We start from the raw sequence: 129,310 nt of genomic DNA, 5'->3' as shown, positions 1-129,310 counted from the left end.
CTGGTCTGCACAATTAAGGGCCGCCATGTTTTGGTTTTCTAAAGGGATGCTCAGCCCTGGTTATAAATTGAATTGTTGTCTTCAAAGGGTTTGACGCTGGATAGTTTTTTATACTCTGCTCCCCTTAACAAACTAAGAAAAAACACAGATAATCCCTTTGTGAAAAACACCATTACTGTCGGGCATGAAGTACATAAATATCTTGGAGATCTCCCAGTGTTGTCCTGTTTCTCACCTATCTGGGGCAATGAACACTTTAGCCCGGCTAAGAATGACATGGGGTTGCATGTGATGGATGGTCCTGCAAGGACACTAGGAAAAGAGGAGTTGGTTAAATAATCAGAGACTTTGATAGGAGTGCATCTAGACAGAATAATGGTCAAAAAAATAATCAAGGAGATCACGAGTAGCCCCAATGGTGTATTAAGTACTTGAAAGCCATACTTGAGTAAAAGTACAGATATCTTACCTGAAAGTGACTTCGGTAAAAGTAAAAGTCAGCCGTCAGAAAATGACCTGAGTAAAAGTCTTAAAGGAGACATATTATGCCCATTTTACCACAAGTTGATATGGTTCCTTGGGGTCTTAATGAAATGTCTGTAACATATTTTGGTCAAAATACCACAAGGATCATTTAAAACAGCATCCTTTTTACCCTGTCTAAAACAGACCTCCTCAGATTGACCTGTTTTGAGTGCCCACCCCTCCTCCCTCCTCCACGAGATAGGAGCCCCCAGATTTTTGGCTGTCCATTACCTCTGTAGAAATTTGACTACTGGAGATGAAGATACAATCTTGCAACCATATCGTTTTGAACCAGAGTCAGGCGGGCCAAAGCCTGCCTGCGACAGCCCCAGCGCAGCCCCGCAGTGGGAGCTGGAGCTGGCGCAGCATCCTCCCACACTGTTAAGTCAACGTTAAGAGGTGTACCGGGGTCATAGGTGGAGTAAACCAAATTTCTGTGATCATAGATAACATCCCCATTTTAGATGTGTGATCTTTACCGTGAGCTTACTTAGCATGATGAGGGAAGAGATGTTTTGGCAAACAGTGTTTGTTGTCAGGACCATACCACATACCAGTTCGGAACATAGCACTCGAGGTCTTCCATAGGAAGATCTCAGGAGGAGTGACAGTGGGATGTATTGCAGAGAGAGAGTAGGACATATTAAGAGTCCTCCTCTCTCTCATGTCAGATGTGCGTACAGCAGTTTGTGTGTGTGAAAGAGGAAGTGGTAAGCGAGCGGCAACTTTAGCATTTGTATCCGGTTTGGGTTCTCCCGAGACACCGCATCCGTAGCACGTGTATGTGCAGTACATTTGCAAACAGCAACAGTTTTTGGGAGCAAAATGGCAGACAAAAGATCTGTGATGAGCTATCTTTTTACCTAAAGATGTGAGGAAGTTTCTGTGTTGGCAAAGGGCGTCAAAATCATGAGTTGCACTGAATGAATATCTGGAGTCAGTGTAGCTGTGAGGGTTTCACCAGTAGCCAATTGCATGCTTCCGGAGGTTCAATAAGCTATGATGCCTGTGCTGAGAGGTGATGAGGATAAGAACTCGAAAGGAGAACGTTGTTATCTGAACAAACTGAAAAACCAACACAATTAGTACCAGAGACAGGGTCACGTGAGGCGGACCCATCTACATACAGAATCAATCAGAGTTAGAAAGAGGTTTGTCAGAGAGGTCAGGTCGTGGAGAACACTGGACTTGAAATTCAGCAACACAGTTGTGTTCTTCCCCATTGTCCAGAAGTGGAAGAAGTGTGGCCTGGTTCAAATTTGAACAGCATTTCACTGTGATGTTGGGCGTGTCAAGAAGACCAGTGTGATAACGCAAACCTGCGAGCAGCAGAGAGATGTGAGGTCTTCTGTTCTGTAAGAATGAGAGACACAGCATGAGGAATACTGAGTGTCAAGTCAGAGTAGCCTACTATGTCTCGTGAGGCAAGGACTGCGTTTTCACAGGCGAGCACTGCTCACCAGCAACTTGGAAGGCGACAGGATGATATTTGTCACCATGAGACTGAAAGAGGACGGAAGTCATGCAGCGGCCTCTTTCAACCACAGCCTGAACAAACGGTTTTTTCAGGGTTATGGAGAGCAAGAGCAGGAGATTGCTGCAATCAATCAATTAAATTGTATTTGTATAGCCCATATTCACAAAACACAATTTGTCTCATAGGGCTTTAACATGGTGTGACATCCTCTGTCCTTTAACCCCAACAAGAGTATGGAAAAACTACAAAAAAAAATTTAAACAGGGTAAAAAGAACGTAGAAACCTCAGAGACAGCCACATGTGAGGGATCCCTCTCCCAGGACGGACAGAAGTGCAAAAGATGTCAAGTGTAGAGGAGAACATCATCAGGATAAAGGTTTTAAGCAGCATTGATGGGGGTAAACATTTTGAAGGATAACTGAAGGTCAATGAATTGATGGATTATTGTCAGTAATGGTCAAGTATCTGAGGAGAAATACTATATATCAAGCAGTCCTGCTGCAATCATATTCTATGGTCGGCAGCAAGCAAAATCATGATCCACCATCAAGATCGGATGCCACTATAGTCCACAGTCATTGTCCACCGCCGCCAATTAGGATCCATCATCAGCCGCCACCTCGGTCGTGGTCCACCACCATTATCAGATGCCAACACGATAAAGGATCTGCCATTATTATTACGATAAGCCAGCGCGTCTTATTCAGGGTGACAATCGCTCGTCTGCCTCTGGAGTCCAAATGACACGTTTTTGAGGAGCCAGTGATTTGCCAGGGTACACCTTAAGGGGCTTAAAAAAGAGCAAATTCTGGAATGAACGCTCTACAGAAAGAGCATGTGCCGATGAATGACATGATTTGTTTCTTCGTCAAGGGTTTGGGTACATTAACAATAGCTTCTACTATCTTTTTAGACAATGATTCGCCGTCTTTCGTGACGACATGACCCAGAAACGTAACAGTTTGTTGAACAAACTGCAGTTTGCTGAGGCGGACTTTATGGCCATCACGAACGGTTTCCCTCAGCAGATCATTGAAATACTGCAAGAAAACGGAACCCAGAGTGAGGATGAGGGGTTCAAGGCTGTTCCTGAGCGCCTGATTGTATAATGAGGGAGACTCACAGTAGCCTTGACATAGGTGCCCGAACGTATAGGCCTTGTTTTAAGTTAAAAGAGAACCAGTATTGGCTGTCCTTGTTTTAATAGCAGAATGGAATAATCGCCGGACGTCCCTGGGGGCAATCAAACTGTGATCCTCTGTTTTGGAGGAGAAGTCGTGATTTTGCATTGTTTAATTGTGTAACCAAAAGTCTATAGGTGTCACAGTCTGCTCATCTCCTGTCTGCTGGTATTTTTCCTCTCACCTGTCTCTGCTCCACTCTGCCTGTCAGCCACACCTCCTCATCAGACCAACTCCCTACACCTGTCTCTGCTTCACTCTACCTGTTAGCCACGCCTCCTCATCAGGCCAACTCTCCACACCTGTGACAGCCCTGGCTGCATTTAAGCCTGCTCCTGTCTCTGCTTCAGTGCCAGATTGTTCTTGTGATATGCCTGACTTGCAGCGTTTTTTCCCCGGACTGATCACCTGTTGCCGACCTGCCTGCCTCGTCTCTGCCCTGGATATTACCTCAGCCTTCTGTCTTTGACCACGAGTCTCGCCTATTCCCTCCTGGTTACGCACCTGCTCGACTCTGTGGCTACACAGCTCACCACTGGACCTGTCTGCCAGCTAGGTAATCCACCTGCTGTTGACTTTGCCTTCAGTCAGCAACACCAGGCTCACTCCTTCTCAGATCTCGCAGAGGATCACTGGAGCCAAGACTTCTCACCCTGCCACTGTATAAACTGTTAAAGACTGCAGTGAATAATAAAGGGCATTACCGACTGAGATTTCCTCTGCCTGTGCTGCTTTTGGGTCCTCCCCATACCCGTGACAGTACAATCTGGCCAGTCATAGACCCAGCACACACGCCGATGGATCGCCTGGAGAAGGTAGAGGTGATGCTCCAGCACCACGATGCGCTGCTGCTTTCAAACTCAGCAGAGGTTTCGACTGGCGGTGGCTACATTTGCCACTTTATTCAAAGAAAAGTGCAATTACTTTGCTTAAATTCAACTCAATTGAAGTACCTCTGGTGACATTTATTACTACATTCCTCCATCGGTCTGTATTCATACTGTCGGCTGCCAGAGTTTTCAGACCTAAAATAAACACTGGTCTCTCCTCATGTCCACCTTCATTCACTGTGAACCCAAGAGCGAGACAGGCTTCATCGTACTTTCTTTTCAACACCGTGTCTTGTTTGTCACTGACCGGCTGCTTCACGGGAACGAGCTCTGATCTCACTGTGTGTCTCTCTGAGCGAATGAGTGAAGGCGGAGCCCCGGGGCCTGTGTGTGCTGTCTGGACACACACACACACACATCTCCCGCTCCTGGTATTTCATGCTGGCCTGATACGATGATGATTTATGGACAATCCCTCTCACCCCCTCCACAAAACACTGGACAAGCTAAGGAGCAGCTTCTGCCACAGACTCATTCAACCCCGCTGCTCTAAGGAACGATACAGGAAATCGTTCCTCCCAACCGCAGTAAGACTGTACAACTGATCTACCTCTGTCAGAGCCACCATCACAGAACTGCACTAAATATACCTGTTTCCTTGCACTGTGTACCCTGTACAACACTCCGCTCCATATACCGGAACACTTACTTCACATCATATGTGATATGTGTTAATATAAACCATATTGATATTATATATCATTTATACAATAATATTGTCTCTTGCACACTCATAGTATATTATATTATCTATTGTATAGTCAAATACTTATATTTATACCTCTACTATATATCATATCATATTATATCACTGTCTAACAATAACATTACCATCATATCATCAGTACTATTACCATCATCTTGCCACTGCAGCTTATCTACCTATTTATCTTGTGTTTCTGTTTTTTATTCTTTCTACCTCAATATTTTTATTTAAATTTATTCTATTGTATTGTATTTTATTGTATTCAAATATACCGGCTGCTATGACGATTTAATTTCCCTTCGGGGATAAACAAAGTAATCTATCTATCTATATATCTATCTATCTATCAGTCAAGACATTTATTCAGCGATGTTGCCGTACCTGGTTGCAGGCCTGTTCGGCGCTCCTACGCAGTACCAGCGAGGGGCCAATCGACATCGCATGCCGGCCCCTCACTATGCTACCGGCCAGAGAGTTTGGCTGTCGACCCGTGACCTACCACTTCGGGTGGAATCGAGAAAGTTGACTCCACGGTTTGTGGGTCCCTTTCTGGTCGCCCAGGTCATTAACCTGGCGGCAGTTCGCTTTACTCTTCCCCGGTCTATGAGGGTCCATCCTACTTTTCAGGTCTCCAAAATAAAACCCGTCAGCGAGAGTCAACTTCCTACCATAGCTATGCTGATGACACCCCACTAATCCTGTCTTTCCCCCGATCTGAAACACAGGTAGCAGCACGAATCTCTGCCTGTCTGACTGCCATCTCTCAGTTGTTGTCTGCACACCACCTGTAAATTAACCTTGACAAGACTTAACTACTTTTCCTCCCAGGGAAAGACTCTCCCACCTACGACCTGACTATTAACTTTGAACATTCCCTTGTTAACCCCCACTCAGACTGCTAGGAACCTGGGTGTGACACTCGACAACCAACTCTCCCTTACTGCCAATATTACTGTAACAACACGTTCCTGTATATTCATGCTGTACAACATCAGGAGAATACGCCCCCTTCTCACTCAGAAGGCGGTGCAGGTTCTGGTCCAGGTTCTGGTCATCTCACGCCTAGACTATTGTAATCCCCTACTAGTGCCATCCGACCTTTGCAGCTCATTTAGAATGCAGCAGCTCGACTGGTTTTTAACCTAAATTCACTCACACTACTCCGCTCCCTTCACTGGTAACCAGTGACTGCCCGCATCTGTTTCAAAACATTAGTACTTGCGTACCATGCTGTGAACTAATCAGTCCCAGTCTACATCCAGGACATGGTCAAACGTTACACCCCAGTCCGTTGACTCCGCTCTGCTTTGGCCAATCGGCTTGTTGCTCACTCGCTGCAAGCTAAACACTCATTAAAGTCAAAACGGTTTGCTGTCCTGGCTCCTTAATGGTGGAATGAGCTCCCCACCGACATCCGGACATCAGAAAGCTTACACATCTTCTAACAATTTAATATCACTTAAATGGCACTTACTTTTTTTTTAAGAAGAAATTGTACTTTTTTAATACTTGTTGTTCTGGGTTTGTACCTTCGGGGTTGAATGCACTTATAGTAAGTCGCTTTGGATAAAAACATCAGCTAAATAAAAAATGTAATGTAAATCAAGGTGTAAATGACCTTGTTTCGAGTTGAATATGAATGTTGGGGCTTGCAGACACTTTGATGACACCACACGAGCAGTATGGAGGCATGTTATGTTTTTTCTGTTGTTTTACGATGTCTGAAACTTTGATCAGCAGTTACTTTAATTGTTTATTGGAACAGATATTGCTCGTAATATTGTAGCGGCATCAAGGAGTCTACCATTCGAGCATATGCCTTGTGTAGTGTACTTTATACAGCGGATGACCACAGTGTCTCTCCGTGACAGCGGGTTTGATGGTGCATTAGCCAAGTGCAGTAAAATAGTTCTACATTTCAAACACAGTCCTGCAAACACAGCAGAGCTGAAAGTTCGGCGGCACACAGGTTCCCGTGATGAGCAGGTTAAAAGAAAAAGGAAGACTTCATGACTGCAGTCATTTGACACAAGTTCACAAGTATCAAGTAATGAAATTCATTGTAGAGTTTGAAAAGGGACTGTTTACTTTGTCTCTTCAAAGACACCATGGCATTGGTTTTCTTTTTAAACCTACAGCCTACTCAATGTAAAATTCATGTGGGTAAAATGTCATTTTAGAAATTATTTACAGGGAAGCAGTTATTTTTGTACTTGATGTGGTCGTCTGCTAATTAAGTTTGAATTGTATGGGTGTTGTGGCTTAGTGAATTAAGATATTCTAATTGATGCTGAGATGTTTAAAAAAGCCCTAACCAGTTTGTCATACATTTCTTTATTCAAACACCGTACTTGTAAATAGTAAAACTTTAATTGTGTGATTAATCATGATTAATCACAGCCTATTGACGCGATTAACTTTTACATTTTTAATCGATTAACAGCGATAATTGTAACCTTTTGCTTTGGCTGGAGTTTAGTTGTTTTGTTTGTAGTTACAGTCTTTTTTTGTTTGTTGTTTTGGGCTTGGTTCTCCCTGATGTTTATTTTGTGCTTCGTACTGGCAATAAAACAAATGAAAGATGGTCACCCTCTGACTCTTCATCTGGTTTTATGATACTCCTTTAACCCCTAGACCAGCTCAGGGGCATAACAGCAGGTCACGTAATAACACAGTCCTTTTCCTCTGATTTCGACAGTCATGTTGTACCAATTTAGATTATTATAAAGTATGAATACACAAGTTTCATTAGAAGGCCATTCTCCGGGCAATTAATTCGTTCGAAAAATCTTATGGAGCTCTTCATCATTGCAATTCCCTTTACAAACACGTTGGTTGTTCTAAATTCAAAAACAGTAGACAAAACTGACAACGCTCAATCAGTTCCTTTCAAAATGTAACAAACTTTATTGTGAAAATGGCTTCATTGAACAGATAGTTCAATCTGTATTTGTCTTTGTCAATCATCTTATGCAGATTGGGCTCTTTTGAAAGTCCAGTGAGTGCAGGGAAGTGGCCAGTGCTGCATACAGATGTGTGCTGCTGAATCTTAAACAGTACACCGGGCTGCTGCCTGACTCTGAGCTCAGCTGAAAGAACTAGACAAAAGTTTGCTACATGAGAAACTGTACTTATTCACAAAGTACATACCATTGACATTTATTTCAATCTGAATTTTGTGTACCTGTAGGCATGCAGATTGCCTTTTGTCCCACAGTCGTACAACACCATAGTACGAGGAGCCACTGGCTATCATGTAATTTCCATCGGTCTGGATGCAGTACAGAGTGCTGTCATGAGGCTCCTCCCACTCCATCACACACTTCCTGTTGGGAAAGATTGGAGAGTTCACAAACATCTTGAGATGATCAGAGGTCGAAGCAAGATTTGCGGGTATTCAGGTAATTTCAAATTTGTTGTGCAGTAGGATTAATGTGTGTGTGTAAACATTTTACTCTAAATCAATTTAAGTGGCTGGCAATGTGCCATATAAAAACAGACCACTTACATGAAATATTTCATTATACATATTATAAACAAACAGTTTGTAAAATAAAACATAACATAATATATGTACAGTTCAACATACAAGGGATATTCTAACAGAAAAAAAGAAATGTGAAGAGGAATCAGGAACAGTTGTGCACATTGTATTTAATAAATCAGACTGGTTGTTATAATGACAATAACAACTTGTACATATCATAATTGTATCAATAATAAATCCCCAATCACGAAGATGTTAGTAACTACTCTAAAATAATTAAATGACTGTGTAACAACTGAACCAATTTACCGTGTTGTGTGTGTAGGAGACGATTCAAATTCCTATGATTCCAACAAATAAAGAAGCCTCTCGCAATCTGTCTGAATCGAAAACTTTAGGGAAAATTAATGGGCAGAAAATACATATGACAAATTCTCCTTTTTCTTAAAGTCCCCATATTGTGTAAAAAAAAATGCTCTGGGCTTTTACTATCCATAGAGACTTGAAGGGGTCAGTAGGTACCCTCAAAGTATGAAAACAGTCACCTTGCGGACATTTTCAGTGACGTGTCGCTGTGCTCACTACGGAGTAACATAGACATTTCTCGTTTCTGAAACTCACATTCTCTGATACCGCTCCATTGGGCTGTGATTATGGGGCGTGTTTCAACCGAACCAGAAAAAAAAATGCCTGTTGTCTCAATTGGATTGACCTACAACCAATCAGAGCAATGTAGTATGTGACGTATGTTAAGCGACGCATTGTGAGTTATTTATTAACGCCGGGTTCACACCGGACGCTGAAGCGACGCCAAAGCGACGCTTAAGCGCAGTGCCAAGCCTTAAATAATAGCTGGCTCCCATCCACTCCCATGTTAAACCTTTGTGCGGGTCACAACGGAGGCTGAAGCGCCGCGCTGCACCAAGGCTGCCTAGCGCCGTGCAGCGATCGTATCGGCGTCGAGTCTATTTTTTGCGCTTGATGCGAGTGTATCGCGCCAGGAAACACACTGAAAAATGATTTTAAACGATATTGATGACATATTTTATATGATATAAATTATCAAATATGCATCCCATACTTTGAATTCCCCTTCTGTTGTACTGGAGTTTTAATTTTACCAATGACATTATTAAATGTCCCCCTCTGCCCATCCACTAAAGCCACACAAGAAGTCATAAAGATAAAAAGAGAGAGAGAGGGGGGCTACATATTCTCCACATAGGCTTGAGAGGAGAATACGTAATTTACCCTCGAAACTCGACATTTAACGGAGCAAAGAGCGGAGAAGTTCGTCAACATGGATGACATTAAATTAATAATTGAAGTGGAGAAGTACAGTGAGTTGTATGATCCTCGGAACATGTTGTATAAAGACAACACAAAAAAAGACAAATGTTGGGATGCTGTTGCTTAATTTTGGAGCAACAAGTAAGTATATGCTTGAATACTACTGGATCAACGTGTGATATTATTAGCGCTGCCCGGTGGTTCAGCGTCGCTTCAGTGTCTGGTGTGAACAGCCAAGCGCCGGCGCGATATGGATTAGCACGGCGCGGCGCTTTGGCGTCGCCTCCGCGTTCTCTGTTCCTCTTTCAAAATGAATGCGCTGTCGATGTCTTCTAAAACAGACTCAATGACAGCATCTACACATCTCAGCTCTCCAGCGGCAGGCATGTTTGTTGAAAACAAAATCAACCCAAGCGCACTTTGATGACACGGTTGATTACGTTACTGTTGATCATCTGTCCATCATCGTATAAAGCCCGCCCTGACAATCTGATTGGTCCGAACAGTTTCTGTTCGGGCATAATTTCTTCCCAACGGAGCGACTCCAGACCGAACTTCCTGACCTCAAATGTTGTGGGCGGGGCTAAGTTCGTCTGGCATCCAGGCTAACGTACTGTAACTAGCGACGATACTCCTACATTGGCCGACTGTTCTGCTAAAACAACATAATGATGTTGTAACTTACTATTCAGAAACATCCTGTTTTAACTGACTGTAAATATGGGGCTGGTCTTCTATAGCTTGATTTCAGCTGTGTTTACAGCCAGAGATCGTCAAATGCGGCAGAATGAGACTGGTGATAGGCCTGGTCGCGTGTCACTCAAAGTTCAGTCAGCCAATCAGAGGAGGGGCTCAAGAGGCAGTCGAAAACAGCTTGTTCTGTGTCTGCAGCTCCAGAGAGGGGCAGAAGAGAGGACATGAAAATATACATTGCAGCAGTTTTTTCAGCTTTAAACCACTGATATATCATCTTAGGGCTACCAATACCTCCAATTAAAACCCAGAAAGGAGTAAAATATGGGGTGGAGTTGCATCATGTTGTAGGTAGATACCCCTCACCTCACCCTTCCAAACATAACATGATATGTATGTATATATATATATATATATATATATATATATATATACATTTATATCAGTGGTGCACCGATGTATCGGCCGTGCATCGGTAGCAGGCCGATATTCGCCTCGTTTACTGCAATCGGCGCATCGGTAATAAACTTGACTTTCAACGATGGCATTGGCCGATGTTCATTAGTATTGTAACGTCCCCGCCTCACAGACGACACGGAACTTCTCTTAATTGTAACTTCATTAAAGTCAACACGAACATGTCACACTCCTTGTTCCTTCTCAAACACTTCTTTCATCAACAACCATCTTCGACACTTCCTTCCTCATTCACCCCCGACCCCCAACAACCCAGCCAATGAGAACGTGTCATCCCACACAACCCCACCCCATTGGTCTAGAACTGTCACATGCCCCACTCCGACCTGTTCACTGACCCTCAGGACATCTCAATACTCCTTTAACACGGTGTCTTAACTGAACATAAGTCATAACAACACATGAGCATAAACCCAGTCCTCAAAAACAGCTCAATCTGAGGAGGGCTGTTTTAGACAGGGTAAAAAGGGTGTGGTTTTAAATGAACCTTGTGGTATTTTGACCAAAATATGTTACAGACATTTCATTAAGACCCCAAGGAACCATATCAATTTGTGGTAAAATGGGCATAATATGTCTCCTTTAAATAAAGTTAAGTTAAACTAAAGATTGTTTAATAAATCTGATTGAATTTGTGCTCATTAAAAGATAAGAGTGATAAAGGGCTGAAATAATTTTAAATTGTGCTTTTTAAATAATTATTTAATTATTTGCCTGGCACAAAAGGGTGAATGAATAACACCAAAAACAAAATAAACAAATATCAGTATCGGCTATTGGCTAGAATGTTGTTTTAAACATCAGTATCGGTATCGGCCAAGAAGCTAGTCTGTGTCTGACTGAACTCTTTGCAATAAAGTTCGGAGGTGGGCGCATGAACAGTTTGGGCCAGATAAATGGCCTTCACACAATGATTAATAATAAACTTTCCCTTTCTAGTGTTTAATCTTGAAATTAGAATGTGTGTGCCTCTCATTGTTGTTTAGTTTCACACCTAACATATATAAAAGGTCTGCTAAGAGCTGCTGCCTGTTGTGAGACTGTGAAATCTGTGACATACTATACACTGTACTTTAACTTGTTCTCATACTTAACTTTTACATTAAAGCATAATTCCCTTAGATTCATTCAACTTCACACAGAGTTCAAGCAGCTGTCCCAGGTTCTGGAGGTCGGACAGAGTGACATTGTTGTTTTGGTTTCGATGATCCTAATGTTTACACAAACAGAACGTACAGCCGATGTAGCAGGTACATAATATTCTTTACTTCAATTGTCAACACCAATGGCCTACAATATGTCAGCTGTGTCAAGGCTGTCATGAAGAGAACATTTTGCCTAGCAACTATCAGAGGAGCGTGACTGGGAGTGGCTCCTTGTCACTTCCTTATTACAATCCCAAGAGGATGGACTACCTACTGTTATAAGATAAACAGACGCCTGCTGTTTAATGCGTTCTGATGCGACTCGAGACTGTCCATTACTGCTAGAGTGCCGGGTATAGTGTTGGATGCCCATTGTTTAAGCTGTTTATACCCTTTCATTGCTTTCTAAATAAATACTTGATTGAACCAAACCATGTCGGTCTTCTCATATTTAGGATAAACGACCACGCAACGACAATACCCAGAGTTCTTGGTAAGTGTCCTGTGCGATTTTAACGAAGGAAACCTCAGCCATGAACTCTCCAAATACAAACAGTTTACTAAATTTCAGACCAGGCAGGAGAACACTTTGGATCTCTTTTACACTTCAGACAGTGAAGCCTACCACGTTGCCCCCCGCATTGCACTCTGACCACATCATGGTCCACCTGATTCCCGATACAGGCATAAATAAAGCTCGTAAAACCTGTTGTGAGGACATCTAAGAAGTGGACCAGGGAGAATATAGAGGACTTTCAAGTGTGTTTGGACTGTACTTAATGGGATGTCTTCATGTCTGCTACCAACTGTCTGAATGAATACACAGACGCTGTGACTTCATACTTCATCAGTTTCTGTAAGGACTGCTGTATCCCATCACGTACCAGGGTGGGTTACAACAACGCCAATCCCTGGTTCAACGCCAAACTCAGACAATTAGGTTGGCGAAGGAAAATACTTTTAGGAGGTTTAGACAGGTTTAAAGAGTCCACGTACAAGTTCAGCAGGGCCGCGAGAGATGCACACCAATTCTAAGCTAATGACTCTGCTTCTGTCTGTAAAGGGCTCAGACAGTTCACAAACTACAAACCTTCAGCCCCCCACTCCATTAATGACCTGTGCCTGGCCAACCAGCTGAACAAGTTCTACAGTCGTTTTGAAAGACATTCGGACAAACCCGACACCATCCCCCACGATGTCGCCCCTATCCAAAAGTCACACCAGCTCAGCAAGGTTGCGTTCTTTCTCCTCTGCTCTATTACCTGTACACAAGCAGCTTCACCTCCAGTCACCAGTCCATCAAGCTCACGAGATTCTCAGGCAACACCATTGTTGTGCAATAGTAGTAGTAGATTTGACGTTGGCTAATTATTAATAATCATGAAATATGATTATTAAAATAAAAATTATTTATTTAAAATAATAAAAAATTATAAAGCTATTAATTAAGAATAGTAAAATAATTAATTTAGAAATGATATGGTTATCAATTAAGAATAGTTAAATAATTAATGACAACAATAAAATTATCAATTAAGAATAATATAATCTATAATTATTACTTATCGTTGCGGGGCACCACCCTGTTTACAGGGACCAACAAGTCAATCTTTAAAGGGTTGATATCATATTTAATATGAATGATTATATAATAAACAATGAAGGGTTTTAAGTTCGAGCACAGGCTAAAGTAATCCAGCTGTATTCATATACATACAGTGGCATAAGTATTCACCCCCTTTGGACTTTTCTACATTTTGTCATGGTATAACCACAGATTCAAATTTATTTCATCGTGAGTTTATGTAATGGACCAACACAAAATAGTGCATCATTTGGAAGTGGGGGGAAATAATACATGGATTTCACAATTATTTACAAATAAAAATATGAAAAGTGTTGGGTATTCACCCCCTTTACTGTGAAACCCCTAACAAAGATCTGGTGCGACCAATTGCATTCACAAGTCACATTTGCAAGTCACATAATTAGTAAATAGGGTCCACCTGTCTGCAATTTAATCTCAGTATAAATACACCTGTTCTGTGACGGACTCAGAGTTTGTTGGAGATCATTACTGAACAAACAGCATCATGAAGACCAAGGAGCTCACCAAACAGGTCAGGGATAAAGTTGTGGAGAAATATGAAGCAGGGTTAGGTTATAACAAAATATCCAGAGCTTTGAACATCTCTCTGAGCACCATAAAATCCATCATAAGAAAATGGAAAGAATATGGCACAACCGCAAACCTACCAAGAGGAGGCCGTCCACCCAAATTGAAGAGTCGGACAAGGAGAAAATTAATCAGAGAAGCAACCAGGAGGCCCATGGTTACTCTGGAGGAGTTGCAGAGATCCACAGCTGAGGTGGGAGAATCTGTCCACAGGACAACTATTAGTCGTCTACTCCACAAATCTGGCCTTTATGGAAGAGTGGCAAGAAGAAAGCCATTGTTGAAAGGGATCCATAAAAAATCCCGTTTGGAGTTTGCCAGAAGCCATGTGGGAGACACAGCAAACATGTGGAAGAAGGTGCTCTGGTCAGATGAGACCAAAATTTAACTTTTTGGCCTCAATGCAAAACGCTATGTGTGGCGAAAACCCAACACTGCCCATCACCCTGAGCACACCATCCCAACAGTGAAACATGGTGGTGGTAGCATCATGCTGTGGGGATGCTTCTCTTCAGCAGGTACAGGGAAACTGGTCAGAATAGAGGGAAAGATGGATGGAGCCAAATACAGGGAAATCCTTGAAGAAAATCTGATGCAGTCTGCAAAAGACTTGAGACTGGGGCGGAGGTTCATCTTCCAGCAGGACAATGACCCTAAACATACAGCCAGAGCTACAAAGGAATGGTTTGGATTAAAGAATGTTAATGTCTTAAAATGGCCCAGTCAAAGCCCAGACCTCAATCCAATAGAGAATCTATGGCAAGACTTGAAGATTGCGGTTCACAGACGGTCTCCATCCAATCTGACTGAGCTTCATCTTTTTTGCCAAGAAGAATGGACAAACCTTTCCATCTCTAGATGTGCAAAGCTGGTAGAGACATACCCCAAAAGACTTGCAGCTGTAATTGCAGCGAAAGGGGGTTCTACCAAGTATTGACACAGGGGGGTGAATACTTATGCACCCAACAGATGTCAACTTTTTTGTTCTCATTATTGTTTGTGTCACAATAAAATGTATTTTGCACCTCCAAAGTACCATGCATGTTTTGTTGATCAAACGGGAAAAAGTTCATTTAAGTCTATTTGAATTCCAGTTAGTAACAGTACATAATGGGAAAAAGTCCAAGGGGGGTGAATACTTATGCAAGGCACTGTATGCACAAGTAATCACAGAAAACAAATACTTCAATTACAAAAGGATTTATTAAAGGGAAATAAAGTTAGTGTTATTCAATGATTCTTCATTAAATATTCACTTAACCCTCAACAAGAGTAAGGAAAAATGACAAAAAAACTTTTAACAGGGTAAAAAGAACATAGAAACCTGAGAGAGAGCCACATGTGAGGGATCCCTCTCCCAGGACGGACAGAAGTGCAATAGATGCCACGTTTAATTGTTGTAATGTCTTGTTTTAATCATAGTTCATGGTCAGCAGCCACCACGACCAGGATCCACCATTACGATCGGATGCCACCATGGTCAACAATCATGATCCACTGATGCCATCAGGATCCACCATCAGCTGCCACCTCCACTATCCACAATCAGATGCCAACACGATACAGAATCTGTCATTATTATCACGATCGGCCAGCACGATACAGTATCCACCATTAGGATCACGATCTCTGATTCGTGACCTTCCATCATAATCAACGATGTGACCGCAGACGATCAGGCAAAGGGACTCCGGGGAAGAAGTCAAGTCAGTAACATGTTTTGATGAGATATTCATTTATTTGATGTGATAAGGAGGGAGAAGAGGAAGGAGAAGCTCCATGTGTCGTGTCCCCCGACATTATAGACCTAGAGCAGTGTTACCGGCACCAGACCTAGGGGAAATCTGGACCAGCAGCAAGGGTTACACAGGCTAGGGAGCTCTGTGTAACCAAAAGATACATAAATCTGTGGAATTTAAGAAGGGAGACTAGTTACATGTCTTGCTCAGAACAAACTCAGATTTAATATGAGATGCGCACTACCTGAGCCCGTGCATACAGACGCCCCTCAGATCCACCGCTGCACCACAGCGCCACCCACTGTCGTGGAGCACAACTGTCATGACAAACTGTGAAAATGGTTCAGTTGTCTTTCAAAAATAAGGGGGGTATCTGTTAAACAAAAAACTAAATGCATGGCATTTTCAACCTATTACAGCAGCATAACCAAGAACTGTGAAAACGACTTGGAGCTAAACGCTCTCAAAACAATGATGACTGTAGACTTCAGGAAGAGCTAATTCCAGCCTGCCCCCATCACCCTGTGTGACTCTTCAGAGTAAACCATGGAGTCATTGCGCTAGATGGGCACCTCCATCACCCAGGACCTAAAGTGGGAGCTGAACATCGGCTCCTTAACAAAAAAAGCCCAGCAGAGGATGTACTTCATGCAACAGCTGAGGAAATTTGACCTGCCAAAGCATTTGATGGTGATCTTCTACACTGTCATAATTAAGTCTGTCATCCTTATCCATCACCGTATCATATGCTGGTGCTGCTGCCAAAGACTGCCAGACTTCAGCGCATTATTCGCTCGGCCGAGAAGGTGATCAGCTGCAGCTTGCCCTAGTCAACAGGACTCTGAGGCGTGCAGGTAAGATTGTGGCCGACCCTCCCAACAGGACATGGACTGCTGCTGGCCCTATCAATAAGGTCCAGGACCCTTTAACTAAACTGCACCGATGTCCCTGCCTGGGACTGTAACACTTTGATCCTTTAAAAATTACAATAACTGTACATTTTGAACTAGTCCTCCTCTAATAGTATTTTTTATTTTGCTAATAGTTTTTTTTCAAATAGCTTTTTTAATTTCCTATTTTCTATATTTATAATTACACAAACACCACAGCAAAGTCCTCGTAACCTTCTTGGCAATAAATACACACACACACACCCTACCCCCCAATGCTCTGCTTAACAACCGGGGTCTTTGCTTTAACTTAAGCCTGCATACTAGCTATAGCTTATTCTGACACCATTTACTGTATAACAACCGATATGTTTTTGGGACTGTGCATGACTGATACATTATGGAAGCACCGTGTTTTTTCACTTCAGATACAAGTATTGAGAATACAACATTTTTCGAGCAGAAGCAAAAGCTGACATTGCAGCCAATACAGTGACTGTTTCCCCTGCTTCTCTTCTGGAAAAATTTCATCCTCACTTATGGGATGTGGTGCTCCTCGAATATCTTGCATCTGCCTTTTGTCCTCTGTTTGACTCAATCCACAACCTATTGTTTGACAGTAGTTTTACCTTAATGTGATGGTATAAAAGTAAGCAATAGGCTTAGAGTCAGCGAGTGACTTTGTGTGTGTTTTAAGTTTATTTGTATGTGCACGTGTGTGTGGTGTTTAATAAATATGTGCAAGAGCATATCAGTCACTGACTGTTTGTTGGAGAGCCCCGTGGCATAAACCACTGCCACACTGGAGCCAAACGTGGGGCTCTACACAGCCAGAGACACGGACCAGCAGGCGGAGTGGGAGCTGGTGCGGAGGATGAAGAACGTGGTGCCGCGTACCGGGAGGAGGGAGCGGCCTACAGACGGGAGCTTGAGGCGATCCTGAGCCAGGTGGAGAGGGAGGCAATGCTGGCGGGGTGTCAGTTGGGCCAGGCGGGACCCGCTCCTCCTCCAGCCTGCCACATCGCGCCGAAGGAGCAGGTGAGCGTGTCCCCAATTTCGCGTGTAGCACAGGAGGTGATGCTGGCGGAGTGTCGAGCCTGCCACACCGTGAGCGTGGCATCGATTTGGCATCAGCATGAGGCGATGGAGGTGACTGAGAGCGGGGCTCCGATTCTGCGTCCCCGCCCCGCTCCGGAGAAGCCAGCCGCAGGCATGCCGCAGATTCCGCTCCCTCGTGCAGCGCTGAGGCGGGTTGAGGGCAGAACTCCTTCGGTTCCTGTCCTCACGCCCCCTGTTCCGGCACCCAGGAGGGCAGTGACACCTGCAGCCCCTGTCCCGTGTCCCCCCTTTGCCGGAGAGGCCGACGCCAAGGTCCCCTGCAGCCCCTGTTCCCTGGCCGACGGAGAGGCCTAAGCCAGCGTCCCCTGCAGCCCCTGTTCCCTGGCCGCCAGAGAGGCCAAAGCCAGCGTCCCCTGCAGACCCTGTTCCCTGGCCGGCGGAGAGGCCGAAGCCAGCGTCCCCTGCAGCCCCTGTTCCCTGGCCGGCGGAGAGGCCGAAGCCAGCGTCCCCTGCAGCCCCTGTTCCCTGGCCGCCAGAGAGGCCGAGGCCAGCGTCCCCTGCAGACCCTGTTCCCTGGCCGGCGGAGAGGCCGAAGCCAGCGTCCCCTGCAGCCCCTGTTCCCTGGCCGGCGGAGAGGCCGAAGCCAGCGTCCCCTGTAGCCCCTGTTCCCTGGTCGGCAGAGAGGCTGACACCCGCAGCCCCTGCAGCCCCTGCACCGTGTCCCTCGTCGGCGGAGAGGCCAACGCCTGCCGGCCCAACTGGCCTTGGTCCGGTAGCCAGGGCGCCAGGGCAGCGTTGCCCACCTGCCCGGCCTCCAGAGAGATGCTACGGACGACGAAGCCCATCTGTCGACCTCTGGAGAGCCTCGGTGGGTGGGCTGGCTTCCTCTCCTGGTCCGTGGGGAAAGGGGGGGGGGGGGGGGAGTAGGTCAGGCCTGAAATTTATGATGGGGGTATGTGGAGGTGAGGGGTCTGGGAGAGAACCCTCACCTGCACCACAGAGGATCAATCAGCGCAGGTGAGAGCTGTTAGCTGATTGGTCCTCACACTTAAAAGGCAGTGTTTTCGTTGCCTCGCGGCGCCTCAGAGACTAGAGACCTGAGAGAAGCTGGACTCGGCTGAAAAGTTAGTGACTTTGTGTGTGATTTAAGTTTATTTGTTTGTGCACGTGTGTGTGGTGTTTAATAAATATGTTCAAGAGCAATCATTCCATCTCTGGCTGTGTGATGGAGAGCCCCATGGCATGCACCACTGCCACAATAATTAATAAAGAAAAATTGTATTGTCACATTGTCCCCCCTTTTCCCTTACCGTTTCTGTGACTCCCTGGGGGTCGGGACCCATACTTTGAAAAGTAGTGCCTTAGGCCAACAATCTATGATTGACTTTTTGGCTATATCATCAGATCTGCGGTCATAAGTTCTGGGCACTCGGGTGAATAGAGGAGCAGAGCTGTCAACTGATCATCACCTGGTGGGGATTCGGTTCAAATGGCGGGGAAAGCTGCCGGAGAGACACTGAAAACCTGGCTGAGAATCCTGTCTATCCAGTTGGGGAAAAGGAATCCAAGTGGGCCATGTTCAGAGCCCCCATTGCAGAAGCAATAGGTTGGCCCAACTGCATACATTTTGGGAGGGGAACTACTCACACAGACTGTGGACATCGTAGAACAGTGTAAAGAGCATTTTGAGGAGCTCCTGAACCCATCCAACATGTTCTTTGTGAATAAGGCAGTCTGAAGACTTGCCCAAATCCCTGGGAGAGATCACTGAGGTAGCTGAGAAGCGCCCTGGTGGGAGTGCAGCCATGTAGAGGAAAGCATTCAGCTTGGGAATTCCATAATTAATCACTGCTTTTTACAGATAATGTGGTACTTCCTCAGTCAGTGTCCTTCAATATGCACTGGGGCAGTTTTCGGCTAAGTATGAAGAGGTCAAAATGAGAGTCAGCACCTCCAAGTTCAAAGCCATGGTTTTCTGCCGGAAAATAAAGAATTTCTCTTTCCAGGTTGGGTGGGATTTTCTGCCCCAAAGAGGGAGTTTAAGTGTGTGCAGGTCTTTTTCACAAGTAAGGGAAGATGAAACGCCAAATGGGCTGGTAAGTGAGTGAAGCCTCCGCAGTTATGCAGGCCTGTTGTGGTGAGGAAGGAGCTAAGCTGCAAGGCATTGTTTTTGATTTACCAGTTGATCAATATTCCAACCCTCATCTCTGGTCACAAGCCCTGGGTAGTGACCGAAAGAAAAAGGTTGCGACTACAAGTGGGCAAAATTAGTTTTCTTTGTCAGTTGGCTGGGATCAACCATAGAGATAGGGAGTTCAGACAACCAGAGGGAGCTTGGAGTAGAACCACTGCTCCTTTGTGTCTACAGGGGACACTTTAAGTGGTAGGGTATGCAGTTTTGATGCCTCTTGGGCCTTTAGAGATATATAGATAGATTTGGGCAGAGACGGAACAGGATAGAGAGAATACTTATTCCAACTGCCCAGGGAAAGCCTAAGGATTACTCAGGAACAGTTGGAAAGCATTGCTAGAGATTGGGATGTCAGGGATACCTTAATTGGCCAGCTAGATCTTCTCTTTTCAAATATTGCTCCTGGCTTTGAAAATGTACTTTGGCATGCAAACATGATAAATCAATAGATACAAAAAAAATCTACCGTGGGCTGAGTCGGAGGTCCCATAGTCGAATAAAGGTATCATAGCCACAAGTAAGGAGCTGGGATGGAGACTCAAACACCATATCTAACACACCAGCCCCACGGCGAAACTCTGAGCCCAGACTGCAGACACACTCCAACCTGGTGGGGGAGAGAGGGATAAAAAGAGACAAAGCAGGAAAATAAATTGTATTTGTTATTAGATGTGACCACATAGGCCTATATGTAAATCCTGAAAACAAACACAGGTGGAAATTATTTTCATAAATGGGCTGAAATAAAATGAACAGTTCTTGCGATATGTGTTCCAAATACTGACAGACATATCTAGAATTAGTTGTGAGGTGAGTCCACAGAAACCTGCATGCACAGAATGTTCTATTTCATTATACCGGCAGAAACCACAGAAGATTTACGCCAGGTTCACACCGGACGCGGAAGCGACGCGGAAGCGCAGCGCCAAGCCAAGCCTAAAAAGCCAGCTGGCTCCTATCCACCCCCCTGTTAAACCTTTGTATTGTTCACACCGGACTCTAAAGCGGCGTGCCAAGGGTGCCTAGCGCCGTGAAGCGATCGTTTCGGTGTCGAGTCTATTATTTACGCTCGCCGCGAGCGTATTGCACCAGGAAACACACTGACAAATTATTTTAAACGATATTGATAACATATTTTATATTATATAAATTATCAAATATGAATCCCATACTTTGTATTCCACTTCTGTTGTCCTGGAGTTTTAATTTTACCAATTTTAGCAATGACATTATTAAACGTCCCCCTCTGCCCATCCGCTACAGACACACAAGCAGTCATTAAGATAAAAAGAGAAAGGGGGGTGAATATGTATTCTCCACTTGAGTGGAGCATACAAAATTTACCCTTGACACCCGACATTGAACAGAGAAAACAGCGGTGAAATTCTTGATGATGGATGACATTAAATTAATAATTGAAGTGGAGAAGTACAGTGAGTTGTATGATCCTCAGCACATGTTGTATAAAGACAACACCAAAAAAGACAAATGTTGGGACGCTGTTGCAGTGAATGTTGGAGCAACAAGTAAGTATATGCTTTTATACTACTGGGTCAACCGGTGATATTATTAGCGCTGCATTACCGCCGTGCTAAGGATTAGCGTGGCGCGGCGCTTCGGCGTCGCTTCCGCTTCCGGTGTGAACCCTGCGTTAGAAGAACGAATATGTAACACATAGAAGACCGTTTGGCAGAAGAGATACGAAAGTATGACCACTTGTATTACGGAAGATATGGGACAAATTTGTCCGCCAGAAAAAGGCTATGAGGAGCAGCAGTGGTGATGTAAATAAACAGTCGAAAACGACTGCCACCCACAAAGAAGGCGTCTCTAAGGTCGTCTTCGACAAAAAACATTACTCCGCCTAGTGTTCTGGCGGTGAATTGCTTGGCAACACGTGCAACCCTTGGAGAACCATAAATTAAAACGAGATTGTCGACATAAATTGCGTGTAAAGCCGCAGTTGCAGAAGCATGCGCCGGCCTTAAGTGATGATCCCTGAAGATACAAAGGTGCTGGGTTTGAATCCCCATGGTGGGCCCTTGATGTAGCTATGTTTATTATTATTACAGTCTTATGCTGTAGCTCAACTTGCCATGAGCTTTAACATAAATGAGCCAGGTCGACTTAATGGTGTAGCTGAAATTAGGGGTCAAATACGCAATTTTGGCAAGTCCAACTAACTTTTTTCCAGTAAAACACCATATATCTCATTTATTTTAAGCAATTATAAATAGGTATAGAAATACACCTCATAATTATGTTAACATTTTACAGTTAAAGTCTTTAGTTTCAATTATAATTATGACGTATGGGTGGTGTGATTGGCACTAAGTTAGCTAATTGCTCCCCTTAAATGTGGAAGAGAGAGTTGGGATAGGGAGACAGAGAGTTGCCGTAAATCAATGCAGATTACATTGACCTCACCTCTGAATTGCTTCATTCAGTACAGGAATATGTGCAGGAGTCCATTTTTTCATTTGAGATCTATCTAAGATAAAGGCCTATGATCCACTTTAAGATCTAGAGAGGGCTATCCATGCCTTCATAAGTTCTCGTCGTGATTACTATTATTTTCTGTATGTGGGCTTAGACCAATCGTCTATTCAACATCTGTGCCCCATCTGCTGGGGCGCTGCTGCTCGCCTCCTGACATGAAAGAAAAAGAGGGACCATATAACACCTGTGTTGTGCTCCCTCAACTGTTAGTCACAGGATCAATTTAAAATGTTATTGTTAACTTTAAATTAATGGACTGCACCGCCTTACCTAGCTGAACTCCTTCATATTAAAACTAAAGTTAGAGAGCTGAGGTCAGCCACTCAGCTTCTCCTGGACTTACCTAAAACAAGGCACATAACCAGAGGTGATCGAGCCTTTGCAGTAGCCGCACTAAACTTGTGGAGCACCTCTCTTCTCTTTGGCCTTCTTCCCGAGTTGAGGCATTTTTATCCCAGCATTATTTTATTCTATTTTTACCATTGGTATTTAGATGTATTGCATGTTGATATTTTCTTGTTGCACCTTTTACTTTGTGAAAAACTTTGGTCAACCAAGTTGTTTCAAATGTGCTATATAAATAAAATTGACATTGACAATGACATTACACATTTCGTGTTTCAAAAAGATTATACAACATTTCTTTCACAAACAGATCAGTTCCAGTGCATTGGTCATACGGCACAAATTTTCCATTTTCTTTCACAATATAATTATTCACATCGCGTTTATAAGCTGGCTTATAAACGCGATGTGAATAATTTGATGTATTTTTCTATGGTGTCTTTTTAATTATATTGTGAAAGAAAATGGAAAATTTGTGCCGTATGACCAATGCACTGGAACTGATCTGTTACCTTAAAGGGGACATATTATGCCCATTTTACCACAGTTGATATGGTTCCTTGGGGTCTTAATGAAATGTCTATAACATATTTTGGTCAAAATACCAAAAGGATCATTTAAAACAGCACCCTTTTACCCTGTAATAAAACAGCCCTCCTCAGATTGACCTGTTTTGAGTGCCCCCCCCCCCCTTCATGAGATACAAGCGCCCAGATTTTTTGCTATCCATTACCTCTGTAGAAATATGGCTACTGGAGACGAAGATACGATCTTGCAACCATTTCGTTTTGAACCAGAGTCAGGTGAGTCGAAGCCTGGCTGCGAGCCCCAGCTTCCCAGCGCAGCCCCGCAGTTGGAGCTTGAGCTGGCGCAGCAGCAGCATCCTTCCACACTATTTCGGTCGTAATCCCATTCGACGCACTCTAGCGTATCGTTTGTGACATAGAGGAACCACAACAAATCGCGGGAGTTGTTTTTTTCCAGAGTTTTTGGGACAGTAGACATGCCATATACCCAAATTAACGTGTAGAAGCACTACAAAAGTGGAATTTTCATAATATGTCCCCTTTAACTCATACAATTAATTGACTGCTTCTTTAGGAAGAGACTGTAAGCAGGATGAATAATAGTGGGATAATCAAATTGTAAGTATGCCAGCAAGATGGACAAAAAGAAAAAAGGTTATAAAATAAGCAAAAATGTATCGCATTTTCCATATGATACCTATAAATGGTGGGAGGATATTTTTGATTGTCCTATACCATGGAAAATAAATGAAAAATTTTAAAACCAACAAAATATTTTTTCAGGTAAGATGATCTACAATTTGGATACATTTATCAAATGTTAGTTTGTTTGGCAAAATGTATTTCAAAAAGAAATTATAAAGCGATAGATGCGGGTAGTTTATTGTGGATCAGGGCTGGTATGACATTTTTACTGAACCAAATTTTTTTTATAAATGTATCTATTAATATTTTAATTTTGTTAGTTTATTTATTTACTGTTTCCTTTGTTAGGTAATTGGTTTGTTGGGCTTGTTGATAAGTTTGTGAAAATATTCATATTGGTAAAATAACAACAGAGACTTCTTCTCTGTTGTTATTAAAATACAAAAATAACTAATGAAAAAAAGACTGAACACCTTCACTAAAATAAGTTTTTGCATTGCTATTTTAATGACTCTTTAACACATACACAATGCTTATAATATGAAAGTGTTCAATTATCAAGCTTGTGCTTAAAGAGCCATGAGTGAGTACATCAAATTACTTTTGGCCAATTGCCATCACCTCTATATTATGCAAGACTATAGAGAGACACCCTGAACTCAACATTAATCATTGAAAAGATGCTGGGTGCAAAATATAGGGGGGTCTTGGGTGTTCGAGACCCCTCAATTGACACTTAACAACCAGAAATCCTTAACTCCAAAATTCTGGAGGGTCTGTGAAAAAAATCTCTCAATAAGTATTTGGCACTTCTAATTGTCATTAAAATGTCTTTTAAACGCATATTATGTCCAGTAATAAGGCAGGATTTCCGCTTCATTCATTTTGCAGAGGCAGCCCATCACTTCTTCTGGATTGGGGCAGACATACATTATAGGTCCGGTATCGTATCACCCTGCCAGAGATCACAGGATCATGTTTATAGCAACCCGACACCATCGTCAGCTCTTATCACCACAAACACTCTTGATATCTTGGATCAGAATCAGAATCAGAATCAGAATTCTTTTATTTGCCAAGTATGATTGCACATACAGGAAATTGCCTTGGTGTCGTTCGTTGGTGCACTGAACATAATACAACAATATAAAAACAACAATATAGAACATAATATATATAGTACCAGAGTTATGGCATGTGCGTGCTAAGGTGCAGAGATTGGTGATAGTGCCAATAATATATCAAGTATAAAATATGTGCAGGGAGGGGGGCAGAGTCAGTGTGATGCAGAGTCAGTGTGATGCAGGGGGCTTGTTTGTGAGCCCCACTGCCATGGGGAAAAAACTGTTCAGATGGCGCGAGGTTTTAGTCCTGATGGCCCGGAACTTATTTTCGGATGGGAGTCTCTGGAAAAGGTGGTGACCGGGATGGGAAGGGTCAGCAATGATCTTGCGTGCTCTCCTACTGGTCCTGGAGTGGAACAGGTCTAGGAGAGCCAGCAGGTCACAGCCGATGACCTTCTCAGTTGACAGAATGATCCGCTGCAGTCTGCCCTTGTCCTTGGCAGTGGAGGCAGCGAACCAGACGGTTATAGATGCGGTGAGGATGGACTCAATGATGGCTGTATAAAACTCAACCATCACTTTCCACGGCATGTTGAATTTCTTCTGTTGCCGCAGGAAGAACATCCTCTGCTGGGCCTTCTTGATGGTGGAGGTGATGTTCTCCGTCCACCTCAGGTCCTGTGCGATGATCGTCCCCAGGAATCTGAATGACTCCACTGTTTTAACTGGGGAGTCGCACATGGTGAGGGGGGCTGTTTGGGCTGGGCTCCTCCTGAAGTCTGCTACCATCTCTAGAGTTTTCAACACATTCAGCTCCAGGTGGTTCTGGCTTCACCAGGAAGCCCGGCTGTTAACTTCCTCTCTGTAGGCGGCCTCGTTCCCATTGGAGATTAATCCAATTAGGGTGGTGTCGTCAGCAAACTTCAGGAGTTTGACAGAGGGATGGCTGGAGGTGCAGTTGTTGGTGTAGAGGGAGAAGAGTAGAGGGGAGAGCACGCAACCTTGTGGGGCTCCAGTGCTGATGGTCCGGGTCTCAGAGACACTCACACGCTGCTTTCTGTCGGTCGGGAAGTTAGTGATCCACCTGCAGGTGGGCTCAGGCACGCTCAGCTGTGTCAGCTTGTCCTGGAGAAGAGCTGGGGCGATGGTGTTGAATGCGGAGCTGAAGTCCACAAACAGGATCCTGGCGTAGGTGCTGGGGAAGTCAAGGTGCTGGAGGATGAAGTGGAGTCCCATGTTGACTGCATCGTCTACGGACCTGTTGGCTCTGTAGGCAAACTGCATTGGGTCGAGGAGGTGGTTTGTTATGGTCTTGAGGTGGGTCAGCACGAGGCGCTCGAAGGTCTTCATTACTACAGAGGTCAGGGTGACTGCTCTGTAGTCGTTAAGGCCTGTGATCCTATGCTTCTTGGGAACGGGGATGATGGTGGATGTTTTGAGGCAGGCGGGTACAACACATTCAGCCAGTGAAGTGTTGAAGATGTCCGTGAACACTGGAGACAGCTGATCCGCACAGTGCCTTAAGGCCGGCGCATGCTTCTGCAACTGCATCGGCGGCTTTTCACGCAGCTGTGTCGCAGGACTCTTTGTCATTTATGCTTCCCCAAGTGTTGCGCGTCTTACAAAGCAATTCCCCACCAGAACACTAGGCGGAGTAATGTTTTTTGTCGAAGACGACCTTAGAGACGCCTTCTTTCTTCTTCGTCGATTGTTTATTTAAATAGCCACTGCGGCTCCTCATAGCCTTTTTTTCTAGCGGACAAATCCGCCAGTCAGTGACGGGTTATACAAGTGATCATACTTTCGGATCTCTTCTATTTGGTCCATATTCGTTCTTCTAAATCTTCCGTTGTTTCTGCCGGTATTGTGTTGCATGAAACCGGAAATGCAACTCCGGAAAGGATGTATTTAGCAGACCAATCACATCCCTTGCGGGGGTTCAGAGTGAGGGGTAGGGTTAGAACTGTTCCATTGTCTTTCAAATCTGCAGCAAAACTCATTCAGGTCGTTTGCCAATTAGAGGTCTTCGACGGAGTGGGGGGATTTGGTCATGCAGCGGTGATCACCCGAAGGCCTTTCCAGACTGACGAGGAGTCATTGGCTGCAAACTGTTGTTACAGCTTCTTTGAATACTGTCGTTTGGCCTCCTTAATCTCCTTGCCAAACAAGTATTTAGCCAGTCTGAACCATCCATGTCCCCACTCTTGAAGGCCACCTCCTTCTCCAAACGAAGCTGTTTGAGTTTTGCTGTGAACCAGGGCTTGTCGTTGTTATAACTCACCCTGGTGCGTGTCGGAATACATCTGTCTTCACAGAAGCTGATGTAGGACGTCACAGCATCTGTGTATTCGTCCAGGCTGTTAGAAGCAGTTCTAAAAATTTCCCAATCAGTGTTGTCAAGGCAGTCACGCAGCTCCTCCACAGCTTCTCTGCTGCTCCAGTTCTTGGATCTCAGCACAGCAGGTTTAGAAAGTTTGAGTTTCTGTCTGTAAGCCGGGATCAGGTGAATGAGAGCGTGGTCGGATAGACCCAGGGCAGCGCGGGAAACTGCATGATACGCCTTGCTGATGGTGCTGTAACAGTGGTCCAGAGTATTGTCCCCCCTGGTCGGGCATTTGATTAACTCTTTGTATTTTGGGAGTTCGTTAGATAAGTTCCCCTTATTAAAGTCCCCAAGGACAATAACAGGGGAATACGTTATTTCTCTCCACTCCCAGTATCTGCTCCGCGAGTTGTCGTTGAGCCTCGCGCGCGTCAGCTTGCGGGGGGATGTAAACTCCAGCCAGGATAAAAGAGGTGAATTCACGGGGAGAGTAGAACGATCTGCAGGTTATGAAAAAAGTTTCCAGGTCCGGAGAACAGGACTGTAAAATTACTTTCACGTCGCTGCACCAGCCATGGTTTATATAAAAACAAATCTCTCCGCCTTTTGCCTTGCGTGACAGGATCGGGTCGCTGTTCGCGCATAACAGCTGAAAGCCGGTCAGCTGTGCGCCGGAGTCCGGTGTAGTTTCGGTCAGCCCCGATTCTGTGAAACACAAGACAGAAGAAAGGGAAAAGTCTCTATTTGTCCGGATGAGAAGGCGCAGTTCGTCCATGTTATTGCAAAGCGAGTGGACATTGGAGAGCAGTATGCTCGGGAGAGATGTCAAATTCCTTGTTTGTACAACTTACTTGGCCAATTAAACCTGATTCTGATCCTCTCTCCCTGAAGTGCACCAGAGCCCCGGCGCGCTTTCCTCTCCGTCTCCGCTTCAGTCTCTATGCGTGGCCGAGGACTGCAGCACCTTTGATGAGTAAGTCCACTAAATCCACGGAAGAGGCGAGGAAGTTGGGACATAAATCGGATGGTGTTGTGTCCCTGATGGTAAGAAGCTCGTCCAACGTGAAAGAAATCCGAGTAGGGGTCGCAGTAAACAGAATTAAATACTAAAAACAAACACAAAAGTGCGCACCAACAAACCGTGGCAGCCGTTCATCTTGGCTGGTGTCGTATATGTGTGTGTCACAGCTCATCAAGAGATATTTGTTTATTTTTGTTTGCATTTGTCATCATCATCCTCACTCGCTTGTGCTGAAGAGGTGGTCCCCTGCAGTTCACACATCACACCACTTTTCCTGGGTGTCTACGGACATTATACTGGAGGCTAGGCGAAAAAACCTTTTAGAAACTGCAGAGCGTCTCATTTTATGTTTACACATGCACCTCCTCCAGAGATAATACGGTGATGTTTGATGTTTGATGTTTGTACTAGATGCAATGCAATTGCCTTTCTGAAATATCACATTCACTGTGACCTTGACCTTTGAACAGCCGAATCTACTCTGGTCACCTTTAAGTCTAACTGAACGTTTGTATCAAATTACCTCAAGGCATTCCTGAGATGTTATGTTAACAAGACCAAAAGAGAGAGAGACCAGACCCATTGCAGTGCCATGCTCTCCTGATCACAGCTCTTTCAAGCTTGCCCCTTGCCTTCTGATTATTGGAGTATGACTTGCACTCAACAGGGCAGATTATTGCAAAATAACTCTTTGTTGCCATTTAATACCCTCCATGACCGTGACTCTGTGCTACTTTTGCATGTTTGATACCTGCCCCATAGCAACCATTTAAAGAAGTCTGCTGCTGACCCCCCCAACCCACCACCACCACCCTACTTCGCCCATAGCTCAATTTGAAGATTTAGGCTAGTAATCCTCAATACTCTCCCCAGGGGGTCTTCTTATTGGACCAGGGTTTCCCCAGAGGGCGTCTTATTAGTTGAGAGCTCTCTTTGCCAGGATCTCATGACTAAGCCTGGGCCAATCTCTGTGGTAAGGCTGAGTTTGTGACTGCGTGGGGTAGTGACCCCTCATTCTCCGTTAACAACTAAAAACAAGGAGCTTAGCACATGCCATACAAACAGAAACTAATTCATGCCAAGGGGATGAGACCCTGTTCATTTGTAATTAAATAAAGATGTCTCTATCACAACAGTAAAACTATTAATTCATACCCCAAGCCCCTTAAATACTTCAAACAAAAGGATTACAATCCAAATGTGTTCTTAATGTTACAAACACTCAAATAAACTGAAAATAAAAGTTGGAGTTCCATAAGCTGATTTGGCGAGTCATTACAATGCTACAGACTGCCCTCAAAGGGTTTGGGTGTGAGTGATCAAATTCACAGGGTGGTTTGGTTTTGATACTGTTGAAGTGATCAATCCTTAATCACTGGAAATGTAGCATGTTGATTATGTAATGAATACGGGTGCAGTTAAGTACCGCAGTTTTACGGTCATAAGTAAAAATATTTTCGGAAAGAGGAAAACTAAAACAAAACACACAACCAAAAAGCTGTCATTCATTTTGATAAAACATACAACAATACATTAAACTCTAGGACAATTCAAGTGACTGGTTAAGTCATCAGAGCAACGGCCCGTGAAAGAAGCATTTTTTTGGTCTGGTTGTCGTACAGTACAGTGCTCTGTAGCGCCTACCTGAGGGCAGAGGTTGGAACAGGTTGTGTCCAGGGTGAGATGGGTCTGCAGTGATGTTTCCTGAATGTGGACGAGTTTTTGTCTTGGATGTAGGGCAGGTTGGCTCCAATGATTTTCTCTGCAGTCCTGACAGGCCGTTCTATTCTGTTCCTGTTCTGTTTTTAACGGCCAAACTAAACTAGACAGTGATAGAAGTGCAGGGGACAAACTGGAATTTTGCAGAGTAGAACTAGATCAGCAGCTCCTGAGGCAGTTTGAACTTCCTGAGCTGTTGAGAAGCAGCAGTTCATCATCTTGTTCGCCAGTGAGCGAACATTTGCCAGATAGATTGACGGCAGCACAGTTCAATATGTCCACTGTCTCAGTCTAACTCGCTTCGCCCGGCGTCGGCATCTCCGGAAAATCCCTTTGAGAGCTGCTGCTCCTTCAACTAAAAACTTGACAGGTGGCTGGTTGGAGGTCTAAGACTTTATCTATGCTAAAGGTGATCAGAGTAGGAGAACTGAGAGCTGAAGAGACAAACAAAAGTAAAAAATGTTTAGCATAGAGCAAAACACAGAGGCCTCCATCTGTGCTTACATTAGCACCCCTGCTTAAAGAGCAAGGCTCCAACCATGCGCCTACCACCAGGATGAAGACCCGTTCCGGCCAAATCATTGCTTTGTGAATTATTAATAGTGATCATCATGTTATTTGCAGTATTTCAAAGATCAGCTTAAAATTTACTTTATAGAAAGTGCTATTATTACTTGCATATAGTCTGATCCCCCCATTTGCTGGTTTTCTGTTTTTTTGATTCAATGCTCTTGCCCTGATATAGTTAACTAATTTAGTTACAACATCAGTATCATGATTCATTTTTAGCACTGACTTACACAACACCTCCTGATGTATAATACGATGCAAAAATAGCAATTTAAGTTCTGGGTTCTGGGTTAGTTTTCCCTGTCAGATTTGGACAACCATCTGTTGTAACACCTGCCAGTTTGTCCCATTTGAGTCCCAGATTGTCCAAGCATGCAGTTACCTCCATGAATAAATCCCTCCCAGATGTCGTCCCTTTTATTGACCGCATCGCTGCCAGCTCCTCCGTAATCTCAAAGTCTTTCGTCATCCAACGTACAAAGATGAGGAACTGGGCTGCGTCGCGGACACCACAGCTCTCATCCAGAGCCAAAGAGAAAAAGTCAAAATCGTCTACTTTCTTTTGCAGTTGAAGCTTGAGATATCCCACGATGTCCTTGATCCTTCTCATTACGGTTCATCTAGAGAGGGACACATTCTCAAATGCTTCTTTCTTCTCAGGGCATATTAGTGCAGCAAAGTCCACCGAACACTCTTTGATAAACTCCCCATCAGAGAATGGCTTACCGAGAACTTTTCTGGCGTTATGACCCTGAATTAATATTGACATATACAGCTGTTTAGGGCTGGACTCAGATTATGTGACAGAATTGTTTAGCTGCGGCTGACGGGTAGAGCAGTCATCCCCCAACCAGAAGGTCGGCGGTTTGATCCTTAGCCTTCCCCCGTCTGTGCACTAATTGTAAGTTGCTTTGGATAAAAGCGTCTGCTAAATTTCATGTAATGGTTGAGGTCAATGGACGGAATTAATTAAAAAACTGCTAGGATTTAAATCATGATTTCTGTGTAGATGTCAATAGGTCGGGAATCTTGTCATACATGTCCAGTTTGGAGTCAATTGGACCATGTATGTCCGAGATACAACAACATCTTGTTTGGATGACGAGATATCAAAATTTGACGCCACGACACCTTCACAGATTAAACAACTGTGATGGGTTATACAAGTGATCATACTTTCGGATCTCTGCTATTTGGTCCATATTCGTTCTTCTAAATCTTCGGTTGTTTCTGCCGGTATTGTGTTGCATGAAACCAGGAATGTGACTCCGGAAAGGATGTAGTTAGCAGACCAATCACAGCCTTGCGGGCTGCGTGAGGCTTGCGTAGCTTTGCCGTATAATAAGAAAAATTGGGCGACGCACGCAAGCACACAAGAAGGGGCAGGCAAGCACGCAAGGGGCTCCTGCGCTTGCGTATCCCTGAAAAAGTAGAAGCATGCGCTGGCCTAAAGCAGGGCCCGAAAGATTGCTGTACTTGAAGTAAAAACTTTGTCGGAATTATATCCATGCGGCTTGAAGACATTCTCATGTATGATATGTTTTTTAAGTTCAGAGAGTGTAATGAGATAGAACCTGTTGAGGTGAACTTCCTAATGATGTTTGAAGCTGCTAACCTGCCTGATGCTTTGCTTACCCCTGCCCACCACGGATCAGCCAGCTCAACAAATGAAGTAGAGCTGGCTGAGGCCTTGGGTTTAGCTCCCAAGACGATCAGGGACCAGGGGCAGCCACCGGAGCCTCAGTGGTGACAGAGCAGAACCATGGTGCAGCTGTGGCTGAAGGTTAGAGAGGTCTTCCTCCAACCACAAGGTCGGTAGATCGATCACAGTCTTCCCCATCTGCTTGCCGGATTGCCCTTGGGCAAGATGCTGAAACCCTAAATGGCCACTCATAGATGTTGAATGCACTAACTGTAAGTCGCTTTGAATAAAAGCGTCTGCCAAATGACATGTAATGGTTGCGGTCAATGGACGGAATTAATTAAAATGTAAGACGTGAAAAAAACTGTTTTGTATGTGTACCATGTTTGTGATATGCCCTAAATAAAAATTTGATCCCCAAAAATCAAATATTTGAGGCGACAGAAGCTGGGTATGGCTGGCCGGCAGCGGAGTAGGCTGTGTGCCTGCACCATTGTTGTCGCGGGATACTCAGACAGGTTCCGGTCCGCTACGCTAGGACCCAATGACCGTCCTTTCGTCTAAGTGCAACAGCTGAGGGACGGATATTAAATGTGTGCATGGGGATGTTCACAGATATTCTATTGTGTAAATTGAATAAATATTAAAAAGAATTTGTAAGTTTGTGCATGAGGGCTACCTTAATTGGGATAGGTGGCTAGACCATCTGTTGTTTGCAGTGCGGGAGGTCCCAAGGCCTCCAGGAACTTTTCTCCCTTTGAACTGCTGTTTGGCAGGAAACCAAGAGGGGTGTTGGACCTGCTTACAGAAAACTGGGATGATGGTCCGAGCCCAAGTAAAAATGTGATTCAAAACGTCAAAGCTTCACAAACTGGGTCAGTTGTCATGTGATAATTTGCTCCAGTTGCAGGAACATCAACAACGCCTCTACAACAGGGGAACATCAATGACTGAAACACCAGATTCCACAGATTATCCTTGTGTCAAATCAGAAGCCCTTTCACATCTAACCTTTTTGCAATGTTTCATAATTTCTGGAGGAGGGTTGTGTCCTCTTATTAGTATTACTCTCCCTGAACCTCCTTATCTTCCAGCTTATAATTAGCAGCCTAATTATGCTCTTAATCTATCTCACATCTTTAATAAGTCTCAAAATCTTGTTTCTTTCTTATCTTTCTGTTTTGAATTAAACATAGGATCAAATACCCTACAGTTCACTGAAAATAGTATTATTGCAAGATGGTATAATTTTACATCGATTTTATTGTACTTGGTTGCACACTGTTATGGGATTGATAATTTTATAATAAAAGTAGGCCTGTCAAAATTAACGCATTAACGCATTCGCAGAATAACCGGCTCCATGTACTAGGGAGGAGCGAGTTCAGCATTATCTGTATCTGTATCTGTATCTGTTAACCATATGAATTATCTGTATCCGTACTCGGAGTGGGCGGTGCCTAACCCGGAAGTGGGTGTGATTTAACCCGGAAGTTGGCCGGGTTGTCTTGAAACGGGCGGGGCTTTAACCAGTATGTTATTTTAAGCATGCAATTGATATAGGTTTATCAGAAATTATTATATTTATTGCTGATTAGAAAACTATTACAGGACAGCATCAGCATTGAGCTTCAGATCAATGATTTTGATCACAATAGCAAACGAACTATTTACAGAACAAGTTTTGCAACAATGAATACAACACATGCTGTTGCAATTATGAAATGAAAGGTAATAACAAGTGTTTTTATACTCAACATAACTTTCTTTTTTAACTTAGAATTTTTTTTAAAATTTATTTCCACACCAGGTGTGTGTGTGTGTGTGTGTGTAGCTTAATTTGTAATATTTTTTATACCACTACTACCTAGAAAGTGTCAGACACTCAGTGCGTGAAGTAAAATAAAACTGGTTAGAGCCAACTGACTGTTTAAAAAAAACCAAAAAACTCCACGACCGGCAGAGAGAGGGAGAGAGGGAGAGAGAGAGAGAGAGAGAGAGAGAGAGAGAGAGAGAGAGAGAGTACCCAGACGCTAGAGAGTAGTCAGACACTCAATGCGTGAAGTAAAAAAAAAAAAACTGTTTAAAAAAAAAAATCTCCGACAGGCAGAGACGTAACGCGAGTCGCTTTCTACCAGCACCACGTCTGAACGAACCCACGTTTAACAGAACTCTACTGGTTAATATGTAACTACAAACTGAAATAAAAACAAACTTCAAGCTGAAGAAACCCTAAACGTTAACGGAAAAGACCCACGAACCTGAGTGACTGAGAGACAGAGAGCTGTTCTGTGAGTGAGTGAGCAGAGCGGTGTGTGAAGGGGAGGAGCGCTGTGACGCTGTGTGAGGATTTTCATTCAGTCCGAGCACAGATATTGACTCGTATTACTCGTATAATACTCGGGCTCGGCAAAAGTGTTTTATCCGTACCGGATACTCGTTTCAGCCGAGTATCCGGCTCATCTCTACCATGTACCCATACCCGCCCCCACTCACTCGCTCAGAGTGACACACCCAGTGAGATCAGAGTTTACGTGAAGCAGCCGGTCAGTGACTTTGTAGAAGAACAGTGAAATACAGAGTTTCTCTGGTCACAGCTGCTCAGTGATCAGTTGGTTTGTACCGAGGTGGAGTGTCCATGTCCTCCTCCACTCTGCATTCACTTGAACAAATAAACACTCATCACTACTTATCAGCACATGAGGTAACTTAGTGTTTGTTTGATTCGCTCCAGACTTTATGAGGCTGCATTTAAACATCATGAAAATGACTCGTCAACATTTTGTGCTCAGTAGGGGAGAGCGGGGTTATGTGAGACATCGGGTAATGTGAGACACCCCCTGTATCTAGGCAACGGAACACATATGTGGTCATGTGACCATTATGTTTTCATGCCCCTCCCATTCCGCCCTTGCCATGAAGGAGAAGTTGGTGCTGGTGCTGTGGTAAGTATGTCTTTCACCCAAACATTTTTTTGCATGTACATTTTCTTGCTTTGAACTTAATCAACTGTTGTGTAAAAAAAAGTAGAAAAACTTATATCATACATGTTGATGAACTTCCAACATATAAAACCATGTGATTGATGCTAGCTGAAGATTAGCCTGAATTGCTAAGAGATGTTTTTTCTAAAATGTTGGGTGTGGGGTAAAGTGAGACAAATGCTGTAGGGTGAAGAGATACATGAAGCTCAAGTTAAGTTAGGGCTGCTCGATTAATCAAAATCTAATCGTGATCACGATTATTGGGTCAAATGATCTCCAAACTACTATAATCGAGTTGAAACTATTATTTGGCGTTTTTTTTAGAAAGAGCACAATTCAGTCCTTCCGCCGAAGCATTCAGCGTCCCAGCTGACTGGCCCTGACTCTCAAGCAGCTATAAAGTGAAGGAGGTGAGTGGTGTGTGTGGTGTGTGTGGTGACCGGCGGGGAAAAAAACTGCGCGAGTGAAAAAGCAGGGAGGGCAGCCGCATCCCCATGATTCTGTTACTAGCCGGATACTAGTTTTGGAATGTGTGGTTGTCAATCTAGCTGTCAGGATTTTAACTATTACAACATGTGTTGTTATGGTAGTTTTAAAATGGAAAAAGTAAGTGGATCACTTTACCCCATTGATTTCTCTGGTCTGTCTCATTTTACCTAGCCTGGATGCCAGACGAACTTAGCCCCGCCCACAACAGATTTGGTCGGGCAGTTCGGTCTGGAGTCGCTCCATTGGGAAAAAATTATGGCTAGACCGGGCCAATCAGATTGTCAGGGCGGGCTTTATACGATGATTGACAGATGATCAACGGTAACGTAATCAACCACGTCATCACAGTGCCCTCGGGTTGAATTCGTTTTCAACAAACATGCCTGCCGCTGGCGAGCTGAGATGTGTAGATGCTGCCATTGAGTCTGTTTTAGAAGACATCGACAGCGCATTCAGTTTGAAAGAGGAACACAGAAGGTGGAGGCGACGCCAAAGCACCGCGCTAATCCCTATCGCCCCGGCGCTTGGCTGTTCACAACGGACGCTGAAGCGACGCTGAACCGGAGGCTGAAGCACCACGCTGCGCCAAGGCTGCCTCGCGGTGCTTCAGCCTCCGGTGTGACCGGCACAAAGTTTTAACATGGGAGTGGATGGGAGCCAGCTGTTATTTAAGGCTTGGCGCTGCGCTGAAGCGTCCGGTGTGAACCCGGCGTTAGTAAATAACTCACAATGCGTTGCTTAGCATACGTCACATACTACGTTGCTCTGATTGGTTGTAGGTCTATCCAATTGAGCGAAGAGGAATTTTACTTCCTGGTCAGTTGAAACACGCCCCATAATTTTTTCCCAATGGAGCGACTCCAGACCGAACTGCCCGACCAAAATGTTGTGGGCGGGGCTAAGTTCGTCTGGCATCCAGGCTACACTTTACCCCTAAGCTGGGGTAAAGTGAGTCACAAGACCACTTTTTAAAAAACAATCATATTTTCACTGCCCTTTGTCCTGAAGACATTCTGATCATTTCCATTGCTAGGAAACATCCTGAATTAATGGGAAATGTGTACATTTTACTGATATATAATAGCTCGCCTAGAGGGGAGCAAATGTAAAAAATGTCTCACATTACCCCGCTCTCCCCTACAACACGAGACCTGATGCTCACAGTCAGGACTCAGTGTTAAAATGAGCGGAGCGAAACGCAGACATGATGCGACACCATAGTTTCATAACCAAACACATGCTAGTACGTTTGTCACCTAAATCCTCCCAATAAAAACTAGTTCATATTCATCTGCATGAAGTGAAGATTGAACTTGATCTTTTTAAGTGTGAACTGGCAGAACACTGCTGCTACAGATGGTCTCACATTCAGATTTCACATCAACATTAAATTGTGTAAAGGTTTGGTTGTTTGTTTGATTTTGGTATGATGAATTTTTTGGTAGAAAAATTCATCATATATTTGCCCAAAAATATATAGATGCCCCAATTGTTTAGGATGAAGGCTATCTTTGAGTTTGATTAAAATTGTTTTTGAAAAAACATCATCCTATGTTTGCTCAGAGGCATAGCAAAGAGAAAGCCACATTTAATTATGGTGTGGTATGTTTTAGTTTGATTATATTTTATTTTCAATCATAATAACTTTTCATCAATAAAAAACTATTATCAAACGACTTTTAATCGTTTGACAGCACTAAATAAAAGATCAAATTGACCCCCTTAAACACAACATAGCGCCCAGGTTTTAACTCATGCCCCAACTCCGAGTAATTCAGTGGGATGTAAAAATCTGCGACTCAATCAGAATAAAAATATTTAGAAAGAAATCATTTTGCTGATTGAGTATGAAGCAGTTTGAGCTGCAGTGTGGCAGCTACTTTGTGAGATACGTAGACTTGTGGTCCTAGTGGGCATTATACTTGGTTTTTGTTAGGAGGGAACAACTGTGACACAGTGGAATGAAGTCCTGATTTAAGCCGGTCTGGTCTCACTGCAGGAGTCAGGTTGGCTTTAGGGGCCATACACACACACAGACACACACAAAAAAAGTGAAAGAAATAATTAATTAATTGACAATGTAGAAGATGCGAAGGGCATTATCCTTTAGTGTGGGGACTGCTAAAGAAATGGAGTGTGTGTTTTTGTAGAGAAGTGGTTGGAGGCTCTTGTAAAGCTAAGTCTGAGTTCAAAACAGGAGCCTGGGGACACACTAAGAAACAGGCGTTCTCGTCAAAAGCCACCAGACAGGTAGAAAAAGGAGCCCTGCTGAGTTTTTTACAGGCTAAACCAAACAGAGGGGAGACATACAACCTGCTGCATGTCCATGCAGTTCACCCTGCACTTCTGAGCTCACTGCAGCAGGAATGTGAGCCTTCCAGGCAGACATAGCAGAGAGGGGGGGAGCTGGCTGATGGGACCCATCAACAATGTCCACCTTCAAAATGTCACATATACACGTGCACTCAAAAGACAATACAGCTGCAATTTGTATAACAGAGCATCCAGCCCACTGCAGACTTTTAACCCTGTTCCTTTCAGGGTTAGGAATGTCAAGAATCATCGCCTGGCTATTTAATTGTGAAAAGGGAGGGCTCCCTTTTTGAAGGAACAGAGGGGAATCATGGGAGTTGGAAGTGATTGTAAGAGTCCTTTCTCTTTGAAGCTTTTTTTCCTCTCTGTGTGTAGCCATGAGCGAACAAAGTGTGAAAATGTGGGGTGCTGCTCTGATGGGTCCACTTGTGTGGGATCTTCTCTCTATGGCTGATCATAAGACTTATTTGTGTGATCCAAAAGAGAGAATTAGTTGCTGCAGAGGGAAAAGGGAAGTACTGAATAAAAATTAAACTCCAAGAGCCCACATCCTGTTTTCCATGCCTTGGTTTAGGTCTTAGGTTTGGTATGGGAGAAATAACTGGTAGTGGTTAGAGCTAAGGTTTGTTTCAGGTTGAAGTGAGAAGGAACACTGATCATTACTTAAGGACATTAATACTGAACCTTGGTGAAAGTGCCAAATGCTGCTCACTATCCTGCAGCATTGTTTCATTCACTTCAATCAAGGGTCTGAAAATAATGTGATGACCAAGACTGTTTATGCAGACACAGCATTTAGAATATCTACACGAGAGCTTACTTTTGTTTTACAGTCAGAAATCAATACATTTCCATGCTTTATTCTCGCATTTTACGTTACATGTCATTTTTGTGCAATATATATATATATATATATATTGTTTAAAGTTGCTTGTCTTTTCATGGAATGTAGAGGGCATCAAACAGATAATGCTGAGAGATAATTTTGTTTTGTTTACATCTTAAGGTAAATATCCTCCTCCTATAGGAGAGGACTATGAAAAGGAATGATCATATAATTATAATTATAATTTAGGATGATTTTTGCATTCAATCAGTAGAACAGGATGTATAAAACTGGAAAGACAAAAGAATCAATCAAGAATCCATGCCCTCTAAAATTTTATAAGGAATCTGTCCTTATGTTGTTCAAATAATCCTCACAAGAGAAAACACATACTACCCTAGAGGATTATCTTTCTCAAATATAGATTATATATGGCTTAAGTTTCCTCCCAAAGAGCACAAATCAAAAATAAATATGACATTATCAGAAAATTAAGAATATTGTCTATGTACCCTGGTATATACAAATCTTCAAACCTCCCATGAAAACTTGGTTTCAGTTTAAAACCAGTTATACCTTTGATAGTTCAGCCAGGCCATATTGTTTTTGTGAAGAGTAGATAACCAGATTACTGCATCTAATTAAACTTCATAGATTAATGTAAAATCTTTCACAGGCATTTGATAAAATATTAAACTTTTTGAGAGTATTTTTTACCAGATCCCAATTCCCAGTTTGTAGAAGATCTTGTCAGGACTACCCATTGTAACTGTCTTTCTTTTGACACAGAAAATAAGAGAGGGGAATAGGTGGGAAATACTCTTACCAACCACAAAAAACAAAACTAGTCACCTATAATTTAATTCAGAGATTACATTTACCTATATCTTAGTAATGAAATTGGTGAACTGCATCCCTAAAGAGATTTTTAGTAGCTCTCCAAGTTGTAAACCTTTGAGTTAATGTGCATGAAGATGCACTTTTACACCTCTTACCAATCTCAAATTTCACAAATTGCCTTCATATCTTTTAGCGTAATGCCTTATATATATATATATATACATATATATATATATATATATAAAAACATAGGCAGAAGCAACTAACAATTGACAGTTGCTTCACTTAAAAGTAACATATAATAATTATCTGGAGACATTTGATATTGACAACTGAAAAAAAAACTATGAATGTTAAAAAGTCTGTATTTATATTGCGCTATTCTACTCTATATTGCGCTATTCTACTCTTGATGACCATTTGGGGTTCAGTATTTGGCCAAAAGACAGTTCTGCATACAGATAAGGAAGACTGGATTGAAGCTTCTACTTTCTGGTCGAGGAACAGTTGCCCCTACAGAACTACAGTGCTAACATGCATGTTCTTGTGTATATGCAACAATTCTAAATTGCATTATAGGTACTATTTACCACTTTTAATGTGACTGCTTAACATGTACTAGGACGTATTGTGTGCAAGTTTTTTGGACTCCATATCAAGAGATCCCTGATGACATCTGCTTTCACCACTTTCTTTGGAAAATTGGATAATGAACATGATGAGTGAAAGCCTAAGGAACGGCAAGACCAAAGCTAAGTAGATTTTTTGCTAAGCTTAGCTCAACTTGAATGTCTATGGTTTCGTATGTAGCAGTTGTTAGTAAACTTATAGTAAGTCTTACTATAGTCTTAACCACTTAATATAAAACACACTATTATACAATGTATATAGTAGGGGGTCTCTGTTCCATCTCTCCATCTGTTTGGGGGTCCTTGGCCAGAAAAACGATGAAGAACCCTGGTTTAAATGAAAGATAAAAGTTCAGGGAATTCGGGTGTAAAATTTACATTTGGTTTGGGAGTGTAATAAATAACTAGACCAAGGACCAAAGCAGTGCTGCAAATTTTGAACACATTAGTCTCAAAACTAGAGAAATTCTGTGTGGTAATGGGGCAGCAAGTGAAGCAATAAAGAAACAAAACAACAGCTCGGCCACCTCCCCGGCCATTATCCCTGGGAGAGCTTAAATATTCAAAGTTTGGTTGGCAAAGCTCTAACAGCTGGCTGTGACCGCCAGGAGACAACCCGGTCTCAGTTAGGAATAAAAAGATTAAATTGGATGAAAAATTTGATCATTCATTATAAAAGACTTATTAGGAAGGGACCTTACATTGGAGGAGGGCCAGTCGCACAGGTATGCTCTGGCCAGCAGAGGGGGATATGGGGACAGAGATAAGCCGATTGGACCTGCGAGCTGTATTTATACGTTTTTTGTTTGGCCTATGGTTAGTAACAACATGGGTATAATAAGCGCCCGGTGTGTAGGACAGGGGTGCAATTTGCTGTTTATATTGATTAGTTGATGGCTGGTGCGGCCGTTTGGGGGAGCTAGCGGGGGTTATACTCTGCGGTGCTGCACTCGAGGAAGACGTTTTTAGAGGGGAATGTCTGGAAGGTATACAGTCAGGCTTGTGCAGCAGATTGCACAACTTGCTGTATGTTAGCCGCTAGCATTCGGCTGCCTAGCTCATTGGAATGAATCCCATCATTTATGAAGAAAGAAGAGTGCCCCCAGAACAAATCGAAGTTGACAATAAAGCCAAGGTGGTGAAATTAGCAGGCTGAGGATTTAGCTAAAGTTCAACTCCGGGGCCCATTGAGGGGATCGTAAACGGAGATATAGACAGATAAGCCACACGTTTTTAAGAAGTTGAAAGCTGTTCAAAATCCTACTTGGTGAGCTCAGACTGCTGATGAGCTGTGACATTGGTTCCCACATGAGTCATCAGACCGGCCGGGGAAGTGGTTGGTAAGATTGAGTGAGGGTAGTGAGGAAGCCTCACCAGAGCCCCTTTTGCGCCCGCAGACTACAACCTCAGCCCAAGGGGACCGGTGATTTGGAGTAGATCAGGATGAAAGCCGGGGACATGTGGAGGGCTGCCAAAGAACTGTGTCAGGGATGTTTGCCACAAATATTTTGGTCTAGTGGCAGAAACTTGGACTACGGGCAGAGAAGGTTTCTGGTTCGTCTCTGGTTCGACTCCACGGAGAGACAACAAAAGACGAACCTGGATATATCTGTCCAAAAATCCAAGAGTCTCCCTACCCTGTCTAGTGCCCCTGAGCAAGGCACCTTACTCCCCCAACATCTGCTCCCCGAGCGCCGTACATGGTCGCTCACTGCTCTGTGTGTACTGCACCAGATGGGTCAAAAGCAGAGATTAAATTTCCCTACCTGCATGAGTGTGCCTTTGCATGTCTGTGCATGTGTTTGGGACTAATAAATGCATCTTAAAATCTTAAATCTTAAAAAAATTAAGCTGCTCAAGACAGAGTCTCTGTTCTGCAGCTCATTCGAAAGCTGCCGGATGTCCTCCTTTAGGTCAGCAATCTTTTTATTGGCTTTCTGAAGTGAGACACAGTCACAAGTCACAGATGGCATTATGTTTTGCTAGCTTAGTCGTCAAGTATAGAAATATAAGGCACACTGGATGTGGTTGTCGTGTTCAGCAGGCGATACTGGGTGGAAGTGATGATGAGTTGAGGCTCTGCTAACGAGATCGGCCGGAGCAGGTAGCGTAGTCTGTAACTCAAGATCATGAGATTTAATCGGTGAGACCTGACGTCTTGCTTCAAATAATGTGTTTATATTCCGAGATCTTACCTGGTCGAGGACAAGAAATAAGCAAATACCTGCTAGTTGGCGGATTGTTGAGTATAGCTAGCAGCAAGTGGTGCTAGCGACAGAAGCCGGGGCAGGTAATGGCGCAAGCTTATGCTTTAGTAAACTAGAATCATACTTACTTAGTCCCTTTACATGCAGGCTCTAAATCCGTTTAAATGCTAGACGAATTACATTTGTAAATAGAATACATCTAAGTCGGTTGGAGATAGCGGCGCAAACTGTCTGAAACTCAAGATCCTAGGATCTGGTTGATGAGATCTGATGCCTTGCTACAAGGATTGCATTTGTAAGCTATGATATCAGCTGGTCATGAACGAAAAATAAGTGTAGATTTGATGAATGTCGATTCGATACAGAGTCGAGACAGAGCATCTCAATTGTACACACAACACTTTGATTAGTTTGTGTGATTATTGGTGACTAAATCAGAGCTATATAAGAACTCCCAAAAAATAGAATGATAAAATGTGGTCCATCAAATATAAAATATCACAGATACACTGTCCAGTACAGAAACAATAGAGCCAACTGTAGAACCAGATGAAAAAAATAGATCTGTTTGTGCTGACTTCAAGAATCTCTTCATTTGAACCATCAAATTGTCCAAGAGTTCCATGAGTCAATAATCAAATCAATATATCTCTATTCACCAGCGATGAATAGAGATATATGTGTCCCACCGCGGGGAGCTGGTTGTTGTCAGTTGTTCTGTAGCGGAGCTGCTACTGCCAGCAATATGTTTTTACATATGGTTGGACTTGAAAATGGCCATAAATGTTTGAGTATGTGTGTGTGTGTGTGTGTTTGAGAGAAACAATGGCTGACTGCAAACCAGAACTGTCATTACTTTTAATTGGATACTTTGCAGACTATGCATTTGTTAATCCGTTTATGTGATCTTCACACATCTGCCCTAGATATTACAGGTGGGCAGCGGTCCTCCTAGGCATCTTGAACCTCCACAGCCGGGGAGTTCTTCTCAAAGCGAGCATTAAAGGTGTTCAGTTCATCACCTACTCAGCACTACTGGTCTTCCTTTTGTACTCTGTGATGGTTTAGTCCAGCCCACATGTTCCTCGTGTTGGAGCCCTGATAGTTAAAATCCACTTTGCCCCTGTACTGTCTCTTATTACTGATAATAGCACTGCGGAGCGCATGCCTGGGTTTCCTGTACTCATCCAGATCACCTGAGTTGTAGGTGTCCGTTCGTGCTTTTAGTTTTGCATGAACGTCACAATTTATCAAGGGCTTTTGATTCAGGAATGTTAACATGTAGTCTTTTTAAAATGATATTCATTAACATGCTCTGTCCCTCACAAATAAATAAATAATAATAAATTTGTCAAATCTTTCTTCATAATTGAGCTCATCCTGACTCTGCTCCCTCTCTTTCTCTCTTGAGCGTGCTGATGCACACCACAAACACCACAACACGCCCTCACACACACACACACACACACAATCAGCAAATAAATCAAATTTTGAAGAAAAGTAGACCTGCTGACATGTGTGGCTCATACAGACCTATCAACCTGATTTCATTTATTTATTTTTTTGTTATAGATTCTGCATATTAATAACATTTCGGAAATATACCGGAGATTTTCAGGGCTAATTTTCATCTGTAGCCCTGGAAAGGCAATACAAGTTGACAGCAAGCTACTTTCAAGATTTATTGCTGGGTGCCTGAAGAAGGTATTTCATATTCTTATCAAATCTGAACAGGCAGGCTTCATTCATGGTTGCTACTTAACCAGCAATGTGAGAAGGTTTGGAATATTGTGCAGTTTGTTACACAGAAGAAAGAGAAAGCACAGGCTATCTCACTGGATACTGAGAAGGGTAGAGTGGAGCTACTTGTTTGACATACTGCAGAGATTTTGGCTTTGGGGGCTCACTAAAATGGATCAAAACCATACATTACATTGAGAAGTGTAAATTAATATTCAGACTCTGGTCATTCATTTCTCTGGTAATTAGTGACACATATGAAAACAACATTTTATGACCTTCATGTTTTTCTATTAAGCGTTAACCTCACATCTCCCTGCACTTTGCCAAATACTACCCTTGGTGCAGGGATATTTTCAACACCCTCCCCATGAACGGTTACAAGCTGTTTTAAAGGGTAAAGATGAGCTGTTTATGAATGTTTGGTCAACTTCCCTTGATTATTTACCTACCGTCTTAAAAAATGTACTTCTGTGGGCGTAACTCCTTTCTGAGTGGAAGACACCTCCCATAGCTCCAGTTATGGGTCACATAACAAGATGTCATAAACCTGACATTTCTGAGGAACCTCCTTAAGAATAAATTCAAGAAAATAATAGATATTAAGAAGTAAGTGGATGAAGCCCGATGCCATGAAGAACCGTGGCTGACTATGGAGTCTACCTGCTTGTTATAGAAATGACTGGGATTTAACGTAACATTTTTATGTCCCTTCCAAATCATCATCAGCCATCTCATGTAATGAGCAACTTTTACTCCTGTCATATGGATTAGTATTTAATTACTGATGATCCTGTATTAGTAAAGATAATATTACATTTATAACATGTAGGTTTTGAACAAAACTCGCTTTAATATAATTTATAGATAACCCAAATCATGGCTGTCTTTGACGTGCAGTGGCAGAAGGGTAACATATCATCTGTCATACAGCAAGCAATATTTTGTTTAGTCATTTTGTTACAATGTACAACAATGCTGTTGCATGTCAGGACAGCTTACCGTTCAACATCCCATATACGAAGAGGGGACAGGTTCTGGCAGCATGAAGTTCCTGTTATGAAGGAGCTATAACAGAGAGAGAGAGCGGGGAACATTTAACAAGTTGAATTCAAATTGTCTGATGATAAATAAATTACTTAGACTGGTGTAAAAGAGCACCGCATTGAGCTGTCTCATATTTTTTGAGAACGGTGAACTGAACAGATCAATTTATAACTGCTTAACATGAACCTGAGCGTTGTTCACTTCTCGTGTGACTTAACAGCCTTCAATTTGAAGATTTAATTAATTTAATAAACACAACTTTAACAGTAACTATCCTCCATGAAAACATGCAGTTCTAGCTGGTAATCCATTACACAACATCTGCACATTATTTGACCTAATAAAGTGAAGGGGAGCAAAGTTAAAGAGGTTTAAATAGGGACCGTCAATAAACTGAGAGAAGAAGAACAACAACAGCAGGTGGCAGTACACACCTTGGAGTTGTTTTAAAGGAACGCAGACATTGGATAAGGAGCTTTTCTTATAAAGAAGAGTTGTTGCTGATATTTGGAGCAGACCTTATCACTGTTGGGTTAGAAGGTGAGTTTGTGATCAATTATTGGTGTAGATCTACTCACAATAACCGACTCAGGTGTATCAAGTTCTATAGATGTGAACATACTGGAAATGGTTAAAGAGGAAAAAACTAAAATGTGTATCCTCTGTTAAGTAGTTAACAGACCGCTGTCCTACTTTTCTAAGGTGCCATAATCAGTGCAGAATGAGTTAAAATGTCACTACTCAACTACGTAAATTGCTAATGAGCGAGATTTGGTAAAACCTGGGTGTAGATGTAAAATATTAGTATCACAAGCTGTTTCATGGGGTAGGCAAACCTAATACCAAGTATCTATTTTGGAATGAGCAGAGGAGATGAGAAGCGTGACAGATGTGATAACAAAAGACAGTTACTGGAGAGGTGAATAAGAGGAGAGAGCCAGAATGGACACCTTGTTGTCACAGTTTGGAGCACAATGTCTAATCTCTTATATTACTTTTATTCTGAAATATTGATTGATCTTAAGATTTCTGTGTTGGTCTAAGCCCATTATTTTTCAAGATGCTAACAGTTACTCTGTTAGGAACAATCTTCTCATGGCCTCAGACAATGGACTTCTCAACTCACCATCGATCTCTAGATTTTGTTAGAGACTGGTAAATGCATTAGAAATTAGAGGAGTCATACTAGTTTAGTTTGTTCACGTTAACTTACTGTGAAAGAAAGAAACCGACCTACATTCAAAACATTTCTTCAATACACTGCAATTGTCCTCCGGGGACAAATAAAGTTGTTTTGAATTGACTTGAATATGCTCACTGGAAAAAGGGTGGAGATTCATATTCTTTTCTATAAAGATTAATAAAAAGACAGTAGATCAGAGGCCCTCTGGGACTGTAGCTTCTTAATTTCTTGAAAAATGTTTATCATGACAATCATTGAAGAGTTGTTGATCAAACAAAGATTGCTGTCACATAGCAGCACTCAATGAAGCCTTTCCCTGCCTCCATCCACCACACATTGTTTCCCAGTAGAAGAGAAGAGAAGAAAACTACAACACGTGTGATCCTTTGATTGGAGTGGCAGATTAGAATTAGCAGCCTAGGTATGCACAATGAATGCCGCGCATGTGGAGAGGTGTGGGCGTGGTGAAAGAAGACGGGAGGAGCACTGGGAGAAGGCTAATGGGGTTTGTTTAGCTGTTAGAAACTATGCAGAGTGTGGGGTGGTGACCAAGGGTGCTGGTGGTAGGGGGGCTACTGTTGGGCCAGGCCTGAGTCTCAGGGCTTACTGCCCTCCTACAGGGTTGATGGACAGGGGGAGGGCCTGCCTTTTACAGAGAGGTAGTTATAGATAAAACCCATTGGCTGCAGTACTGCAGATTGAGACACAGATAGAGATTAATGTCTGTGTAATCATGAAGTGGGTGGAGAAGCGAAAATGTTCCCTTCAAAACAAATAAATATCATAACATAAGACTAAAACACTTTTTGATAATGTCCAATACTGTGCCTGATATTCAAAGATTTTAAAAAATATTACCACAATACACTGATTTCCGTCTTCTCTCCACATTATCTGCACTAAAAGCCATATGTGTTGGGAGGCTCTGGGGTTTTACATGACACCTCTGAAGCCACCTAATTTACTATAACTCCAAGTACACACGGACCTTCCACACTGATATTCAATTATTAAGATGAGCCCATAAGCCCCATGTATTAACAAGCTGCAATGAGTGGTCTTAGACCACAGCTGAATCAGCGAAAGTTTTATTTCAAACAAGCTCTGTGGAACTGAAATTACAAAGGACAGTTTGTTACCAAACCATTACCTGTTATCATTTCTGCTCTGATACACCAAAGCACAGAAAGGGGAAAAATAAACACCATGCGTCTGTATACCTGCGGCTAAATCATACTGTGCAAAGGTACAAGAAAGTTCTTAAGATAATTTCTGGGACTGGCTGGTTGTTTAATCAAACCAGAGATCACATTAATTACTACAGTTAACTCCCTGTCTCTAAACCAAGGAAGGGAGGCAAGCTAATAGTTCCAGGTGTGGCAGAGTATAGATTCAGATCCCTGTCAGAATCTGACATGCGTCCATACCTTTAATTAGCTTCTTAAAGAAGACATCAATTTTGCTTACTTCTTGAAACACTTTCTTCCGTGTGAAAACTGTAACACTATCCTTGGACATAACTGAACTTCATGAGAGTTTAAAAAGCAACAATATCTTGACTAACCCTTTAAGATTTAAGTACTGTAAATTATGGTTAAATGAATTATGAAACCTCACCACAAAGTTCCAAAACAACAAAGAGAATTAATTTTCTTTGTCACAGGTCCATTCTACTCACTAGTTATTACCAAATTTGAGTGTGTGTAGTCTTTCCTTTTGAAACGGGAAACATAAAAAGTTCAGTATGTGGAATTTAGTGGTGAATTTGCATGTTGCAACTGAATACCCCTCACCTCACACTCCCCTTCCAAACATGCTACCTGTGGTATCCTTCAGTTGTCATAAAAACTCAAAAGCAGGCAAGACGATAATGCTGTGACAAACAATCTTGTGAGTAATTGGAGATCGATCATGACGACACCCTGTTGCTAGGGTAATGCAACAAAAAAAATTAAAAAAACAAATAAAACACAACCGGTAATCTTCCTGGATTACAATGCAAACAATGGATAATTTAGAACAGTTTGCCGACAAGTATTTCGATAGAATACGCATCATGAGTCCACCACAGGAACGACCATGCCGAGATTGGTCCACTGAAACTGATGACGACGGGAGCACAACTATTGAGGTGAGTGTACTCAAATCCATAAACAATAAACTGTCAATCCTGGAAATACTACACACAGACATAACATAACTTAAAGCAAGTCTAGAATAAACACAGTGACAAATGAAAACCCTACAGGTGGAAAACAAGGAGCTCAAACTCACCATCAACACACTCTCCGTCAAAATGAAACAATATCAAACCAAAACCAAATAATGAAAGTAACCATACTGGAACGTCAGAACTGCAGCATGCCTGACAATCTCATCTTCTCCAGAATATCAGAACAACCTCAAGATAACCCAGAACAAGCAATACAATTTTTTTTACACTCAGCAGTGAAACTGACACACAACACCATCAATAATAACATCACCACTTGGATTTAAAACACATGACAAAATGCCTCTAACCTAAATAATCCAACTCAATTCTTTCTTGCAACATCTTTCTCTTCTCTCTCGCTCTGTTTACCTACCTACGCACGTGATTAAAATTGTTGGTACTCAAAATTGTTGGTACCCAACAATTTTACCCAACAATTTCAGTGACCATTGTGGGTTTTTCTTTCTTTAATGGAAGGGTACCAACAATTTCATCCTTGTGTGTAAATCTCCCTCTTTCTCTCTGTCTCTCTCTAAGTCTACATATACCTATCTATCTACCTTTTTATTTGGTTGTCTGTCTGTCTGAGTCTGCCCATTTATCAGTCTGTCTGCTTTTGTCTGCCTGTCCGTTTGTTTGTCTGTCTACTTGTAAACACTACTTCTTCATATATGTCTATGGTCATGGGTGGGATAAACGAGTGGCTATACGCATTACATGTTTGTATGAGAATGCATATATGAGTGTATATATATGGATATACGTGAGTGTGTATTGGTGTGTGAATGGATGTGTGCATGTATGCATATCTTATATAAACAGTTAACAAAACTCGTCTACCAATGGAATTACAAATATGTATGTGCTAAAGTATGTAGGACATCCATATTTGTTACGGAAAAAGTAACATTTGTATGTAACTAAGATGTACTCAAATGTTTGGGTGTTCGTGTATCTGTGTGCATGGGTGTGTATATGAGCATGTATGTGTGTATGTATATGATTGTATGTAAGGAAACAAATAACATTAACCCCTTACCCTCAACTGGAATATTTGTGTATATGTGTAATTATACCCGAGTGTAAAAGAAAACCCACCCTCTAGGTATCTGTGTTTTAGTGTGTTTGAGTGTGTGTGTGTGCGGGTGTGTGTCTGTGGGGGGGGGGGGGGGGGGGGGTGCGTGCGTGCATGTCTATTAGGGCTGCAGATTGGGATTACCTTCATTGTGGATGGATATGTTAATCATTTTGATCATTCTTTTTCGTTAGTAATTGATTGATCCCATAAAATGGTAGAGAATGATAGAATATGCTAAAACCAGCGAACCTTTTTTATTTATTTTATTATTAAATATTAGTTTCTACTTCCTCTTCTTTCTTCTTAACTAATTGACTGATTAATGTGGCCCTAATCTGTGTATGTGTTTGTGTGTGTGTGAGAGAGAGAGAAGGAATAAGTGTATATTGAAATATGTTATTTAGATTTATTATTTAGTGTGTCTGTGTACACCAGATGTCTATAAGTATATTTGATAGTCAAGGATAGATTGAAGGAACAACACCGGAAAGCTAAATCTGAACTTCCAGTTTACACCCAGTTAGTCTCTGATTAATATACCACTGTGACCTCTTTGTGCACAATGTCCTTGTGTGTTTTAGTGTTAGTCTGTCTTTGTTTATCTTCACTACCTCTCTAATTAGCATCGCAGGTGTCTACAAACTTGTTATCTGTACCTACTGTGAAACATGGAGGAGGCTCGGTTAGGTTCTGGGGCTGCTTTGCTGAATCTGGCACAGGGTGTCATGAATCTGTGCAGGGTACAATGCAATCTCAAGACTATCGAGGAATTCTTGAGCTAAATGGGCTGCCCAGTGTCAGAAAGCTTGGTCTCAGTCACAGGTCATGGGTCCTCCAACAGGATAATGACCCAAAAAATACACCTAAAAACACCCAATAAGGAACTAAAAGCAAAAAATTGGACTATTCTGAAGTGGCCTTCTATGAGCCCTGATCTAAATCCTATTGAACATCTGTGGAAGGAGCTGAAACATGCAGTCTGGAGAAGAAATCCTTCAAACCTGAGACAGCTGGAGCGGTTTGCTCACGAGGAGTGGGCCAGAAGAGTTACAGAAATCGCTGATTGCAGTGATTGCCTCAGAAGGTTGTGCAACAAAATATTAAGTAAAGGTACCATCATTTTTGACCAGGCCATTTTCATTGGTTTGTTTTTTTAAATGATTCTGTTGAACCACAATTCATAAGCAATGTCTGATTTTCATTAGTTAATTTTAAGTAAATTTGTATTTATTATTACTTTTGTCAGTTTCAAGTTATTTCAGTGACTATTGTGGGTTTTTCTTTCTTTAACGGAAGGGTACCAACAATTTTGTCCACGTGTGTATATGTAATTTCCGACAACTGTGATGAGGTTTGTGACTTTTCTAGCATGTCTAGCATCCCAAAAATGTGATCAATTTGAAAAACTAAACATCAACCTTCGGCACATTGCCACAACATTCAACAAAAACGTACAAGAATAATTGCCTATCATCAACATTGTCTAAAGCATCTTCTGACCAAATTTTAGCTGGATGTAGTCAGCCTGCTAGGAGGAGTACATCACAGTATAAAATATTTCATTTATTGGTGCCAGTAGGGGGAGTGTTGATATTACTGAATGTTGACATATATATAGATATATTCACATCAGGACTGTCAGCTCGTAACATTTTCATTGTCTCATCTTATTTTTGGCATGCACTAATTCTCATGTCATTTCAGAATTCAGCCACTCCCCTCTGCTCTGCATTACCTGGTTCCACAGATCCCATTACCTGCCCCACCCCTAGACTCACCTGCTTTCCATCAGTCATTAGTCACCCAGTATAAATACCGGCTCATTTCCTCTGTTCTCTGCAAGATTGTCTAGTGTGTTTTGCTCTTAGCGTTCCAGTGTTATCCTTCGATTCATTGTTCGGCCTGATCTCTGCTCTAACCTGCCTTCTGGACCCTGGATTCCCTTTTGCCTGCTCCCTGTCTGATTTGTTTGCTACCTGACTGTCTGCCTGGCTTTTTACCCACGGATCGTTCCAATAAAACCAGAACTCTTCTTATTCCCTAAACCTGCTCGGTTGTCGTGCTTTTAGGACGCAATGTAGATATGTGTACGCCAGGACGCAATGCGAAGCAACTGCTTATTTCCCAGCACAACATCTAAGTTTGATGCCACACCAAGTGCAAACCCTCTGACAAAAACTCACAATGAGTTCAACTTTTTTATTTTCAAGGTGTCTGGTTTGCAAATTTGAGGGCTACGGTCAGTGGCCAGAGGCATTATGTTCAATAATTTTCTCAAAAATGCCTTGATGGAATTTCCTCAAATTTGGTACAAAAAAAAGGTACTCAAGGATTAACTGATTCGATTTTGGTGGCGCCAACAGCGGCTAACTTACACAGCAGCAAACTTTGACTGTCTGTCCCAACTTCATTAATGAGCTCACTTGGTCCTGGGCGCTCAAGGCCCCATTCGCTTGCCATTAACTCAGTTTTGTTACCTGGAGGATATGGAGCCAGCTGGGCTGGCTAACATTCATGCTATGACTGAACCAATGGAACTTCCATCACGCTGGGTTCACACTGGACACGAAGCGCCCCAAAGCGCAGCGCAGAATAAATCTCACGCTGTTCACACCAGACGCGCATTTCTCCACACCGGTCAGGCACGATTCTGCTTACTCCGCTGTTTGATGTATGCTCCGTTCAATGTAGGGGCTCGGGGGTAAATGATGATGGTCTTCATGGTTTTCTGGCCTGATCCGCGTCCAGTGTGAACCCGGCTTGAGAGGAAGAAATTGATAACCAAAGGCTAACACTTAACAAATTGCCAGGGCAGCATCTACAAGTTTATGTACATGTAAATGGAGTATATATAAAGCATTATGTCACTAGAGATACATTATGCCAAAGTTTCATAGCCGATGTGTTATATATTGCGAATCTTCCAAATTGTTCCATATTTACAGAATATTTGGTCCTTTTTCGCCTGCCAGGTCCTAAATTGGCCTGCCTTAGAAGAGGGTGTCTTGTGATTAAAAGGGAGAAACACCTGTTCACTCTTAGGTACACAACTGAAAATATGAACCTAACATCCACTGGTGGCTGTTTATATCTGCCTCTACATCTACTGATGATTGAAAACTTAACTAGTAAAGAAGCCCACCAAACATACAAGGGATATTCACCATCTTATCTTATGTTCTAAAAAAGGGAATTATGTCAAGTATTTATCAATAATTACACTATACAAACACAAAAAGAATGAATTAATTTATTTATGTGAGCCCAGGAATAATTACACATAAATAGATAAAAGGGAACAGCCCGTATCCACAACCAGTGGATACAGTTCAGTTTAGCCATTCACCCATTCATACACACATTCATCCATTAGATTTATGCACAGCAATTTCTATATCCCACATGACCCACACACTACCAGAACAGCCATCAGGAGTAATTTGGGGATCAGTATTTGCCCAAGGACACTTTGGAATAGGAGTAACTGGGATCAAACCACTTCCTGAGACACTGCTGCCCTCAGACTCCAGAGACCCCCCACCCCCACACAAAAAAGGGCTGTTAATTTGTTGCGCATGACCCTAGGCTTTGTGCTCGACGTGAATCTAGTTTGAAAAAGTGCTTTTATCTGCCTTCTAAATATGTCTGAGCTCAAAAGGTTGTGATACTTTTATATTCAACAGTGAGGGAGACAATAGCATGTCTGGTAGTACAATAGCAAGGTTGGTAGTGCTGATCCCTGAGACACAATCTCTTTAACTACAAGCCTCTCATCCCTATGCATAGGCACACAAATCGGGAGGTGGAGGCAGAATGAAATTATTTGTAGGGTTTATATTGACATAGAGTAGAAACAGCTTATAGTGATCACTTTTGTCCTGTACCAAGATCATCCCTATAAGCGGATGAATACTATAAACGGATTGCGTAGCTTCTGTATGATAGTCCCGGAAGTTAAGGAAAAGGCAACATTGCGCTCTCTTTCTCTCACTCTCTCTCTCTCTTCTCAGACACACACAACGACAACTGACATCTCTGACCTGCTGCACTTTAAACGTGGATTTGTTTGAAATGACACCACATAGTCATTGATACTTTACTCAATGAGTAAAATCATTCTTCCTAGCTGGGCATTCATCCACCTGACCAAATCGCTCTTTTCTTCTCTCCTACTGACACAATCATACAAACACACAAACACTGTTATTGGACACATGTATAAACTCAAAGTGGGTTAAAACTTGCTTGGTTTGGCTCAATTCGGTTGGCAGTGAGCAGCTTGAATGATAACCACATAGCAGTAAATTACTGACAGAGGTGGTTAAAATAATGTTAGGGTCCAAATGTGTTTTTTAATCACCAGAAGCCTTGTTTATATAATCTGATAAAACTGTGAACACGCACCACTGACAAAATGTTCACTTTATAAATCACAGTCCACCTGGAAACGATCGTATTTGGATCTGCCACCAGGTCCGCCCTCTACACGCTCACATTCAACCATTAATGAATATGCAAAGCAACTAAGGAACATTAAGTTATCCTGCTGACCAATGGGTTTCCATGATTAATCATGACAGAGTAATCCACATCAAAGGTTGATTACTATATCCTTGATCAATGTATCCGGTTTCCACTGTATATTAAGAGATATGGTTATGCAATATGATCACTCTGAAGAGTGTAGGTTGTGGTTCTGTTAAAATATACTGCCCTTATTCGTCACAGTCAGTTAAACTTCAGGGATATAAATCTATATAACTAGGAAGCACAAGTGATTGGGAATCAATTTCATCTGATGAAAGTGACAACAGGTGCAATGAGAGGCAAAAGCAAGATAAACCCCAAAAAAGGAATGGTTTTGCACAGACAACGCTCTCTCCGTATCCTTCCTGACTGTTATTTTTATCTATACGTGCAGTCACAAGAAGGTTTGCTGTGTCTCCCAGCACAGTCTGAAGAGCATGGATGAGATATCAGGAGACTGGCTGTTACATGAGGATAACTGGACAGGGCAGAAGAAGGGGATCAACCCAGCAGCAGGACCGTTATCTGCTTCTTTGTACAAGGAGGAACAGGAGGAGCACTGCCAGAGCCATTAAAAATAACCGTGGTGGGCATGTTTACAGATTATATGAGGAGCTCAGTGATCCAGGTCTGGGACAAGATCCCCCAGGACACCATCTGCACACTAATCACGAGCATGCCCAGACGTTGTCTGTAATTCATACAGGCACACGGCGGCAAAACACTATGGAGTCACATTATGAGTTGCAGTGATGACATTTATGGAAGTTGGATCTGCCTGCCTGTGATCAATTTGTTAGCTTGATTCTTGGTATGGTGTTGAATCCAGCCCTAAAATGGGTTGATGATTTTGGTTTCCTTTGTCCCTTGTTCTGTCATTTTGTTCTCAGCAAATTATACAATGTACATCAGTATAGATTTTCAACTTGAAAAATGTGTTCATCCAGATCTGATATGTGATTTAGGTGATCCCTTAAGTTTTTTGAGCAGTTTAAATTGAATTAATTACAAAGGTGTTTCTGTCATTTAGCAGCTACATTTCCTTCCAAGAGACTATGCTAAATTGTAGCCTAGTTTTATGAATTGAAAGTCAGCTATTTGTATTTAATATTTGTTTTTAATTAATATGAATGTAATTTCAATATAAAAAACGGCTCTTTAATTTTAATAATTTTTTTTCCCCTTGAAAATGTCAATCCTGTTTGTAATATTCTTATATTAATTTCTGCGTACGTATTTCTACAATTCTACAAATTATTCCAGGTTCATACATGGTCAATTTGACCTTTAACTTTGACCACTGGAATGTATTCACTTTATCTTTGAGTCCAAGTGACAACTGATCAAAAGTTGAAGAAGTTCCCTTGCAGTGAGGGAGCAGCAAGCCAATTGGCAGATGCAGAGCAGAGTGGTCTGGCTGGGGTGTAAGGTTTAACATTGTCCTGGATGTGGAATTGGCCTGATCCGTTCGCAGCATGGTACGCAAATAATATTGTCTTGAAGTGGTTGCGGGCAGCCTCTGGTAACCAGTGAAGGTAGTGGAGGAGCAGTGTGGTGTGAGTGAAATAGAAAACTGCTGTGGCCAACTGGGAAGGGGATAATTAATAACAAACTTTCTGCACAGATTTGCTCCACTACTGCAGGATACTGGAATCGGCATCTATTGACCTGCATTAATTCTCATTCTCACAGACAAGGCTAAGAATTGTATTGATCTACTGAGCCTGGTCAGCTGTCTGGACACTGAAATGTTGGTCAGTGGCCCTCTACCACCAGTCAGAGGAGGAGCTGAGAAATTCCAAAATTGTTGGCACTGAACACATGGCTTTCAACTGCATGTATTGTCAATTTATTTACAACCTTTTCTGGGATCATAGACATCTTTTCAAGGCCGATGGACTTTCCCTCAACAAGGAAGGAATAAACACCTTTCACCGAATTCTTTACCTGGATCACCAATCTGTTCTCTCTGCCAAGAACAAGAGACAAGATGAGTCAAATCAGGAAAAAGTCAACACAAAACAGCATATACCCTTAAGGAAAGCCACCTCACGCCCCACCAAATATGTGCTTTAATCATGGGAGACATCAGAGCAAAGAAGAAACGGGTGCTACGCACCCCTACCAGCAACCCCCTATGGGGATTTACACTCTTTACCCTCGCAAACCCCACTCAGATCACCCTCATCTCTAGGGACCCTTTTCCCCTCCTGCCCACTCCTAGAAAACTATGAGCACATGAAAAAGCTGTTTGATGCTGGGACCCATTTTATCCCCGCCCTACTTTTCCCCTAATTCCCCCACCACCCCTTTCTCTGCTTTTAGCACTCATTCTTTGTCACACACAATCAGTCCCCCTTTGAAGCTGTTGACTGTCAATCTGTGATATTTTTACTTGATTGTTTATGATTACAATCAAACAGTTGTTAAAATATTTTTGGGGCTTTTTGAGGCCTTTATTTGATAGGAGTTGATGTGAAAGGGGGACAGAGAAAGAATAGGGGGTGAAACGCAGTAAATGGCTGCAAGTTGGAATCGAACCTGGGCACCTGCAGAAGGTTTGTTATGGGGCGCACTTAATTAAATTTAAATAATTAAATATCTAAATAATCTTATTCCATTAATTATATTATGATATATATAGATCAAAATGAATGGGTACATAAAGATTTGTTAAAGATCTTGGTCATGCTAAGGCCATAAGGAGATGACAATTTCACTTGACCTGAGTTTCTAGGTGGAAATCCTCTGTTTAAACAAGAAATTAAGTTAAAAGAAAATATTTTTGCAAAACAAAGACCATTTGAAACAATGCAAAAGAGAAATGAACCAATCCACACAAATTTGGTGACATTTTGGTTTGAGTTGGTCAAAGAAGTCCGCTGTAATAAGTTTCCATTTACACTTAAATACAGCGATTTGACTTGGATTTAAAAGGTCAAATTTGGCTCAACTAAATATACATATTAAGAAATATAAATTATCTATCAATGTCCCTGCAGTACCAAATCAGACCTGCAGCTTTAATAAAATCAACATATAAAAATAAATAGTTATATGTTAGAATTATTTCCACTATTAGGGTTTTTAGATTATCTTTGGGTTTTGGACGGTTAATCTGGAGTAAACAACACACTGTACATTATGTATCTGCAAGCAGATCTTAGGACATGTTTAAGTGTTTACTAATGTACAGTATTTGTTAACAATTACAATAACTCTGTCTGTGAAAAGCCTTTATTATCAAGATGTTCAAGTAAGTCTGTGAAAAGGCTCCAGTTTGTCCCAAATGAGTGCTGACAGGAACAAGAAGGAGAGTTCATATTACTCCTGTCTATAAAATTTAAGATCCCGCTCCGCATACAAAGCCCTTAACAATCAAGCCTCTTCATATATTAAAGAGCTCATAACACTGTATTGTCCAAATAGATAACCTCTGCTACCACCTTTCTGCTATCTTATGATACATACAATGCATCACAATTTAAAAAAGAACGAAGTCTTAAAATGTCATGCTTTTTATAACGACAGTCAAAAGCAAAAAAAAAAACATTTTACTTTGAAAAACAGAAAAGAGCACAGATACATAACGTTTGATTAACTGATCATCAAAATTGTTGATGATGATTACTCATCAATAATTTCTCAATTAAATTCTCAAAGATATAATGAACTTGTACATATGTAAATAATTAAATATGTAATACTAGATCAAATTTATACCAGAAAGTGGAACAGATCTAACTGTAATAAAGTATAAAAACTTGTCATATGTATATTATGGAATTGGCTGTACATGTAAAGATAATGGAAGAAAATCATTCATTCCTTCCATGTGTTATGCAACAAGCGTGTCTGGTTAACCTGAGCTCTGAGAGCACCTGTAAGAGGCCAATATCAATCAATCAATCAAATTTGATTTGTATAGCCCATATTCACAAATCACATTTTGTCTCATAGGGCTTTAACATGGTGAGACGTCTTTAACCCTCAACAAGAGTAAGGAAAACCAATAAAAACCCTTTTAACAGGGTTAAAAGAACGTAGAAACCTCAGAGAGAGCCACATGTGAGGGATCCCTCTCCCAGGACGGACAGAAGTGCAATAGATGTCAAGTGTATATGCTTTGTGTGTGTGTGTGTGTGTGTAAATGGCAAATGTTTTTGTATTTATATAGCGCTTTTCTAGTCTTGATGACCACTCAAAGCGCTTTACTGTACAATTTTACATTCACCCATTCACACACACACATTCATACAGTGCATCTATTCGCAGCACTTTGTTATTCTATGGGGGGCCATACAGGGTTCAGCATCTTGCCCAAGGACACTTCGGCATGCAGATGGGTCAGACTGGGGATCGAACTGCCAACCTTCAGTTTGGAGGACGACCACTCTACCCCTCAGCCACAGCCGCCGTGTGCGTGTGTGTGTGCGTGTGTGTGTGTGTGTGTGTGTGTGCGTGTAATGAGGGGTTCAGAGGGAGCTGTGATTATTCTTGCCTCCTGCAGTGCGGGTCCTCTGGCTATTTGGGCTCCAAGCGCCCTGTATTTAGCGTGTGGGAACGCACATTCTGCCCCCTTATCGCTGCATTGTTGCAGCCTTGCTCCTTTCTTCTCTTTTTTTGACTAATTGAATTCTTGACTCCTGAACCACAGGGAAGGCTTGAGAGAGACCAAGGAGAAAGACATGAATTTGGGGGGGTTTTAGTGGTTGACTGGGGCAGGGCAGCGGGGGTGAAATTGAAGTGTTTGAGCTTGGGTGGTGGTGGCTGTGATGGTAAAGGTGCAGTCATTGAGGCCCAGCTCTGGCTGGGTAGCTGCTGTGGCGTTACCAGATACTTTCATACTAGAGGTCAAAGGTCATTCTCCCCCGGCAGTGGTGAGAAAGTGGCAAATTGGGGATGGTTTATCCAACAATCATGTTCTCCTTTTGTAAACTTTCAAAAGCGCCTTTTTGCTCCAGCAACATCTTTGTAGTTGTGCTTGAGTAATTCTAGACCAAACAATTCTAACCCCCTCCCTGTTCTCACCTATCTTCAGTAGTAGTTTCTCCCTTCACTGGCTTCGGCCCCCCTCCATTTTCTGTACTAGTGGGCAGAGTAGCATATCCCTGACCAAGCCCCACCCATATTCCATGTAAAGATACCCACAGACTAAGGCAAGAAATAAGCACAGGTCAATAAATTGCCTGCTCACAACTTTTGGGCTCTTGTTCCCATTTCTTCTTTTTGCATTTTGAAACTCTACTTAGAACCTTCCTAAGATTCAACAGTGCAAAATGCAAATTCATGAAATTTTTTAACTGGTCTTAAGATTTTGATCAGGAGTGTATATAAAACCTTATAAGCTGTGTTATCAACTATGTTTTGCGGCTCCAGACAAATGTTATTTGGGGAGGAGGGGGCAAAATGGCTCTTTTGATAGTAAAGGTTGTCTACCCCTAGCCTGGATGCCAGACGAACTTAGCCCCGCCCACAACATTTGAGGTCGGGAAGTTCGGACTGGAGTCGCTCCGTTGGGGAGAAATTATGCCCGGTTCGAAATCGACCGGACCAATCAGATTGTCAGGGCGGGCTTTATACGATGATTGACAGATGATCAACGGTAACGTAATCAACTACGTCATCAAAGAGCGCTTGGGTTGACTTTGTTTTCCACAAATATGCCTGCCGCTTGAGAGCTGAGATGTGTAGATGCTGCCATTGAGTCGGTTTTAGGAGACATCGACAGCGCATTAATTTTGAAAGAGGAACAGAGAAGGCATTTGTAGATCGAAAAGATGTTTTTGCCGTCCTTCCTACGGGATTCGGAAAAAGTTTAATCTATCAGCTGGCCCCGATGGTCGCGAAGAAGATGGGACACGGGAATATCGCGTTCCAACCGTGTTATTAAGTTCATACAGGACCGACAAATGCGATACGATTTGTTTGATGTGTTGTGGAGCTGTAATCCTAAACGGAGAACTTGTTCGTACGTGCATTCACCTTTACTGTAACTGACTGCTACACCTGCCACTTTATGCATACTGTTTTATTCTGTTATTTTGTGTTGGGCTTATTTTGTTTTACACGTAGCGACTCCCCTCGCATAAATACCTGCAGTTTAAGGAGCGGACCATGTTAATGGACGCACCAGATCCCTCGCTTGCGGACCAGTGCAATAAGACACCTGCCGTACAGCGCCGGCACAAGAATAGGAGCAGGAACAACGACCGGACGACGGCTGTGCGGCATTTCTCAAAAACTATAGTTTAACTACCCTCGCCAGCGGAACAAGGTAAGGAAGATGGTCCCATTTACTTTGCTGCAGGTAGCGCGGAATGGGAGTCGCTCTCAAGTTAACGCATCAGACTTGTCTCTTGGTGATTTGTTTGTTTATTGTATATTAACGTTTGTGTTTGGTTTTATGGATTAAAATATCGTATACTTAATGTCATTCCAGTTTTATGGTGTATTTACGGCTACGATGAAGTGAACAATAAAGGGCCGTGTGCCATCATTAGAGAAACTCTGCGTCATGTTCGGGGGGGGGGGGGGGGGCTGTTACATGAACTGTTTCTCTAAAAAAAATGTACAACCCCGGCAAAAATCATTTTTATTGATCTTTGTCTACTTCTTCCAGCGTGCGTGCAGTTGAGTTTTGTTGACAACAACTATGCATCGCTTTACATACGTCACATACTACGTTGCTCTGATTGGTTGTAGGTCTATCCAATTGAGCGAAGAGGAATTTTATTTCCTGGTTCGGTTGAAACACACCCCATAATCACAGCCCATTGGAGCGGTATCAGACTCACATTCTGACTAGAATTGTGAGTATGACAACGTCAGGCTAGAGTACCCCTGGTCTAGGCATTAAATTGTGACTATTGAGGGTACACCCAATATCGAGTATGAAAGGTAGTCAGTAAGAGAAGGTGACACTTTTCTTCAGAGACAAGATCTTGATCCGCATACCTAAGGGATAATGAGGATGAGGATTGAACCTCTCAGAGGCTGGCTATAGAGTTCCCAAATGCTTAATTATGTTGTACCTCAACATTAGGCCTTTCTAGCGGAAGGTTTTAAACACAGCAATATTATTAAGGGTTTGAATACTTGTGAAATGGCTATATTAACTAAATATTCTGTTACTCATGAATGCTACATCAAACATTTTCTTCGTTAATTTCGTGTATCACTCAACTGATACACCCAAACCCCAATCTAGATCTTTGAAAAAACTTCCATTGGTAAATCCTTCAAATCTTTGGGAGGTTTAAAATTTCCAATTGCAACTGTAAGTAAGCAAGTATAAGTAAGTAAGTTACTGACTAAATGTATGTAACTGACTAAATGTAATCATTTCATCTTCCATTCTCTCATGTGTACAACATCTTAATGTAATACAAGAGAATAGCTAAAACCTTATAGCTGACTGTGGAATGAAATAAAAATAATAATAACCAATATTATTATTATTATTAATATTACATTCAATCTTATGGAATCTTATATCACTTAATCCAATGACACTGTGAGAGTGACATATGACCATATGAAAGGCATAAAAAGTAGGCAAAAACATGCTTGCCACGTGGAAAATAGGAATAAAGGATAACATGTTCTGCAAATCACCAGAAAACAGCTATATTGGCATGCCTTTGAGTTCAAATGTTCAACTTTAAAAATGTATTAGTCAACAACTGAAATACAGCTAAATTAATGTGAAAATGAAATCACCTGGGCTGCTTCTAATACCTTTACTGCAACATCTATAAAAAAATAACTATCATGAAAACATTCAAGGAAAATATAGCCGCAAGCGGCAATGAGAGAGTTCAAAATACAGAAGCAGCTCATTTGGCAATAATACAGGTGAAGACATAAACACAGATAAAACAGAGGTTATAATACTTGGCCCTAAACCCCTTAGAGATACATTATCGAATGATATAGCTGCGCTAGACAACATTGCCCTTGCTTCCAATGAAACAGTCAGGAACTTGGGAGTGATCATTGATCCTGATTTGTCCTTTAATTCACACTTTATATAAATGTCTCAAAAATCAGATATGTCCTTTAGCAAAAAGATCGACGCCTTTGTTACATCCAGACTGGATTATTGTAATTCATTCATATCAGGGTCCAGCAGTAAGTCGTTAAAGACTCTGCCGCTTGTCAAAAATGCCACAGGACGTTTCCTGACGAGAACCAAGGAAAGAGAACACATTTCTCCAGTATTAGCATTGCTACACTGGCCTCCGGTTACATCTAAAATAGAATTTAAAATTCTCCTCCTCACCTTCAAGGCCCTTAATAATATGGTGCCATTTTACCTTAAAGGGGACATATTATGCCCATTTTACCACAAGTTGATATGGTTCCTTGGGGTGTTAATGAAATGTCTGTAACATACTTTGGTCAAAATACCACAAGGATAATTTAAAATAGCACCCTTTTTACCCTGTCTAAAACAGTCCTCCTCACAGTGACCTGTTTTTAGTGCCTGTTCCTTTAAATGCTGATGAGCCAGCTTCCCCCTCCCCACTGCTACATGAGTGAAGGTCCATCTGTAAAGTAAAATGCTATCTGACTCAGATCTGCAGCGGAACACGGAGGTTTTTAAAGAAATGGAATATCCAGGCTCTTCCCCCGTGGGCCCGCGGGAGGGTCAGGTCAGGGGCCGCGGATCGAACGCTCCCCCAACGGCACGGCCCCAGACGTTGGTCTGTGATCATCCTGTCCGTCCTAAGCTCCGTGGCCTGTGTGTCCGCTGTCGGTTGCCTTCATCTACCCGATACTGAAAGGTAATGCGTGTCAGGAAGGCGCGTGGTTGTGATTTGAAACCTTTAATAACTAACTTTGAGGACGTTTTTCTTGGCTATAGGGTCCCCAAACAGATCTGTGCAGCGGACCACAGCCCATCTTGAGTGCTTCATTTGCTTCATGCTGCTAGCTGTTTATTCCAGGTGTATCCGAGGTTTGCAAAAACTAAGTGAAGTGCTATGGCAAATATCTTATCTATAATGAGTGTAGGGGGGGCGGGGGGGATGAGATGGGGGGGGGGGGGGGGGGGGGGTATGAAAGAGAGACAATGAAACTCATTCGCAGTCACTCAAGCATGACGTTTCTGACTTAGAGGAACCATAACAAATCGTGGAAGTTGTTTTTTCCAGAGTTTTCGGGTCAGTAGACATGCCAGATACCCAAATTAACATGTAGAAGCACTAAAAAAGTGTAATTTTCATAATATGTCCCCTTCAAAGAGCTGTTAGTACCTGATCAACCCACTAGAGCACTCCGCTCCCAGAATTCAGGCTTACTTGTCATCCCTAAAGTCTCTAAAAGTAGAGTAGGAGCCAGAGCGTTCAGCCATCAAGCCCCTCTCCTGTGGAATAATCTCTCACTTTCAGTTTCTGGAAGCAGACACCAACTGTAATTTTAAGAGTAGGCTTAAAACCTTCCTTTTTGATAAAGCTTATAGTTAGAGCTGATCCAGGCTTATCTTAGACCTGCTCTTAGTTGTGCTGCAATAGGTCTTGAAATTCGGGGGACACATGACAAACGGAGCTTCTCCTTCCTCTTCCCAAATCAATATCACATCAAAGTAATTCATAGCTCAGCAATACATGTTACTGACTTGAACCCTTCCCCGGAGTCCCTTTGCCTTAGTGTCCACAGATCCAGGACCGCAGCTGTAGCCACAACATGGATTATGATCTGTGGATCGCATATTAGAGATCGTACTGGTGGAGCCAGTTTGGCATATTCTGTATCGTGCTGGCTGATCTTAATAATAATGGCCAATCCTTTATCGTGTTGGCATCTGATAAAGGTGGTGGACCACGACAGAGGTGGCAGCTGATGATGGATCCTAATTGGTGGCAGTGGACAATGACTGTGGACTATAGTGGCTTCCGATCTTGATCGTGGATCATAATCTTGCTGGCTGCTGACCATAGACTATGATTGCAGCAGGACTGCTTGATATATAGTACACTTGACATATAGTGCACTTCTGTCAGGCCTGTGAGAGGGATCCCTCACATGTGGCTCTCTCTGAGGTTTCAATGTTCTTTTAACCCTGTTAAAAGAATTTTAGTAGTTTTTCCTTACTCCTGTTGAGGGTTAAGGACAGAGGATGTCACACCATGTTAAAGCCCTATGAGACAAATTGTGATTTGTGAATATGGGACAATACAATTTGATTGAAAAGCAGGCTTCACATTGTTGAGCAAAGCCATTTCAGTTGGTTTGAGCCTAAGTGAGATGAGTCACTCGTCGCATCATTTCAATGCAAGGAGCAGTGCAATAATTACGCCCTTAGAGGTTCCACCATTCGTCCACGCTTCATGGTGTTTGTACGAAACTTGGTGAGCATGTTCAGGTTTAACGTTTGCATTGATACCAAATTTGGTGAAATCCTGTCCAGTGGTTAGTACTTAAATTTTTTGGGGTATGTTTAGCACCCATATGAGCGAAACTCAAAATGCTTTTAAAGAACTTATTCCCCTACATAATATGAACATATCTACCTGCTATTATGATAATTGGTAAGATGTGGACAATGTTTGTGTGTGTGTCAGTGTGAGAAGGAGAGCTAGTGAAAAGGGAAGTGTAGAGCCAGGAGAGGCTGACTGAATCAATGCACATAGATTTACAGTGAAATTTAGAAAAACATTTGAGTCAGAATTCATATTGCGGCAATTCATTTTTATTTATTTAATTTGTATTATATCAGGCAGTAGCATTGATAGAACAATCTCATTTTCAAGGAAACATTCAAAACAACAACAAAAAAGCCCCACAATCAATGAAAATTAAAAACAGCTCCATAAACAGGATCTCCAATAATAGAAATTAATAAAAAAACATTTACAAGAATCTCTGAATACACAGTATCACTGTTGACGGTGGACTGCACAATACATGTAGCTGTGTACTTTCAGCAACAACAGAGTTCTCTCTGTGAGGTAAAGGAGACCTAAAGATTGTAGGTTATGGAGTAGGATCTTATGATCAACTATTGGAAATTCCTTAGAGATATCAATGAGGAGGGCAGTACAGAATTGTTTTTTCCAAGAAGGAGACAATATTATCAGTTACTGAAACCACACTGTTATAGCTGTAGCAAATTCAAGTCAATAAAAGTGTGTAGTTTTCAATTTATGATTGATGTAGTTTTGCTCAGAAAGGTAGTTTAGATACTGGGTGGTGGAAGTCAGAGACATCGTTTTTTTTCTCATCACTTTCCCATGAATGTAGAGTTACGCCTGGTTTGATAAAAATGTGTGCTAAATTGGGACACTTTGACAAAGGATAAATCAGTTGAGATTATCTGCACTTTTGGAGTTTAAGGGGTAAAAAGCGTTGCAGTAACTGGGGGACCGATTCTTCAAATAAAAAATAAATGAAATGTCCCCATATTGCTCCTGTCATCCAGGTGTCTGTAAGCCACGACATTCAATTTCAACTCCAAACATGTTGTTACCGGAAGCAGTGATGCTAGTGGAAGTAGTGATGCTACAACGCACCCCGAGCGTACCTTTGGGCGAGAGCTTGTGAGCTCGTGTTTGCAAATGTGAACGTGGCTCCAGAGGAGGATATCATAGGCCTTTTAGCCTTATGGACGATTGGATGACACAACAGGAGCAGTATTTATTATAAATTGAGTAATATAATTATATCAAATTTTTTACGTTTGAAGAATTGGTCCCCCATTACTTTAACGCTGTTTACCCTTGAAACTCCAAAAGTGATTTGTGGACTCAAACACTTCACACACTCCTCCATCGGCGCTGTGGTGAGCAGATAATGAGTGAATTATCATTTCAATTTTCGGTGAACTATCCATTTAATGATATAAGTTAATAATTTAGCCTTCCTAATCATGCTAGTATAGATTTTTTCTTTGGTAATTTGTGAGAGCTGTAAGAGAAGCAGTGCAGGTTAAATTCACTCGTTAATTCATGCAGTGATCTGGGGCCTCATTTATAAGTGCGCGTCGGATTCATACAAAAAGTGAGCATGTGCACAAAAGCCAAAAATGGCATACCTGAAGGCTCTGTTCCCTTTATAAATCACACTATACCTGGAATTGTGCGTACAAAAATCTGCCTTATATTCCGCCCTCGACAAGCTCACATCTAACCCTAACCCTAACCCTCAACCATGAATGGTCTATGCAAAGAAACTTTTAATTTAATAGGATAATATTAAATTATCCTGCAAACCAATGGGTTCTATGGTGAATCATGGCATCAAGCGATGAGAAGAATAAGGACAACACCAACAACCATCTGTCACCGTCTTTTAGGTGTCTGAGTGAGGCAAAAGAATAAAAGAAGATGTGAGTGATAACACGTTGCTGCTTCTGTTAATGCAGTGAGTCAGAGTGAGTATGACAGAGGGGACAGTGCTTGAAATAAAAAAAGTGGTCAAATTTAAAAGGTGGAGGCAATAAAAAATGGTTTTTCATTGTCAGAATCTGATGGGACTTCTTGTACCGTCTATACTTATATTAATCATCCAAAACTGCAGGATTATTGAATTCCCAGGCTTTTCCAATCTTTCCAATATAACAGAATCAATTATTTCCAAAAGGAGCTTTGACAAAAACGGTAAAAACTATTTACTATAAATCCTATCACACACAGACCTGTTGGCTATTTTCCAGAGTGGTGAGTCATTCAAATTTGAATCATTATCAATTGTATTACAGTATGCAGAAGTTTGTATCTTCTATACTTTTCCTCTTTACTTTTTAAACATTTAATATTGGATTTGAATCATTGCTGTAAGCTTTGCCTTTGCTAAACAATTGCAATATATAGATAAATTGAAAGATAAGTTGTGGACATTGAATTATGCTCAGTATGATCGTAAATGTATTTCTTTGGTGATTTTAAACAACTTACTGATTCTTAAAGGGGACATATTATGCCCATTTTACCAAAGTTTAAATGGTTCCTTGGGGTCTTAATGAAATGTCTGTAACATATTTTGGTCAAAATTCCACAAGGATAATTTAAAACAGCACCTTTTTACCCTGTCCAAAAAAACCCTCCTCAGATTGACCTGTTTGGGGTGCCCCGCCCCCCTCACCCCCGGTGAGCCTGGCTGCGAGAGCCCCAGCTCCCCAGCGCAGTGGGAGCTTGAGCTGGCGCAGCAACAGTATCCTTCCACACTGTTGAGTCAACGTTTAGAGGTGTCCCGGGGGTCCCTTGTTTACGCTAGCCGGGCTCCCCTAGGGAGCTAGGGGAGCGTTAGCTCGCGAGCTAACCGGGCCGGTGGAGACTCTGACCCTTTAAATGGAGAGCTGGAAAGTAACTCCTGTATAGGGTTACACTGGGATCTAACACCATTTATCCAGATGTGGAGTTGGCGTAGGTGATTGAATTTTACTTTACCAAAACAGGGGGCAGGGAGGGGCAGCACAATGCAACTGGACCAGTGCGGCAGCAGCGGTCAAGCCAGGCAAGCACAAACTCCTTAAGGAGTAGCAGGCAGCATGAGCTGGGGAGAGGGCTCAGGCATTTTTGAAGGAAAACACTGAGAGTTCTGAACAGAGTTTTGGTGTTATTGTTTTAACACTTGGTTGGTTCATTATGAAACTGTAGCGGGTTAAAGGACTTTCGGTGAGTAGGCGGTCTTTCAGTGTGGCTCAGAGTACATCTGTGTTTACACTGCTATTAGAATGTGTCCACATGTGTTCCACTTGTGCATATGCTTTGAGCTATCACATCTCAAATGTGTCCTCAATGCACATTTGTATTGACACCTGACTTGGAGCTGAGACAGTTGTTAATACTAGGTCTGAATGGGGTCAGTCACTTAAAAATTTTGTTAATACTCTCACAGCGTGTGCACCACATTTAGTAAATGTATTTCTACCTGGCTTTGAGCCTCAGTTTTCGGTATTTGTCACATTCACTATTGGACAGACTAAAAATAAATAATAGAATTTTGCATCTTGGTCCTCCGATTCGCTCGTGCCGAGCAAAAACATAGACAGACCCAGAAACGATCGCTGTAGATCGCGAGCCGTCCGCGCGGCTTCCCGGCGCTTCTCAGTACTTTGCTACCGGTGTAACAGGCCATAGCATACCCGACTATACCCGGGGTTAAAGGGGCCTAGGCTAGATTATACCCCTCAGGCCAGATTATACCCCCTTGATATCAATAGTGTTGAGGCAGCAACTATATATTTGTTGCAGTTCGATGTTTCCTGAAGGGGACCGATCATATCAATCCTGACTAAGCTCCATACTTTTCCAGGAACTGGTATACTGTTGAGTGGTAGAGCCTCCTTGCTGATTTTGGGATTCATGACAAAATATTTTTGACAAGAGCTGACATGTTGGTGAATGATGTTCTTCACTCCCCTCCAGTAATAACGGTCTGAGATTTTGGCTAAAATGGCCACCAGAAATTGGGTTGTCATGACAGGCCTTCAGGATATTTGGCAGTTGGTTTTAAGTGAGAACCCCCTTTTCCCAATGGTAAAGAATCCCTCCTTCTGCTCGATATGGCTTCGCTGTTTGTTTGAACTGGGACTTGGCATTTTCACGTTTCTCTGGAGGTAGATGTTGATCCAATGGGGATACTTTTGTTGTGTTGCAGTGTAAAATCTCAAAATCTGTCCATGCAGTTGGTCTTCCATGGTTGTCAAAATTGTTAAACTAAAGAGTTTGGTGTTAGAGGAAGCAGCTATCCCACCTTACCTCAGCAAACTCTACTCCTCTGCTTGCATTAAGCGAGGCTTATATAGGCAAGCTTCAACCCTGGCGCCTCCCCAAAAAAAGAAAAATTAAAAACAGTTCTACAGTAAAGTACTGCACCTTTATTTATCATAAGAATGAGAGATAAGACGAAATGCAAATTGCACACTAAAGAATCAAAACAAATGACAACTTAGCTAGCAAGCAATTATAATAAAAATAAATAATATATGCAAGTTGCTTTCAATTAAAATTATATATTATATAATCAAAATATAATATGCAAAATAAACAAACAAATAGTACAAAATAACTTTGTCTCAAGAACTTTTTACATTCCACTCCCTAGCATCACACCTCAAAGGTAACAGTGCAATCATTCTGGCCTTCCTCGCTGCAAAGTCATCAATCACAACATCGTATGAAATCTGACCACCAACCTCATGTTTAACCACTGAGGCGTTCTTGAGCCATGGTTGCAATACACAAGTTGGGATATATTTCTGTGAGATGCTTTGCATGTATGAAAGAGTTGTCATGCTCTTTGATGACCAGTAAGGTAACATTTCTAACTCCTGGGCCAGCTTATTTAGTTATTAAGCATTTGGTGTATTTGGACAGCGTGACATTTTTTATTCCAAGATAGCTGTTGATTAGTTGAATCAGGTCTAATTAAACTTTCTAGCTCGCTACACCAATACTAACGTTGTTATTATTACTCATATTTCAACTTCATGACACCAGTGTTAATTTTGGCATCTATTTTAGATTTAGTATAGTCTTTAGACGAAAATGCATAGTAGTTTTAGTCACATTTAGTCATTTTTATCCTTCTTAGTTTAAGTCTAGTTTTCGTCGATGGAAACTCAGAACATTTTAGTCTAGTTTAAGTCACATTTAATAGTCCATCTTATAGCCACATTTAACTCCTTTCCTTCCCTTCTCAGGCCAAGGGACCCCCTTAAATTGTGGAGACAATTAGTCTCTAAGATATAAACAGATCTCCTAGTATATGCCTACAGCTGAATTCCAATTAATGCAGTGTAAATTATCATTAAAATATAAGTGAATACCAAGTCTAGATGTTGAAGATTTAAATGCTTTGATAGCACAATACAACTATTATGCCTACCTGACCTTAGACCTAAATCAACCACATATCCACCATGTATCGTTTTGCCTGGGCCAGTTTATCCCCTGGGGTAAACTCTGGCCTGGAGGGGTATAGTATGGCCTAGGCTGTTTTACACCCCCGGGTATAGTTTGGCCTAGTCCAGTTTATCCCCCGGGGTATACTCTGGCCCGGGCCAAAGTATACCCGGGTTTTATTTGGGCGGGGGTTAATTTGGCCTGTTACACCGGTGCGAACAGCCCAATTGATTAACATGGGCGCGGAAATGAGGCAGACAGCTTTTCGAGGCTCTTTGCGGCGTTTCTACCTCCAGTGTGTCTCTGGGGTTAGAGGACGATGGTGTTACGTTATTGCATTGGTTAACATATCACGTCATGATAAATCAGCCTCTTGTGCCGACCTCTCGGCATTTTGCGACCTAGGCAACCGCCTATGTCACCTATGCCAGGAGCCGCCCCAATGCAGAGCAGAGATGCTAAAGGTATTAATACTATAGTTATAATAAATATGATGTAATATCAACATCATTATAATTGTAATAATAACCCAATATGATGTGGTATAAATACTGTTGCTGTCACCATTATTGTATATATATTAGCAAAACAGAAAACAAACAAATAAATCAAATAAATTCAAATTAAAGCCCAAAAAACAAAAAGAAGAGAATTATTCATTATTAAATGATATGTAGTTATTAATTTATAGATGTAACTATAATGATGTATAATATAATAAAAAATCTCCACAGCGGTCAGGTGTGGTACCCGACCAGGCAACTGAGGAGGTAAGCTAGGGGCCCCCCCACCTAGACCCCAGTACCACAACTTTGAGCCGCGGTTGGAGACAGGCGAAGCAGGTCAGCAAATTTGAAGTCATTGGACATCTGGTGTGAGGGATGAGGCATTCCACAATTTTCAATTAGTTGGCCAACTTTCATATTTCTCAAATTGGGGGGTAGCAACAGGGAATAAACTAACTACCAAGGCAGTCCCCTTATAAAACCACATTTACTAGTAGTATATTAACTACATCCAGATATTAACTTGGATCTGCACCGAATTGCACACACAATTAATAAATACCAATCCCTCAAACAAGCGCCATTCATTATTATCTGAAAAAACTAAGAAACATGATTATTGACCACTTATGTAAACAATATATGATGGATATTCTTTAAATGAGTTATCGTATTATGTTACTATTGCAGCATTTCCTCGAGAATTGTGTTTGCGTGCAACTGCTCTTGTCGCTTGTGAGCGTGTTGCCTCGTCTTTGTCGCTCTTCACACACAAACTGACAGTCACATTTATATAGTTATTAATCGATGGTGTCAGATCATGAGTCCAGATCGTTTGGGTGCACACAAAATGTTGGACTTTTAAAAAATGTGTTTGAATTAGGGCTGCTCATTTAATCAAATTTTAATCGTGATTTCGATTATGTGGTCAAACGATCTCCAAACTATTATAATCGAGTTGAAACGATTATTTGGCATTTTTTTTCATGCGCAATTCAGTCCATCCCCCAAAGCATCAACACGGCCCAGCTGACAGGCACTCACTCTCAAGCAACCGTAAAGTGAAGGAGGCGAGTTGTGTGTGTGGTGACCGGCGGTATTTCAAAAACAGCGCGAGTGGAAAATGGCAGAGGGAGGGCTACCTCGTTTAATCGCCAAAAAGGGTAGAAAAGGTTCTCTTGTATGGGAACACTTCAGATCGAGGATCTGGGGGGGCAGATGGGAATTTAAAAATGAGAGGAAATTTCAAAGTTCTTTTTTGGAGAGTGTTAGGTTTGCCATCATTAAGGTTTGGAATAACCAGGCACCGATATCCTGGTTTCACGGATAAATAAGACACGCAGCCGTCATCTGTGTTGACCTGAACCGGAAGTGAGTTAAACTTCCGGTTACAGTCATTTAAAGAATAAAGCATAGACGCCAGAAAAGGGCACATAATAATCGTTTGAATAATTTTGATTTCGATATTGTCTAAAATAATCGAGATTATGATTTTTTCCATAATCGAGCAGCCCTAGTTTGAATGCATGTCTCATAAACTCTCAGGCGAATCAAACAATTAGAAAGTAAACTTCAGTACTATTCAGGTCCTAATAACTTCTGATTAGTGTTTGTGTTTGTTGTGAGTAAGTCTAAATGAGCGCAGGGTAGCGGGGAAGAGGGGTGTGAGGACCAAACATTTGCTTACCGTATAGGAATATATTTTTAAGAAATATATCAATTTTGAACTAAAAAGTGCAGAGGTGCTACAGACAGGTGACAATGGAAAAACCTGAGGCATGAATGGTTTGTTGTAAAAGATATGAATATGCTATGACTTCTAAATCATCAGAACTGAATCCGATTAAAAATCTACTGGGGATTATTTTGGATCAACATGCTTGACAATACTTTCCATCATAATTATCAAAACAACAAATGAACAAATGAGGAAATATATTTTGGAAGATTGGTGTTCATTACCCCTGTTTAGTTCAAATATTTTGAGAATCTATACACCGGTGCACTGAGGCTGCTTTGACATGGGGCCCTGAGGGCCCAAAACCCTGTCGAGACATTTTACATAGCTTTTTTTTTCTCATCCATCTGAATATAAAATACACAAGTATTTAATGGGTGAAGCTACTATTAATTTCATCTTCTAATAACAAAATTGATCTTGATAAATCAATTAATCAAAATCTTGATTCTGAGCAAAAACTTACCTCAATGTGGGACTAATAGCAACAGACCACACTCTGTCATACATGGGAATTGTATCTCTGGGGTTGTTGGAAGTCAAGGTCCAAATCTGGAGAAAATATATATATAATTATGTATATGCAGACATAAAATAATATGTACATGGCACATACTAGGGGTAGGAGGAGCAGTAGTGTCCTAGTCAACACCGGTGTGATAGTGTGATAGTCATGGATTGTGCAATACCTTATACAGCATATCTAATAGCAAATCAAAAAGGAAAACATAATTGCTCAATCAAGCTTCATGCAAGGTGCATGATAAAAGGGGAGCAGCCCAACTGATCATTTAAACCGCTAGAAAGTTCTTCTTAGAAGTTGCCATCAAAGCTTGAATAGATGATTGGAATGTTGGAACCAGACAGGGACAACAAGGTGGCCACAGGAGAGGAGACTCTGTGGTGTGCTTTTAAATCAACCCACACAGAGAATGCTTAAGTATTGTGCAAGAGTGCGTCTCAGATCGCATTTTTTCCGTGTGCAGACCTGGGTGCATGTCCCCATCAACTCAGCGACCACTTGGAATCTTTGCTCCTGATCGAGAGCCATTGCCTGCAGCATTCTGCAGTGAGCAATGATTATTTTATGGTCTGGCACTGGGCATGTCTGCAGCCAACCTCCACATGGCCAACTAGCGTGTTGCTCTGCCTCAAATGCCATGTATACATAGGGTAGCCTTTTCCTCTCATAAGCTTCATCAACAGCACCCTCCCAGGCTACTGTCAATTCTATGAGGTAGATGACATGCAGGATGTTGGACCAGAGTATTAGGTCTGGTCTTAGGGTGGATTTAACTATATGTTATGGGACTGTAAGCTGCTTGACCACATCCATCAACATGTCCCAGTCTCGGGCTTGCTCATCTGACCACTCCTGGAAGCTTATCCTGCTTGCTTCCATTCCCCAGAGAGCCTTCCAGCTGACCTTCCTTTTCTCTCTGCTCTCCCTTTTCATCCTCTGCCGCCATCTTGCTTGAGTGACAACATTTGCACATCTTGCTGCCACTTTCTTATGCCACATTACAACATTTTCACCACTCTGCAGGAGTTGCCATGTCCCACAGGGGTCTACTCTGACCTAGTCCCAGACCTCCTGTTCCTACTGATGCTTGACTTTGATGGATTCTGACCAATGTGATCTTTTCTTCAAGTGTCCCTAGCAACCGTCTGGTGCATGGGGCTGTTTTGGTCAGGGTTGTCATGTCGTCCATGTAGGTACAGAGGGGTGTTAATCGCACCCCTGACTTAGTAATACCATGACAGGCCACCTCAAAAAAAGAGTACTGTGATATAAATCCTAGCACATACTACTTGAGATTAGTCTATTTTATGATGAACTGAATCTGATGTGTCATTAAAATTGCTAATGTTTCAAAGCAATGTAGTTTATATCCTTCAGTCGTATTATTTGTGAAACAAGTGTGGATTATAAATACCACTAGCATCACATGACTAAATCTGAATTGAGGTGTGCTCACCCGGGTTGTTTGGTCTCTGGAACCACTGATGATGAGTCCGTCTTTCGAGTCTAGGCAGTTGACTTCCTGTTTATGACCTGATAACTCCACCAACCAGTCAGTTGTCCTGCTGTGGGCCAGGATCTTGCCATCACTGTCAGACAAAGGACATTTAGAAGGCACAGGTTTGTATTTATTTCAAGATATTTGTGATGTTTTCAATTTATTGGGTTCTTTTATTTTTCTTCTATATCCACAGCTCAAATCAGTTATCCAGGCTTAGTTCTCATGGCATCAACCTTTACTCAGACTTTTAAAAGTTAGGGTTAGGGGTTACCAAGCAGAGGTACCGGGGTTGACACCAGGGAGAGATGCACAACTCCACTGCACGAGGCACAGTGCACTAAGCTGGGGAAAGGACCAAAGGACACCGTACACTCCCACTGCTTGGGCCAGAGAGCGCACAGCCCGGCCACAGCACCACCATGCCGGGACAGACATCCAGGCAATCATTCACAGCTCCAGTAAGTCCGATTACAGTGTTCATTTTGGTTCTTTTCATACATGTTTGGACAGTAAACATATTTTTTTTTCTACAATTGTTACCGGCTTGTTCCTAATGTACTGCTCCTCTCTGTGTCTGTCACTCTGTACACTGCTAAACGCATCGAGCCAAACCGGGACTATCATACAGAGGTTAGGTAACGGCCGTTACAGGCTCATAGATACACAGTGGCATTATAGTCCCAGAACTTGAAGGAAAGGTTGATTTGTTTGAGATGATGCAACAATATCAACACTGATCAACACATAATGATCAATGCATTTCTTCAATGAGTAAAATCTTTCTTCATTGCTGCGCATTCATTCATAATTCAGCTCATCTCTCGCGCTGACACAAAAGCTGTGTGATCGGTGCAGTGCGCAGGGTGAATGAAGGGAGACACAGAGAGGAGCAGTAAATTGCTGACAGAGCTGGTAAAAAAAAAAAACGTTTCCATCCAAACTGCCTTTGGTTAAAATGGCTAATAACTCTGTGTCTAGATAGGGCTGCGTATGGGTCTGAGTCTGAGTCATAGTATGGTCCATGTCCTGCCAATTAGATTAGTATAATCTTTTTAAAAACCACTAAACAGCAACTCTGCCTGTTTGTTCCTTCAAGATCATTCTTTTCCTTCCTGTTCTGCCCTCCCCCCAATCTTTATCTTTTTTATCCTACCATTTCCCTCTCATCTTCTTTTTCCGCTTCCAATGCTGTCCAGTCTAGATCTGTTATTACAAGCCTACTAATTTTCCCATTATTATTACTATTATTATCATTATTATTACCGCCATAATCGTAAACCATGACCTTTACTTTGTTTCTATATGAAACAATCCTCCTGGTCTTTTGTCCCAATCTCTCTCTCTCTCAAAGCAACTGGTCAAGGCACATGACTGTCCACTCTTTGTTCTGCTTGTGGTGTCTGCCCCTTAAAAAGGTTTTTCAACCAGACCAATGCTTGCTCATGGTGGGAATTGTTGCATCTCTATCACTAAAGGCCGATTTATAGTACTGCAACTGCAACTGCGGCTGGCCACGCAGTTGCATCGACAGACTCGTTTTGGTTTATAGTTCCCCAAGGGTTGCGTGTGTTGCAAAGCAATTCCCCGCCAGAACACTAGACGGAGTAACGTGTTTTGTCGAAGACAACCTTAGAGACGCCTTCTTTCTTCTTCGTCGACTATTTATTTACATCGCCACTGCGGCTCCTCATAGCCTTTTTCTGGCGGACAAATCCGCCAGTCAGTTACGGGTTGTACAAGTGGTCATACTTTCTGATCTCTTTTGCCAAACGGTATTATGGGGCATGAAACCGGAAATGCGACTCCGGAAAGGATGTAGTTAGCAGACCAATCACTGCCTTGTGGGCTGCGTGAGGCTCGCATAGCTTTGTCGTATAGTTCGAAAAATTGGCAGACGCACGCAAGACGGGGTACGCAAGCACGCAAGAGGCACGTTGCGTGTCTTGCGTGCCTGCGTAAAAACCGACTCTAAATCGGCCTTAAGCCTAGACCTGCTGTATACAAAATGTGGTCTGACATAATGCTAATAATGTTTAGGGTTGGGGGTTAGCGCTATATCATTTAAGTTGACTTGACTTGTGCACACAGCCGACAACTCGCTTTTGGGACAACTCATCGAAGAAGTGGTCCAGCCAGAACTGTGAATTGAAGTGAATTCCAAAGAAAGAGACATGAAAAGTCGCTATCCAACATGACGGAGCTTGAAAGAATCAGCAGAGAAGAATGGCACAAAATCCCCAACACAAAGCATACCCAAATCAAGGTATTTCTACATTGTACTTGTGGAGGTGAGGGGGCTGGGAGAGCCTCCTCACCTGCACCACAGAGGATCAATCAGACCAGGTGAGAGCTGTTAGCTGATTGGTCCTCGTGCTAAAGGACTCAGACACTCGAGAGACACCTGGACTGAGCCAGAGACTGAGCTGCAAAGCTATAAGTTGAAGTTTATTTATGTTTGTTAAATTTGTCTGATTTAATAAATATGTTAAAAAGCGAATGGTTCGTCTATGGTTGCTGTGGTGAGATCCACGTGGTAAGGTATACTGCCACAGTCCTATTTCAGCTTCTAATACGTTTTCATGCACTGTAAAGGAAATACAGCGATTTTCAATCTATTTGAAACATATCGCCATAGAAGCACACATCACTTTTTTAAACGGCAAATGAAAAAGCTTTCTTTAAATCTCAATAGGTTTATGGATAAATGACTAATGAGTCACAAAATGCTTTAATATCAAACAAATGACTACTTCAGTGTCTGATTGTGACGTACTGCAATAAATGATGTCTGTTGTCCATGCCAGATCAAATCAGAAGAAGAACAAAGAGAACATGATCTACCTTCCACCACTTATAAGGTGAGAGTCCGTCAGAACAAAGTGGCACACGTCAGCATTGTGGCCTGAGTAGATTTCAAATGGGTTGCGCTGCAACCTCCCAGATTCTTGGTGCAACTGGTAAGCTCCAATATCAGCAGCCTGAGATAGAAAGAGTACATCCCCATCCAACTCCAACCATGGTAACAGCCTGAAGACAAGATATTAAAATTTACAAGATTTAGAAGAAATGTGTATAGTATAGCTACCAAATAAACATCCTGATATATTAAAATAAAGTATGCAAAGAATATTTTATTTTTGTTAAAGGAATACTCCAACATTAAAGGAAATGCAGAGCTCGAATCAGATTAGCCTAGCCAAGCTCTATGACGAATCCCCCCACAGAAGTACAACAAGACAGTGTTTGAGCCTTTAAACAGCGAGCTCTAATCTAACTTACTTTGTTTTCCATTTGAGAGGAATTGCCCTTTTACAGACTCCATCACACCAGTTTTGTGCTAACTTCACTCTCTCCTTCAGGGGTATGTGAGGATATCTGCAATAACAGAGAGTACCGAACATTACTATTTACAGTAGGTTTTGGGGGCTACATTTTAAGTATGCGTTATTTTTAACAGGCCAACTTGACCCTTTTGAAACCATACCCATCTATCTATTCAATAGTATGCAAAAACCTGGAATTTTTTACTTTTAATGATTTCTCAATATTGTTAACAACCCAAACGAATAAACATAACCAGAGGACATTATCTAGTGGCAGACAGAACTGATTACACACTCATAAAATAAGCAAATCCATCCTTGACAATGTTATTCAAATTAATGTTCCCTCAGAAGATGAGGTAGGAAAAGAAAAGAAAGTAGAATAGCTCTGAGGATTATCATGGTCCCACAACATATTAATTATAATTGACACTAAAAATGCAAAAAGTCCCCAGGTCTGTCAGTCCATTTGTTAGACTGCTAATCTTATGACACTGTGTCTGTTATCAGTCTAGCCAGGACAGATGTATAGAGACAAACAATCACTCACACCTACAATCATTTTGGGATCCCAAATTAACCTGCACTATTGCAGTGGCTCTTTTAAACCAGCCTGTTTAATGCTTGGGAGCTACTTCAGTATTATTCCTTGTCATTAGTGAGTCCTCCTCAAACAGTTTTATAATATATTGTCACTTTTGATTGTTTGTGTGCTGAACATTATATGTAGATCTTATGGTTCAGTCTATGGTTCAAAGTGAAGTTGGTAAACTTTGCGTTTATCATACCTGGTTTATTTGTGATGAAGATTTTAGAGTCAACACTTTTCATATAATGAAAACAAATCTTCTGCTGGTTAAAATGTTTCTCTGACTTCATCCAACGCTGCGAAACCTCACCAGGTCATGTGACCTTAAAGCCTCGTGGGAGGGACAGTGCTGCAGTTAGACCGTACAGTTGCTCTCCCCCACATACAACACCCAATTGGCAACCTTGTGAAAAATCACCCATTGGTTTGTAAACTGCTGTTTTGAAGTCGAGAGTTTCGAATTTGATCAGCATCATCTTGGTGATTTGGAGCCAGGCTGAACCGGACATTACCATATCTGGACAAAAAGGAGGAGCTGGGTCTGACCTCTCATCACAAGGACTGTATACAAGCCCATCTACACCGGCTACTGACCACAATGAGCTCCCGACTGTGCTGAGAACTAGCTGCTAACAAAGTTAGCTTCCATCATCTGAGGTATTGTTAGTAATGTTTAAGTAATCTGAAAAGCCAGTGGAGCACATATTTCAGAGGAGTATTGAGTTGTAGCTGAAGTTAGTGTTTAAGCTTATATTAAATAGTGTTGTGTAAAATATTTTCTAACACTGTGTTTTAATCTGCAGAACATGAAGAATCGTGACCTAGGGGACTTCTGATGAAAAATGGCTCCTGGACGGCATCTTTTTCTCCATCACCATCAGTACAGTTAAACTACACAATGTTAAAACTGTTAAATGTAAGAACAGCTTGTGTTTCTCTAGGCTTTGGAGCTCACTCTTACAGTAAACAGATGACTGAATTAAGTGCTGTAAGATATATGTGAATTACTACTTTACCATTGCGCTTTTTCAATTTGAATATTTCAACTGTCAATTACACTCATTAAATATTAAGCACTAGAGATTAATTTTTCCAACAGTAATCATGTCTACCTTGATCGATAACTATTTCGTTTTTTGTTGGATTTTAAGTTATGATTTCTATGAAGCTCTGTTTGACTTCTAATGATTCTATGGTGCACATCTGGTAAAAAGTAACAGCAGCAACTACGACAGTATTGTGATCATACTAAAACACTTTAATGAATAGTTATAGGAATTTATCACAGGTCTTTTACATTTTTGGTTCAATCAAATCAATCATTGACAATTAAGATATGAGTTGATACTGTCCCTACATGTCTTATGACAATGAAAACATTAATTCACGAAGGTGTCCGGTTTGATTGATTATAAGGAAAGGGGTAAATGTGCCAGGCAAACCAGGCAAGTCACCTGTAGTCAAAAAATGTACTCAGTAGAGTTTAGTCATGTTGGGTACTTATGTTAAACACAAACTGTTCAATCACATATACTCAGGCTTCAAAATGTAAATATCAGAACACTTAAGAGTTTGTAAATCGAGTACATGACTGGAGAGAAGAGCTGACGAGAAAAGAGAGGAGAGATGACTAGAGAAGAGCTGAGGAGAATTAAATTATTTGGCAATTTCCTAAACATCCGTATCATCTGCAGCGAAAATAGCAAACGCAGCGAGATCGGTTGTTGTTCTCGTCTCACTGACCCCAAGAGAAGAAGAAAGAGTCCGAAACCTATTGTATCTGAAAGCTCCGTTCAGTTTTACATTTAATTTGTATTCAATTTTCCGTGGTCAGCACAACATATTCAGTAATCAGGTGCCCACAGTGGTTACACAACACATAAATACTGCGTGTCAACTAACAATAACAGCCTAAGCTTATACATCCTGAGCTAACACACACGTATTACTGCACATCTTACATGTCCGTCCCGTCCCGATTGATCCCAGTGTTAAGAAACTCTTTGGCGATGCTCCTCCAGACAGTGTCGCGGTTTACAAAGCGATAAATGCTTTTACAGACCTGAGAGAGGCGGGCGAGAGATTTACAGTTCAAATAAGATAAGATATGGTAGAGGACGTCTTCTGGTAACTGTAGTATGAGCATAATGAGCCCAGTCAAGACGGAGTAACACCAAATAAAATAAACACAATCATTCATCAGAAGGAAACCGGAAGCTGCTCTTGCAGTCAGCTGACAGCGTGGACGACGGTGAATCGTCACTTGGGGACCTGACGTATAGCGTGTAGTTTGACCATGCCTGACTCGATCCGCCGGCCTGATGTGACGGCGGCTGACACAGCAGTCAACTCGGACACGTTTTACTTATCGCACCGTTAATGAGACAAGAACAAATACCGATCTAGCAGGGTTTGTTATTTTTTATTGTTTTCCGATGAAACGGTTGTTTAGGACATCGTGTTTTTCAACAAAGATTAAAATTAAAAACAAAGTTGACTGACAACTTTCTTTCAGCTGATAATTAAATTTAAATTACTATAAAACTATAGCGTAAAGGGACCGTGTGTATTGTATTAATCTTCAAAATAAAAACACAAAATAAGGCACGCATTAAATTCATAATAGAAACAGATACACTCCTTGATGGTTATATAGCTGTTTTATGGGTAACTTAAAATATTGTTGGTATAGCAGTCACACCAAGCAATATGCTATTGCTTAAGATACAGTTCCCAGCGGTCCTCTGCTGGTTAATTTTTAGGTACTTTAATTTATAAGGCCTTAGAACATTTCTTCTCAATGATATTCTTCTTACAGTAAAAGTGCATCTTGCTGTTTTTGTACCAGGGTTTTCTTGTTTGGGACTTGTTCTTATTTAAGAACAGAATCTACTCACACTCAAAAGCCCTCTTATGCACACTTGACTACTGACATGCTTGCACAATTTGTTTTTTATTTTTATAGTAGCATAATAGGTTTTTAAATTACCTTAATATTTTATCGTCGACAGGCTTTAGTGCATACTTTTATATTTAGTTAAGGTGTTCAAAGACTTGAGATAGGTCATTGTTCTCAGCCGAAGTGTGTGTGTGTGCATACTCTACTTTTAGAGACTTTAGGGACAACAAGTAGGCCTGAATTTGGAGAGCGCAGTGCTCTAGTGGGGTGATATGGTACTATGGGCTCTCTAAGGTATGATGGTGCCCTATTATTAAGGGCCTTGTAAGTGAGGAGATGAATTTTTAATTATATTCTAAATTTAAGCTAGAAGTTAAGTTTGAAGCTAATGCAGGAGAAATGTGGTCTCTTTTCCTGGCTCTTGTCAGTACACGTGCTGCAGCATTTTGAACAAACTGCAGAGTCTCTACCGACTTACCTGGAGAGCCTGATAATAAGGAATGACAATAATCAAGTCTGGATGTAATAAAGGCATGGACTCATTTCTGCATCTTTTTCAGACAGATATGTCTGATTTAATGTTATGTTACATAAGTGATTGAAGGCCGTCCCAGAAATTGATTTTGAATCCAAATAAAAGGACAATCGGGATCAAAGATAACGCAAATTCCTGACGATTTCACTGAGAGCAAGTGCAGTGCTATCTGGAATAGCTATGTCATTAGATAATGCATCTCTAAGGTATTTAGGGCCAAGTATTATAACCTGTGTTTTATCTGAGTTTAATAGGACAAAAATTTTTGGTCATCCAGGTATTTATGTCCTTGAAACATGCTTTAAGTTGAATTAGTTGATAGCATTGTTTTTGTTTTATTGATAGGTAGAACTGGTTGTCATCTGCATAGCAGTGAAAATTTACAATGTGTCCTGATAATGTTTACTAATGGAAGCATATGTAACGGTGTAAATATGTTGTTTGTTAAATCCTGTTCAATGTGGGACAGCAGTCACTGTTATTATGTATTTCTTTTATTTTGCCGTGTCTTTTATTTTGAAAACCTATCGCAGGAGCTTCTGGGGGATTAAGTCTGGCGCACTTTGTTTTTTATCTCAGAAGCAGGTGCTCTCGCTATCGATGACTGTGGCTGTTTGTCCCATATATGTTGCAGGTTGCAGAATAAAGTTACACTGCTTCAATTAAACCTGACTCCAGTGAAATACATAGAAATAGCAGCAGAGCAAAACAGAGACCGTCACATTGGTGCCGTGACCCGTCGATTCTCCTGCTGGATGGTGGATTCATCAGCGCCGATCTGGGGATTGTTCTGCTGCTGCTGATCTTCTCTGTGTGACCAGGTGGACATGTTACTCGATTTGTGTTAAGCTGAATGCACATATATTAAGTTTTTTTTTCTTTTCGCCACTCGTTTGTGTTTAACTTTTTACATTTTGAGTGTTTCATTTTTATTTCTGATACTGTATATTTTTTTATTTGATGATGAGTGCTAGTGGGGAAGATATTAGCACACCCCATAGCTTTGGCAGGGGAAGGGGAAGAGGATTATTGAGTTCTCCTAAGTTCTTGCAGTTTGAAACTCCTGTTCGTGTAACGAGTGCAGACAGGTGTGTGGATCCAATCGCACGACTCGGAGACACAAGAAGGTGCAATTAACCAGCTTTACTGTAGAATATTGGTACACGTCACGGCAGTCCAAACACGGGTACAATAATTCCACAGGAGACAGGCAGCGGCAGAGTTCGTAATCGTTCCAGTCCAAGGTCGGTACACGGGAGGGCAGTTGATCACAGGGCAGGGTATCCGGCAGGGAAAAGGCAGAGACGTAAACCGTTAAGCAGGCAGGGATCGGTAACAGGAAGGCTATCAGGAGGAATTGCTGGAACGCTAGGAACATTGAGAAACAAAGACGAACTGGCAACGCCACACAGGAACGCACAGACTAAATACACCGGGTGATGAGGACCAGGTGCAAACAATCAGGGAGGAGCTGACAATCACCCAGGTGGAACACACACACACGAGGGAGGGAGTGAGGAGTCTGAAACGAGAGGAGAGGTGAGTAAACAATAACAACAACACATAACAAGAATAAGTCATAAATCTCCAGCCAACTTAACTTAATAAACTGGGCTGGCCATAACAGTACCCCCCCTCCTAGGGACGGCACTGGACGTCCCAGGCTCGTCAGGATGTAGACGGTGGAAGTCTAGAATGAGGTCCGGGTCAACAATGTTCTTTGTAGACACCCATTTCCTCTCTTCAGGGCCGTACCCCTTCCAGTCTACCAAGTATTGGCGACCGCGACCGCGGCGGCGAACAGCCAAGAGGCGTTTGACTGTGTACACCGGCCCTCCATCGATGATCCTGGGAGGAGGAGGAGGCTTGGTGGGAGGAACCAACGGGCTCTCCAATGCAGGCTTGATCCGGGACACGTGAAAAGTGGGATGCACCCTCATAGAACTGGGCAGCTGGAGTCGCACTGCAGAGGGGTTGATAATCCTGGAGATGGGGAACGGACCAATAAACCGAGGAGCCAACTTGCGGGACTCCACACGTAGGGGAATGTCACGAGTAGACAGCCAGACTCTATTGCCTGTTTTGTACGTGGGTGCATGGGTCCGTCGTCGGTCCGCCGCCCCCTTTGTACGGACGGAGCTTCTTAGAAGGACCTCCCGGACCCCACTCCAGATCCTACGGCACCGATGGACGAACCTCTGGGCAGAGGGAACATTGACCTCCTCCTCTAAGTCGGGGAACAGTGGAGGTTGGTAGCCATAGGCACACTGAAATGGAGACAGGCCGGTAGATGCACTGGGTAATGTGTTGTGTGCATACTCCACCCAGATGATATGATTGCTCCAGGTGGCCGGGTTTTGAGAGACCAGGCATCGTAGTCCGGTCTCCAACTCCTGGTTCATCCGCTCCGCTTGACCGTTTGACTGGGGATGGTATCCGGAGGAGAGACTGACTGTGGCACCGAGGAGGGAACAGAACGCCCTCCAGAACTGAGAAACAAACTGTGGACCCCGGTCTGACACCACATCCTTCGGAAATCCATGAATGCGAAAAACATGCAACAGAACAGCCTCTGCAGTCTCTTTGGCTGAAGGCAGCTTGGGCAAGGGAATAAAATGAACCATCTTTGAGAATCTATCAACAACTGTTAAAATAGTGGTGTTACCTTTCGAAGGAGGCAACCCGGTAACGAAGTCCAGAGAGATGTCAGACCAGGGGCGATGGGGCACAGGAAGTGGCTGCAGGAGACCAGAGGGTGGCCGTCGCGAACTCTTGTTCCGAGCACAAACAGGACAGGCCATCACATATTCCCTGACCTCTCTCTCCATGGATGGCCACCAGAAGCGTTGTTTGACCACAAAGAGAGTCCGCCGTATCCCAGGGTGACAAGAAACCCGAGAGGTATGGGCCCAATGGATGACCTGGGAACGAAGTAGAATCGACACAAACAACCGGTTCGGGGGACATCCGTCCGGCACCTGACCATTAACATTTGCCTGTCTGACCCTCTGTTCAATATCCCAGGTAACGGCCCCTATCACACAGGATGGAGGCAAGATAGTAGAGGGAGATCTCGGGGCAGAACCAGGGTCAAACAAACGAGACAGTGCATCTGCTTTTGTATTCTTTGAACCAGGACGATAGGACAGTGAAAAATTAAAGCGATTAAAAAATAAGGCCCACCTGGCCTGTCTGGAATTTAGTCGTTTGGCGGATCGGATGTACTCGAGATTCTTATGATCAGTCAAAACCAGGAACGGCTGTTCTGCCCCCTCCAACCAATGACGCCATTCTTCCAGAGCCACTTTAATAGCTAGTAACTCCCTATTCCCAACATCATAATTTCGCTCAGCGGGCGAAAGTTTCCGAGACAGAAAAGCGCAGGGATGAAGTTTCTTGTCCACTTCTGACCTTTGCGAGAGTATGGCCCCGACTCCTACGTCTGAGGCATCAACCTCCACGACGAACTGAAGATTAAGGTCCGGGAGTGTGAGGATTGGGGCAGTAGTAAATCTCTCCTTTAATCTTTGAAAGGCTCTCTCAGCCGGTAGTGACCACTGAAACCTTATGTTCGAGGAGGTCAGTTTATGCAATGGAGATGAAATAGTGCTAAAGTTCCTAATGAAACGTCTGTAAAAATTTGCAAACCCCAGAAAGCGTTGGAGATGTTTGCGAGAAGTGGGAGTAGCCCACTCTGTCACTGCGCTCACCTTCGCCGGATCCATCTGGATGTTGTCTTGAGAGACGATGAACCCTAGGAAGGCGACAGAGGACACGTGAAATTCGCATTTCTCTGCTTTAACAAAAAGTTGGTGGGTGAGAAGGCGCTGAAGAACCTGGTGAACATGCTGGACATGAGTCTCCTCATCTGGGGAGAAGATGAGGATATCGTCTAAATAAACAAAGACATATTGGTTCAACATATCCCGAAGTACGTCGTTAACTAATGCCTGGAAAACCGCTGGTGCATTACATAACCCAAATGGCATTACCAGGTACTCATAGTGACCACTTGGGGTATTAAAGGCTGTCTTCCACTCATCCCCCTCTCTTATCCTCACCAAGTGATAGGCGTTCCTCAGGTCCAGCTTGGTGAAGACCTTAGCATTCCTCAAAAGCTCAAACGCAGAGGAGATGAGGGGCAGAGGATATCGATTCTTGATGGTAATCCCATTTAATCCCCGATAATCAATACATGGACGGAGCGTCTTATCCTTCTTGGCCACAAAGAAGAACCCAGCTCCAGCAGGAGATGAAGATGGCCGAATGAGTCCTGAAGCCAGGGAGGAGTCAATATATTCCGTCATAGTTTTTACCTCCGGTGAAGATAAGGAATAGAGGCGCCCCCTAGGGGGTGAAGTACCTGGTAGCAGGTTAATGGCGCAGTCATAAGGTCGATGAGGTGGTAAAGAGGTAGCCCGTGTCTTGTTGAAGACCTCCTTGAGATCTAGATAACATGGGGGAACTCGGGAGAGATCTGGGAAATCAGCGTCCGATGAAATCGTGCGGGGAGAGTTGACCGCAGATCGAGACGCAGGAAGTTCTAGATACTTGGGAGAAGAAACATCAGAAGAGTGGAATATCTTGGATATAGACACAGCACGAATGCAGGTTACAGAACAGTTTCTGTCCCAATTTGTTATTTCCCCTGTGACCCAGTTCATGTGGGGGTTGTGTTTAGAGAGCCATGGAAAACCCAAAATGAGAGGGTGTGATGGAGAGTCAAAAAGAAAAAAACTCAAAACTTCAGAATGTTCCCCGGAAATAATCATCTGAATTGGATCAGTCCGGTGCGTTATTTTACATAATAAACGTCCATCTAGGGCGTGAGCCTCCAATTGCTTTGGCAGAGGAATTAATTTTAAATTTAATTTCTTCGCTAACCTCCAGTCCATAAAATTCTCATCAGCCCCAGAGTCAACCAAGAAAGGATAACTGACAGTCTGAGAAGGTGTGATGAGCTTGGCTTGCATGACAGGTCGAACAGAAGACACAGTAGTGTGACTCACCAGTGTATATCTTGCCGTTGCCTGGTCCTTCACTGGACAGTTTGAGAGGTAGTGACCCTTCTGCCCACAATAAATGCATCTACCCTCACGGAGTCGACGCCGACGCTCCTCTGGACTGAGCTTTGTGCGTCCCAGCTGCATTGGCTCCTCCGCTCCAGCATAAGGCGCTGTTGTGCCGGCCATAGGTGTGAACCGCGCCGGAGCTTGCCAGGACTGCTGAGCGGAAGTCGACTGCCCCCTCTGGACAGGAGCAGAATACTCCGGTCTGGATCTCCCACGGTCCTGGAGACGTCTATCGATCTTGACCACCAAAGCAATGAGCGAGTCCACATCTCCTGGCAACTCACAGTTGATGAGTTGATCTTTAATGGGCTCTGCTAACCCATATAAGAACGCATCGAACAAGGACTCCTGATTCCACCCGCTATCGGCTGCCAATGTGCGGAATTCAATGGCGTAATCCGAGACACGCCGATTGCCCTGGCGAAATCCCATCAGTGCTCTCGCCGCCTCTCGACCGGGATTAGTGGAGTTGAAGATCTTGCTTAGAGTTTCTGTAAACAGCTGAACCGAGGAGCAGATGTGTGAGTTTCTTGACCATTCAGCTGTCGCCCATCTCTCTGCTCTGCCAGAGAGGTACGAAATCACGTACGCCACCTTGGAACGTTCCGTCTGGAAAGCTGGCGCATTCAACTCGAAATGAAGCCCACACTGAACCAGAAATGACCGACAGTCGCCAGAGTCCCCGGAAAATCTTTCGGGACGTGAGAGACGTGGCGGGACAGCAGGCGGGGAAGCAGCGGGAAGTGGAGCTGGAGCTGGAGCTGGGACCGGAGCTGGAACAGCACTCGGAGTGATGAAGGTGTCCAGACGATCCATGAGCCTTTGGACCTGAGTAGTCAAGAAACTAACCTGGCCGTGAATGCTCTCCTGGCGCTCCGACATCCCCTGCATCTCGAGGTGAACTGCATTAAATTGTTCCTCCGTCTGCTGCAGTAATGGTGCCGGCAGGACAGTGCGCCCGGAACCGGAGTCGGCTGAATCCATCTTATTGGCCAGTTCGTACTGTAACGAGTGCAGACAGGTGTGTGGATCCAATCGCACGACTCGGAGACACAAGAAGGTGCAATTAACCAGCTTTACTGTAGAATATTGGTACACGTCACGGCAGTCCAAACACGGGTACAATAATTCCACAGGAGACAGGCAGCGGCAGAGTTCGTAATCGTTCCAGTCCAAGGTCGGTACACGGGAGGGCAGTTGATCACAGGGCAGGGTATCCGGCAGGGAAAAGGCAGAGACGTAAACCGTTAAGCAGGCAGGGATCGGTAACAGGAAGGCTATCAGGAGGAATTGCTGGAACGCTAGGAACATTGAGAAACAAAGACGAACTGGCAACGCCACACAGGAACGCACAGACTAAATACACCGGGTGATGAGGACCAGGTGCAAACAATCAGGGAGGAGCTGACAATCACCCAGGTGGAACACACACACACGAGGGAGGGAGTGAGGAGTCTGAAACGAGAGGAGAGGTGAGTAAACAATAACAACAACACATAACAAGAATAAGTCATAAATCTCCAGCCAACTTAACTTAATAAACTGGGCTGGCCATAACAGTTCGGGGGCATGATAATGTAATTACACATGAGTCTCAAAACGCCAGTTCGACTATTAGTAGCCCTGATGCTCTTGCCACTGTCAGTCAGATGGGAGATGTGATCCAGCAGGTTAGCCAGAAGGTATTACAGAACATTATGACTCAACTTAGTCCATCTGTTAGCCCTTTAACCAATGCTTTCACCCCACCGCCTAAAGATGACATGTCAACTTCAAACATGCTAGATGCCTCCCATGTGCAGCTTGTGTCTCACAGAAAGCTGAAAGATCCACCATGCTTCAGAGGGGACAGCTCTGACCCTGTTTCCGTGAGAGAATGGGAGGATCTCATGAGGGCTTTTATTAAGAGAGGAAATCTGAGATCTGAGGAACAAGCCGAGGAAATCCTCATTCATCTTAGAGGCAAAGCTAGAGATGTTGTAAAGTTTGGTACCAGGAACAGTGACATTGACCTCACCCGTGACCCTGAGGCTATCTATGGTCTCCTTCGAAGGCACTTTGACTCAGCTCCATGCTCACCACTCCCATTAGCTGACTTTTACACCACTTTGCCTGAGAAAGGTGAGGGTGCATTTGACTACTGGCTCAGGCTGCACCGTGCCGTTGACCTTGCCATTGAACGTCTTAAAGAGCAGAGCAAATCACTTGACTGTCCTGGTACTGAGGTGACGCGCATGTTTATAAGGAACTGTCCCTCTCCTGAACTTTCTATGACCTTTCGTTCCAAGACGATGGAAAAGTGGACTGCTAATGAAGTTCAGGACATTTTGTATGAGTATCATTCAGGTTTGACCTCCACACTGAGCAAGGCAACTAAGGAGAGAGTAACAATGAACACGCAGCACACTGCCACGCCGACAGCTACTGGGGGGCAGGGCTCACCGCAGTCACAGGCCACGGACTCTGCTACCCTGGAACGCCTTATTAGCATGCTGGAGAAGGTGCTCCTTCAGAAACCTGTTCACTCAGGCCCAGCCAGACAGTCTGGCCCACGGCGGCCTAGGATTGAAGGGTTACATGAGATGCCTTGTTCTGTTTGTCATGATGCTGCTCACTCCACCTTTACCCACTGTCGTGACCATAGACTCTGTTTCCAGTGCCATTCACCGAACCACTCTAGGCTTGCTTGTCCTGGCCGGACGTCGTCAGCCACTCATCAGCAGCAGGAAAACTAGTGGATCCGCACCTTAGGGAGGATAGTGTGGATTATGATAGGGACCCTCCCAGCTGTGATAGTGATGACATTGAATCCTTATGTGAATCTCTTTCTTCTTTTGCACCATCTGGAAAGACTGTTATTTTTCAATTGACACACAGACTTCAGAAATCTGACAGCTTGTTCTACACCGATGTTTGTGCCGCAGGTGGTGTTCAACTGAAAGCGATGATCGATAGTGGCTCTATGTCATGTTCTCTAAGTGAAACTGCTGTTTCGCGCCTTCTGTTACAATGCCCTGATTTGAAGAGTAGTCCTGCTGATGATATTGTTGTTGTTGGTGCTGGAGGACACCATGTTTACCCTACAGCTGTCTACGATTTGGAGGTGGTTATTTATGGGTTCAAGTTGATCATCCCAACACTGGTCATTCCTGGACAAGTGGATGACATGATTGTCGGTAGCAATGCTATCAAGCTGTTAATACACTTGATGAAAAAGTCTGAGGACTATTGGAAACTTCTGGCTGCACCAGTTGACATTGCTGATGATGAATGTGGCCAGTTTTTGTCCCTGCTCTCAAACACTGAGAAATGGCGGGGAGGTCCGATGCCTGACAAGATCGGCACCGTAAAGTTGAGACAGAGTGTTAAACTTGAACCCCTTCGTGAACACATTGTCTGGGGTAAACTGCCCGCATCTGCACCTTTATCAGTAGGTAGCACAGTGATTGTTGAACCGACACAATCAAGATCCAGGCCCAGAAATGTGATGGTTGGTCGTGTTGTCACGCCTATGTGGGGCGATAGGTGGGTTCCTCTTAAACTTATCAATCCTAGCAGTAGGGCAGTGACTCCCAGGAGAAACTGCAAGATTGCAGATGTTTTCCCATGTGTCGCATTAGAGGAGTTGTCTTCACCTGATAAAGTGTTTGTCAATAACCATAGTGTTACACAGGCCTCTGTGACAACAAAGTCCCCTGAGCAGAGAAAATATTCTTTAGACAAGTTGGGATTAAAAGACTTAGACTTAGAGGGCTGCGAGGTTTCTGACCAGTGGAAAGATAGACTTTTGCAGCTTGTTGAGAAGTATGAGTCAGTCTTTTCCAGGGACAAGATGGACTGTGGGGAGGCTACGGACTTCGTCCACAAAATACACCTCGTGGATGAGAGACCATTTCGCCTGCCCTACCACCGAGTACCACCAGGCCATTATGAGAAGCTGAGGACAGCACTCAATGAGATGGAGGAAAGAGGCATCATCCGGAAGTCACACAGCGAGTATGCATCCCCACTGGTCTTGGTGTGGAAGAAAGATGGAAGTCTGCGCATCTGTACTGACTTCAGATTGCTCAATGCAAAGACTGTGAAAGATGCACACCCACTGCCTCACCAAGCCGATGCCCTTGCTGCACTTGGAGGGAATGTTTTCTTTTCCACCATGGACCTTACTTCTGGATTCTACAATGTACCACTGCATGAGGCACACAAGAAGTACACAGCGTTTTCCTCGCCATTTGGCCTCCATGAGTACAATAGGATGCCCCAAGGTCTGTGTAACAGTCCTGCAACTTTCATGCGGATGATGTTGTCAATCTTCGGAGACGAAAACTTCAGCAGCTTACTCTGTTACCTGGACGACTTGTTGGTTTTCGCCCCCAATGAGAAGCTTGCCCTTGAGCGTCTGGAGATGGTGTTTTCACGTCTGAAGAATCACAAACTTAAACTGGCCCCCAAGAAATGCCATCTCCTGAAGAGCTCAGTTAAGTTTCTTGGGCATGTCATCTGTGCAGATGGAGTTAGGACAGATTCTGATAAGGTGAAAGTTATTGCTGATGTAGGAGAGACAGAGTTGATGGAGAGTGATGGTGTCACACCCTCCTGGAAAAAGATAAGATCATTTCTGGGCATGGTCTTTTACTATCAGCATTTCATCGCTGACTGCTCTGCAAAAGCCAAACCTCTGTTCAGGCTCATTTCTGGGCGACAAGTTCAATCACAGGCCAAGAAAGGCAGGAAGCCGAAGAGGAAATTCTCTGCTCCACCAGCTCTTACACCAAGTGACTGGACACCTGCATGTCAGGAATCCTTCCAAACCCTGAAAAATGAACTTGCTCATGGTGTCACATTGGCTCACCCGAACTTCGACGAACCTTTCATCCTTGCTGTGGATGCTTCTTTTGATGGCATTGGAGCTGTCTTGTCACAAATGTCACTTGGTGAGACAGTTGCGCGTCCGGTCGCCTTTGCCAGCAAGACGCTGACCCGGTCTCAAATGAACTATCCAGCACACAGGCTTGAATTTTTGGCACTGAAATGGGCTGTATGCGACAAGTTTGGTCATTGGTTGAAGGGAAAACACTTTACGGCCTGGACAGATAACAACCCCTTGTCCTACATCCTGACAAAACCACGCTTAGATGCATGTGAACAAAGATGGGTGGCCAAGCTGGCGGCGTACAACTTCGATCTTAAGTATGTTCCAGGAGTTAAAAATATTGTAGCAGATGCTCTGAGCCGTGAACCATTTGTCCAGTCATGTGTTGGTTATCGTTTGCTGAAAGAGCCGTATGTAGCACTATTGGATGAGGTAAATGGCGTTGTTAGGGGTACAGTGCAAGATGCTTTTCGGCTTACAAACAACTGTCAGATTTTCCAAGGCACAAGGTCAAAGACACAGGACCCTGTTGCTGACCCTGCTTTTCAGCCTGCTGGAAGTTCCATCAGTTCAGATGAGGTGTCAGCTGCGCTGAGCGCTCATGCTGGTTGTGCTTTGCTCGGTGCTAATCTACTACTACCACAGCTGCCTGAGGAAGACCATTCCACTGCTATTCCCCAAAGCCAGCTTTTGAGTCTCCAGGAGCAAGACCGAACAATAAGCAGGGTCCTCTACTATGTTCGACGGAAAAGGAGAGCTACCAGACGTGAGGCCGCATCTGAACCGGATAGTATCTGTAAGCTCCTCAGACACTGGAAAAAGCTGAAGATACAGAATGGGATTCTGTGCAGGGTAAAAAAAGACCACCGGCTGAACAAGAAGCTGTCTCAGTTCATCGTGCCAGATGGCCTTAAGTCTCAGATTCTCCTTGGCCTCCATGACAATGCTGGTCATCAGGGCCGTGCACGAACTCTTTCCCTCGCCAGGGAGAGGTTTTTCTGGATCGGAATGGAAAGAGACGTAATCAACCATGTACGTCGATGTGAGAGATGTGTTGTTGGAAAGACCCTCGAACCTGAAGGCCGTGCACCCCTTGAAAGCATCCAGACATCTGAACCAATGGAACTGGTGTGCATCGACTTTTGGACCGCTGAACTGAGTGACAGGAAAACCGTTGATGTTTTGGTCATCACTGACCATTTCTCCAAAATGGCACACGCCTTCCCCTGTCAGAGTCAATCTGCAAAACACGTTGCCCGCCGACTGTGGGATGACTTCTTCTGTGTTTATGGCTTCCCGAAGAGGATCCACTCGGATCAAGGTGCCAATTTTGAGAGCAAACTCCTGAAGGAACTTTTAGATATGGCAGGGGTGCGGAAGTCTCACACCACACCTTACCACCCAATGGGTAATGGTGTCACAGAACGCTTTAACAGGACACTAGGGAACATGTTAAGAACCCTTCCCCCAGTAGCAAAAGCCAGATGGCCCCAGGTGTTGCGGACGCTCACTTTTTGCTACAACTGTACGATACATGAGACAACCGGCTTTGCCCCGTTTTACCTCACATTCGGTCGGGTTCCACGTCTTCCTATTGATATCATGTTCCAGTATGTGTTACAGGATGACAAAGTGATCTGTCAGAATGAGTTTGTCTCTCGGTTGAAGCAGGACTTATCCGAAGCGTCGCCGATGGCTCGGAAACACAGCCTTGATGAGCAAGCACGTCATGCCAGGCTCTATAACCGCAAAGTCAAAGGCTCTCCACTGGCTGTGGGTGATCGAGTTTTGCTGGCCAACCGTGGTGAAAGAGGCAAGAGGAAGCTCGCTGACAAATGGGACTCTACACCATATGATGTTGTGTCGGTGAAGTCTGGGATCAATGTGTACAGGATAAGGGATGCTCTAACTGACAGAGAGAGAGTTGTGCACCGGAACCTTCTTCTCCCAGTTGACTTTCTTACCTTGGATGTGCCTGAAACTCCTGCTTCTCTTATCGACTCGGATGTGGCATGTGGAAGTGGTCAAGACTCTGAGGAGAGGGATAATGTGGATGGCTACAACAGGACTATGGATTGGCTCATGGACTCACCAGATCCAGATCCTGTCAGTGTAGTTGACTCAGCTGATCCAGATCCTGTCAGTGTAGTTGACTCAGCTGATCCAGATCCTGTCAGTGTAGTTGACTCAGCTGATCCAGATCCTGTCAGTGTAGTTGACTCAGCTGATCCAGACCCTGTCATTGCAGCTAACTCACCAGATCTAGACACTGTCAGTTTAGCTCACTTACCAGATCCAAACCCAGTCAGTGTAGCTCACTTGCCTGTTTCAAACACAGTTAGCATGTCTCAATTAACTCCCACGGACGATGTTAATGAGATTCCTGCTATTTGCACACAACCTAATAGTGTTGATACAGGTCAAGATGGTTCAGGTACTAGCAGATATGGGAGACACGTCAGACCTCCTAAAAAACTGATCCATCAGATGTCACACAAGGTTGAGAACACCTTCCCTGTTTCGAATCCTGTTTTTGCTTTCTTTCATAGAATATTTGAGGTTTAGACCAACTAGGATTTTTTTTTCATTCCGTTTTGTGTTGGTATTGTCCAACTAGTATTTGTTTTTTTGTGAATTCGGAGTATGTAATGTGTATTGCCTTGAGTGTGATGTTCAGGAGATGTAGATGGCATCTTCTACTAGTCTGTAAAAAAGGTATTGGGCTTGGTACCTCCCTATCCTTTTACACTCCTTCAGGGAGGATTTGTATCGACTGTATTTGACATCTGTGATTTGGTTTCGCACTTTAAGCAGCTCCTAATTTTTTTTTTTTCTTTTCTATTTTTTTTGGTTGATGCTCAGGATTTGTCTGGGATTGAACAGAATTTAAGAGGGGTGTATGTAACGGTGTAAATATGTTGTTTGTTAAATCCTGTTCAATATGGGACAGCAGTCACTGTTATTATGTATTTCTTTTATTTTGCCGTGTCTTTTATTTTGAAAACCTATCGCAGGAGCTTCTGGGGGATTAAGTCTGGCGCACTTTGTTTTTATCTCAGAAGCAGTTGCTCTCGCTATCGATGACTGTGGCTGTTTGTCCCATATATGTTGCAGGTTGCAGAATAAAGTTACACTGCTTCCATTAAACCTGACTCCAGTGAAATACATAGAAATAGCAGCAGAGCAAAACAGAGACCGTCACACATATATAAGGTGAATCTAATTGGGCCGAGCACAGAACCCTGAGGATCAGAGTGATTCAGTTTGGTGCACACAGATGACTCATCATTAATTTGTACAAATTGGAATCGATCTGATGAATAGGATTCAAACCAGATTGGGGCGGCTGTGGCAGAGGGGTGGAGTGGTCATCCTCCAAACTGAAGGTCGGCAGTTCGATCCCCAGTCTGACCCATCTGCATGCCGAAGTGTCCTTGGGCAAAATAATGAACCCCGAATGGCCCCTCGTAGAAATACGAATGTGTACTGTTTGTACTGTAAAGCGATTTGGGTGGTCATCAAGACTAGAATATACAGACCATTTACCATTTGAAATAATTCCAGCCGGTAAAGTAGGCTGAGAGAGTTCTTACGGTGAAGAAGTTAAGGGTGGCTTGGGAGGTGTGAACATTTAGGGGAGGGACTGGTATGGTGTGAGTATCCGATTTTGGGGCCAAGAGTCTGAATTTTGAAAATATCAATGTCAATGGAAATTGTTTTTATATAGCAGATTTAAAACAACTTTGCTGACCAACGTGCTTCACAAGTGTAATGGTACAACAAATGGACAGTAAAATGTTATACATCATGGCAAAGTATAAAACATGCTACTACCACAGGTAGGGAATGTTGTGTATCTATTATAGAATATAGGCATAAAAATGTTTATGAAATATAACAAATTTCAAGTCAATTATATGAAATCTGTAGGAAGAGTAGAATTTTGTCGCACGTGTGAAAACGCCCCAAATCATGACAAATTTGGACGTTCAAATCCAAAATGGCTGACTTCTTGCTGGGTTTAGGACAGGGCAACAAGAGACTATTTTGTACGTCTTAGCATGACACATAAGCCTACCAAATTTTGAAGCTAAAGCGAGGTGTAAGGGATATTTGAATGTATTATTGAAGGTGGCGCTGTTGAGCCATTTTGCCTGAGCTGCCGTATAATTGTCTTTGGGGTGTGTGAAGGTAGTGACTCATCATAAATTTCAAATTTGAGGCAGATTTCAGCATGTGCAGTGATGTTGTAAATGTAAAGGCTGTAAAGTGTCAAACATGGCCTCTCCAACATCTCAAGGCTTCCCTGACTAATAAGAAACTTCTTCTTAAGAACGGTAGGTGAATGAGGCCCAAATTTCTGAGCCGGAGACCATTCTTCCGTACTCCAGTGTTGTTGCAGTTGCCAGCTGTGGTCAAGGAGGCTTAGCGATCACAACAAGACCCAGGTAATGGTCCACCTAACTCCCTATCAGAGCCAGACTCAGGTCCAAAGTTCTCCAGTGGGGGCACTCTTCCAAACTCTACTTCTAACGCCATTTCAACACAGATCCACTTATGCATGCCTCAGGTTTTATAAAACAGAATCTTTTTTGCATACCCCATTGTTCTGTGCACATACACTCTTTGTGTGAATCCTAAACACTGTTTTATAAATGAGGCCATTGTACCTGTCCATACACACACACACACAGACATCAAAGGGGGCTTGAGCCCCATCCCCTTTTCTTCCTCCAGAGAAAGTGCCCTTTTTCTGGGGTGCTTTTTTGATGTTATTGATTACATAAAAAATCTAAATATCATGTTTGGCGATTAGACTTAGTGTTTACTCTCCCTCCCTCCACATCTGCTGCACAGTGACGAGCACTAGAGCTATGGGTTTTTCTTGATTCTTACACGCTTCGCTGACGACTCTGCATTGTTGCAGAGACAGATCATAATCGAATCAAGTTGTTTTTAGTGATGTCCCACCGCTGAATAATTAAAACCACTGATGCTTCGGGACAGATGCACATTAAAGGTCTTGTCACCCTGTGTCAGGGTGTCTGTGGGAGTCCCCCTCACTCCTCTGACCTGTGCTTACTTTACACTTTTACAATAAACACCATCACTGATCACATGTTATTAGGACAAGTACAGTACTGACATTTAATTTGTGTGTGTTTGATTCGCTGTAGAGTTTATGAGACACATGTTTAAACCTACTACACAACGCGAGACGTAACATGACCAGCGCAGTCAGGACATCAGGGTTAAGACGCAGCACTGTGTTTTAACTTCACTGTGATGAGGAGTGATTGGAAAACATCAGAGGAGTCTCTTGTTGACTTGCACATTAATGCAGTGAAATGGCGCTGCTAAGGGGACCCAGGTTGGGTCACCTTGATAAAGTATATGCTTTAATCAGAGTTTGTCCTTTAAGCCTTAGGATGCAGTACACACGACTTAACTGAATAAATGTCAAATCAGTGTGGAGAGCACTGACACCTGTCATAGATTTACTAAATTAAGGCTCTTAATTTATGAATTAAGAGCCTTATTTTGTCAATTACAGCACAACTGTAATAACTATAATACTGTTTAAAGCACTTTCTAAATAAAAAGTTTATATTTGACTGATTTTATTGACTAATATTAACTGACGAAAGAGCAGCCATTTGCAGTAATATATAGGAAATTGTGCATGTGATGAATTGAAATCAATCAAGATGCATAGTTGTTTTCTTGGTTTTTGTCTGCTCTTGTGATAAACCTTGTGAATAACAAAGACCATTGTCTCTGTGTGAACTGTTGACTATTTAACATTTGTATGATTGTAAAGGTAATGAAATAGATTGTTTGAAGTAAGTCAGAGATGTTCTACTATATTCAAATTTTTTCTTTCAAAACGTTTGTTTTTATAAATAATTATGAGAAATGGCCTTTTTCTCACTTGAGCCCCTGCCCCCCCCAAAATGTCTGTGCACGTCCCTGCAGGTGACGCAGACAATTTTTTTCTGCCATTAAACTAAGTCAAGTGGATTTGAACATGCCCTGTAGTCCATGCAGTTAGACAATTAAAATAGAGCCCCCTTTATGTGACTCAGGAGAGTAGGGATGTGGGGAGATCCCTTAACCGGATCAACACCCGCAAGGCACCTGGACCTGATGGGATCCCCGGCCGAGTTCTCAAGGTGTGTGCAGATCAGCTGGCAGATGTTTTCACAGACATCTTCAACCTGTCACTGCTCCAGTCTGTACTCCCGCATGTTTTAAGAAGACCATCCTTGTCCCTATCGGAAAGAAAACTAAAATCCTAAAAAAAATGACTACCGCCCAGTAGCACTCACTTCCATCATAATGAAGTGTGTTGAGCGGCTGGTCCAACCATTCATCACCTCCTTCCTCCCTGACCCTCAGTCTGGACCCTCTTCAGTTCGCCTACAGGCCAAATAGGTCAACTGCAGATGCCATCTCCCTCACCCTCCACACTGCCCTCTCCCACCTGGACCAGAGGGACAAATATGTGAGAATGCTGTTCATCGACTACAGTTCAGCATTCAACACCATCGTGCCCCTGAGACCTTGGGCTCAACATCGCCCTCCGTGAGTGGATCGTGAACTTCCTGACGGGCAGACCACAGGCGGTGCGGATCGGCAGCACCACATCCTCCACCCTGACTCTCAACACCGGTGCCCCCCAGGGCTGCATGCTCAGTCCTCTCCTGTACTCCCTGTTCATGCATGACTGCGTGGCCACCCACAGCTCCAACACCATCGTCAAGTTTGCTGATGACACCACTGTCATAGGCCTGATCACCGGCGACGATGAGAAGGCCTACCGAGAGGAGGTCAGAGCCCTGACATCTTGGTGCCGGGACAACAACATCCATCTCAACGTCGGCAAAACGAAGGAGCTGATCGTGGACTACAGGAAGAGACAAGGAGAAGAACACGCCCCCCTCTCCATCAACGGGACCACGGTGGAGCGAGTCAGCAGCTTCAGGTTCCTCGGGTCAACATCAGTGATGACCTGTCCTGGTCCCATCACACAGACTCCATCAGGAAGACGGCCAGGCAGCGACTCTTCTTCCTCCGCAGGCTGCGGAAGCTCCATATGGATGACAGGATTCTCTGCAACTTCTACAGGTGCACCATAGAGAGCATCCTGACTGGCTGCATCACCGCCTGGTATGGCAACTGCACCGCCCTGAACCGTAAGGCTTTACAGAGGGTGGTGAAGTCTGACCAGCACATCACCAGGACAGCGCTACCATCCATGGAGGACCTCTACACCCAGAGGTGCAGGAAGAAGAGCAACCGGATTATTAAAGACCCCTTTCACCCGAGCCATAAACATTTTGGCCTGCTGCCGTCTGGCCGACGGTACCGCAGCATCCGGGCCCGCACCACCAGGCTCAGAGACAGTTTCTTCCCCCAGGCCATAAGACTTTTAAACTCCTCTGAACTGCAATAACTCCACTAAATAAGCACCTAGGCATATTTGCACTATTGTACAAAATTGCACTACTGTTCTTTCTTTCTTCAGCTGTATATATATATTTAGATATCAACATTTTTTTTCATATTTTAAAGTTTCTATTTTACACTATTTTATTCAAATTTTGTTTTTGTTTTTTTTAATTCTTGAGCATTGTTTGAAGAGAGCCTGTGACTCAAGCATTTCATTGCCAGCGACTGCTTAATTGTTATTTCTGTGCATTTGATAATAAAACTCTTGAATCTAGGGGGAAATGAAATGCTCGGGCAGATGATCTTCCACTTTTAGCTCAGTTCTGCTAAAAGTTCTACATGTTACATGAGAGTTTTTAGGTATGTACCTTGAGATAATGCATATTGTGTTTGGCAATATACAAATAAAACTGAATTTAGCTGAATAGAATAAAAAATGGAAAGCAGGTGACAACAGGCAGTATTCAAATACACTGTATGATTATACTGTCATGATGCTAATATTCATATGAAAAATCATCATTTTTTTCACATTGACCATACATCAGTTTTGATCAAAGGCTTGTTTAAATGCTTTTAGGTTATAATATTTAGAGTTATTGCCAAACAGTGACTTGGATTGATATGGTGTCTAGATCCTTTAATGGGACGTCCTTAGGGACAAATCTCTGTCTCACAAATGGGGAACCAGTTCAGCAGATAATGTCAAGTATTGTCAGGGTTAGGGTATACTTAAAGTATATTCTCCTTTGTTGTCATGTTTGTATGTTCTGTATGTATATTATGAGTATTGGGATCTCAGTGCTCCAGAGACACGATGATGATGGTGATGATGATGAATTGAAAATTGAAATATATTGAAATAAGAATCTGCATAAATGTTCTTGCTGCAATACAGCAAAATGTATCCCTCAGTAGAGCCTTCCCAGTCTCTTTGATGTTATGTTTATATACCACTAATTGGCAACAGCAAATAAGTTTGAAAAAATTCCTACAACCAAGTATTATTTCCTACCAACAGATGCTGTATATAACACTTTGTGACGTTTGTGACAAATGCGTAATTTAACATTTACTCACAATGATAAAAATAAGTGGAATGCAGTTAGCATACTGTTTCCTTCAAAATGTATATGCTCTCCCAAATTAGTCTTAACTACACACAAAATATTTGTTATTTCCCTTTGGGGGTGTCTGTCAATGCAGTATGTTTGGATTTTATCCATGTTTGGAGATATTTGTTTGTGGGCATGTTTATACAAAAAGTCTGTACATTTTGGTGAAGATCCTGACTAGGGGCAGAATTTAAGTTTAACGTTGCGTTTTTTGACATTATTTTTACCAATTTACCAGGGAAGAAAACAAGCATGTTAAGGGAACTGATCTATGTTTGTGCACAATAAGGGTGTGGCTTGATTGAATTTATAAAGACTGTTGGGCCTTGGTGAAGGTATGCGCTCAACTGACTACCATTCCTGCGCTCTCTGAGATTTTTTCTCCTCCACCCAAATACAATCGAGGTGAAAGGAGTTTAATTTACAATCACGGTATATTTTCTATTTCAAAGAACATTTTTATTGGATCTATTCTACTGAAGTAGTCTCTTGAATCAGTAAAGGTATGTATGACACATAAAGCTGCCATGCTGGATGTGAAGTAGGCTTATTGCTGGATATACAAACAGTAATACTAGTAGTCCTACACCATTAATGTAGATGTAGTTCTGTATATATTACACTGGGTGTCAGTATAAGAATGTGCCAATATACAGACAGTCCCCACACACATATGGGGAGATGATGAAATCTCTGACACATGGTCCCACCATGTGGCTGCAAGAATGTGGAAGGTTTAAATACAGTTTTTTGCTCAAAATATGTATAAATCTAGATATTAAATGGCAGTTTTCCTGAGAAAATCAAAAGTGTTGGTGGTAGAGGGCTCTATTCACACCTTAACAACATAAAAACAGATTATCTTTGTCCTCTTTTCAACAAATAACAAAAGTGGATCACAATCCATATCTGGTGAGGAGTAAGACTTTTCTGAGGCAGCTGTCATTTTGCTGTCAAGCACCCATGTTTTTTAAATAGCCAATACATTTACACCTCTCTGATTACCCATGGACATTTTTGTCTCAAAGTGAGATGTGGTCAGGTGTATTGCTATCTTGAGGCAGTGGAATGCAGGTTCGATTGACCAAATAAACCTGGTCTGAACTAAATGGTGCAGTATTTTAATTTTATTTTTAAGGCCCATTATCAAGTCACTACATGGCTTGTTACACATTAAAATGATCTGCTCATGCATGAAATGAAACCTGACAAATCTGTTGTTCTATCATTCTGCTAAGGTGCCAACACCCCTGACTTTTGGTTTGCATTTTATGCCTAAAACACACTCATGATTCATTCAAAGTCTAATTACAACCTTAAAGAATCGCATCATATTTTTTTCCATGGTTAAATGAGCAAAAGTGGATTTGGAAACATCTTAAATCAACTTACTGTATAAACTTTAGACAGTGAACATAGATCATTAAAATAGAGCCCGAGCATTATTTCTGGAGATGCTGCATGTAAGTGCTGTGTTTGTGGATGTTTCCTTTTTTTTTTTGATTTTTTAGATTTTTTGAAATTGGAATTTACATCTTATAAATATTTAATTTCCAATAACTTACAGTACATACACAGTAGTGAATTTCCCCCTTTGTAGTTTTTCCAAGAAATTTTTCAAATAAAGGAGAATATTCTGAAAAACCAATAGAGCAGTTTGTGTACGAATGTAGGGTTGGTAGAAAATCAACAATTTGTGCCTTCAAAATAATGAACCATTCACTCCATTTAATAATTAGTGTATCATGTATGCACACAAATGAGCATACCATAGCATGTATCATGTATGAGGTGCAAGCAGCCCATTTAGACTGAGACAATTTTGACTGTTTATTTACTGGTAGAAATGTTTAGTCTTTACACGCTAAATATAAAAAATGTTAGTTCATACTGTTCTTTGCACAAAAATTATTCATCTGAGAGCATGAAAAAATTATTTGTTTTCACATTTCCCATAAAAAAATTTGCAGGGCTCAGAATAGGTGGTATCACATAAACACTATGCTAAATTGCATTTGCACACGTCTGTATGTACAGTATGCACAGAGTGTAAGGCTGGTCAGCACACTTGTTACTTTCATGGGTGGTTCCAGAGCAAGTATGTACCAAAAAAGTGTTCAGTATGTTAATGTATATTTATTTCACAATTTAAATAAATATTCCATCCTTAAAATAATTTTACATATCCTCAAATAAAAATATATTTATAAAAGTATAAAAACATTCAAGGGGCTACAGATTTGGATAAGGGATAATTGAAAGGTTCCTAATACTTAAATGTTTCTATGTTTACATTTTTATACCTTTACAGTCAGAACAGCCAACCTGTGGTTATCGAATGTAGCTGCCACATTGTTCCATCTGACGTTGTTAAAGCTCTGTTTCCTTGAGCTTTGGGAGCATGATATAGAATGAGCTTAGTCAGGATGCAGCATCTAACAAACAGCTTCATCACTCCAGTGTTATCACAATGCTCTTAAGCGATGTTTACTGACCCTTGCGTTCCCTGATGCGGTGTGTGGCAGTTTTGTTTCTGAATGCAGTGTTCCCTGGCCTTGCGGTCAATCAGGGCCCTTTAAGTCTCCTTGAGCAGCAGGCAAGAGTACAATAAATGACTCCACTGGTTAAAACGACAAAAACAACACTACACACACAGATATCCCAAATAAGTCACATGAGTTATGTGCATCTAAAAAAAACTTAACCCAGGTCAATATCAAAAGTGTGAAGTACAAAAATAGATTTCAAATTTTTTTACCATTGTACAGCTTTTTTTTTACTTTGACAAAAATATCAAGCAAACTACAAATTAAGATAAAGTAATGCTCACTATAAAAACATGTATCCAGAGTTTTTTTGTGGAGAGCAGAGGACTTTGTTGGCTGCTGCTTATTCAGTCAGTTTTTCCCCTTTCTGTCTTTTCAATCTTACTCCTCTAATGAGTATCGCGTACGTTTAGTCCTTTGACTGAATGAGTAGTGGATGAAGTCAAAAGGCCGTTGGTAGCTTGGGTGAGCAGGCTGCTGCCCCTTTGGCAACCTTTTCATGAAATGTACTTCACGCTGGTGCTGGCGCGTCCGTGAGCCCTTCCGTGGCCGCCCGCGGCGGGTGAAGGCCATATACCATCCCTCATAGTTGCCGTTTCTCAGCGCAGTGTAGTTATTCTCCAGAACAATCTCAGTGAAGATACAGTCACGGCCATGGCCATTTTCCTACAGAAACATACAAACAGCAAAGCAGTTAGTGTTAATGTTTAGACTCCACGATAAAGATTTACAGATGGAAAATATCAGTTGTATAGAGTGCAGCCTGTCCCCTAGTGCAGCCTGTCCCCTGCACACCCACACACACACATTCACATGGCCCTGTCCACTTATATGCAGCGTATGCTACAGTCATTACAGATCAGAGGGTGTGGGGAGTGACAGTAAGCAAGGACTTGTCTCCCTCTTCAGCAAACATCAAGCAGCCGTGTGTCAGATCCTCAAGCAGCAAAGCCTGAATCAACCCTGCAAAGATGACTTTCACTCCTAGTTGGATTTTCTGTTGCATTTATGCTTAAATTTAACCAATGTGATCAATCAACAAATCATTAAAAACATCTCACCACACTGTGTTCTGGTGAGACCCTATTAGATAAGGTTGAGATGGTAAATTAAAAAAAGGTGTGTATGCCGTATCATCATCAAAAAAACGTTTCAATTTGTGTTGAAATGCATGGTAAGCTGAAATTTGAGTAACACTGTGTTGGTCCACTGCAGCCATCTCCCATCATTCGGATAAAATGGTGTTATAAATAGTCATTATAAACACAAGACATGCACACATCCAAAAGACACACACTGCATGTTCTTCCTCCCTTAAAAATCTGCACACACACTAGGACAGGCTGTGACTGGGCCAGTAGCTCAGGGCAGATGGTGTACGAGGCAGGGTGCTGTGTGTGTGTGTGTGTGTGTGTGTGCATGTGTGTGCGTGTGCGTGTGCGCATGTGTGTGTGTGTGCGTGTGTGCGCGTGCACACCTCGGCCTGGAACACACACCTACACACTCACAAAACATCAGGATTTGGCTGTACATAGGAATATATGTTAGTATATTCCTCCCAGACTTGCCTGCAAATCGTTCTAAATTACTTTTCTATTTTTCACTTTTCACAAATGTATTCTCAACTACACTGAGCTGGAATTCAGCTTTTTCCTCAGTTGGAGTCAAATTTTCTCCTCACCTTGCCGATGAGCTTCCCCCTCTTGTTCATGCAGATGTAGAGGCCTGTCTCAGCCCCCTTAATGCGTACTCGGCTCCCAAATGTGTCCGTTTCCACAATGAGTTTAGCTAAGGAAACAAAATAGCTTTGTTAGCCACTACAGCTAAGAGCTGAATGTTTTAGTAAATGCTTCTAGTGATTTTAGATTTGACCATTTTTCAAAAACATTAGAACATGTATGAATAATATAACACACTAATGTAAAATATGTTTCCATGTATGCAGCTCAAAAACACAATACAAATTATTCCACAGGTTACATGGTTGATGAAATTCTTGCAAAATCATAAAACCTTGAGTCTCTTGATCTTTAAAACTAAAGAGACTATCGATGCAGGACCACCGAGAATGACTTTCACATCTCTGTATCCCAAAAAGCACTAAAAGACACAGGAAATACAGACCGACAGAGTGCACAAATTTATGGAGCCTTTTCATGTTGCTATCAAAAAGATAAAGACAAAAAACAAGACAAAAGAACAGATCTGATAATTGTTAACGGTTGCAGAATGCCGATACTGTATATTGAAGGTCATACATATTGTAAGTTTCACTGCAGGGATTTGAGATCCTCATATGTATTAATTCAACATATTAGAAGCCAATAGGAGATGAAATTCAATTATGCTATTTCTGATATCTGAGTTTCCGTCCCTTCAACAATATAAAGTTGAATCACAAACATGCAGAGAATGACACTCTTCATCCATCATCCACTGCGCTAATATTTGGTATCAATGACAATTTTGTCCACAAATTTCTGCATTTTGAAAGGGCAAAGATCAGCAAGTCTTTGAACAAATTAATGAATAGGACTTCAACAAATTCTGCAAATGTGCTGGATTGCATTAGAATTTCCTTCTGTCATAGTACAGGCTGATTTACAACTTTTGATGAGAGAAATAATTTGTTTTAATGTAATATGTGTTACAGTTCTCAAATCTCAGATAGTTTTGCTCTTTAAATACTTAAGGCCGTGATTTTGGCCCTACTATACTTCACTATTTAATTGAGTTAAAATACTGGAAGTAAAGTTTTAAGTTTTTAATATGAAACAAATGTTAAGAAATCTTTTAAAAGGTGAATTATTTGTATACATTGTACAACAATAATACAGAATGTGACTTGGATAGATTGTATGTGGTGTAAAGTTCAATTAAAATAAATAAATCTTGATTTATTTATTCTTGACGCTTACCCTGATCCGTGACACAAACTTGACAAAAACAGGTGAAAATATATATGAAAAACAGGGGTACAGAAACGAATTAAAAATGAATCTTACTGTCGTTCACTGAACGGACTTCGTATGCATTTTTCCCCCGTGATTATTTCTAGAGAAGGCGTTTGTTTCGTTATTGAACTGCAGTGCAACTCTTACCGTGCAGGTCTCCATCCTCGGCCATGGCGTTGATCTTCTTGTTGGGCAGGACCTGGACGTGCTTGCCGCTGGTCCGGCTGTATAGCTGGTAGGTACGGATCAACCTGCGGCTCACGCGGTCCGTCCCTTTACTCTGCTCGCTTACATGCTGCGTGAAATTAGGCGGGGACTGGTTGGTTACCTGTCAAAAATTGGACGCCATCACAATCAGTATGTGTACATTCTTCTTAATCTTTATTGGTTTTAGTTTGTTTTACTGACACTTCTTTAAAACGAGAGAAGCAGCCAGGACTGAAACACGATGAGAGAAGTCACTTATGTGTCTTCAGGTTAATGTAGGAAATTGCGTATACAACTACTTTAGAGTGGAGCTTGATTTCCCCTTCTTCCTTATGTGAACTAACACATCTCCTTTCACGTCAAAACTAAGTTAGAATTTTTTGTGGTGGAGTTACTGCTGCTGCCGTAAACATTGGTCATCTGTTTATCAGAAGACACGCGCTTCCTCCTGCCCCGATGTCCAGTCTGTGCCCCCACGTCCTGTGCCAGGGGCGGTTTGGTCAACAGCACCCTGCCAGTAGGCAGCGCGATCCCGCAGCCCGGTGCATCGTGGGAGCCATCCGATATGGTTGGATCACGCAAGCCAATATTATGATGACCCCCTTCACTGTTCCTCACTGCGCTGCTATTGCTCTGTGCGTCTCGCGTTGTGACTGGCTTGCATTTTTGAGATATTATTAATTATTCCATCGGCTAGAATAAAAAAGCTAAAATCTTAAAACAATATTTGAAAAGAAATGAACGAAGTGACATACCTGAGCATTGTAGCAAAATACAAATACGGCTAATAACCTGCAAAGAAGAAGAATAACACGCAGTAAGTTACTTGTACGGGAGAAGAGTTAACAGCGTGCACGTTAAGAATCAAAGTACTTACAGATAGCTAAATCTTGATGGGATGGGTCGCATGCTGGATTGAGGTAAAAAAAAAAAACTCTTCCAGTAAATTAGGACCAGGACCCTGTCGCAGCTGCTAAATCCAGCTGAATTGAGTCCAAAGGCTTCAGCAAAGTCCAGAAAAAGTCAGAGTTGCTGACAGAGATACTCTTGCGCGCACAGATGACACATTCTTCATCAAATCTATGTCCATCACGGGCAAGCCCTTCCCCCGACTAAAATAGTTTAATAGTAATTAATGATAGTTTAGTATTAAAATAAAGACCGCTTATGCCCGTGCTGCACAATATTTAAGTGCACTGACACAAGGTGGGCTGAAGAAAAGCGCTGTTTATTTTTTACAAACAAGTTGTCCGGGCAGTCAGATTATTCCCCTAATGTCCTGAGGTCCTCTGCAGTCTTCAGGTGTGTGCGTCGGTGTGTAAGAGAGAGAAAGAGAGATCCCGCTTCTGAGGCGGATCGGCTCCTCAGTGTTCATGCAGTGGCTCGATGCTGATGCTCCACTCGGCTGTGGCAGTAATCTCCTTCGCTCCTCTGTCTGCTCCCATCACTCTCGTGTCAAATCTCTTGTTCGGCGCTCACACACCCCTGCTTAAAATGGCAGGGTGATACGCCAGGAGCAAGCCCCCTTTTCTGAAGAACAAAAGCGGACACTCCAGTCCCTCTCCTCCCCGCTCCCCTGATTCAAAGCGTTTTCTTACCTGAGGAGCGGTCCATACTTGGAAGGGATATAGGCAAGGAGGAGCGTCGTCTACATGCCCTGCGCACTACCACCACAACTCGTCTCTGAGTGTTGGATGGCTAGTTGATTACCTTGTAGGCCCGCTTCCTCTCTCTCTCATGCCCATTCATAATGTGCTTCTCCGGTTTTGAGCTTTCAAGTAGGTTTGAGTTGAAGCTGAAGCTGCTAGCTTTGTGTATTGATAGAACAAAGTGTGAGACATATTAAAAGGATTAGATTAAGCTTATTTAAACATCCCCTCCCTACATTAAGAAAGGGATTGGCCTCTTCTGGCTTCAATGGTTATTGATAATAATGGTTACATATTAACAGTATTTATTAACACAGATTTATGGGTTAGGGTTAGTATTTGGTATTTAGACCTGACTAACACATAATCTTCTGGGATGCAAAGCTTCTAAAGATGAAAGTGAAACATCAATTAATTTAAACCAAGCAGACAACACCATGGACAAGTACTTACAGCCTCGTCAATAGGCCCATTTTGTGTCAGAAATTAGATGAATTATCTGCTAACTGCACCCTTCTTGGGCAGAATAGCTATCACTAACTAGAAACTAGAAACACTATCATTATCATTTAGACTTTATTGATTGTTTGGCTATTAATAAGACCTATCAGTATCGACCACAGGAAGGATACAGTAACTCAGAACTGACTAAGACACAGACGAAGATGTCAAGAGAGTTTGTGATTACAAGAGCTGACACTGGTGTCTGTGTATTGTCAAGAAAATCATGTGGTCTCCGCAGCGGAGCTGATACTGTCTCTGCTTGCTGCACCCCGTTGCTCCACCTCTTGCCTGAATAATGCAGAGGATTTGTTGCTGTTGTGAATGTGTCTTTGCGGAGAACCTCCCGCTTTATTGTGCATGTGTGAAAGGCAAACTCTGGTTCTACATGGTAGCCAATTCACCAGATTTAACCAGCTTGTCATGTCTTAAAACAGATTTACGCTAAATGACCTGGGAGGACTAGGCCAGCAAAACAATGGTTGGTACATTTTTAAGTGTAAGATTGTGGTAGATAAACCCTGTTCATATTGGGGGTGGCACAATTTTTTAGGACCTCATGTCTCAGCTTCCCAACAAGCAAAGATGTTATTAGTGTCTGCCTTTCAAAGAGTATTAATCCACCAGTGGGCGCTCTAGGGGGATCCCACGATGTAGTTTCAGCCAATTGCACAGAGTGTCCTTCGTGGTGTAATATGGCTATATTAAAGAAAGAGAAAAGCTGTGACTTGTGTTCTACTGTCAGAATTCAAGTTGTCACATAGTTTGTTTCCCAGTTTCCTCCCTCCCTTACATTAACATCTCTAAGTATGTGAGTGTGTGTGTGTGTGTGTGTGTGTGTGTGTGTGTGTGTGTGTGTGTGTGAGAGAGAAAGAGAGAGAGAGAGAGAGAGAGAGAGAGAGAGATCGCCGGCAGGTAGCTGCCACTCTGGACTCAAGCTCAGCCCCTGCCCTCCCCTTAACCCCAGGAGCCCTGCATCCATCAGCAGCCCTGCAGGGGGCAAACACCCCTCCCCCTCTTCTCCTACTCTCCCTCCCTCTTCTGTGGTTCTCCACTCATGACCACTGCTCTGCCAATGTGGCCAAGAAAAAAACGAGAGGGTAATACCTTTAAACTATGAGTATTAAGCATGTTTTTGACCCATCACTGCCATGTTATTATGCTTCACAACATTTTCAGTTTGAAGCTACTGTTATAAAACTGCAATAAAAATCATTTTGCAGCAACTTGATACTTTTAGATAGATCGGCCAGTCCTAACTGTAAACATTCACAGTGTTACAGGATGGTTGTATATACAGAGGTAAAGGCCGGCGCATGGTTCTGCGTTTTCAGAGACACGCAAGGACACGCAAGTGCAAGAGCCCCTTGCGTGCTTGCATACTCCTTCTTTTGTAACTATACAACAAAGCTACGCAAGCCTCACGCAGCTGGCAAGGCTGCGATTGGTCTACTAACTACATCCTCTCCAGCGTCACATTTCCGGTTTCATGCCACATAATACAGGCAGAAACCACGGAAGATTTAGAAGAACGAATATGGACCAAATAAAAGAGCGTTTGGCAGAAGGGATCCGAAAAGTATGACCACTTGTATAACCCATCATAAACGGAATACAAGGACGCAATTCCTGGAAGGAGATCTCGGCTAACGTCGGTTTGCACGTTCGACGAGCTGTGGAGGAAGATCAGGGACAAATTTGTCCGCCAGGAAAAGGCTACGAGGAGCAGCAGTTGCGATGTAAAAAAACAGACGACTCACACTCAAAGAAGGCGTCTTTGACAAAAAACGTTACTCCAACTAGTGTTCCGGCGGTGAATTGCTTTGCTACATGCGCAACCCTTTGAGAACCATAAATTAAAACGAGTCCATCGACACAACTACGTGAAAAGCCGCAACCACAGTTGCAGAACCACGCGCCGGCCTTTAGTAGAGACTGATCTGAAAAGTCTGCACTGCAATACCTCATAATCAATCAATCATCAATCAAATTTTATTTGTATAGCCCGTATTCACAAATTACAATTCATCTCATAGGGCTTTAACAGGGTGTGACATCCTCTGTCCTTAACCCTCAGCAAGAGTAAGGAAAAACTACTAAAAACCCTTTTAACAGGGTAAAAATACGTAGAAACCTCAGAGAGAGCCACATGTGAGGGATCCCTCTCCCAGGACGGACAGAAGTGCAATAGATGCCACGTGCAGGAAAACATCATCAAGATGAAAGTCTTCAAGATTAAAGATTAAAGTCTGTAGCAGCATTACCATAATGGTAATGCAAGTGATATAAAAGCAGACAAAATCCTGAGTGTAATGGCTGAGCACTCAAACATACTTGAAGCAAAACTGCTTATAAAGTGACAAAACACTTTATAATTACAGCTAGTTCCAGTCACTCTCTCCTAATCCATAGGGGCCTACAATCCACAGCACACATTGGAAGCTGTTTAAAATGTTTCAAACCCTAACCCTAACCCTAACCCAACTTCATATTGCTTAACAAATATGATATAGCACAGATACATTGTCTATTACAGAAACCATAGAACCACCTATATCACCAGATTTATATTTGGACCACTGTTCTTCGATTGATCTTCCTGATCTAACTTCACTAGTTTTGTCCTCTTAAAAAACAACTTGTCTATTAGACTTTTTAAGAAAGTTTTTCCTCTAATTGACAGTTCCATATTAAATCAGGTTAATGTATGAATGAGTGTAACATTGAGTTGGGAAAATCCCGCCTCCGTTTGCTTCACACAGATGTTCCACCTCTCGTTTGAGCAAGGCGGAGGATTTGAAGCTGTTGTGAAGAATCTTGCAGGGAACCTGCTGCTTTGTTTTGCTTGTGTGAAAGGCAGACTCTCTAGTCAATTCTCTGGATTTTTTAGTTCATGTCTGAAAACTGCTTCACATACACACTCACACATTTAAGGTGAACCCTATATAAAAATATTGCGCTGGCACTAGCAGCTCTGCCCTGAACCGCAGCCAATGTGCACAACCGTGACACGCATCAGAAACAAGGCGCAGCAGTTCTGTGGCACATGTGTTACAAGTATTCAATCAATTTGATTTATATTGGCTAAATGACAATTATACATGCGTTCATAACCTCCCGTCTGGATTACTGTAATTCCCTGTATATAGGCTTAGACAAAACATCCATTAAACGCCTGCAGCTAGTCCATTACATTACATTTCATTTAGCCGACGCTTTTATCCAAAGCGACTTACAATAAGTGCATTCAACCCCGAGGTTACAGACCCAGGACAACAAGAATCAAGAAAGTACATTTTCTTCAAATTAAAGCAAAAAAGAGAGACCATATCACACCCATGTTTTGCCCCCTACACTTAAATCTCTTAACAGACTGGCACTGTCTTATTTATCAGACCTTCTTATTATGCACACTCCAGCTAGGGAACTGAGATCAGCCACTCAACTGCTCCTCGACAAACCTCAGACAAATTTAGTAACAAGAGGAGATAGGGCATTTGCAGTGCAAACCTGTGGAACAACCTACTACTTCACATTAGATCCGCCCCATCTTTAACACTATTTAAATCACTATTTAAAACGCACCTGTTCTCACAGGCTACATTATCTCAAGGCACTTTACATATGAGACTGTAGAGAGAAAAAACTCCCTCATTAACTGGAAGAAACCTCTAGCAGACCCAGCCTCAATGTCCAATTTGTCTTGAATGGTTGGGGTGAGCAGAGACAAAAGGGGAAAAGAGGAGAAATGGATGGAAAACAGAAATCGATAATGCTAACTTGCTAAGCTAACAACAAATGGGAGTAGCATTAAAACAACAGTGAATTAGTCTCAGCATCAGTCTCTCGACCCTGAGTCAAACCGAAACTAATTATGTCTAATTCACTGTTGCTGTTAGCTCACTCAGCTTTGTGAATTGTGTTCTGTTGTTGTAATTCTCAAAAACAATTACAGTTATTCAAACAATAAACAGAGCTGGGCCATAAGTCTCTGTGGTCCTCTAGTCACTTTCTCAGGCACCTGGAAAAATCGGGCACCAGCAAAAATCGGGAAGAGCGATGGATGGAAAACAGGGTTAGAGAACCCAACTGTTCCCACACTACAAAAAAACTCTGTTATAAACTAGAAGAAACCTCGAGCAGAACCAGACCCAATGTGGGCACCCATCTACCTCGACCGGTTGAGGTGAGCGGAGAAAAATTACGAGAGGAGGCGAAGCCGACAAAGAGGAGAGAGATGCCAGCAACAATTGTCTATCCATTATATTTAAACTCTGTCAGGCTGGTTATAATAATTAGGAAAGTGGTGGTGTTATTAATTAAATCAGCACCAGTTAATATCATTACCGAAATTATATAAAATTATAATTGTTGTTGTTGTCTGCTCTTGAGTCAGAGCTACCTACCTGAGAGAAAGAGAGAGAGTATGGGTGGAGAAAATCACTTATTGACGTGGGCGGCTGTGGCTGAGGGGTAGAGTGGTCGTACTCCAACCTGAAGGTCAGCAGTTCGATCCCCAGTCTTCCCCATCTGCATGCCGAGGTTTCCTTGGGCAAGATGCTGAACCCCGAATTGCCACTCATTGAACAACAAAGTGCTTCTAATAGATGCACTGTATGAATTTGTGTGTTAATGGTTGAATGTAAAAAACTGTACTGTAAAGAGCTTATCTTGACTAGGGGAGCGCTATATAAATAAAAAACATTTATGTATGTGAATAAAGGGGGGTGCAGAGAGAGAGGGAGAGGGGAGAGAGAAGACCACTGCATGATGGGAGATCCACCATCAGTCAAGGGCTACAGCAGCATAACTAAGGGATGGTTCTGGTCTAACCTGATCCAGCCCTAACTATAAGCTTTATCAAAGAGGAATGCGTTAAGTCTAACCTTAAATAAAGAAATGGTGGCTGCCTCCTAATGGCTGTGAGCTGGTTCCACAGGCTGCTCTGACAGAAAATCGGATCTAGTGGGACAATACATATAGTGGGACAATACAATTTGCTATGAGATGGAGCTTGATAATTAAAGGCTTAATATGTGAGGAGCAGGGTTTTGAATTCCATTCTGAATTTTACAAGGAGCCAATGCAGAGAGCTAAGACAGGGGTAATATGATCTCTTCTTTTAGTTCCTCTTAGCACTCATGCTGCAGCCTTTTGGACAAACTGGAGGCTTTTCGAAGACTTACTTAGACATCCTGATAATAATGAACAACAATAATCTAGTCTAGAGTTAACAAAAGCATGCACTGGTTTCGCAGGATCCTTTTGAGATAGAATTATATCTAATTTTAATAATATTGCACAGGTGGAAGTCCTTTTTATGTGAGGGTCAAATGACAAGACCTGATCAAATATAACTCTAAGGCTCCTCACAGTAGAGATGGGTCCCCAGCTAATGCCATCCAAGGTGACATTCTGGTCAGAAAGTGTTTCTATGGGATGTTTAAGGCCAAGTACAATGACTTCAGTTTTGTCTGAATTTAGTCGTAAAAAGTGCTGGCTCATCCAGGCCTGGAGGTCTTTAAGGCATTCCTGAAGTTTAACTAAATCTGTTTTCAGACATGACCCCTTGGTTGTATCTGTAGAACCGGCTACAGATTTAACCAATTATATGTCTTTCACACATGCACAACGCAGTTCTCTACCCAGACAACAGCATCTAATCCTCCAAGTTATTCAGGCGGGTGGAGCAGACAGAGACAGGGAGTAACATATTAATTCTGCTGACAAAATCATTTAATTAAGTTTCAGCACCGTCGTCAGCTCTTATCGCAACAAACCCTCTTGACATCTTCGTCTGTGTCTTCTACGTGTATGAAGCCACTTTTTCACCAGGAGATATTTGTTCTGTTTTAAATTTTTTGGGGTCTGTCGCACTTTATACTAAGAGGTAAGGTGGTCGTGGACAAGTACAGCTGGGTGTCATCTGAGTAACAATGGAAGTATATGTGGTACTTTCTGATAATACTGCCACAAGAGAAGCATATACAAAGTAAAGAGTATTGGTGCAATGACAGAACCATTTGGAACTCCATGACAAATTTTCTGAGGTCATGAAAGGGTCAATGGTAACTTTTTACAGCGCTGTTTCTGTGCTGTGATGACCACACAGCACAGAAACTGTGTGGTCATCGGACCTCAAACTTCCTGTTTCATTTCCTATATAACAATAAACCCAAACACAACTACGATTCTACAATTAATGTGACAAGTGTGTTAAGCCAGCGGAGTTGTCCGGCTGACGGTGGCTGGTTAGAGCCCTGACGGCATGTGTGTACGGTCACATACGGTTCTAACGATCTTTCATAAAGGCGCTAGCATCCTAGCCACCATGCTAACTGCTAAATATGCTGTCACGACTTTAATTCCACGGCCATCATGACACTGTTTCTCAAACACCGTCAGGTTAGAAGCAAACGATTGGTAGTAGTTAGTATCGGGAGTCCCTGCTGACTGTGGGAGGAAGCTGGGGGGGGGGGGGGGGGGGGGGGGGGGAGCTAGCTGCTTCCGTGTAGCTTCATGCTGTTGAATTAACAACGCAGTTCGGAAACAAGACTGTGGAACCCCTGCGCTGAGAAATTATGACCCGCTGGGTGTCACTTTATTTTATTGAGTTACCATCGTAGACTGTGTGTGTGAAAAGCCGGGAGCAGGTAAATAATGAACTTACCCCGTAGCCGGGTTAAAGTGGGACACAAGGCCACTTTTTAAAAAAAAAATCATATTTTCACTGCCCTTTGTCCTGAAGACATTCTGATAATTTCCATTGCTAGAACACATCCTGAATTTATGGAAAATGTGTAAATTTAACTGATATATCATTTTAGCTCTCCTAGAGGGGAGCAAATGTAAAAAATGTCCCACATTACCCCGCTCTCCCCTACGTTGAATAAAAGTTGTGACTGGCCCTTTCATGATCAGAAATTTGGGCAATGTCAACCTAATCGGCGTATGACGATGTAAGCTGTGACACATCGGATTGGACATGCCATGGAACCATACACTTGATGGCCACTTTATTAGGTACACCTTGCTAGTACCGAGTTGGACACCCTTTTATTTTCAGAACTGCCTTAATTGTTCATAGCATAGATTCAACAGGGCGTGGCGTTTAAATGATGCTCAATTGGTACTAAGGGGCCCAAAGGGTGACAAGAAAATATACCCCACACCATTACACCACCACTAGCAGCCTGAACCATTGATACAAGGCAGGATGGATACAAGGCAGGCTGGATCCATGCTTTCATGTTGGTTATGCCAAATTCTGACCCTCACATCTGAATATCACAGCTGAAATCGAGACTCATCAGACCACGCAACGTTTTTCCAATCTTCTATTCTCCAATTTTGGTGAGCCAGCGCGAATTGTAGCCTCAGTTTCCTGTTCTTAGCTGACAGGAGTGGCACCAGGCGTGGTTTTCTGCTGCTGTAGCCCATCTACTTCAAGGTTCGACGTGTTGTGTGTTCAGAGATGGTATTCTACATACCTTGGTTGTAACGAGTGGTTATATGAGTTACTGTTACCTTTCTATCACCTCGAACCACTCTGCCAATTCTCCTCTGACCTCTGACATCAACAAGGCATTTTTGTCCAAACAACTACCGCTCACTGGATATTTTCTCTATTTCTGAACATTCTCTGTAAACCCTAGAGATGGTTATGCGTGAAAATCCCAGTAGATCTGAATTTTTTTAAATACTCAGACAAGCCTGTCTGGCAGCAACAACCATGTCACCTTAAAAGTCACTTAAATCCCCATTCTGATGCTCGGTTTGAACTTCAGCAAGACATCTTCACCACATATAGATGCCTAAATGCATTGAGTTGCTGCCATGTGATTGGCTGATTAGCTATTTGTGTTAACAAGCAATTGAACAGGTGTGCCCAATAAACTGGCCGGTGAGTGTAGACTCCATTCTTTAATGGGACACACTTTCATAGAGAATTGGTAAACAGCAAATTGACACACAGTAGTTTAGTAAAATAAAATCTATTTATTGTCTGCTGGATAAATTCGTTGCAAACTGCAGGTTGTGAAGTCTGATGGCTCACATGTAAAATACACAGAGCGCACATTAAGTATTCACATGTGGCGAAATGTTGGTTAATGGTGAATTATAGGAGACTCTTTATGAAGTGACCGGTATTGGCAAATTGAGATATGTTGTCAGCTGCTGACCTACATCTGTCGGCTCTCCTTTCTCCCAGGGTGTTCGAGCAAAAGACTTCCCCAGGGGCACGAATACCTTTTTAATTGTTTCGGAAGGGTAACACTAATAATAAAGAGGGCAGGGAGAAGTTCAATCAAAATAGTAGGTTATTTCTATGATATATATTACTATTTATTCAAGATGGTTTGGTGTGTACAATTTTATGAATTGTATATGTTAATTTTTGGTAATGGTTTTATGTAAATATTTATTGTATATCTATATCTGGTATTATGTGTGGGATTCTTGTAAATTGATGTGCCGGCTGAATCAATTGGGAGCTATTTCTATATAAGGCAGACAGTCTGAGAATGTGTGTGGATGCTGTCAAACCTGTGCACCAGGGTGGATAAAATAGCTTCAAGCCTGAACTGCACCTGTAGTGTGTGTTTTACCTATCTGGATGCCTCGACTGCTCAGGTCAGCTAAAACACATACACAAAGACTGATAAATATTTCATGAATGAAAACAGCATATGAAATTGTGCAGCAGAATCTATCTTTAGCTGCCTTGATAATCATATCAAGTTTTTTATGACTGCACATCCTTGACTGCACAGGGTCTTGTACTCCTACCACCATGGCTCTGGGTTTCCTCCTGGCTGTACCATGTTCTCTGCCTACACTTCAATCAGCTGGATGACACTGGCCTTCTATTTACACCCATGCTCTGCTACCACCATCCTTGATACACACTTACACACAAACACACACACAGAGGTAAGGTAGTAAAAATACTTGGCAACCTGCCTCTATTAAGAATTAGCTGTCTGAATGTCTAAGACGACTGCACTTAGCAGACTGTGAGCATATGCACACACACATGCTTCCATACTCACACACACTTCCATACATGTCACCTATATGAGTACATACATGGGAATGAATAAACATCAACGACACTCAAAAGCACAACAGAATTGTAACGTGTATATTCTTTAATAACATACTACTATAACGCTACACATAAATATACATGTGAACTAAAAACACGAAAAACTAATAGGACACAATTGACCATTGCATCCGTAAACAGACGTACAATCTTCAAATAAAACACACAGATAAACCCACTCTTAAATACTATGTAATGATAGAATGAATAGATGAACAAAAAAACTCACACATTATTCTAAGCACCCCCAACCTCCCCACCCCCCACACACATGTGCAGGCGTGGGCGAAGTGGTGAGGAAGACGTGAGTAAACCAGCATGGGAAACTGTAGAGCTGTATGGGTTTAAGGCGGAGGCTGCTCAGTTCACACTGATGGACCTGGTGTAAGGAATGTGTGTGTGTGTGTGTGTGCATGCGTGCACGTGTATAAAGTGGGGTATATCCAGTTGATATTAACCCAACTACTGCTAACCCAAGAGGTGGAGACTTATTTTTTCAGATTAACATACACTGTACATCTCTGTGAGTCGAATCAATTCAGTCTTGATGTGAGTAGGACACTGACAATTGGGTTTCAGGTAACTTTTATCAACTGCAACTCAATACTTTAATGCGTGTCCTGAAGTAAAAATTTGATAACAGCATGTCCAGGAGAGAGGACACCTATAGCACCTAAGGTCATCAAGCAACATAACGCGTGTGTGTACTACATCGCTGACAGATGATTTATGGGCTTGATACATTTAAGGTTCCCTATGTTCATGAATAGGTTGATCACTTCCCAAGAGCACAGCTTATCAGTGAGGAGGATATTAGAAAAGTGGCGAGGAAGCAGGTGGCCATAATGCATTTAAAAGACATCTTGAAGAAGGACAGGCAAAATGCTCTGTTCAATTTCTTTCCATAGTATTTTCTATGTGAATTCAAACTATCAAATCATACTTAAACGTGGCAGAACCCCTGGTTATCTTTTGTGTAACCAGCACCATATTGTTCAACAAAATAACCACATAAACCCCTGTACTTGTGTGACTTCAAATTTGTTATTCTAATGGATTACCCTGCAGTTTCTGCTGCAACTTAATGGACATGATGTCTTTTTTATAAAAGGTTGCTTGATTCATTCCCAATGAAAGGCCATTCCTATGGTAGCCAAGCACACCAGCATTTACTAAAACTGAGCAAGCAAAAGCAATCTGCAACTGATATTGGCATTTTCTAAATGACATATCGTAAGAGTAACCTTAACAACATTACAGTGAGATTAATGAACTCATAGGACATCAGATTGCAAACTTCACAGAGGATAACTACCAAATGGATCTGATGCAGAGTGGAGGAGCATGTGACAAACAGAAATGTTACTCAATGCAGCTGGTCTGGGTCACCTGTGAGGAAAACCCCAGAAAAAAAGGTATTGAGAAGAAGACAAAACAGAATCAAAAGGTACGGTTAAGTAGAAGGAGCGAGAGACAGGGGAAGAGGGAGAGATCAGGCAGCATGCCGGAGGGGACATATACTAAAATAGCAGATTAGTACAGGGACTTTTTTAAAAGAAGAAAAGAAAAAGTCGGGGCTTGTGGAAAAGAGAGACAGGGCATCATGTTCAGAACTGTTGTGATTCTTTCAGTGTCCCTCTTCAAAGGAATGCAGGCCCTGATGACTTAACCATACGCTGTTCAGGATGTTGGAGTAGGAGCCTAGGTCTTTACAATTACCTAAGGGGCTGGAGCTGCAGGATGAGGCTTAGACAGCAGATCCAGCTTGGCACCCCAGGTGAACCTGCACAGGTGCAGCATGTTGGTAGTCTTCCTGATTATGACAGTGTAACAGGATCTCCCTTGTCACCGTGGGTTATTGGTCAGGAAACAGTGGGGACGCAGGTAAGTGTGTCTCAGTAGCTTCTTTATTTCTTCAGACACCCATACAAAACATAAATCAAACTTCTCATTCGCTTTGCAGCGTATCGTTCGTTCTCCGAGCGTGCACTTGCTCCTCTCGTGCGTCCCCTCTCGAGCCCCAGCTCGCTACTGCTGATAAGGGGGAGAGAGTCATTAGTGGAACTGGAACACCTGAGCACAATTAGACTCTCTCCCAGGCACCGATCCCAGCACCCCATCTCCACTCCCCCCTCCTGTAGCCGACGCTGACCATCCCCACTACCACAGACAGATACTATGCTACTGCCACTCCACTGAACTAATTGGGATGTGATACAATGGGCTTTGAAGATATCCAGTTTTACTTTCTGATAACTTGAAATGAAATGAACTAGTTAACATAGGTTCAGGAGCCAGGCCATGCTTCAACCTCTCCTCTAATCAGCTGTCAAGCCTACATATTCCTAGTTCCTGTATCTGTTTGTCTTTTCTCATTTCTTCATGTACAAAGGTCTTCCATCTATATTCAGGGCCTCAATCTGGTCTTCAGTATACACTCCCAGTCAAACATTCCCAGAGCATATAAAGACATCCTTCTGAATCTGTATTGACTTTAAAATAATACAAATCTGAGGTAAACAGAGTGGCCCTGGCTGACCAGTACATTCAAACCGATAGCCTTTCTTGCTATGAGGCAACATCACTAACCACAGCACCACTACTTTAAACTTAAACTGGAATTTAAGTTCTGTTTACTTTTGTGTACACTTGAAAGCCTCTGAGTGGATGCAATAGTTGGGTGACACTACATTGCTAAAGCATGCATTGTGACCTTCAGTGCTTCATGAGGAAGTGCAGGTTGTCCGCTTACCAAAAAGTCAGTTATAATCTCTGGCTTCTCCAGTCAACATGTTGAAATGTCCTTGGGTCAGACACTGAACCCAAATTGCTTTGGTTGCACTGTTTGAATTTGTGTGTAAATGAATGAACGTGACTTGAGTTGTAAAGTGCGGTGTAGAGTTCTATATAAATGTGTTCCACTTTCTGCTTTCTGCAGATGTTTGCAGATGGTCTATTGTGATTTACTGTTCCCCTGAAACACTGAATGAAACCTTGAGATTTAATCATTTTAATGGAGTTTTTGTAACACACTTGTGTGACACTTGATTAAGGTTATGTTTTCCTTTTTCCTCTTATGCTGCATTATTTCCTTTTTTATTTTTTGCACTCGTCTCTTGTATCTTTTCAGAGAACTTAACTTCCTGCCCTATTTTTCCTCACCTGTTGATTACACTGGTTAGTTCTGCTTGCACCTCATTGTTTGCCAATTCATTGCAGAAGTATGAGCCTCACGTCCCATAGGGATGAGCGAGTTCACCATTATCTGTATCTGTATCTGTGTCTGTTCAACCAACTGAATTATCCGTATCTGTATCCCTACTCGGACTTAAACTGGAAGTTGGTATTTTAAGCCTGCCATGGATATGGCTTGATAAGAAGTTGCGATATTTATTGTTTATTGGAAAACTATTTACCGAACAGCCTAAGAATAGAGCTTCAGATCAAGTTTTTGATCATAATAGTAAGATTACTATTCTGTGTGTGCGTCTAGATGGGCTTTGCGCACCGCTGCTCGGCCTGTGGAGCCTGCCGCCTGGCTCTCATTCAGTGTTGCCAACTCCTCAGTAAGGAAAGTAGCTATTGGCTGTCCTAAAAGTCGCTAGAAGTCGCTAAGTGACGTCATCGCCTAATTTGCGTAATTATAATGGACGATAAAGGAGAGAGGAATAACATCATGGGAGAGACAAAAAGCGAGTAAAAAAGACACTAAATATGTTTAGAACTACAAATTAGCTTTCTTCTTTTGATTCTTGTTATTTTGATTTTTTATTTTGCCATTGAAATAGGCCATCACTTCTCAAAATAACTTCATGTGTCCCGTACCAAGTACTCCACACTACGGGGGAGGATGTCATTGGAAGCCTGACTTACATGAAGCTGCAGAGAGTGACACACACAGCGAATAAGAACCAGATCTTTGAGGCCATACTCCTCCTTCAACCCTTTATGGAGCCCATTGTTAAGGCCGATATATGCTACTCCGTTTTGACGGTTCAGACACATGGGAACGGCTTCGCCGCCCTGGAACACCCTCTCCGAGCACCTCGGAGAGCTTTTCGTGCAACTCTGATTTTTCTAACTATCCATCGCCATGTCTGCGAGCCTATGGATAGTCATTAGCTGTGATTGGTCCGTTAACGACATCATTTCCGCACGACGTCATTTTCCGGAATCTCACATTTCCGGACCGAGCACTTCCTGTTTCATTCCCTCCGTCTCCTCTTCTGTTGTTGTTCTTGTCTCATAACATACGTTATAAGCAAGTCCTCTTCCATATCAAGCAGCTCCAGCTCCATCAACAGCCTTTGTCTGTTAGTTGCCATTGTTCACTGTGTGTGAGGAAAGCCGGGAGGACGTAAATAAACATTCATGGACTTCTTCTGCATATAAATAGGCATGAGGTAGGCTTCTCTAAGCCTGTCTTCCGTTGCGCCACCTACTGCTCTGGTGGCCATCTGGCGACACCCTTACTCACCAACAATGGTTGAAAATGCATAACGAGATCTCCTCAAAGCTTTGCAATCCCTGCCAGAGCTGAGGCCTAACACCTGAATGCTATTCCCAGCATTCCCTAAGATGTGGCACAACTACGACTGCAGCTCTCCATCATCCATGTTAATCATGCTCTCTCAGACACCACAAGAAGGAATAATGACTCTCAAACATCATCAGTTGCTGCACCCTTGATGTTTTAATATGTACTCTCCGCTGCCTAATTCCATTGTTGCGTGTCACAGATATGTAAAGTCATCCATGTGCCAGGTTAACTCCTTAACAGACTTTTACATGGTAAAAATAAAAGTTTATTACTTCAAAGTTCATCAGATCATAATCTGAGGAAATAGGTGGTGGACATCAGCCTCAGGTTATCTATGTGATTGTCTATTCTAGTAAAGTTACACTTCTTATAATATATTTATATTAAACACATTAATTCAGTGAAAATTAAGATAAATGATGTAAAAACTGAAGGTAGCAGACAAGTTTGGTTTTCACTGTAACACGTTAAAACACATCAACACCAATACTTTGAATAAAGAGCTTTAGGAGACGTAATGCTAATTTAAACAGCTGCTCTTACAATGCAGATGTGACTTTATATACTCAGGTTTCAGTTGATCACAGTAAATCTGTTTCTGTAGAATAAGAATCTGTGTAACATTGTCAAGTCAAATGGGTTCTCTAATGCTTCTCTCTGCTGGGTGGACCGGCTCATGTTGGTGTGTGTCGCTAATAACACCCGTACGGTCCCGTTAGCATCGCCATTACTGCTGGTATCTTGCCTGCGGGCTAGCGGAGTTAAGATAACAATCCAGGTACAGAGACACTGATACCTGCGAATCACTACTAACACATAAATAAAATACTCAACTTTACTTACCACAGAAACGGGAGCGCAGACGTCTTTAACTCGTCCGTCAGGAGACAAGGCCGAACATCAACCGTGTTATTAATCAAATATGACGGAGATTACCCTGTTTGCTCAAGTGAAGCCGAGCAGGCACCAGGCTAGGTGCGGCAGTCGTCGCGCTGACTGTGATGTCACGTGAATTTCAAACCTCTATATCGTTGAAACGAGTGATTTAGAAAAAATTCACCCCCCTCAGAGTTGTCATGAAGGACGAACTTCGAGATTGAGACTAAAACTAATTTTTGTACCAGGCTGTAAACAGGTGAAATTCTGCTCTAAAGTCGGGCTTTTTAACATGGGAGTCAATGGGAATCAGCTCCATGTTGGAGCCAGTCATTAGTGGCCACCCACTGAACTGCAGCTTTTTACATTTCCTTATTGGCCTCATCGCTCAGCCCAGGATGTTGCCACTTGTTTGCGATACAGAAAAAAATACCAGCAGCGACATAGATGATGAAAGTGAACCAGGAAACAATGCAGACGACAACGGAACAGATTCGGATAATTCCCCATCCATTGCATGAGCAGCGGAAGGTGGCGTACCGCCCTCTTTTAGGCTCGTCGCACTCGCTTGCCCCCTGCCTCGGGAGACGTGCAGGCCCGGCGGTATGAGTGCCGTCGGGAGGCAGCACGAGACCATAAGCATCCGGGGATTGGTCGAGCTGCCTTAAGGCAGGCGCATGGTTCTTCTTTTTCAGAGACACACAGGGACACGCAAACGCAAGAGCCCCTTGAGTGCCCCTTGCCTACTTTCGTACCCCTTCTTGCGTGCCTGTGTGCGTCGCCCAATTTTTGTAACTATACGACTAAGCTAAACAAGCCTCACTCAGCCCGCAAGGCTGTGATTGGTCTGCTAACTACATCCTTTCCGGAGTCACATTTCCGGTTTCATGCCCCATATACCGGCAGAAACCACGCTAGATTTAGGGGAACGAAATATCGACCAAATAGAAGAGCGTTTGGCAGAAGAGATCCGAAAATATGCCATCGTTAGGATTGCCCTCTCTGCCATCGTTCACTGTGTGTGGGGAGAACAAGACTGGGATGAGGTAAATAAACAGTCGACGACGACTGCCACACACAAAGAAGGCATCTCTAAGGTCATCTTTGACAAAAAACGTTCCTCCACCTAGTGTTCTGGCGGTGAATTGCTTTTACACGCGCAACCCTTGGAGAACCATAAATTTAAACGAGTCCATCGACACAACTGCAGAACCATGTGCCGGCTTTAAGTCGACCGAGGTCGAGCGACTGTACCGGTAAGGATCCTTCCGCAGATTTCAGCTACGGAATCCTTGTTATGACTTTTACTTCCTCTAGAGTCAAGTTTGATAGTATTCTCGGCATGTACGACTCCGGCTGGGCCGATCTGAGGACCTCACTCAACCATCCAATCGGTAGCAGCGACAGTCGGTGTGTAACAAGGGCAGGGAGTCCGTTCAGTTCAGTCTACACGGCAAAATCACCAGTGTTAATTCAACTCCTATACAGTCAAATACAACACTTCAAAGGTGTTTATATAGGTCCAACCTGTAGGGAGTTAAAACTAGGAATGGGTATCTTTTGGTTTATATCCGATACCGGTGCTTAACCGATACTTTTAAAACGATACCGGTTCCTAAACGGTGCACAACAGTTCACAAAACGACGCTTGAAGACATTTAAGAAAGGCTTTTTTATTGCAAAATATATTAACTGTTTAAAGTAGACTATAAATATAAATAAATACAAAACACTTTTTAACGGAAAACTATGAATTATATATGAACTGTTAACAAAAGTTTACACTATACTTAAATAAATAAAAATAAATACAAAACACACACACTCTGACTCGTGACTCTGACTTCGGTGCCTGAGCCAATTGAAGACTGAGGGTCGCTTTCATCACATGGAGACCCCCGTATCTCCGCGGCTGGGGCTGTCGCAGGCAGGCTTTGGCCCGCCTTCCTCCCACCAAAATGCAGACGCTTTTGTGAAACCTTTCTCGGCGTTGACTTCGTTCCTCCCGCACTCAGCCTTTCCAAGTCGACCCAGAGCCGGTCGCTGCGCACAGCCACGGAGGAAATGCACCCGGCGGGGGCCAGCCAGCGCTGGGGAGATGTCTCGCGTGGAGATCCTCCCAAACCTGCACGGAAGCCCTGACGCACGCGGGCAGAGTTTGTCCACCGGCAGACGCGCCCGACTCATGCAGGGGCCCGACGGGAGGCGCTCCTTTCCATGAAGGAAGGAGTGGAAGTGTGAGGAGGCGGGAGGAACGACGACCTCAGTATTCAATTGGCTCAGGCACCGAAATGAAGCACCGAAATCTGCTTTGCATTTCGGTCCGGTTAGGTACCGGTTGTATTGGAACCGGTGCCACATTGGAACCGGTTCTCGGTACCCAACCCTAGTTAAAACTACACTTTTGAAAGTGTTAAATAATTAAAACTCAGACAGAGTTCCAGCAACTCTCTCTATAGTTGAAATTTAACACCGGTCAAGACTGGTCAGTGTTACATTTACAGTTTTTTTCGATTGCATAAACACTAAAATCAAAAGTATAACACAATTATCAAACCTGACACTCAAGGAGCAAAACATGGGCCCAGATCTGCACCACTATAAGCACAATGTCAGCTTCACACTTTTTGCAAAACAATACACACAGTGATCTGCAAAATACTAAACACACTTGTATACATTAAACACAGAAGTATATCAAGATGTCACCTCCTTGCAATTCCTAAGCACTGACTGTCAAATGACCACCCCTATGGGCCAATTGGTTCAACACAGCCATCAGGTGTGCAAACACATGATTGCTTAATTGTAGACACACCAATCAGGTTTAAGCACTTTAAAAATGCATCAGCTGAGTTCACCTGTTTTCAACGAAAATGGAGCTTGTGCTCAAAAAAGAGTGAGGGTGAGGGGGGGAATCCACGGAGGAGGAGAAGGCTGCGGCTGCAGTATGAGTATTGTTCACTTTAGCACGGTGATGTTGCATACTGCACACATAACTTTCATAATGTAAATTTACTGTATTCCAGACCTATGCTGAACTACACAATCTTGTCTTTCACGGTATTTCTGAGAGTTTTAAAGATGGATGCTGAGGAAATCGCATGAATTCATATCCATAGATGAGGCAGGGTTCATAGGACAAAATCAAGAAGGAGAGGCAGAAATATCATTGGCCACGGGGCTATAATCCATGTCCCAGGGAAACGTGGGGGTAACATCACCCTTTGTGCTGCCACTACACAAAATGGGGTCCTCCTCCGTCACGCAAGCATGGGCCCTTACAACACACCTCACATTCTCAAATGTTTGGACTGATTACACAACATCGTCACAGCAGTAAACCACAGGCACCAGATGCAATCCATTGTCATCTGGGACAATGAGTCATTCCACCGCTCTGCTCTGGTCCAGAACTGGTTTCAACACCATCCACAGTTTACAGTACCATACCTTCCACCATACTCTCCATCTCTCAACCCAATCAAAGAGTTTTTCTCGGCATGGCGGTTGAGGGCTTACGATCTCCGGCCCCAGGCTCAGGTACCCCTCATTGAAACCTGTACTGGATACAGAATTTTCTGCTTGACTGATATTTGTCGAGCTTACAGTGTTATGCACACTCCTGTAGTAGCATGAAAACTGGGACATGTTTTGTTGTGATTGTCCATGTTGACATGTTGACTGATTTGGGGATATGGAGAGAAATAAATTCAATCTTCATGGGACTGCAGCATTGGTCTTGTGTAGTGTTTGGTAAATTTATTGTATATTTGCACTTTCTCAGAGTACTTCACTTATAGAACTTTAATCACTGAGAACTGGAATTGCTAAAAGTGTTTAAGGTTAGCAACAGCAGTGTGTAACTGGCTAAAGCAGAATTAAGTCATATGAGGCATGTGTGTTTCATATGGTAAAAAAATATGGTTTTGATAAATAAGTGTATAGTTTTTACAAGAGTGTTTAGTTTTGCAAAGGATCTGAGGTGTTCTGCTGATTGGGTGTGTGGTTGTGCTGATAGTGTTTAGTGTTTGAAACACCGGGCCCTGTTTTGAAAATCGTGTTTAAACAATTGAAAAAAACTGTAAGCAACACTATTGTGCAGTGTCAAAAGTTAACACCACAAGTGTGATTTGTTTACACTATATAGAGTTAAAGTCATATTAAAACTATTGAGGATGTAATATGTAACTCAATATTTAACTCTTTATAGAGTTGATTTATATTTTAAAAACACTGAAGGGAGTGGATTTTTAATCCCCAATCACACTTACAAACTCTGATGTGATATTATGCCTTTAAAAACTATAACTATATACCAGAAAGAAAGTTAGAATCAGCAATTCAAAGAAGGTTGCAGTTAACATGAAACTGTATTTGTGTCAGCACACCACATAACACAGCATTGGCTTAACATCTTTTCCTAACAGTCCTCAAAAGCAAAGTTCACGCAATGTGGCACTATGTATGTTTTCCATCCATCTCATTAGAAAACTGTTTGTCATAGTGTCTGTAATAGATTAAATCATCCAAAGAATTTTCAGAAAATAAATCAATTATAACTTCGACACAATATGCATTAAAGTGGTTATCACAATAAAGTGTGTCAACTTTGTCAAAAACGAAGCTTGATCTTAATTTATAATGATATTGTTGATATTTCCAAAAACAGGAATTTCTGTTTCAGTTCTAATCAAAACAAACATTCCAATTTGATACTCAGTTCCATAGCTTTGCAGAGTTTATCGAAGGCAGCCAGGGATGTCTGGGCCTTGCAATGGATGGCCTTGTGGTCAACGATGACATAGAACCGCTGGATGTTATACTTCTGTTCACCAACGCACAGCAGGAAGGGCTGTCCTGGTTCCGAACGTGCATGGAAGGTCTCAACACTGGTTCAAATCTTTAAAAACGTAGAGATATAGAGCACTATGAGAAAGCATTCAAATAAAAGTGGTGTCAGTGTTATAAAAATTACAACAAGACTGCTTGATATACAACATGTCTCCTGAGATAGTCCATTGCTGACAATAATTCATCAATTCGTTTAACTTCCATTATGCTACTAAGTGTTTATTCTAATCAATGCTGCAAATACCTTTATCTTTCTGATGTTCGCTATTACAAGTGGCATCTATTGCAGTTCTGTCCGTCCTGGGAGGGATCCCTCACATGTGGCTATCTCTGAGGTTTCTACGTTCTTTTTACCCTGTTAAAATGGTTTTTAGTAGTTTTTCTTTACTCTTGTTGAGCGTTAAGGGCAGAGGATGCCACACCTTGTTAAAGCCCTATGAGACAAATTGTAATTTGTGAATATGGGCTATACAAATAAAATTTGATTGATTGATTGATTGATTGATAGTAAAATGCTGTTCTGCATCTTTTATTGATATATTTGTATGACGGGGACATTCCACTACAGGCTACAAACTTTTGGCTGAACTTCAAGAGCAGGGCCAGCACCAGATACAGACGTGGAAAAAATTGTTGGTACCCTTCCGTTAAAGAAAGAAAAACCCACAATGGTCACTGAAATAACTTGAAACTGACAAAAGTAATAATAAATAAAAATTTATTGAAAGGTAACTAATGAAAATCAGACATTGCTTTTGAATTGTGGTTCAACAGAATCATTTTAAAAAGCAACTAATCAAAATGGCCTGGACAAAAATGATGGTACCCCTAGAAAAGATTGAAAATAATTTGACCATGGGGACATGTTAAACTAAGGTGTGTCCTCTAATTAGCATCGCAGGTGTCTTCAAACCTGTAATCAGTCAGTCTGCCTTTTTAAAGGGTGAAAAGTAGTCACTGTGCTGTTTGGTATCATGGTCTGTACCACACTGAACATGGACCACAGAAAGGTAAGGAGAGAGTTGTCTAAGGAGATTAGATTTTTTTTTATAGACAAGCATGTTAAAGGTCAAGGCTATAAGACCATCTCCAAGCAGCTTGACTACAGTTGCACATATTATCCAGATGTTTAAGGTCCACGGGACTGTAGCCAACCTCCCTGGACGTGGCCGCAAGAGGAAAATTTATGACAAAATGAGGAGACGAATAATACGAATGGTAACCAAAGAGCCCAGAACAAATTCCAAAGAGATTAGAGGTGAAGTCCAAGGTCATGGTCCATCAGTGTCAGATCGCACCATCCGTCGCTGTTTGAGCCATAGTGGACTTCATGGAACAAGACCAAGGAAGACACCACTGTTGAAAGCAAATTATAAAAACGAGACTGGAATTTGCCAAAATGCATATTGACAAGCATCAAAGCTTCTGGGAGAATATCCTTTGGACAGATGAGACAAAACTGGAGCTTTTTGGCAAGTCCCATCAGCTCTATGTTCACAGACGCAAAAATGAAGCATACAAAGAAAAGAACACTGTACCTGCTGTGACACATGGAGGAGGCTCGGTTATGTTCTGGGGCTGCTTTGCTGCATCTGACACAGGGTGTCATGAATGTGCAGGGTACAATGAAATCTCAAGACTATCATGGCATTCTGGAGCGAAATGTGCTGCCCAGTATCCGAAAGCTTGGTCTCAGTCTTAGGTCATGGGTCCTCCAACAGGATAATGACCCAAAAC

General features: G+C 42.5%; 2 protein-coding genes across 3 annotated transcripts; both read right to left on the bottom strand.

The window, feature by feature from the left end:
- Window positions 1-7,706: 7,706 nt before the first annotated feature.
- Window positions 7,707-80,629, bottom strand: fbxw4 (F-box and WD repeat domain containing 4). 2 transcript variants are annotated; one of them, XM_053436327.1, is made up of 9 exons: window positions 80,353-80,629; window positions 77,759-77,854; window positions 77,321-77,506; window positions 74,435-74,567; window positions 72,922-73,007; window positions 45,313-45,378; window positions 20,394-20,534; window positions 7,965-8,106; window positions 7,707-7,878 (listed from the first exon to the last, which is right to left on the bottom strand). In XM_053436327.1, the coding sequence occupies exons 1-9, from the start codon at window positions 80,589-80,591 to the stop codon at window positions 7,744-7,746; spliced, it is 1,224 nt and encodes a 407-aa protein (XP_053292302.1). In that variant the 5' UTR covers window positions 80,592-80,629; the 3' UTR covers window positions 7,707-7,743. The 2 variants fall into 2 exon arrangements, with proteins under 2 accessions (XP_053292302.1, XP_053292303.1); XM_053436328.1 differs by lacking the exon at window positions 20,394-20,534.
- Window positions 80,630-103,264: 22,635 nt separating this feature from the next.
- On the bottom strand, window positions 103,265-106,953 carry fgf8a (fibroblast growth factor 8a). Its single transcript, XM_053436888.1, has 5 exons — window positions 106,922-106,953; window positions 106,800-106,836; window positions 105,985-106,165; window positions 104,565-104,671; window positions 103,265-103,549 (listed from the first exon to the last, which is right to left on the bottom strand). Exons 1-5 carry the CDS (start codon window positions 106,951-106,953, stop codon window positions 103,265-103,267), a joined length of 642 nt encoding a protein of 213 aa, XP_053292863.1.
- Between the last annotated feature and the right edge of the window lie 22,357 nt (window positions 106,954-129,310).

The sequence above is a fragment of the Pleuronectes platessa genome, chromosome 12 (assembly GCF_947347685.1).
Source record: "Pleuronectes platessa chromosome 12, fPlePla1.1, whole genome shotgun sequence".
NCBI classification, from domain to species: Eukaryota; Metazoa; Chordata; class Actinopteri; order Pleuronectiformes; family Pleuronectidae; genus Pleuronectes; species Pleuronectes platessa.
This window is presented reverse-complemented; position numbering and strand designations above follow the sequence as displayed.

Coding starts and splice junctions, on each gene's coding strand:
- fbxw4 (XM_053436327.1), bottom strand. CDS start 80,591: ATGAATGATTGTGTTTATTTTATTTGGTGTTACTCCGTCTTGACTGGG. Junction 77,855..80,352: donor AATCGGGACGGGACGGACAT/GTAAGATGTGCA, acceptor CTGTTATTGCAG/ATATCCTCACATACCCCTGA. Junction 7,879..7,964: donor GGCAATCTGCATGCCTACAG/GTACACAAAATT, acceptor ACTTTTGTCTAG/TTCTTTCAGCTGAGCTCAGA.
- fgf8a (XM_053436888.1), bottom strand. CDS start 106,953: ATGCGACCCATCCCATCAAGATTTAGCTATCT. Junction 106,837..106,921: donor CCATCAAGATTTAGCTATCT/GTAAGTACTTTG, acceptor TCTTCTTTGCAG/GTTATTAGCCGTATTTGTAT. Junction 103,550..104,564: donor GGGGGAAGCTCATCGGCAAG/GTGAGGAGAAAA, acceptor ATGTTTCTGTAG/GAAAATGGCCATGGCCGTGA.